Raw genomic sequence first — 102,331 nt, forward strand, 5'->3', positions numbered from 1 at the left:
CGAAGTGGGTCTTTGCCCACGAAAGCTTATGCTCCTACACTTCAGTTAGTCTATAAGGTGCCACAGGACTCCTCGCCGCTTTTGCATTTTAACCTGAAAGCCATAATTTCTTCTTAAAGGTTTTAGCACACGCATCTACTGTTGATTTTTTTTCTAACCTGTACCAACCCTTAATATTTGAAATAAAGTAGCATTTGAAATCCATAGGTAGCTTGAGAGAAATGACACAGACTAAATTGCAAAAAATGCTGTTAGTCTCAAAATAATACAACCATAATTCACAGTACAATTGACACTTTATTCCATAGTGATGGGAGTACACAGTATAGAAACTGCAAGAGACACAGAAATCAAAGTAAGTCTTTTCCAGTATAACATTCTATGAAATGCACTGATGTTTTTGGCACAAAAAGTGGGCAACAATACATTGTAATAAGGGTCTCAAGGGTAAAAAAATTGTACACTGTGGCAATTTAGTCATCCTGTTTGTGTTCTGCAGAACAATACAACATAGAACAGTGACTAACATGATTCACATGCAGATCTATGCAAGTTACATTACACATCCACTAACACTTTTATTCCTTCAAGTGAGGTCTATAATATTTTGTTCACCATCACTATATAAAGAGAATAATTATTTTCACAGGCTCTTATCTGTTCATCTCCATCAAATCAGGCAATTTAAACCAATAGTTTTCTCCAAATGTTTCCATATGAATTTTGATGGTTACAATCAAGGTTATCGTTCTTTGACAGCAATTAAATACTTAAGTGGCTGAATTATACCATATTTTCCCACATTTCACTCAAAAACTGCAGTCAATAAGAGAGGAAAACAATGTCACTGTTCTATATTCCACTGAACTTTTATTTTTGAAACCGAACATAGTGTTCCATATGAACGATGAACCATTGTTACAGGAATCTCTGTGTTACATAGGTCTTAAAACTCCTCAGAATACTTTCATGTAGTGGTATTTGTGTGAGACTTAGTAAAGTGTATATTTGTATAGGAAAAGACAAGCATGAGGATAGAGAAGCTGTGGTTTAACATAATACAGTAGTCTGTATGCACATTTTTACCAAGGGAGAGAAAGGAGTACTTGCTGATGTTTTATTCACATTATGTTCAAGAGGGAAACTTACACATTACAAGATCTTCATAAACCAGGGATGGGCAATAATTTTTGATGGGGGGGGAGGGGAACACTCCAAGATTTTGGCAAGTGGCTGAGGACCGCACTCTTCCATGATATTAATTGAGGAGGCTGGGGTCTGGGATGGAGGTTGGATGCAGAAGGGAGCTCGGGGGTAAGGGATTGGGGTGCTGGAGGGAGATGGGGTCTGGGAGGGAGTTTGGGTGAAGGACGCAGTTGTGACTGAGGGCAGGAGACTGGGGTGCAGGGTTCTGGAATGTGACCTAGGCCAGGAGGGGAGCAGAGGGTTTGGGCATGTGGAATGGGGTGGGCAGAGGGTTGTGGAAGAGAGGGGCTGGGGTGCCAGAGGCAGGCTCTGTCCAGGAGACTTACCAGCCAGGAGTCCAACCTGCCTGCCTTGCACAGCTTAAAACCTCTCAGCCAACAAGCCTGCCTGCCCGCTCCTGCAAAGGCTGCAGGGCCATGTGCTTGTGTGAATAACAGCCGGAGGGGGTGTGGTGCTTCATGTGCTACCTGTTATTCAAACAGGTAGCTCCCATTGGCCAGTTTCTGGCTAGAAACTGGCCAATGGGATTGTGCTAGGGGTGGGGGCAGTGCCTGAAGCCCTTTCCCCCCTGCCTCCCAGATCAGAGTTTTGAAAGAGAAATGGCCTGTAGCCACTTTTCTGGGTGGTGTGTGGGGCAAGCAGGGGAGCCTGTCTGGGGCTCCCTACTGAATCTGTGGGTCAGATCCTGTGGCTTGGTGGGTCAGATCTGGCCCATGGGCCATATTTTGCCCAGGTCTGTCCTAAACTCATCATGATGAAATACAACATATAGGGAAGAATAAAAGGTCGGTCATACAAAGTATCTCGTTCATTTATACGAAGAAAAATGATTAGATTTAAAACTTTGATTAGAAAGTCAAATCTCAATGTTAGCTATTTACCACTAGATCATCTTTACTGGAATGACATGGCATGTGATCTTAATTTTATCATGAGGGAGTTAGCATGGTGCAGCCAGTTAGCACACTGTGTTGCATCTCCATTTTTAGTCTGAGATTTTCCTTTATTACTTGTGGACACTGGTCTACATCAGGCACCTGAAAAATGTTGCAGTGACAAGGATACTTTATATTCAGGATGCTCATTTGCCATATACAAATTGCATAAAAAAGTAGGGGTTTGTTTTTGTTTTTGCTTGAGCCAATATTAAAAGAGAAAGGTAAAAACAGAGGGAGAGGTTTCCCCGGTTACCCCATCTCACCAGTTGCTGCAGGAAATACTTGCCAGACAGGAATAATTCCTAAGAAGTTTCTGGGGCTCCCACACTTCTCAGTAATCAGGAGCTGCTAGTCTTCCAGCTACAGGAGAATAAGAGGGACCTCAGCTTGTCCATTCACTAACTCTTGTCCATTCACTAACTCTCCCTCCCTTCAAAAGAGGGAAGTGGAGTAAGGAAACTACTTGCCACCTCTTCCATTCCCCTCAGGGGGAGAAAGAATACAAGAAACCACTGGCCTCCGGCACTACTGACTCCTTCCTCTCCCCTGGTGCAAGACAAGAGAAGAGGAGTCACTAAAATACCCCTTTCAAAATGCAGCTCCTGCTGCAGGCTTCTCTTCTCCTTTCATCTGCAGGGAAAAGACAGGCTTTGTCAAGGAACAAAGTGGGTCTATCAGTTCGCTCTCTCCTGGCACCTATGAAAGGGAGCATGGGAGAATTACATTAGGAAAGGTAAGGGTAGAATTGGGGCATTTGTGAATGAATGGAAGGGAAGAGAGAAGGAAAATGTAAAGGGATGAAGAGAAAAATTGAGAGATTAGAAGGGGAAGGAGACAGAAGAGATTTAAATGGATGAAGCAGGAATGTACCAGTCAGAAAAAAACTGAAAACCTCAGACAAAGGAACAGAGACAGGCAGACCAAGAAAGTGACGACTTGGAAGTTGATAACGTGTTCAGACTGTGCGTCAGCTCCTGAAAATTCCCATCGCTGCTTCTGTTAGGGAATTTCTCCATTTTTAGTTTACAAATGATTTTAAGAGCATCATGTTAATACTACCATCTATAATTATTCTTACTGTCGTGAAATATGTATGAGTCAGTGGGCAAACATGTTGTGGAATGTGCCACAATAAATACATTTGTTTCAACTGAATACCACAATAAATATTCATGCAATTTCTAAAGAAATTAGATGGCCATTGTTCCAATGAGATCCCCATGGGCAGATTAAATACACATGGCAGCCTTTTGGGAAACTGTTTCCTTTACTCATGAACATGCTCCGGGAATCATGTCCTCCAGCTAATTCTACCCCCATTCCTTTGTTTGGAGCTTTGCTAGTAAATTGTCTATATACGTACAGAAATAACTTCAGTCCAAAGGAGAAAGAACATAACAATAGTAGAAGCTGAAATCAAAATATATATAAAAAGATAAAAATATATTTCTAAGTAACTTTTGTAATATAATATTTCTACAAATTCCTTAAAACATTCATTTCTGTGGTCCACATGATCACAAAAATGTAGACTTAAATGACTGATACATAGCATACAAACAAGCTTCTTCCATTCCAGCCAATTTGAAAGAGTAACCAAAAGGAGTTGAAACCCCTGGGCACACCTAGATTGGCTGCTGAACAATCTGCTATCCTGTAATTTAAGTGTGTCAGAAACACATATCCCCTTAATGCTCCTGTATAGAGAGAGGTTTTCCAAGCTGCCACCTGCAGTCTGAAATTGATTCTAATCATGATTTTACACAGAAGTGGCAATGCCATACTGGCCAGAATAAGGAGTATAATCCATTTCACACTGTGGCAGCTAACAAAAGGAAAGCCTACTTACTACAAAAGCCCAAATTCATGGTTCTACTGAATTGCCTTTATTACCTACCAATATCTTGAATTCCTGACAATAAGGAGAGGAAGATAAGGGAAAATCTCAAGGGAAAAAAGGGTAAGAAGATATGAAGCAGAAAGGAAAGGGAGAAAAAAGGTAAAAACACATGGGGAAAAGTGTCAAGACAATGGAGATGCTTAGCAAAATGGTTAGGAATTAATTCTCCCCCCTGTATTTTTTATACTGGGTATGTAAATCACTGAAGCTAGGGGTTACCTATCATAGTTGTCTTTTGCTTGTTTGTTGCACTATATTCATCCCAGCAAAAGCACACATACACCTTAAATACCATCTACAGGGACATAAAAATACACAAAGCAAAAAATTGTAAACAAGGGTTAGTAGCACAGTGTTACAGTAGATTGTCAATAAAAACAATAAAAGTGTGGATATAGATTTGTCTACCTTGCCTGTACTTTATTACCAGTTACGAGGGAAGAATTCTATATCTCATAATTCTGAAGTTTTGTTAATAAGAACAGAACAACAAGTGAGTAAGCCATCTACTTTCTCCATTTCTGTGTTGGCTATAGGGATCAGCATGTGGTCCTTCAGTTTTTCAAAAACCTGGTTAGGAAATAAAAGGAAAAAGTCATAACACTTGAGCATCTCTCCCATTTATTTCAACTGTTTAAGGAATCAATATAATGGAAACAAATGTATTAACACTCTCCCCACATCCAGTGTGCTGCTAGCTGTTAGTTACTCTTTTTAACTTGCTCCATCGTGTATCTTATTCTCTTGTTTATTCACTGTGGATATGGTTTCTTATTTGAAACAAAATTTGTTTCTTCCCCATATTATTTTGATAAGCCAGTTACTTGTAATTAATAGTAGTACTTTTCATTTATATGTTGCTTTCCATCTGAGACCCTCAGAGTGTTTACAAACACTAATAAATTAATTTTGCACTAAGGGATGTAAAATTTTACCCATTTTATACAAAGGGAAACAACAGGAGGAGAAAGAGATTTAAGTAAAAGGTCAGATAAAAATCAATAGTGGAACTGGAAATGCAACCTAGGTCTCCTGACTTTCCAAGTGTTGGGCTTTAATCACTGTGTGTGTGTGTGTGCGCGCGCGCGCATGCGCATACATCTACAGTACCAGGGCCGCATCCCAGGAGGTACTGACACTTTTCAACTCCCAGTGCCTGTGATGGGTATCCAAGACATTTAGCACCTCAAAGAAAGAGCCCTTAATTTGTATCTCTCCCATTTACCTTTGCACTTTCTGGATATTCCTCAGGGGCTCGATGGAGCAGAACATGGCCTTTGCCTGGAATGTTTAAATATATACAATTTGCTGCAGCATCATCAGGCACAGTCAATTTGTCATAGCGATGGTCACTCATCTGCTGCATGGTCTGTTGACAGAAGAGAAGTGCAGTTGTTTAGAGGAAATGAACTAGCTTTCTAACAGAAATGTACAAACACAAACCTCAAAAAAATGAAATGATTATGGTTTTGCAGGAGTGATTTATATGTACTTCAACACTTTCTTTGCTCCTTTCCTTACTTGGCCACCATGAAATCTGCATCCCTTTGACTAGTACTGGCTCCTGATGAAGGAGAAACCACCAAATACACAGGGATCTTGTAATGCATTCAGGCTTTGTCTACACTTCAGGGTTTTTGCGTAGGAAGCCTTTTGCAGAAGAGTTCTTGCGCAAAAACTTCTTACGCAAAAGCAATGTGCTTTTGCATAAGAGAGCGTCCACACTGCATGGACACTCTTGTGCAAGAAACTGTGCTTTTTCCAATAGGGGTTTCTTGCGCAAAAACCCCTCCCGAGCGTCCACACGTGCCTTTTTGCACAAGAGCTGTAGCGCAAAAAGAAGTTATCCCTCGTGTGGAGAGGAATAACTCTATCGGCAAAAGCCCTCTGTTCTGTCAATTTTCTTGCACAAAAACGCACTTGAGGTGTGGATGCTCCACCAGTTTTTGCGCAAAACCAGCCGTTTTTGCGCAAAAACCTTCTAGTGTGGACATAGCCTCAGAAGAAAACTGTATTTAAACTATTCCCACTAAAATCCTGTGAACAAAGATCTTATACCAATGTATCTGAGAGCAGAACATGGCCTAAATCCAGAGAAGCTGCACTGATTTAAAATTACCCCAGTGTAGCTAAGAGCACAATTTGGTCTCTTGCGTCTAGATGAATTAACATCGGAATGATTTATGAGGTCACCTGTGCTACTGCTCATCAGTATAAAATGACACATGAAGCGAAGCAGAGGAAAGATCTTACAGTGCACAGTTAAGTAACAAAGCACCTAATACTTGCATATACCTCCAATAATTCCTTTGTCTGGGTACATTCTCCACATTGTAGTGTGATTCATACACATCCTGTGGAGAATACTCAAGTAAGAAGGTCACGCATTCCGGAGGAAGTGTTGATCTTACTCTCACTTCTTGTTTTTTCATCAGATAGGAAATTCTTCTGAATTTCCAAGGCCCCATCTACCTCCATAAAAGAGCTAACAGGTTTTGTTGAAATAAACACCACTTTTATTGTACTGGATGCATTTGTATTCTTGAAGTCATGATCTTTGCTTTACTATTTTTCATTTTAACTTGTTTGTTTTTAAGTTCTCCTTATCTGTTTTTTTAAACTTCTCACTCCGTTTAGAAGAAAACTGTATTTAAACTTCTCCTATTCCTAGGATTGCCAGGTGTCTGGTATTGACCCAGACAGTCTGGTATTGACCCAGACAGTCTGGTATTTTCGCCTCCTGTCCGGTAAAAAAAATTCAGAAAATACCGGACACTTAAAATGTCTGGTATTCTCTGATTTTTTCCCGGCCAGGAGGCGAAAATACCAGGTGTTTACCTGGTTCCGCAGGGAAGCGGTCTGGCCTGGAGCAGGAAGACAAGATGGCGGCCGGCCGCTGGCATTCTGTTAGGGCCAAAAAGCCTCAAAAGTGTTTCTTAAAAGGGCCACACTGTTTCCCCCTCTCGCCCCCAACAACTTTGGTCTCTCTCCCCCTTCCCTCCCTACAGAATTTTCTCCCCAGTGTTTTTTTTTTTTTAATTGGTATTTTTGGTTAAATCATCTGGCAACCCTACATATTGCAGACAAGGCCAGGTGTAGAGTGTACAATCACAACTAGTCACAGAGACCACTCATGGTAGTAAGAGATAGGTATCTGGAGGACCAGGCAGTTACAGATCACACTCCATAGCTGCCTTCGTCTTTGCAAATCATCTTTACAGACCCCATTTAAAGCAGTATATGCTTTATTAGGCCTACACTGCCATCAACTCAGAAAAGACCAGAAAAGATTCAGTAAGCTTCGAGACGTTGGTGTTCTTCCATTCTTGGAGGAAAAGCACAGAAAACTCTGTTATTGCAATTGTGTTGTACAATAGTTCATCTCTCAGGAACATATTGTGATTCACTGCAGAACACTTGCTTTAGAAGTTGCAAAACAGTATTTAATACAGAATAATGCAGAAACCAGTCATACAGTATTCTTTTATTGTGCAAAGGGCTTCAGGTAGAAAATAATGAATATTGCACAATAACTACAAAGAGAGGGAAGATCTTTAACAACAACAGACACATGGCAGATGCACTGGAGACTAAACAAAAGGACATTTTGGGTGGATTCTTCTCAAGACAAAAGAATGTGGAAGCAGTGATTGTGTTAATCCTAACAGTGAAGAAAAGGAGAGTGGGGCTAAACAGAAATAACAAGAGTAAGCTTCCAAGCTGTAAAGGGGAGACTGTTCTGTTAGTTACCTAGCTAGTCCCTACAAAAGACAACATGTTAATGTGCCATGTTAGGTACCTGACATTTTGGAGACACATACATTACTTTACAAATTAATCCCTCATCCCTTTTAAGATGCTGTAAAAGATCACATTTATAAATATTTTAAGGTCTGGAAGGAAGTGTCTCTCTCCCCTTTGCAAAACTTATGTGGTTTCTTTCTAGTCTCATTCTTTTTTACTGGGCCATCAAGAGTACTCATTCCAGAGTACTCATTCCAGAGTGGGTTTGTGTTACTATTCAAAGATTGATTAAAATGGGTCTTGTCAGGTTGCTGATAAAATACTGTAGTTCTTAGGCAGCCATCTTGTTCACCAAAATCTTAGCTTTTATTTAAAGAGAAAAGCATGTGTATGTAAAAAACAGTAAGTGAAAGTAAAAAAAGCATGAAGTAATTGTAATTGGTATAGTCAGGTCTGCCTGAATCTGCAGATGGCCTGGACAATAGCTTTGAGAGTGGGAGTCTGCTCTTTAATCTCAATGAGATGTTAACCCTGATGCCCAATAAGGACAATTTTCATTTCAACATGTGTAACTATTTTACTGCTGTTGAACATGTGAGAAAGATGGACTATCATATTATGCATATTTGTGCAATCCAGTGGGAGTGGCTGCTCATTCTGGTGGCTAGAATGGGATACTGGGAAAACATTGCCACTTTTTTCTCCTTGCTCCAAGGAGGCGGGTATGGAAACCAGTGCTTCTCTCAGGATTATAACATTTTCTAGAGGGGGGATTGGAAAGCTCTTCTCTTCCACCAGCCATCCAAAGGCAGTACGAATAGCAGCTGGGATCCTCTCCCACCCTGTGTTGGCTGCTTGAAGATGGGATGCCCTCAAAGAGATAGCAGGTCATTTTTCCTCTCAGCAGGAGCAGAAGCAGAGGTAAAGCTCCAAGAGTGGCTACAGGGTGGATCTTCCAGAATGGTCAGAAGCCATTCTCCTGTGGTAGCAAGTGTGGGGCCAAGCAGCATCCTTCCAGGCATGAAAGGCTGTTGGATACACCTCCCTCAGGTTTTCAAGCTTTTTCTTGACAACTGTGTGGCTAGAAACATTTTTCCTTTAAAACTGAGATTCTGATGTCATCACATGATTAAGATCATGCCTATTTATGCCTATGCCTTAAGCCAGTGGTTCTCAATCTGGAGTATGAAGGTTTCCCGGGAAGGGTGGGGGTGTATATCACTGACCTAGATATCTGCCTGGTTTTACAAGCTACATAAAAATACTGTAACAGGGTTAAAAAAGAAACTAGATACATTCATGGCGGATAGGTCCATCAATGGCTATTTGCCAGGATTGGCAGGGATGGTGTCCCTGATAGCCAGAAGTTGGGAATTGGCAATAGGGGATGGATCACTTGATGGTTACCTGTTCTGTTCATTCCATTGGAGGCACCTGGCATTGGTCACTGTCAGAAGACAGAATACTGGGCTAGATAGCCCTTTGATCTGACCCAGTATGGCCGTTCTTGTGTATAGCATGAGTGAAGTCAGTACTAATCAAAATATCATACAGATAATAACTTGTTTATATTGCTCTATGTATTGTACAATGAGTTTTAAGTACAATATTTATATTTGATTTATAATCCTATGGCAAAAATGAGAAAGCAAGCAGTATTTTAGTAATAGAGTGCTGTGACACTTCTGTATTTTTATGTCTGATTTGGTAAGCTAGTAGTTTTGAGTAAGGTGAAACTTAGGAGTCCGCAAGACAAATCAGACTCCTGAATCAGGTACAGTACTCTTGAAAGTTTGGGAGCCACTTTTGACTTAATCTGCCACTGCTTATGGGTTATTCAAACCCTTCCAAAGGAGGCCCTAAGCCAGAGAAACCAGCATAAATATGTTTTGAATATATGCACAATTCTATTAGAAGCAGTGTCTGATTTTGGAGCCAGAGCTACATGGAGCTTGGGTAAAGCTTGGGAGAATGCTACAGGTTGAAACTCTCTTAATTGGGATTCTCTGGTTCAGCTGCATCCACGGTCCAGCACAGATGTTGAAGGATCAGAGAGTCCCCGTGGTGGGCCAGTCACTTGGATCCCTGCAGGGCTGGCAGAGCAGTGAGCTGCCTGCAGTGAGCTGACAGCAGGACTGTCCAGCATGTGTCAGCTGTTCTATCCAGGGGGATTGGGAGACCCGGGTGCATGGCTGCCCGGAGGGTCCTGGAGCTCCAGCACAGCACCCATGGATGCCTGGCAGATCCCAGAGTCAGGGTAGCAATGGCTGCAGCCAGGTCGGCAGGGCAGCGGGGCCAACAGGAGGTGAGGAGCTGGCCAGGAGGCCAGTGAGAGGGATGAGGAGTGGGGAGACAGCTGGCAGTAGGGAGTCCAGAAATTGCCTCCCTTGTTCCAACAATATCACTCATCCAGAACCAGTCAGGTCCCAAGGTGCTGGACCAAGGAGATCCAACCTGTACTACTCTCACCCCGTCTCCCCCCATGCAATTCCTATTACACACAGAATTCCAGTCTCTATGAAATGTAATTTTCTCTTCATGGAGGATGCATAAGTAGTAAACAGAGCTCTGCTGTATACTCTAAGCCAGAGGAAGGCAAATTATAGCCTTGGGCCATATCTGGCATGTCGGAACCTTCAGTCTGGTGCCACCAGGGAGTGGAGCTAGGACAATTTTGCCAGGAGGAGCCAACCCAACTCTGGGGAAGTGCGGTCAGCAAAGGCAGCTAGCCCACAATGCCTCTCCTTCTGCTCACACCTGCTGCTTCAGATTTCCCAGTGCCAGGGAGACAGTTGCCACGCCATCAGCCCAAGTGCTCCGGGCAGTACAATCAGGGGCCAAAGAGTGGGGGGAACTGATTAGGGAGTGAGTGTCTGGAGCAATGTTCCCTCTAATCTTTTCCATCCATATACAGAATAAATGTTTTTATGTGCACCAAGGCATGTGCAGATGTGCACCACTAGGAGGAAAAACACAAACCTAGCACTTCACCAATGAACTGGGCAGCACTGGAATCTCTCCTGAGCAGCTACGTAAGTACATATCTTACAGGGAACACTAGTCTGGAGGGCAGTTCAGGAGCAGGAGGTGGTGGGATTAGAGAGGGACATAGGTTATGGGGTGGTCAGTCAGGAAGTGGGGAGCCGGCGGGGGAAGGGAGGGATGGAGCAAGGTTGAGGGATGGCCACATCTGGCTGCTTGGGAATACACAGCCTCCCCCAGCCTTCCCTACCCAGCCTTTCATATACATTTCTTGGCCTGAGGGACGCATCAGGTAAAAAAGTTTACCTACCCCTGCTCTAAGCCATCTTCATATAAAACAAAAAGTCTAAATGGACTTCAAATGTTCTGATATCTTCTGGGAAAGACACATCTCATTTCACCTAGTTTGTGTATCAGACACCCATTCAGAAATCTCTTAAAAATTGCCGTATGTACCAAGATTGTAACAGTCACAAAGTAAGTTTGTAAGAGTCTGGCTTTCTGCCTAAGAGCATTTGCATGATCACTTATACTAGCAGCCAGGCATTTCCTGCATGCCTAGTTTTTCTGGGAATTCTCTCCAGCCTATAGAGGGTAATATTCATTGCACATTCTCTCAGGCCTTAGTCATGCTTTCCTTATATTAAAGTCATTCACATGGCCTAAAATGCCTTTTCTGTAGTGTTTTACAGCATGTCCTTAGACAAACTGAGGTAATGGGTAAGCTAAATAAACCTAAATGTGAAACAGCAAAACATGTGAAGGAAAAATGTTGATGAATTTAGGAGATACTTTAAACATGTCTGGCATCCTTTCAAACGGGCAAAATATGGCCCACAGGCCGGATCCACCCCACCAAACATTTTCCTCTGGCCCACAAGAAATCCTGCAGTGCAGCAGGGCACTCAGGCAGGCTGCCTGCCTGCTGCATCCCTAGTCACACGGCCTCTGGAAGTGGCCTGCTGCACTAGCAAGTGTGTGTCTGCACGCCCCTGCAGCAGGGTAGTGGGTCTCCATGCTCTGCCTCTACCCTCAGCACCATTCTCACAGCTCCCACTGTCCAGAAACTGGCCAAGAAGCACACAGACACACCTTGGCTGCAGCAGTCAGCCACTCTGAGTGGTGTGGGGCCAACCATGGCATGCAGGCTGCCTGCCTGCCTAAGTGCCCTTATGTGCCACCTGCTGGGAGCTGCCTATGGTAAGTGTCTTCTGGGCAGAGTCAAAGCCTGAGCCTGTCCCTCACACCCCCACCCTCTGCCTCACGTCACAGCCTCATCCTGGACCCAAACTCTCTCCCAGATCCTGCACCCTCTCCTGCTCTCCAATTCTCTGCCTCGAGCTCCCTTTTGCACCCAAACTCCATCCCAAATCCCATATCCCCTCCACTGATATGGGAAAGTGTAGCTTGTGACCACTTACCAAGATCTCACACACACACACACAAATTAAGGTTACTCTTCCTACACTAAATTAGCCCCCTTGAACTCCCACAGAACACATGCACCCCATAGAAAAAATCAGTGGCAGAGGCAAGAATAGAAGAACTGGCTCTTCCAGGTCCCAGATCAGCACATTAAACACAAGAGACCATCCTTTCTTTTTCTGCAACCATTTAAAATTGAACATTAAGTGAGGAAGGAACCTCATCAAATAGATAGTCAGTCCCCGGGTTATGTACAAGATAGGGACTGTTGGTTTGTTCTTAAGTTGAATTTGTATGTAAGTTGGAACTGGTACATATAGTAGGAGAAACTCTAGCCAAACATTTCTCCAGAGCTCAGTTTTATTGTCCCACACCTCACTTCCCTCAGTCCTTTATTCTCAAGCCGAGGTGTCTGCTGAGAAAAGCCGCTCTGAGTCTCCCTGGTCTGCTGCGGGGGGGGGGGGGGGGGGGGGGGCGCTAGCTTCGCGTCTCCCTGGTCTGCTGGGGGGAAGCAGCTAGTGCGGGGTTGCCTCACCCCGTTTGTAAGTAGGGATCCGATGTAAGTCGGATCCATGTAACCCAGGGACTGCCTGTATATGATAATGTAATTAAAGATTGTGTCATAATGCGTATGGAGAAGGGGGTTGAATTAAGGTTGCCAATGTAACATTAATTTTGGTATTTCCTAATCTTTCAGTGGTGGAGTGTGCAGCATTACTAGTCCTTAATGTAGGGTCTTTCTGTATGTAACTTTAGTTAGGTTGATTTTTTTAAAAGAAGAATGAGAATGGAAATTCCATCATGTGCAACGATATGAATCTCCACAGGGGACACCAGCAGGGATCCAAAAAACGGACCAATCACTTGTGCTAAAGGCATAACTGGTAGCAGTTGCTGTTTGTTACCCTCTTTGTAGACTGATTACTATAAGGGATGTCTGCTCAACAGGATGTTAGAAGCCATGATCTGTGGGTTCTTCTTTTCCTAACCCTTATACAGAATATGGTCTAGTGGTACATATCACACAGCCATGCACACACATTTGGCACATTCATTATAAAATGCAGTGTAGGAAAATGGGTTTCTCATATTAGAAACCCGGGTTCTGTTCCCATCTCTGCCAAAAGTGACTTTAATATCTCTGGGGGAAAAGATACTCCCTTCTCTAACAGAGTCTGAGGCCTTGTACTAAATAATAAGATGGCCCCTATAATAATAAACAACAGAAACTGATCAGGGGAAGAGTCCAGTCTAGAGCTCCTTATTTCTTGGTCCCAGCCTAATTTCCCCTGGCCTGGGTCAAAAAGTGATTTGCAGTTGCTGCTTTGTCTACATACTGTCTGGAACTCTCTTTGTGACTCCATGTGTCTCAAAGCACGTTCAGTGCAAACAGAATCATCAGACGCTTTAACAGCAGGGCTCTCTCAAAGCTCTTAGGAACATCTGGAAATGGTGATTTTCAGAGTCTCACAACCTGACCAAATTTGGATGGATTTTCATGGAACAGAAAATGACACTTCTCTGTCCCCAGAATCATTCTCTTACCAAATTTTAAATTCCTGATCTAAAGCACAGAGTAACAGAACTCTTCAAAGACTATGCAGGAAAATATTTAAGATGGGGATGGTAAAAATACCTAACACTTAGGAAATATCTAAACTGATTTCACTGGAAGTTACAAAAGGAAAATCAACCCAAGGCCAGAAAGCAAGCATGGAAAATTTCCATCCAAACCATTAAAGTTTGGCAACAGAAAAGAGACTGTCGTAAGGGAAAAATATTGAGCAACTTTTAAGTATCAGTATGAAGTCTGTCTCTAATGATGAAAACTAAGTCATTCTCGGGGTGGATGCAGTCAGAGATACAGCTAGCTCAGTGATAGGCAAAAACATTCAGGCTAGCTTGTCTGTGGACCGATGTCCCTGCTTGAAGTGAGGAACCAGTTACATTAACTTGGAGGCTACAGCAGACCTGTAATCCTCTTAGACGGTTAAACAATGAAAGGGAGGAAAAAAGGACTCTAGGCCTTCACATTATAACACAGGAAAGAAGAAAATTGTGGCCATCACCATCCTGGAAAAAAATCTATTTTTCTGAAAAGCACCAATGGACCTTTATTTCCAGATTACATGGAAGACCTTGATTTTTACGGTTTGATTTGAAAGGCTACCAATCCCCTTCATCTCAGTGAAAGATTTAATAATACTCCATTAATGTACCCTCAGGCAACTAGCAGAGATTTGAAAATATGGTTCCAAGGAACCCAGATATTTTTAAAACCAGATACCTAGAGCTCTAAGCCATATCCTAGTGCAGGACATACTTGTAAGACTGTTTCACAGTGGCTAACTGCTTTATAGAACTATTAGTTATAATCCAAACCATGAGTCTTTGAGTCACTGTTTTTCATATTTAAAGTAAGATTGTAAAATTATGTTTAACTGGCTAACCGTTTAAACATACTGTTTAACTGGTTAACTGATTAAAGTGGGGGGGGGGAAGTGAGGGGGGAATCCAACCTGGCTGGAATGCCTCTCCCCACTGCCACTAGTTGAGTGTCTTCTCTCATGACCACAGGCAGGGGCTGTTCTGGCTGAGATGCCAGAGCAGCCTCTGTCCACATCGGGTCTCCCATGGGGCTGAAGCAGGTCCTTGCCCATGACAGGTGGGAATTTGCTGCAGCCCCCACTGGTTAACTTTAACCAGTAAGCCTCACTCATTATGGGTGAGGCTTTACAGTTAATCAGTCAAACCTTCACATCCCTAATGTAAAGGAATAAATTATCATTCTAACATGTTAATCAGTTCTCTCTCTGGATTCACTCTATGGTTTCTAAAAATTGATAGTCTGTTTTAGAGGAAATCTTACATGACTTCCTAGTGAAATAGTAAATGAAAAGGGAAGAAACATTATGTATAAGCAGTTGATTGTTTGGCTTAGATTTGCTTCAAAGAAAACTGACTACAGGCAGTCCCCGGGTTACGTACAAGATAGGGACTGTTGGTTTGTTCTTAAGTTGAATTTGTATGTAAGTCGGAACTGGTACATATTGTAGGGGAAACTCTAGCCAAACATTTCTCCAGAGCTCAGTTTTATTCTCCTACACCTCACTTCCCTCAGTCCTTTATTCTCAAGCTGAGGTGTCTGCTGAGAAAAGCCGCTCCGCGTCTCCCTGGTCTGCTGGGGGCGGCGCTAGCTTTGCATCTCCCTGGTCTGCTGGGGGGATTCGCGTCTCCCTGGTCTGCTGGGGGGAAGCAGCTAGTGCGGGGTTGCCTCACCCCATTTGTAAATAGGGATCCGATGTAAGTCGGATCCATGTAACCCAGGGACTGCCTGTACTGTGTTGTCCTCCACTGTACCAATCTCCACCAGTAGAGTGCGCTATTAGGGACAGGAATGGCATGCTAGCTCTAAAAACCATTTTGATCTATTATTCCAGGGTCCAACTAAATAGCTGAAGTGGGCTTCACTTGGAGTAACAAGCTGAGAGAAATCAAGGTTCAGTACAAAAGGTTTAGGGTGGCAATGGGCAACCTATTGGACCTCCATCTCCGTGCGCCACAAAGTTATTGTAATCAAGAGAGTTTCCCAGGATAGGGTAGTTTTGCTAACTGCGAGTTAGCAGAATTGGCTGGGTGCATTGTGTGAACTATAGGGTGCTTTGATTGGATGCAGAGGGAGCACACAACTCTCAGTCAATGTTGTGTGCGATCAGCACGCACCTCACTTCACATGCCCTTGCTTTATGTCTGTGTCACTTTAGCAATACCGATACAGGCTGGACCTCCCTTGTCCAGCACCCTTGGGACCTGACTGGTCCTGAATGAGGGGATTTGCCAGACCAGGGGAGGTCCCTCTCCTCATGGCCCATGCTGCCACCGGACTAGGACTCCAGCTTGGGGCTTTCTAGCTACTACCAGTCCCACTTCTGTTGGGGCTGGAGAGGCATGGCTGGAGCTCCATAGCTGGGACCGGAGCTCTGCAGCTGCTTGGCTCTGCATCCAGGACTCCACAGCCCCAGCCAGGGATGGGACAAGAGCTCCATGGCAGCTGCTGGGGTTGCAGCTCCCTGACTGCGGCGAGAGCTCCCTGGCCGCTGGGGCTAGAATTCCCTGCCATGCCATGCTCCCCTTCCCCTGACACTGAGCTTCCAGCTGAGTCACCAGTCCCCCACTAATGCACTTCTTCCCTGCTGCCAGACCTCCTATTCCTGGATTCTGTGGTCCAGGAATATCCGTGGTTGTGCCGGACCATAGATGTTGCCAGACCAGAGAGTCCTGGTTAAGAGAGGTACAACCTGTAGGAAAAATAGTGACAGACAGAAACCAGTGGAATCTGGCAACTCGGCGCATGAGAAATTGTAAGCAAAGTATCACACAGGCCACACACAGATCCCCGATGGACTGCAGTTGCCCACTAAAGGTTTGAGACAACAAGGCCCAATGCAGGGAGGAAACTGGGTTTGGTTTGTTCCATGATAGGTTGCACTGAAGCCTTGGTTCTTTCCCTTCCACACAGATCAAAGTCCCAGTGAACAGCATAGAGGCTCTTTGAAATGCAATGGGAAAGAAGAAGGTAAAGAACAGCAGTGTCATGTTCCAGGCAGACAAAATGAAGAGGAGCAAGACCAGGAAAAGCCAGAGACCTTGCCCCGATTTTATGGTGCTTTAAGAATCCCAGGATTCAGACATATCACTAGATGTGATGGCCAGGCTGTCTCAACAGGACTTGGTAGTTGCACATAGCATCCATTATAGTAGAAATTCTCATTAGATGTTGAGATGTCTCTTGGGGATTTGGAATACAATACTAACGCCCTTCAAAGATTCAGAGAAGATCCCATGCGGGCAGTGCCTGTTGTCATTTAGACCTCACAAAATATTCTTGGATAAATGTGATGTGTTGCAGGCAAGGTAGTGAAACCAAAAGAGTGGGTAATATGGCAAGCATCTAGTGTAGGCAGGACCACAGTGAAGCTACTAAATACTGTAGCAAATCATCTCCTACACTTAATGTTCTGAAGAGCTAGGCTTTTGTTTTTAACTCCTGCATCCCCTTCAGCCACACTGCCTAGTTTTTAAAGAAGTTCCCCTTGCTGTTCATTCCATTACTAAGCTTTTCCTAACTCAGGAAAGCCTTTAAATCCTCACAAATCTAACTGGTAATGCCAGGTGCTCATTAGCACAGCTTCAAAGCACACCTGTGCTGCTTTACCTCTAAACAAGGACACTGATGTGACACCATCAACATTGCACAGGGCCTGCTGCAGAGGGCAAATACCTCTTGAGGAAGGGAAAAGGAAATGACTTAGATTTGCTGTTGTTTTTAATAAAAGAATCTAGACGATGAACATCCTGTCTTTTGGAGCAGGAACCCACAGAGAGAAGGGAAGCTGGTGCTGAGAAAAATAAAGGAAAGCCAAGGAGCAGAAAAACAACAAAACACAATTCCTATTTACATGAGGCAAACTGACAATTCCCCCAATCACTACAGCTTCTGTATTAACTCTTACCGGGTCTCTTGTTGGTCACAAGTGCATATTTAAAGGGGTCCCACAACTATGTTGTCTGAGGCTCGTCTAATTCAGTCACATACACGAAGTTTAATGCAATAGATCTCTCAAAGACATGTGTCTCAATTTTAAAAAGGTTCTAAATATTATACTCCCTTGTGCACTCTGGTACACAATGAGAGTCCAACCCTGTGAGATGCAGAGCACCCACATTTCCCCAAGCAATGGGACACCAAAAGGAGTTAAAGATTCACAATACCTTTAGAATCAGGCCCTGAATAAACAACTATAAGCTAAAGGAAAATCCTTGAGAAACATCGGGCTGAATTCACAAAATTCCATCAATAATGTTTACAACAGCAGATATCTCACGTGATTATTTTTTCAAAGTTATATTCAGAAGTAGTCTGTTGTTCTCTCTGTTTCACAAAGCTCATTCTTCATTGCTACATTTATACAAAAGTCAGCATTCATCTGCCCTTGCTGCTTATTCCCTACCTGAAGTCATCCTCTTTGGGCTGTTAATATTTGTAATAATTTCCACAGCAACCCACTGTAATATCGTAAATACAGAATTATGACTTCATGTGGGGAATAAGAAGAAGCATAAGTGATTAATGCTTAAGGAATAAGAGGCCCCCTTTTCACGCAAACGTCTTATTACTAAAAACGAGCGATGAGAAAGATAGCGTATTAGACGATTTTTATCTAAACAAATTGTTCTTAATATTTTCCAGGAGGTATCTGGTATTCTGGCAGAATAGTGAAGTATTAAGTTGCCACTTGGGGGCCCTATTCTGCAGTCACTTACAAAGCACACAGCAAGGAATTTCTTAGTATTTACACAACTGAGTGCAGCTCTGCTGTAGTGGTTGATAACAGTATTTCTGCTTTGCAATAATGGCACCCTGCAGAGGCCCTAGCGATTATACAAGAGATATGCACCTAATACAAACAAAAGACAGTAAGTTACAAGACCCAGGGCAATGCTGTTGATGTTATAACAATTTACTCCAAAGTTTCCTTGCTTGGGGGTAGGGGGAATGGCAGGCACTAGCAATATACAGCGTGAAAACCTAGCTTCTCTGAAGGAGGGAAGCCCTTGCTTTTCCTTTCTTGACCCCCCTACACAGCTATAGCACATACAAAATATATAGACTATAAAGCAGGATTGACAGAAAATAGGAAATAAATGCATACTGAAAATAGCATAAGGCAGGGCAACAGGAGGCTGAGAGACTTCAGGCAGCAACAGTTTTTGCAGTTAACTTCTACCACTCACTTTTCATTCAATTTCTTACAGTCTCACTTTCAAAATGTAGCTCAAATAACCATGTTCTATATATTTTTTTTTTACAGAGCTTGAAGATTATGGTAAAAAGGTCATTCCTGATTTATTGTCTGCTTCTACCATGTGTTTTATTATCCTGAAGCCTCGCTAGCCATTTCATAGTTCACACACAGGAAGCACTAAGATTATGAGAAATTATAATATCCTAAATTCAAGTGGTTTAATTAATTAATTTTTAAGAGTTGCCTAAATGTTACAATACATAAACCAGAAAAAGATACTGTCCCTCCAACAAGATTGTTGCTAGAGGTAAAGTATCAAATATGAAATTGCAGCATAGCACAACTAAACAGATCACTTTCCAACTAACAAAAATAAGCCAATCCATTTGCTAACCTCAACTCAGATGAACTGCACTGCCATAGACACTCAAACATAGCTCAATCATTTTGCTTGCAGGATTGGATTTCTAAAATGGAAAAAATGACCAATAAAAGAGTGGTTTAAAAGGAAACCATGAAGACAAAAATGGCATTCAGGGCTGTCATGACTGGGGGTTCAAGTAGGAGCCCCAGGGGACTGTACTGCCCTACAGAGTCCTATTCACGAATATGGATAACAAGAGGAGTAGCTGATTGATTGCACTATGCAGTGCCATGTAGCAGAGAAAATAATCTAGCCTTTAAAAAACAAGGAGTAGCTTTTAGCTCTGGGTATCAGTTACCTATGAAGACCACAGTGGCAACTTTAATTAACGATAGAAGAAAGGATATTGTAGGTAGAGCTGCTAATGATGCCTATAGCTAAATTGGTCTAACACTTTGTTCTAAGACACCCCCCCTCCTTTTCAGATAGGTGCTGGAACTAGTTCTGGGAGTGCAGCAACTTCTTCTGGCTTGAAGTGGTTTCCATCATATTCAGTGTTTACACTTTTGTTCAATGGCTCTCAGTATGCCCACTACACAAAGTGTTCTAGCACCCCTGTATTTTCAGTTGTTTGTATCTCTGTCAGACTTGAACCATTCAGACAGAACACTTGATGCTTGTTTTCTTCCAGTCATTTAAAAAAAAAAAAAGGTTCAATGAAAATACTTCGGCCATTTCTAAGAAACAGGATCAAAACATTTCTCCGACGATCATTAGTGCCCTCATATTTTGAAAAAACAATTTGAAAGTTGGTCCTACTCAAAGAGAGGCCTTTTGCTGATAAAAATTCAACAAGATATGACAAACTTAAAAGCTGTTTAAAATGTTTATTGGCCTATGTTCAGAGCTTTTTATAAACTTACTGCTAACGTCTCATCTGCACTGAGCATAGTTTCAGCCTCCCACAGAGCTTGAGCTCAGGAGGGGGGTCTCAGCATGAGTATTGCCACTCTAGCATAGTTAAGAGAGTGGTGGGCTCCAAGCCGTAAGTTCGTCTTGGCTCTTCTCCTCACTTGGCATTAATTAGGGATGTCAGATTGCATGTCATTGAATAGTTGTGTAACCCTATCAAATGTTACCGGTTACATGACTATTCGATAGTCCTAGTGGGATGGGGTCACCAGCCAGTGAGCTCCCAGCCTCACTCCTGGGGAACATCCTGCCACCCCACACTGCTATCAGAGGCAGTAGCATAGGGTGGCAGGTGTGAGCTGATATGCAAGGGAAGGGTGGCAGCATCCCCTGTCTACAGGGGGCCCAAACCCCCTGCAGAGAGAAGCTGCACCAGCATCCACAGAGCAGCCTCTGTCTGTGGCAAGCCCAGGCCCGCCACAGACAAAGGCTGCTCCGTAGTGGCCTCCCCTGCTCCCCTCCCCCACGCTGCTGAAGCAAGGGGGGGGAGGGGCGGTGGCTCCATGGAGCTGGCTCCATAGCTGCTGGGAAGGGGAGAAAGTGGCTCTACATGAGGAGCTGGCTTGAAAGTTGGCTTCCTGCTGCCCCCTTTCTATCTGAGTCAGCAGCACAGAGTGGGAGGGAAGGAGAGGCTCCACTGGACCCAGTGCTTGCGAGGAGCCAGCTTAAAAGCTGGTTCCTCATAGGCTCCTGCCTCTGCAGCTTTATTGATTCATCATGTGGTTGTCTACACACTGACATCCCTTGTATTAATAATTCTTTGCAGAAAACTTCATGAGTAAGGCCTCAGAACCTTCCTTTAACAAGGGAAGGACATACACATTCTCCACATTTTATGGCTGGGAGCAGAACCCTGGTCACTAATATGACTAGGTTTCACAGAATTTAGTTTTTATTTCAGTGCACAATATGGATGTTTATTTTCAAGCCTTTTTCTATTTTTATCAATTTATATTTTCCCAGTTGTGGGGAGTTATGGGAAGTCAGACCATTATTTAATGATAGACACCGAGATTCAAAATGGTAAGGCTTTATAACTATTTAAACACAAATTGCCAGATATCAAAGCATACAAATAACCTTAAATCAGACTAATAAGCTTGAGCTGCACACTTTCTTATTTTCTATACCTATGCATTTCTGTTATTGACTGAAATATTTTTCATCAGTGTGTGTGTGTGTGTGTGTGTGTGTGTGTGTATGTGTGTGTGTGTACAGTGAAAGGTGTTTACTGATGAAAATCTAATTCTTCTGATCGTAAGCATGAACAATTCAAATTTCATCCACTTAGCCACACTGGCTTTCAGAATGAACATGACAAATCTGTGTAAGTGGCTGGTTGCAGTCTTTACTACTACAGACTGTACTCAAACCCTTTCAGAGATTGTACTCAGACCCAGGAGTCCTGACTCCCAGTATTCAAAAATGTATCTCACATTATGTATGTGAAGGATTAGTCGACTATCTGATAAGCAAATGGCTATTGGATAGTCAACAGGATAGACAACTAGTCGCTTTCCCTCCCTCCTTGCTGCCTCTAAGATAGAGGCTGCAAAGGGGGGGGGGGAGAAAAATGGGTATTTCAAAGCAGCAGTGTGGCATGAAGCCTGGGGCCAGATCCTGGGCTCCATGTGGCATTGCTACTTTGAAACGCTGTGTGCAGCCTGAGGCCTGCTAGGGTGTCTGAAGCTGCGCATAGCATTTCAAAGCAGCACCGCTGCATGGAGCCTTGGATCAGCTGGGGACTCCCCAGCTGACCCCAGGCTCCATGCAGCACTGCTGCTTTGAAATACCATGGGGAGCCCAGCATCAGGCTCCCTGTGGCATTTCAAAGCAACAATGCTGCATGGAGCCCAGGATCAGCTGGGGACACAGCTGAACCCAGGCTTCATGTGGTGCTGCTGCTTTGAAATGCCGCCGTGGTGTTTGAAAGCAACAGCATCACATGAAACCTGAGATCAGCAAGTCCCCAGCTGAACCTGGGCTCCACCTGGCGCTTTTGCCTTTGAAGGCTGTTGCTACACTAGGGCTGTTGCTACACTTCAAAGGCAGAGGTGCCCTATCAACTAATTGAACAGTTGATGCAAAAATGCATGGACTATTTGATTAGTCAATTACCCGATACTCAACATCCTTATCTCATATTCCTCTCTAATCATTTGTCCACACAGGATAAAAACAACCTATTGCTGTCTGTTGGTAGAGGTCTGTAATTGTGGGTCTGGAAGTTCTGGAGCTAGATCCAGCTGTTGACTCAAAGGGAGTCAACTTATTTCCACATGATATTTCTGGTTTTTTAGTTTATTATTAAAAACCTCGGAATCCATCTTAAAAAAACCCCACTACGTCAGGGGAATGTTCAAGCTAGTAAATCAGGCAATTGGCACATTAGGAAATTGCGGAAGTAAGGTTTTCTCTGAGTCTAGACGCTCAATTTGGCTTCATTGTATGTAAGGATTATGACATACTATCACAGACTATTTGTTAACAGGAACATCGTCTCATCCACTGCACAGACTGGACAGGGAAGGAGGCAGAGGGTCGTAGGTTGAGGATATTGTGAACCAAAGAGGCTTGCATTCTACTTCTGGGTATGGCACAGACCAGCTGTGAGATGAGGGCAATACTGTTATCATGCATAAGATGACAAAACACTTCCTTGCCTGATTTTGTAAACTTAACATGTTTAACAGGTTTTTTATATGTAGCATCATAGCATCCTGGAAAAGCTAGACTGACCTAGATGCTCCCTATTTCACAATTCCTAACTTTATTATTGATGAGCATTATAAACCAGATTTGATTAAACAATACCCAAGTTGTTAGCTGCAAGAACTAGGACCAATTCATTTAGCAATTTAGGCCAAAATAGATAGATAGATAGATAGATAGATAGATAGATAGATAGATAGATAGATAGATAGATAGATAGATAGATAGATAGATAGATAGATAGATAGATAGATAGATAGATAGATAGAGACTATTCCACCTCTTGATCCAGAGCCGAGATCTGATAAACTTTCAGACATTCTGCAAAATAATATGCATTTTTTTAAACTATTTGAAAAAGTGTTTGCTGGGTATTTACTTAGACATGGGCAGTCCTTTATATTTTTCTATTGTATTTTATTTTTATGGGATAGGTGCTCAGACCATAAGGGTTTTCTGTTCTGTTTCTAAAAATAAAATGACTTTGGTGAAATAAATTCTCATTTAAACAGCTAACACAAATGGCCTGATCCTAAAATACACTCACTGCTTCTGTGAGATGCTGAGCATCCTCTGCTCCCACTGGCATTTTCACTGGAAATTACCTTCCAGGTACTGATCCAAATGTTGGGATTGAAAGTTTTATTCTTTTTATATTTGTATTTTAGGATTAATAATGTAGCAATGTAAGGTAACATATTAACACATTTAATATTTTATTAAATTAAGCCCTTTAATAAAATATATATTTCTTTGTATTAAAGTTTAGTAAGCTTAGTAAGTAAAGAGACAGAGTTTTGGTACTGCGTCTATGTTAATGAGATTAGAAATATTGAAGGCCCGGGCCTTCAATGTGAATTGTTTTGATTTTGATTTTGCTTAAAATAAAACACTGCTGTTTATCTTTGAAGGATTCTGTGAGAAAGACTGTTTGTGTGAATGAGAAATGTATCATAATAAAGATAAAGGCATGAAGGCCACCGTTAGCACCAGATTGCCAAGAAAGGAGGGGGCAATGCGGGTAAAGACAGACTGTGAAAGACAGACTGCGAAGAGACATATCGGCGTCAGAGGAACCATCAGTGCATACCCATGGTCAAGGATTGATCAGATTGGCAGATTGACAACTCTAAAGTGGAGGGAGCACCCCCAAAAGACAATTGATTACAGGATGAGCTTCTTGGAGATGTTTGGAATGTCAACATCAAAAGATAACAGTAACTGGTCACAGACGACACAGTGAAATCCAAAGAGGAAAGGATTATAAAAGCAGGGTGCTTTGCCATGGAACTTAGGGCTCGTCTTGCCACCAACTCCAGAAGAGCATTGGATCATGACCGACAAAAGGCCCTGCTCTCCCTCTGTGATTGATCTGGCTGGCCACTAGATTGATACAGACTCTGACTTGTAACAATAACATCGTCTGGCAAGACTGTGTGTGTGTATGGTGTTTATGTGTGTGAGTGACTGAAAAGCATATGCTACTGTTGTATTCTCAATACATTCGGCGTACTGCCTTTTCCCCTATGAAAGATCTTGTGTGCTTCGTTTAAGCATAACACAAAGACCACTGAAATAAGCAAAAGGTCTTCATTTATTTCAATTAGCTCCGGGTCCGCCTATAGCATCCCACAGGGCTAGCTTCAAAGACAGCCTGGTTTTCAGATATGTTGAGCGCTCATGACTTCTATTAAGTCAATAGGTGCTGTAGCTCGCATTGAAGTATTGCTGCAAATTGGGCCCTTAAAACCTCAGAGCAGAAGTGAAGTAAGTGGGTGCACTCTGGTATGCAGCTCTGGCAAGAGCTGGCTGAGCTGCAGCAAAAGCCAGCAGGGAGCTATTTAAAGAGCTGGCAGGGACCTGTAAGAAATTTCACATTACTTTCACTGCTGTCTCAGAGGGATTCAGCATCTTTCAGGAAGCACCTTGAATTCTGGGGTCTCTAAGAGTTTGTGGCAATGAAGTTGTATCAATTTAGCACTTTGTCTTATGAAACACCATGTTTTCTTATCAGCAATACTTTCATGAGCTTCTTTATGTCCCACTGCTTTAGGAGTACATTCTAACCTTGATTAATTGTGTGTAGTTACATGCAACTGTGTCATTAATACGGATCCTCATACTGCAATGTATATACTCCTAAATCTCTAATACCAAAACATACCATGCAAATCATCATGGTCAGCCATTTACCTTGCTAGTACCCTCTAAAAAGCTTGATAATGCATCATCTCTTCTTAGTAGGAATACTATACATTTTACTGAAATGCTGCTAATAGTTACATGGCTGTTACTTAACAACCTCAATTTATTTATCACCATATTCACAAATATATTTTGGCTTCAGTAACTAAATTGATGCACTTCAGTGTGATTAGCAGAGCTGTGCAAATGGCTTTAATCAAACTGAAGAGTACTCAAATTAATTTTGGCTCAAGTCCAAACTGAAATTGTCAGCCAACAGCACTGTGCTTGAATTTTGTCAGCATATATAAATGGTCTAAGGAAGTATTTTAGTGTGGCTGAATATTTGCAAGATTTATCAGGCCACTGCTCGTGATGCCTTTAGAATTTGAGCCTGATTATTTGGAACAAGGTATACAGGTTAACTCACGTGGAAATAACACTCTGCGTAGGCTAGATTGTCAGGGATACAGAGTCAGGAGAGTCAACTCATTGCAACAGAAGCCATTTTAAATTGGCTTCACAGAAAGTGAAAGGGGGCGTGGAGCTGCAGTTAAGTGTGGACCGTTTTAGCAGTCACTACACGTAGCTATGAAATATAATTTGTCTGTTAAACAGAACAAGTTTTAATAGGCCTGTGTCCAGTCATTAGAGCCTACAGGCTAAATAAATTATTTCACACTGATGCCAGTTTTGCAAGGTTTTTTTTCTGCTCCATGTGACATTTTATGCAAATGAAGAGAATTTATAAACAAGTTTAAGCTTGCAGTCACACACCCTGCCCAAAGTATTAGCAAGGAGGGGGTAGTCACAGAGGGTACGTCTACACTACTAGTTCGGACTAGGGATGCAAATGGAGACGACCGAAGTAGTTAATGAAGCGGGGATTTAAATATCCCGCGCTTCATTAACATGATCTCGCCGGAGCGCTAGTTCAAATCACTCAAAAAATGAGGAGTAACATTAGTTCGGACTAAGGGCGTTAGTCCAGACTAACGTGTCCCAGCGCGCACTTCCTGGTTCAAATCAGCTGTGATTCGAACTAGTGCACCGGCGAGATCATGTTAATGAAGCGCGGGATATTTAAATCCCCACTTCATTAACTACTTCGGTCGTCTCCATTTGCATCCCTAGTCCTAACTAGGGACGCAGTATAGACGTACTCAGAGATGCATACATTTGGCAGCTTAGGCTAAGGTAGTGAGTGTTTGTGTGGGATGGGGGAGTCTGGACAGCTGTTTGGTTTTTGGGTGAGATGTTGGTATTGTTGGGGTAAGGGGCACCTAGAGCTCCTGAGGGGGATAGGTAGTGCAGAGGCTGCAAGAGTTCAGGGGGCTACTCAGATAGGTGGGGACACATGGGGCAGGCTCCAAGTCCCTCATCTTGTACTGATGTTTCTATGCCTTCTTCTCCAGCTGCTACTTTCTGGCCCTGATACAGCACAGGGGCTGTGTCTAGACTATACTTCTCTGTTGACAGAGAGATGTAGATTAGGCACATCGAAATTGCTAATGAAGCAGGGATTTAAATATCCCGTGCTTCATTAGCATAAACATGGCCACTGCTTTTTTCGAAATGGAGCTTTTTTTGAAAAAAACATCAGTCTAGACGCAGATCTGTCAAAAATAAACCCTTTTTCGACAGATCCCGTATTCCTCAAAAAATGAGGTTTACAGGAACTGTCGAAACAGGGTTTATTTTCGACAGATCTGCGTCTAGACTGTCGTTTTTTTCCGAAAAAGCTCCATTTTGAAAAAAGCAGCGGCCATGTTTATGCTAATGAAGAGCGGGATATTTAAATCCCTGCTTCATTAGCAATTTTGACGTGCCTAATCTACATCTCTCTGTCGACAGAGAGATGTAGTCTAGACGTACCCAGAGAGTACGAAGAGGTCATGTCTCTTTAGCAGTAGCGCAGCAGCCACAAGCTGCACTTAAGTCACTCTGACTACTCAGCTGGATGTGTGAGAACCCAGCTGAGGTGCAAGAATACATCACAGGCTACATCTAGACTGGCAAGATTTAGCGCAAATACTCTAAATGCAAGAGTTTTTGCGTTAGAGTATTTGAGTAAGAGAGCGTCTATACTGGCATGTGCCTTTGCACAAAAGATTTGCTTTTGCGCAAAAGCATCTGTGCCAGTATAGACACTCTCTTGCGAAAGAAAGCTCTGATGGACATTTTAGCCATCGGGCTGTCTTGCGCAAGAAATTGATGTTACCTGTCTACATTGGCCTCTTGCGTAAGAACACTTGCACAAAAGGACTTATCCTTGAGCGGGAGCGTCAGAGTATTTGCGCAAGAAGCACTGATTTCACACATTAGAACGTCAGTGTTCGTGCGCAAATACTCGCGGCCAGTGTAGACAGGCGGCAAGATTTTGCGCAAAAGTGGCTGCTTTTGTGCTAAATCTTGCCAATGTAGACACAGCCACAGAGTTGCCAAGGATCCTTATGCCATACAGCAAAGCTTAGATGGAGGGGGTGGATATAGGATGCATATTTCCAAAGTCACAGAACAAAATTTTGCCTTACATATATTTACATGTACATTGCATTGTTACACAGTTACATGCAGTGGAACTGGTTTGGTTATTCTGTAGAACCCAACACCTGCACAACTTGCTCTGTCTACACACAACCTTCTCTTTACTTCATTTTACATGCTAGGCTGATTTTGTCTATTGTGAGTACAGTTTGAACCTCTCTAGTCCAGTACCATCGGGACCTGACTGATGCTGAACCAGAGAATTATCCAAACAGAAATTTTGTGGGAAAGGGATGGTTTTGACAATTTACAGATTAGATTTTTTTTTTAAAGTTGAAAATTTGAAACATTTCATAATTGCTGAAAAATCCCATTTTGACATTTTCTAAATGGAAAGTTCAATTTTAGGTCAAAATGGCTGTTTTACAAAAACAAAAGATCAAAATCAAAACATTCTGAAATTATGAAAGGAAATGTTTTGACTGATTTTAGCGAATATCTTTTGATTTTTAACTCCCCAAAATTTGAGTTACTGACATTATCCCAATTTGGAATGGGAGTTTTCCTCTCCACAATCTCAACATTGTCACATGAGAAAGGAAAACAGTTTTTCACTCAGCTGTAATAATAAAGCCATATTCCTGGAAAGTTTAAAGTTCTTGGAATGTCCCTTGGCAGGAAGTATATAAAAACTGAACATGAGATGGGTTATAAATATACACACAGGAATAAGCAGGAGGATTCTCTCTTAGGCCCTGATCCTACAAAGACTAAGGGTACGTCTAGACTACCGCGTTTTGTCGACGGAAGTTTTGTCGACAGATACTGTCGACAAAACTTCCGTCGACAATTTGCGTCCAGACACATGGAGTTCTGTTGACAAAGCAAGCCGCTTTGTCGACAGAACTCCGTAGTCTGGACGCAGTGTTACAGGCAATAACACCTTCTGTCGACAGAGTTCTGTCGACAGAAAGTGTTATGCCTCGTAAAATGACATAACGTTATGTCGACAGAACTCCGCGGTAGTGTAGACGCTGGTATTGTTTTGTCGACAAAAGTCCACTTTTGTCGACAAAACTAGGTAGTCTAGACACACCTTTAGAACATGGCACAGCTTTGAAACACACACAGTTCCTACCCCAAAGAACGTACAGTCCATGGCTCTGAACCAGAAAGACTCAGGCACAATGGCACAGGAACATTTTTAAGAATGAAGGGTGCTAAAATCCAGCCCCCTCACTAATGTTCCTTCTAATCTTTTCCATCCGTGTACAGATTTTTCCACCCATATGTGGAATAATTTTTATGTGCACTGAGGTATGTGCGAATATGCACTAGCTCTGGGCACTCTGCTAATCAGCTGGGTGGCATCTGAATCTCTCTTAAGTGGCCACACAAGCACACATTTTATCGGGAACACTGTCCTTTCCATTCCACCCCTGCAGTTGAGGTAGGCAGCAAAGCCTCAGCACCGGAGACAGGTAACAAAGCTCCTTGGTGTGTGGGACTGGCAGCTGGGACCACAGATCAGCAGCAGAGTCCCCCATTTTGCAGTGGCAGCTAGAACCCTGGTGCATGGGGCTAACAGAAGAGTCCCCGGCACACAAGACATCAGCTGGGACACTGGGGGTACAGCAGCAAACACCTCAAACACCCCCCCCCCCCCAATACCTTTAATTCCTGCACCTATGCTTAGGCACCTATTAACTTCACGTATTCAAGTTGCCCCATTGAAGCTAAACAGATGCACAAGTTTTTGCAAGTTCTTTGGGGTAGGAGCCACATTTATTTCAGAGTTGTTACATGTTCTGGCCAGCACAATAGGGCCCTTAACCTGATTGGAAGCCTCTGGCACAGTTACTACATTCATATTCTTTAATTTCCAAAATACGTTCTATGACTATAATAATAATGATGATGTATATACAAATTGTATACATATAACACAATAGTAAGCCACATTTAATCAGAGAAAGATTAAGATTTCTTTCCCAATACAATTAAACAAAGGGACGTTTCCTTCACCTTTCTGTTCCTCCCAAAAAGGTGAGAGAGAGGTGGGTTACAACATCACAGTAATAACCACCATAGTATTCTCAACCTGGACATAGTTAATTTTAATACTGATGAGCAAAGCCCGGATTCGTTATTTGCAAGAGAACCAGTACATAATAGGCTGTACATTTGGGAACACATTGGCTACTGTAACTGAACAAATTAACCTTGAGGTAACCTTGAAAAGTCATTCCTGATAAGGAATAAGAAACACTGTCAGGCACCCATTTAGCTGTAATTCTTCTGGACACGGCTTGATTGTACATATAAATGTCACATTAAAAAAAATGGGGAGAGTTGTTGGTGCTTTAGTCTACTCCAGACAGAAGACAAAAGATCTTTTAGCATCCAGCTTGTGATGGAGAGCCTCTCCAGGGTGGGCACTGGAGTCTCTAAATTATAATTGCAAAAGGAGTTTGTGAGACAAATGAGACTCTTTTTGATCCTGAAACTAGTCACCTTATCCTTCTGCAACTGAAGTTCCGTGATGGGTTCATCCTAGTGCTTGGACTTCACTTTACTCTATGGTAGCAAGGTAGATACAGCAATAAATGTTCATGTTAAAAATTTCAAGGCAGAAGGCTTTTTCAGGTTGGTCAGAGTTACTAGTGTTCCCTTTGAGAAAAGAAGCTAGAAATCAACACTGTCCCTCCGTTCAGATACTTGGTATGGTACTGTTTCCTGATCCTCTTTTACTTTGTGCTGACATTTAGCTTTAGGATATGGGCAATGTGGAATTACTGCAAGTAGAACTTACTTTTTTCCTTTCCCTTCCACGTGCCTTTCTTATTTCCTTCAGCTCACACCTCCTGGAGAGGACTGCATACTCCCAGTTATTCCCCTTGCTCTTCAACTCACAAATTTCACCATCCTCCTCATTATTTTAGGTAACGTCATGGGACTTACCTTCCAGTCCTCCTAAAATTCTCTCCTCACATTCAAGCTCTCAGCCATTTTCCTTCTCCCTCTGACACTTCTAAAATTTACCCAGTCTTCTCTCCAATCATCCCCCTCTCCTGTTCCTGCTTTAAAAAACCAAAAAAACACGAACAGTCTTATCCCACTGCCCTGACCACATTCACTCCTTCCTCAAATCCTTTCACTGAATTGTATGTATCAAGAAATAAGAATCTAAAGTTAATGAACTTAGGCAACTCTTTCCCTGCCAAACTCTCAGCATTTATTTCCACCTATTCCCCATCCCATGCAACAAACGAACAAAACATCTCTGAGTACCACCAGGTACAAGCTTCTAGAAACTCCATAAGCTATTTTTGAAAATTAAAATTAGGTTAACATATTTTCCCCCATATCATTAATGAATAATATTCCCTTGCACTTTAGTCATGCAGGATTCTCTGTAGAGTATTTATTTCCCTTTTGTACTGATACTGCATTGATTTTAAACTCAAGTATTACTGTCTTAAGGTAAAAGTAGAATTAGTCACCTATCCCAGGTTATTTTCCTATGCATGTTACCTTGAGGGCTTTTTGTGCTGCTTCAGTCGAACCAATAGCAATCAAGTTTGGTCCAGCCATGCTACAAAAGCTCTTCAGATGCAAAGAGTCATAAACTGGGACTGTGGAGACAGCATAATCCTGTGTAAAAACAAGGAAGATGCAGAGTAAACACTTTAAATCAATAGCTGTTCCATAGCTGCCCTGAGTAGTTCAGTTTTGGCTCCTCCACAAATTAACTTCTCATGTCCTGAGGAAGTAAATTGGCTACAGTAAATGGTGACAAACCCCTTTGGGCTGTCTTGGCTTCCCTTATGCATCAAGAAAAAAATACAGAACAATTGCAGTATTCCCTACTTGTGCACCTGAAAATAAATCTATTAAATGTTTAAACTTTACTTATATAAAAACGCCTCACAAACCAAAGTGAGAACATGCTTATGCATACTGCTGAGCTTCTCTAGAGGAAGTAAGGGAGGCTTAAAATAGTAACAAACAGTAGTGACCTTCCATTGCCCTACTTACAGTCTTATTCCCTCAGAACTGACTTGACTCCACAGTTCCTTTGTCCCCTCTTGGAGATCTGTGACTTTAATGGAACTGTGGGATGCTCTGCCTTTTTGTAATTCAAGCCACTATCTAAGGATCTAAATAGAGATATTTTAGGAGCCTGACTTTGGATACCTGTTTATGTACATTTTGGCTAATGTACATGGTTCAGTGGACTTTAGTTTAACCCCTTTGTCTGTGCCTCAGAAAGCAGAATGACTTGTTGAAGAAAAAGGATACAAACCTTAAATGTGTCAGCCAGAATTTCTGCACCACGTTGATTTGTCCGCTTTGACAGACCCACAAAAAATTCTCTGCCTGAAATGAAAAACATGTCAAAGAATAGTAAAGACAAAATTAATGATGGCTTATTATCTGAATGACTGAAAAAAATGTGTGGACAACAACCATATCTAATAATCACAACACATACATTTAAGAAATAGGCCAAATCTGAGATGGAGATGTTATAATATAAAGTCCTTCACAATTATGAAGTTGAGACTTATATGTGGCTAAAAAAAGTCCAGTCATAAAGATAACTAGAAATATAGCTTTAAAAAAATGCAACTTGCAACTGGAATTGATTCTAATTGAATTCTTCTTCCAGTGAAGGAGAATTACTGTAAGTTATACACACAAATAGCTCCCCTTCCTTTAAACAAGGGGTAGGGAACCTAAAGTGCAGCCCCTGGCTTGCCTGGATCCAGCCCATGAGGCTCAGGGCTCCACCCAGCATTGCAGAGCCCACGCTGGTGAGGGGCGGGGTTTTTTGTTTGTTTTTCACTTGCGTGCATCCCCTGACTGATTTTTCTGTGGGTCAGTGGCCCCTGACCTAAAAAAGGTCCCCACCCCTGCTTTAAACCTTTGAAATAATCATATGATAAATGGAGACAGCATCTGGGCTGGATTAGTAAATGACCAAATGACTTTCTGTTCCTCCTCTGAGATTTATTCCATTCTTGGATTTTAAACACAGCTATCTTCACACTGCTAAGGAAACAGATACTGGGATCTGTAACATACTAGAAATGTCTTTTTTGTTTGTTTGCTTAGTCTGAAAGAATCTTATTCCTTTGTAAGACAAGCAACCTGTTTATTTTGATGATCAAAATAAACAGTTTACATGGATCACAGGCAAAGGACAAATATATACTGTATCTAACCAATGTGAACAAACACAATGGTTTAATGATGAAAAAAATCAGCATCAGTATTTTCACCTTTGAATTTGTTCATGAATATAACTTGAGTGGTAACACCACTTCTCTTCCACGTGACATCTGGCAAGCATGTTTTGTTTCCCCATAAAGTAAAAATACACTACCCAGTGTTTATTGAGCCAACTATAATTACGTCCATGATTCCCGCAAACAAATCTGTGCAAACATGGCCTCCAGTAACAAAACTTACGAAATAAAAAAAAACTTGACCGCTGAAAGCATTTTCCTTATTTGTGCATAATAGAATACAAGCTAGGCAAACCAATTAAGGTTTAAATACATATGATTCGTATTGTGTCTACTTCTATTTCCTTTATTCTGCATTAGTCAGGAAGTTCAGTGTTCAAAAAACATCTCTCAAACAAAAGTGCCATGCTGCCATTTGGTAAGCAAATGACTTTATACTAGTATTAAGTACAATATTTATTAATAGAGATCAGATACTGTTAAATCTTCCATGCCATCCAGAAAAAAAAAAAAAGATGAACCAAGTTATTTTAATACCGTACCTGTAAATAAGACATCTCCACCATCTAAGGTTGCATTTTCATCCGTCATCTCTATAATGTTGAGGTTAAGACTTTCTAGTGCTCTCTTCATTGCATCAACCTGTTTAAAAGGAAGTAGTTTAGAGTCTCATTTAGGTTCCACCCTTAAAAGCATCAATTAACCAAATCAAAATAGGCATTAGTTTAAGTAAGAAAAGGGAATCTCTGTCCCAGCAGGTCCTGCCTATCTCAGATCCCAGAATCTCTTCAGGAGACTCCAAAGTATGGAGAGGATGTATATGGATGCAAGTCATAGGAGTTACTCATGTACAGACACCATGAAGAGTTAGAAAGTGCCCACTATGCAGGTCAGCCCTAATCCTTCTTCTGTTGTGATCCCTCAGTGCTACCAAAAAAGGTTTCCTGTTGCCTGGAGTTTAAGAGATTCAGCAGAGAAGTGGCATTCTCTACTTCAGCAACTCCTAATCACAAGGTTTTCTTCTTTATTACCCATAGAGGTGGAGATTATGACTTGGCCTCGATCTACTAAGGAGAAAGATACAAATCAAACAATTAAGTTTCCTTAAGTACCTGCATCTTTACTGATTATGAATGTCTATTGCCTCATTTTAATGACCTCTTTGTATTTCTGTACATTGTAGGCTCAGTCCTTCACTGGATCAGAGTTCTGCTCAATGATGGGGGCAGCAAGGAGTGGAGGGGTTAGAAATCTAGTTATGGTTTCCCCAATTCTGCTTCAGAGCAGCAGAGAGAAGCACTAATGTACAAGACTGTGTGTGAAGCACTTTATGCCAGTGGAGTACTAATATAGAAGAGCTCTGCACCACGATGCCTCTGACATGTTCCTTCCTCCCCAAATATTCTCCCTATGCTACAGTAGGAAGCAGGGTGCAGAACCATTTCTACCAACCACACTTTACAGCCCAGCTCTCCTACATATAAGCTATCACCATCTATACCACAGCCAGGATGTCTCCACTGCCCAGATACAGTGACCTTTGCGCTGCCTGTGCCAAAGGAAGTTTATAAGTGAAACATCTGTAAAAGATGCAGACAGGGTTGATGCCATACCACAGGAACTGAGGCTAACAGAAATAAGGAGTTATTCCACAAGGTGCACCAAACCCTGATCTTCTTCAATCCTCTTCAACTTGGTATTCAGAGAAGCCTATTCATTATAGTGCACTGGAATAAGTTACCACAGCCACTAGGAAATGTGGAAGACACACTGAGTGGGTCATGAAGTTGTCAGTTTCATTCGTCATTCAAGTGCTGCATCCTGTGTAATGTGGCAACTGAAGTATTTTTAGAAGAAATGACTGAGCTCTAGTATGGCTGATTCCCATTACATGAACAGACATGAACAGGAATGTGCAAAACATTTCAAGTATGCCTGTGACGGGGTGTCTCAGCCCCACACTGGAGAACAGACTGTGGGCTGGGTTCAGCTGGCTGAGAGACCCCCGCCCTCCACAGCCCTACTGGGCATGCTCACAGGCAGGTCTGAATATAAAAAGCCCAGAGGCAGCTCAGTTGGGGCAGACTGCAAAAGGGGAAGGACTGGCAGAGAGAGCTCCAGAGCCAGAGGAGCAGGTGCAGCCTCACCTGCTGCAGCCATGACCCCAGAGGCAGCCTGGAGGTACAGCGACGGGGGGACTCGTGGGGAGATAGGAAGTAGCCCAGGACAGGGAATTGACCCCGAGTGCTCAGTGTGTTGCGGTGGGATTCCCCACTGAGCAGGCAGTGAACTTAGACATTGCCAATAGGGCCCCAGGCTGGGACCTGATGGAGAGGGAGCACCTGGATCCCCCTTCCCTCCCCTCCCCACAGAGTTCCTGGGCAGAGGTAGTTTCCCTTAGGCGTGCTACAAGGACTAGGCCTCAGGGCCATATTGACCCTGATGCGGGGAGCACTAGGACGACTCAGGTTGCTGAGCTGCATTAACTCCCATAGAGGGGGATCTAAAACTCACATTCTGGCCATGGGGCTGTATGGACACTGATAAGCAGACAAGTGGGGGACTTTCACTGTGGAGCCTGCCTGAGGGGAGTGCATGCCTCAACAATGCCCACCTAACTACATATTTGACCTCTATTGTCCTGACTTCTACAGTCCGGCACATCTGTGGTCCAGCATCCCCATGAGTGCTCCCAGGCTGGAGCGCTCATGAGGAAAAGCCTGCCCTGCGCTTAGCAGGTCCTCTAAGAGCTTCCAACGTGAGCTCCTGAGCTTCCAGAGAGGGAGGGGGAGAAACGGGGACAAGGAGTGCTCAGGGGAAGAGGCAGGGTGGCTGTGGAGCCTCACAGCTGGGGAGCCAGGAGTACAGTCCTGCAGCTGGTGGCAGGGGCCAGGAGAACAGCCTGTCTACCATGGAGCTCTGCACGGCTACACTCCTGTGGCTCCGCATCCACCCTGCCTCTTCCCAAGTACCTCCCCTAGCCCCCCTTGGTCAATGGCAGCCTCTCTGCTGCTGCTGGAGTGGAGCCTAGCAGCCAGTGGTAGCAGAGGGGCCAGTATTGACCAAGTGGGGACTAGGAGTGTAGCCTGAACTAAGATTATGTTTAAATTCTAATTACCCACTGTCACGGTGCGGTCTCCCCCTCAGGGTTACAGCCCCATCATCATCAGGGTTGCCTACACCCAAAGTCACCACCCTACACCCGTGTCCTATAAGTTCTTAACCGTGTGCTGGTCCAGCGGTTATATCGACCCTCCCGCTCCGACGCAGCGAAAGTTCGATTACGACCAGTCACCCAACTAACACCAGGATCCCCACTTCAAGGCGGTGGGGCAGGGGAAAAGGGGAGCCCGGACCCACCCTCGCTCATGGGCCCCAGCCCAGCTTCCTAAGGGTACGGGTCAGCTCAGACCCGTCCCGGCTGACGGGGCTTCATGCCGTAATGCGTCAGCCCACCAACCCGCGAGGGTTCTGCCCTGAGCTGCTTCCTTTACCCCGCCCCGGTGTCTTACCATGGGGAGGCTCACCTTCCCTTTCGCGGCCAGACTGCCAGCGGGCTCACCTCCGGCCAGCAGAACAACGCGCCGCAATACCCCTGGTCCTGAAACGGCCCTTCCGGCTCGGCCGTCTCTGAGGGGAGCTCCTCTTTCTCTGAACTCCTCCCCCCCTTCTCTCTCTGAACTCCCCCCCCCCCCGACTATGGCGGTGGCATTTTAAAACGTCCCACCGCCCTTGCATGTCCCCTGTCGGGAGGGGGCGGGGCTGAAGTCCTGACGCCGATCTTCAGTGCGCCAGACGTTTGGGGGGAGGGCAGGACCTTTCCGCGCTGCCCCCCAGCATTCCCTGACTGCTGCCCGCACGTCAGCCGGCTCCGCTCTCCCCGACGCGGCTCCGGAGCATGCCGCGCACCGCCAGACTGCTCCCCCTTTGGCGACGAGCAGCGCCTGCTCAGTGGGAGGCATCGTGCGGGGCGGGGATGCCCCGTCACACCCACCTTTAGGGTTACCTGGTTCTCTGTCCCAGGATCAGGTCCAGTATTTAATTACTCTGTGATTGGGAACCCTGATGTACACGGTTGCAGCACTCACAATATAGAAACTTTTGTATATTTACAATATTTACAGTTTATTAGTAAGGTTAGCACAGTCACAAACACCTCAATTTCATAAGACAGGGAATGTACATTTATATTTCCTTACCATATTCTTACATCATTCCTTCTAGAACAATCTTAGGTGTTAGCCCATCATCTCTCTCATTACCTTCACCTTCCCCATCATCACCAGAGGCCATCCTTCTGGCCCTTCCAAGGACGACATCTTCTCCTCCCTCTCAACCCTTGGCTGGGGTCCTACTTATATACCAAGGCGCTTACCTAAGCATCTCCTGGCCAGCAGCCCTACAGCACCCCCAAGGCAGGCTGGGATCCCTGCATGCTGCAGCCCCAGAGAATTGAAAATGCAGCCTGCTCCCTCCAAGTGCTTCTCCACTGCAGGAGTGGGGAGAGGCTTGCACTCCCTCCAGCCCCCAAGCCAATCTCTCCGCTCCTATTGGCTGGTTGTTTCTGACCAATAGGAGTGAGGATTAGGCTGGGGGTAGCATGATCACGCAAAGCCTCTCCCTCCCGCACAGAGTTATACAAAGCAGCCCTGCATTGAAAACAGCAGCTGGTGCGAGCCTTAGGGTCCTGGGGAAGGGTGTCCATGGGCCAGATCTGGCGGCTTGGCAGGCCAAATCTGGCCAACAAGAGGTATCTTGCCCACCCCTGCTCTATAGCATGGAAGTCTTTTCTGGTAGGTAGAGTTTACTTCATAGTGGAACAGATACCCATGGAGGACCCTCTGCCCCTCCCCCCATCAAAGTGGAGGACAGGGGGTAGGGGGCAGGCCCCTGCACTGCCAGCAGTGAAAGGATGCAAGAAACTGCATCCTAAATCTCCCTGCAGGAAGGGCTGAGTGCTGGCCTGGTGATACACCTTGCTGTAGGCATAATAGCAGATGTGGCATTATTTAAGATGCCCAATAAAACTCCACATAGATTTGGCCCATATGCCAGTGAAACAGACCAACTAATTTGCAACTTGGTGCAATGCTACCCTGGCACAACAACAGAAGCACACAAGAACTAAAGTGACAGGCAAAGAGAGGGACTAAATATACCCCCAGAATGGGGTTACAAAAGACAGGACATCAAACGTCTAATTCTTCCTCCCCCATAGTCTGTTCAGTGATTAGTCTGCTATCTATGGATAGTCTGCTGCCTCAATTAACTTCAAAAACTGTACCAAATAAACTGTCAAGTTTCTACAAGATGACACTGGCTTTGTTGAACTGAGGCTGGACACAGACACTCTCAAAGCATCATTCTGGGAATTTATCAAAATGGGTTCCATGAGAAATGGAGCACCAAGTGTTGGGATTTTGCCAAACTGATGTGACACTGATTAAATGGTGAAAATCCCTTAACAAGACTTAAGCATGGCTGGATGGCTGCAGATGATCTTGGGAGCAAGGTCCCTTTAAGCAGAAGCAAATCTGATAAAGAGCTGGCAAAAGCTGTGTGTATGGTCAATATTGGTCCTGCTGATCAGTAAATATGCAAAGGTAAATACCACATAATAAAATTCCAGCATGGTGCATGAATCAACCTAATCATAGTAACATTACAGCGGAAATGTCATGCATAGAAACAAAGTCAGTGAAACTAGCTACAGGCATAAAGGGAAACAAGAAGACCTTTTATAAATACATTAGAAGCAAGAGGAAGACCAAGGACAGGGTAGGCCCACTGCTTAGTGAGGAGGGAGAAGCAGTAACAGGAAACTTGGAAATGGCAGAGATGCTCAATGACTTCTTTGTTTCAGTCTTCACCGAGAAGTCTGGAGGTGTGCCTAACGCAGTGAATACAAGCAGAGAGAGGGTAAGTTTAGAAGATAGGATACACAAAGAACAAGTTAAAAATCACTTAGGAAAGTTAGATGTCAGCAAGTCACCAGGTCCTGATGAAATTCATCCCAGGATACTCAAGGAGCTGATAGAGGAGGTATCTGAGCCTTTAGCTATGATTTTTGAAAAATCATGGCAGACAGGGGAGATTCCAGAAGACTGGAAAAGGGCAAATATTGTGCCCATCTATAAAAAGGGGAATAAGAACAACCCAGGAAACTACAGACGGGTCAGTTTAACGTCTGTCCCAGGGAAGATAATGGAGCAGGTAATTAAGGAAATCATATGCAAACACTTGGAAGGTAATAAAGTGATAGGGAATAGCCAGCATGGGTTTGTCAAGAACAAGTCATGCCAAACTAATCTGATAGTTTTCTTTGATAGGATAACGAGCCTTGTGGATAAAGGAGAAGCAGTGGATGTCATATACCTAGACTTTAGTAAGGCATTTGATACGGTCTCGCATGATATTCTTATTGATAAACTAGGCAAATATAACTTAGATAGGGCCACGATAAGGTGGGTGCATAATTGGCTGGATAACCGTAGTCAGAGAGTTGTTGTTAACGGTGCTAAATCCTGCTGGAAAGGGATAACAAGTGGAGTTCCTCAAGGGTCTGTTTTGGGACCCGTACTGTTCAATATCTTCATCAATGATGTAGATATTGGGATAGAGAGTATGCTTATTAAGTTTGCAGATGATACCAAACTGGGTGGGGTTGCGACTTCTTTGGAGGATAGGGACATAATTCAAAATGACCTTAGCAAGTTAGAGAAATGGTCAGAGGTAAACAGGATGAGGTTTAATAAAGAGAAATGCAAAGTGCTCCACTTAGGAAGGAACAATCAGTTCCATACATACAAGATGGGAAGCGACTGTCTAGGAAGGAGCATGGCGGAAAGGGATCTAGGGGTCATAGTGGACCACAAGTTGGATATGAGTCAACAGTGTGATGCTGTTGCAAAAAAGGCAAATATGATTCTAGGTTGTATCAACAGGTGTGTTGTAAGCAAAACTCGTGAAGTCATTCTGCCGCTCTACTCTGCACTAGTTAGGCCTCAGCTGGAGTACTGTGTCCAGTTCTGGGCGCCACATTTCAAGAAAGATGTGGAGAAATTGGAAAGGATACAGAGAAGAGCGACAAGAATGATTAAAGGTTTAGAGAACATGACCTATGAAGCCAGGCTTCATGAACTGGGCTTGTTTAGTTTGGAAAAAAGAAGATTAAGGGGGGACATGATAGCGGTTTTCAAATATCTAAAAGGGTGTCACAAGGAGGAAGGAGAAAATTTGTTCCTCTTGGTTTCTGAGGACAGGACAAGGAGTAATGGGCTTAAAGTGCAGCAGGGGAGGTTTAGATTGGACATTAGGAAAAAATTCCTAACTGTCAGGGTGGTCAAATATTGGAATAAATTGCCAGGGGAGGTGGTGGAATCTCCCTCTCTGGAGATATTTAAGAACAGGTTAGATAGACATCTGTCAGGGATGGTGTAGACAGAGCTTGGTCCTGCCTTGAGGGTGGGGGGCTGGACTCGATGATCTCTTGAGGTCCCTTCCAGTCCTATGATTCTATGATGAGTAAGTAAAAGTGGCGTGATTAGGGGTGCCATGTTTTTTAGCCTCTACTAAAATACTAATTATGCAAAAATAACCACATGCTCACTGCACATGCTTTAAAACATGGGGCTTCTCTTTTAGGAAAATGTATTAAAAAAATCAAGCAAATTAAAAATTATTGGTGGTTACATTCTTTAATTGAGAATCTGGTGATGCTGCTATACAGGGTAGCCAAAATTCTGCTCTGTGGGTTCAACTAGGACTGTAAACTTGGGGAAATCCAGGACAAACCAGAGCTAAAAAAGAGCAAACAAACTACCTATAAATTGGTAACCACCTTGTCTCTTCGCCAGGCAGACACTGTTTGTGCTACCGCTTCTTGCTGGTTTCCTTTCTTTTGGCTCATGACTTCCCCTTGTCACTACTCCACTCCCTATATCTTTCACCACGTTCCCGCACACATCCTCCTTCATTCCTACACAAATGCAGCAGGTTTTCAAGCTTCTCTCTTGCGCTGCTTCAGAGCTAGCTATTTTCTCTGCTTTTTACCATGGCAAACAGCCATACATTTTGACTGCTTCTGTTCTGCAGTAAGAAGCAACACTGGGAGGCAAGTCATTGTTCTGTTAATGGAAATTTCACAAAAGAAAGGTCTCTGTCCTACTCCCTCCACCACCACCACCACAAAATATTTGATCTTGGGTGTGGGGTGGGTTTTTTTTGTTTTAGTTTTATTAAACAGTCACATACAAATAGGGCTACCTCTGTCTTTCATAGGGTTCAGTGCAAAACCAGTTTTCACCATAACCATGTCTGCATACATTGGGCTGCCCAGAGAAGCCTCCCAGATTTCATCTCTGAAAAACTGATCATTCTGCCACTCTGCCAGATCACTCAATCAGATCTGGGGTTCTAGAGACCACTCCTGAGAGCCAGGAAAATGGAGTTAAAGGGCAGTTTCCAAGAACAATGCAATAGAGGGCAATTAAGGAACTCTGTTCCTGTTGAAGCCTGCTGGCACCAGAACCAGAAAGGACTGCAGGCAAAAAAATTAGAGCGTAATCTGTGTGATTGGCAGAAGGTATTTAATGCAGTAGTATGGGGCAAATGTTAGCACAGATTGCACTGCTCCAGAACTGTCACTACATATCATCAAGCAATGACATACTATTACAGATAATACACTGTACCTTTTTTCTACATTTCAGAATGATCTGAAGACAAATTCTAGACTTATACCAGTTGAGTGCTGGATACAGATTTTCACATTTTGCAAAAATATGTCTTCCATGGATTGTGTGTCAAGTTAATGATAGGGGTTTTTTTGTGGGTTTTATATTCATGCCCTTTTGTTGGTAAGGCCATTCTGAAGGCTGGATCCATCCCATCTTTTGTCCAAGACTTTCACAAGGCAAACTAGCCATTGCAGGAGACTGGGTTTCAGCCTCACCCATGCTATGTTTAACCCACCTCCTTATATGGAGAGGACATGCACAAGATTATCACAATTCAAACCAGTGGGGAACTGTGTCATAACCTGTCCCGCAACCAGGGGTGCCTCAGAATGTTCTGCTGTTGTACCTCCTGACCTGTGCCACTCACAGACCCAAACAGCATGCAGCTCACAACCGCAGTGACAGTGTATAGCTGCAGCCCGTGTCTCGCAGCTCTTACCCCAACAGCCTGTCAGCAATACACCAGCCATGCTCTGGCTTCCACCAACCTTGGTTACTACTTTCAGTGACCCCAACATGCTCCCAGAACAGAATTTTACCCAAACATGTGTTCTGCCCAGCCCTGAGTAGTTCAGATATTAGGAGACTGTAGTGAGCAGGGGTGGCCACTCACTGACCCAGAGGGAGAGGAACCCCTCTCTAAGAACAGGTGGGCCAAACCTGGTCCTGCCCCTTTACCTCCCTGGAAGCCAAGGGTTGGGGGCGAATTGTATACAAGTCCATCCCTGCAGCTCAGTAAGGGCCCAGCCGCCAGAGGAAGCAGAGGCCAGCCCTGAGCTGCTGAGCCAGGAGACCACTGAGGACCTTTCTGTGGCTGAGGACTGGCCTGGACTGCCGGGCCCCCAGCCCAAGGAGATCTTCTTAATCCTGCCGGAGGGTTCAGACTCCCATGACCCCAAGAACCTGAAGCCATTGTGGAGCCAGGTAGATACCATGGGGGAGTTTGAAAGTGGCCCAAGGGAAGCTGACACCAGTCTGGCTGACCTCATTGTACTGTAGCCTATCAGCATGTTGCGGGCCGGATCCCCACTGACCCCAGTGGCATCCCGGGCTGCCATTGCTAGGGCGCTGGGCCTGGAACTGTTGAACTATTGTTTGTTTGCCTGCACTGTTCTGTACTCAGGGCCTGGGTTTATAGGGACTCTTTAGGCATTTGTTTATGGGCCTGAGTACAAGTCGGGGGACGAGGACTGAGACAAGTGGCTTACAGAGGTCCATTGTCCCTGTCAGGAGTCAACATTCAACATTCTGTTACTGTACCTGGAGTTACCAACAAGCCAGTCTAACACACAGTAATAGATTTGTTTAGATTAAACAACAAAACAAACAAAAAGATAATCACTTTCTATGAACTAAGACTTAGTTTCTTTGCCTTCCTGGGTGTGTATGTGAGCGTGGGTATGAAAGATGGTATTTTTGCCCCTCCGTTTTATAATCCAGTCACCCTTTCAAGTGGATTCTTCAGAAGTTTACTCCTCAAAGCCAAATTTATTCAATCAATAAAGGCAGCAAGCTGGAGACTGGTGGCCAAAATGGCTCCATGTTCTTTCTCCTCACCTGTGTTTGCTGAAATGCAGATTTGCCTGGCTTCCTGACATTTCCCTCCTCTTTGTCTCAACATACAGTAAAACTACAGTCGTCCGGCATCCAATGGTCTGGCACTCCTGATGGGCCGGCACCATCTGGAACCCGGAAGTGCTCCAGGCAGCCGGACAATTGGAGCTGCTCTGCCCTCTGCTTCCCCGATTCAGCCGCTGCTGAAACTGAGCAGCAGCTGACAGGGGAAGCCGGGGGCAGAGCAGCTCTGCCCCCGGCTTCCCCGAGTCAGCCACTGGTCAGTTTCAGCAGTGGCTGACTTGGGGATGCCTGGGGCAGAGCAGCTGGGGTGCTGCCGAGTTGGTCCTGCAGAGCCGAGGGGCGCATCCCCCCCACTCCATGCCAGACCCCTCATAGCCCTCTCTTCCAATAGTCCGGCATATCTGATAATCCAGCACCTTTAGGACCCAGGGGGTGCAGGATTATCGGAAGTTTACTGTACATTTAAGTAGTAAACAGGATCCTCGAAACAGAAAACACACATTCCTTTGCATAGAATAAATTTAACACCTTTTGCCTAGTCGGGACTATATGGTTTTGAACATGTGCTAATAATATCACAAAGGAGATTGCATAACTTTACATATCATGCTGCTACATAAATTTCACCATGATACTACTGACCAGCAAGTTAACGGTTTTCTAATGATACCTCACAAGGCATATACGGTACAAAGATGATTACAATGATGTATAGGGTGTGAATCCTATGATGCTTTCAGTCATGAGCGGTCCCATAACAGACGAAACATATGACTCCGAATCATACCTGTTGAAAGGTAAGGGGCAGGCCATAGACATTAAGGGGAGAGACTCTAGGAAGCAGCAAGTTAGCTAAGTTGCTCCACATAGAGATTCTCAGTAGTTCACAGGCAGAAGCAGTCTTAGCTTGCAGGAAGCAAGAGTCAGCCAAGAAGTTTGGCGGGTGAGCAAATTTGTTAGAAGGAAAGCTTCAGTAGAGATAGGACTAAGAACCCTGCACCAAGAACTGTGAGCCAGCTAGGAAGGCCAGTTCGAAGAGCTGTGTAAGTAAACCTGATTCCCCAAAGGGAAGGATTATTGAGAAAAGAAACCCACAGAGTGAAGTTTCATTAATTGGAGAAGAAGTAGAAACAGAGGCAGGCAGCAGGTCTGAAGCCAGATACCCGGAAAGATATTTCTGTGACTAGAGAATTCAAGATACTAGTGATATTAAGCAGCTGATTCAGAACTAGCAACTACTGCTTCAGGAATGGCTAGTGCTGGTTGGCAAGCAGGCATAGACAAGACGTTTGGAGGATGCAATGGCTGAACTCACTGCTAAGTGAGACTCCTTTTGTGCCCCAACTGGAAATGAAGGCTGTCTTTCCCAAGTGGTATGCCTGGAGAACACCAGAGGCCTTTCTCTGGGGTGCAGCCTGGGTACCAGGGAGTGTGTTGCAGTTTGAACCCTCTGTGCTCGTAAGACTGGACAGGTCTGTTTGTATGAGTGTGCAATTAAATCAAGCTCCTAGCTAATGAGAATCTCTGAAAGTAAATACTGACTCTCAATCTGCTGCTTGAGCCAGATGTACGTTTTAATTACCACATGCTGATTAGAACTTAACCATCAGGCCATGGCACAGGCACTATGCCATGTGTCTTAAATTTAGATTATAGGGACAGCTGCTTAGACATTAAGAAAAATTACAACTAGAAGCTGAAACAGTAGCAAGCTAGCATGTTTCATTTTCTGCATGATCGTTCCAGCCCCCAGTGGTATTTATAGGATGCCCAAGACATTTTCTCTATATGAGAGTTTGTACCAGCTTGGCTCATTTTATATTTGCAGAGCTCTTAAAAGCCACTGTTGCTTTATAGACATTTTGTCCATCTGGATCTTTTCCCCATGATAGATGTTCATATGTAAGCCAGGAGCTGTTTTTAAAATGACTTTTTAGGCTTCTAAATATCCAGTATAAAAAGTCCTATACATCTCTATATTTGAAGTACTGTTCATGAACGGATGGCCTACATATACCTGAAAATGACAAAACAACAAATGGTCTGGAAGCACTTTATAGACTAACAAAACATGCAAATGGTATCATGAGCTTCCGTGGGCACAGCCCACTTCTTCAGATGGCCGAAGTAGGCTGTGCCCATGAAATTTCATGATACCATCTACATGTTTCTTTAGTCTATAAAGTGCTACCAGACCATTTGTTGTTTTTTCTGTAACAGACTAACTCGGCTACCCCCTGAAGTTCCTGAAAATGACAAGTTACACAGGAATATCCTGGTACATCTATTTCCCGGTTAATATGCCAAAAATCTCCCAAATTACTGTTCACTGCCTTGACTAACACCAAAATACCATGTAATGCTGTGTGACAGGCTGGCTCACAAAGATCCGCTGGTGTCTTATCACCTGATGTGCTGATCATACCCCTGAGCTTGCCTAGCTGCCCTCTGGGGTGTCCTACCCTGTCCTGCTGGGTCAGGAGCTTGGATCTCCCCCAGCTAAAGCACAGAGTTGAGTTAACAGCCCCCCATCAGAGTAACACAAACTGATAACAGCTCACTCTGGGAGGGCTCAGTTACAGGGACATGACAGCATCCAGGAGCACATCCCCAAATAGAACCAAAACCCCAAATAAACCCATCTTATTCTGTATCAAAGTTTTACTCAAAGAAAGCTAATAAGTTCGTTCTCTTTATTAATGAAAGAGAGATATGCACAGCTGTTGTTTCCCTCAGGTAACAGTTATTTTTACTGAGCTTGATAATGAACAAAGGTGATTTTATTAAGTATAAAAAACAGATCAAAGTTACTAAGAATAGAACAAAACATGCCAGCTCAGCCTGATACTCTAAGAGAAGTTGTTACAAATCATATTTCACACCCTAGTTCTTATTACAGGTGCAGTTCTTTACAAGCCAGAGCTGATCTTTTCCTTTGACCTGGGCCTAGCAGTGCTCCTTTGCTCCTCTTGTTACGGTTCTCTTGTTTCCAGGTGTTCTTGTGTATCCTCTTAAGAGTGAGGAAACCATTTCAAAAGCCAGCTGAAGACAATCATTGTTTGCTCCCCATTCCTTTAAGAGAATTTCCCCAGGGCAGGAATCCTTTGTTCAATTGTCCCCTCTCCTCCTGGAAGAGTACAACATTCAAGATGGATTCCAGCACCAGGTCACCTGTCTTTTTAGAACCAACCATGATCCAGGCTTACTGGAAAAAACCAGACCATTCACAGATCATTGTTTTGAGCACTGGACCATTAAGTTCCTTAAGTACCACTAGTGGCTAGATTAATAAGCAGGTCTAGATGTCACATTTCTAACTTTGCATAGTTACACACACATAAATAGAATATACTTTTTGCCATGAGGTTTCATGCCACTTTTTGCATAAAGCATATTCAAGTTATGTATATTCATATCCAAAACACATTTCCATAATATATGGGGGGATAGTGTCACATGCATTCACTTGAGAGTGAGAAATCAAGAGAATGCAAAAAACTGAAAACCTGAAAGAATGAGGAGAAGGAGATGAAACTGGTAACCAGGAGATTGGTTAAAAAAAAAAAAGTGGATTCATAAACAAATGTATGCCTGGAAAGTCAAGTTCCCAGGAGGAATTGCTTGTGTGGTAGATAACCCAGGCTTAAATTAACATGATCAGTACATATTCTCAATGGATTAAATAGTCTTCAACAGTTTATCCCGTGTAGGGAGTATAATAAACAAGATTTTCACTGCACATCAGATATGCATGCCTTTCATGAATGAATGTAATGCTCAGGAAAGATGCCAAATTGACAGCCCTGGAAACTAAAGTTCTCCCGGTAGCCCCACAGTAACTCTGAAAGCATCTTCATGCTGTGATTCCTATGCATGTCAACTCTAACCTACACATTTTCATGCCCACTGAGTCTTTGGTATTTCAGCCAATGGTGCCACCTGTGGTGATGTTTAGCTATCCAATAAGTGGATAAGTATTGTGGTCTCAGCCTGGGATCTCATGCATTAGTCATAAAACTATCCCCAAATCAGGAAGGATTAGTCACTTCTTGAGAAAGCCTTTCTCAAGAAGACTGAGGTTGTTACAGATCAGATGGAGTCTGTAACAAACAATCTGTCCTTCATGAGTTATCAACAGCAAAATATAAGTAAATAGCAAAGATGCCCTTTATCTCCCCCTCCCAAACAGTTTTGGTTTGTATTTTAAAATCAGAGGTGTGTTTTTCTGAAGTGCAAAATTTTCACAACAGAATAGCTCATTCTAATATGTAATATATGAAACCAAAACTTACAGGTCAAACTTTAGATTTATGAATAAATCACCAAGGGTAGTGTTTACTCTAGCATACAGCTGAACAGACAATTCTATGCACTTCATCTCTTTTTCTATAAGACAATTCTGAAATGCACAAAAATGTGTAGGAATGAATTCACTAATAAATATAAGCATATTCAACATAAAACAGGTCTATTGCTTTCACTGCAGTACCTAAGAGGAAAGGCTGACCTTTCTCAACCCATCTTCCTTCCAATGAAGACTGCTGTCTTCAGATATTAGTCCAACCTGAATTTTAACAAGCAATTCCCCCCCTCTCTCCAAAATACAAAAAATTCCCAAAACACTCCACTCATTTTTATCATGTTCAATGGTTCTGTGTCATTAGATAGTGTCAGCTTTTACTGATAGGATATAATAGGAGGCTTTTATAACTGTACGGAATACTACAGGAAGTAGCTGAATGTTAAAGCTTTTATGCTTTGTGTAGTGCTTTTTTTTTTCTAATAAGCACATTCCTACTGTGAGATGGAATGTATCTAATCCATAATAAATCTGGTTGAGAGACAGTGGACTTCAGCCAGATCGGTTTCAAGGAAAAAAGACAATAAACATGTCTGACATTTATCAAAATCTAATTTCCTCACCCCCTGCACTTTAAAAATGGAACCCATTACACTCCAGATAGATGGGCTTTGTCATTTACTGTAACTGATATATACAGATCCCTCTGCTTCTTTACATTCCCATTTAAAGTACTTTCAATGGATGCAATTTCTTGGACAAATTATTTATTGGGAGTTGGTTTTCTAGCCATGTTCAAACAAATCTTTTCAAAATAAGAAAAGAGGAGTTGAGGAATTGAAGGGAGTAGGGAAATGATCATTGGTACCATTTTTGAAAATCCAACAAAGAGAATAAATAATCAATTGGGAGATGGGCCTGAACACAAGCATTCAACATCTTAGGAGAAATTTCAGATCAGGATTCACATTTTTGCAGTGTTCTTCTTTTTGCATAGGAGAATGTTACACTCAGGGTGAAATTCAGCCCATACTGAGTGGGCCAGCCCAATGACTAAGCACCATTTAAGCTCTGAAATACCACTCTGCAGAGCGATAACATTATCTCTGGAAAAAATAAATTGGCAAGAACCTACTGTTGCATAACTGCTGGGGAAATACTAATGAAGTTTCCCTGCCTTTCAAAAAAGGCCTATGGTATCAAAATGAGCCAATGCTGAAGAGAGGTTCATTTCAGGCTTCTCTCACTTAATGTATGCACAGTGACAGATGATACTGGTTCTCAAATGAATTTTTTCTGTGGCTGTGCTCACAGGCCCAGCAAATTCTGGGTGGCCACAATTTTGACAGTAAAATATAATGCTAATGATACTCTAGTCACAGGGATATCTGAAATGTCATGTAAATAAAATAAATTTTTGCAATGTAAAGAACAATATGCTTTATTTATAGTACCACTCTGGGCTTGGGCTGCTGCTGCAGGGAGCAAGGGGGAAAAGGGATTGGGACACCAAAAGACATAATGGCTGCATATGAAGTCCCAAGCGGCCACATATGTCCACTGTGGCAGTATGTGGAGCCATACAATTAATACTACGGATGCAACAGTGTAACCATTCAAATGGTTAACGATAAGCATGAACTTATCGATTACCCTAATTGTCGCACACCAGCTTCTAGCCCCACTTCCGGGGAGCCAGCTGCCCGGGCTTTGTGAAAGAGCCCGCAGTGTGGCATGGCAGCTGGCTCCCTGGGAATGGAGCAGAGAGCCTGGAGCTTTATACTGCAGAGTCCGCAATGTATAACTGTGTAACTCTTAGACGGTTACCTAATTAACTGCTTTTTTAACATCTTTAATTAATACTGTTACACAATGGACACAGGGGGTATGTCTACACTACCCTCCTAGTTCGAACTAGGAGGGTAATGTAGGCATACCGTACTTGCAAATGAAGCCCGGGATTTGAATTTCCCGGGCTTCATTTGCATAAGCGGGGAGCCGCCATTTTTAAAACCCCGCTGGTTCGAACCCCGTGCAGCGCGGCTACACGGGGCACGAACTAGGTAGTTCGAACTAGGCTTCCTAGTTGGAGTAACGGTAGTTCGAACTAGGAAGCCTAGTTCGAACTACCTAGTTTGTGCCCCGTGTAGCTGCGCTGCACGGGGTTCGAACCAGCGGGGTTTTAAAAATGGCGGCTCCCCGCTTATGCAAATGAAGCCCGGGAAATTCAAATCCCGGGCTTCATTTGCAAGTGCGGTATGCCTACATTACCCCGCTAGTTCGAACTAGTTCGAACTAGCGGGGTAGTGTAGACATACCCAGGGAGAACTCTCTTCAATCCTCTAGCACACTATTAGAAAAATCTTAAAGTGCTACCAATGTAGAAACACATTCACATTTTACTATTTTGGGTATGCTTCAGGAGAAGCTAGAGATTCACACAAGGACAGGCAGGATGTCAGGAGCAGAGCTAGGAACAGCTACAGATCTCCCATATCAGAACTCAGCTTTCACCAGTGATTTGTTAAGTGCTGACAGCGTATTTGGCCCTGTACAAAACAACAGAGTCCCTGCCAAGAGGAACATACAGTTTAAGAGCTACACTGCTCAAGTATCAATATACAATCATTACACATGGATAATCCAAGAGGACAAGACTAGGGCTGTTAAGACGCGTGCACTTTGTTAATTGTGCAAAAATGTGGTCAACTACATGATTGATTGATAAGGGTTAGCAATGCAAGCGCTCCCTCCCAGCTACCCTGCTGTGGCTCTGCACTGAAAGTATTTTAGGAGCTGGTGGGCAGGTAGCCCAACTCAGTCCCAGCTTGCGCCAGTCCAGGAGCTACCCAACTGTAGCTCTGCATTACAAGTAATTTAGGGGCCAGGCAGGCAGGCAGCCAGACCAGCTCAGTCCCAGCTCACACCGGGTCCCAGGAGCTACCCCTCCTCAGCTTCTAAATTACTTTTCCTGCAGAGCTGCGGCGGGGTAGCTCCTGAGCCAGGCTGCCTGCCTACCTACTGCCTAAAATACTTTCAATGCAGAGCTGCAGCAGGGATAGCTCCTGTGACCCAGCTCAAACCGGGACTGAGCCAGGCAGCTTTCCTGCCCGGCTTATAAAATGCTTTCAGTGCAGAGCCACAGTGGGGATAGCTCCCAGGACCTGGCACCAGCTGCGACTAATCCAGGCTGCCACCTAGTCCTCTAAAAATGTTACTGGCAGGGGGAGGGGAGAGATGTGTATAGTTGACAGCATTAATGGATAAGCTTTGGCTTATCGGATAATTGTTTAGTCAGCTACGCTAGTATATCCTTAGACAAGACATGCCATACAGCAAAAGTAGGAAAAAACAATTCAGAGGTTTTCTGAGTTTTCACTATTCATTTGTGTGACCCTAAGAGCACACCAAATCCAGTGGACTAAGGTCTCCCCAGTATCTAACAGTGAGTCTCAGCTGACCTGACCACCTAAGTGTACCCTACTCACTTTTGTCATAATCAGTATCTAAAAAAGGTGCCCCTTAAGGTATTATATGTGAACTGGTGACATGCTGCTCATTAATATTATTGCATGGAATATATGAACAAAGCTAAATACGTGCTATATCCTTAACATGTGTTTGGCAAGCAAGACTAGTTGTCCCACTCTCAACAAGGAGCATGGTCCTGCCTGCTCCCATGTAAATTCAGCAAGGGGAGACAATGACAGCATCTTCACACAGAATGTACACAAAGCTACCAAACTAGCAAGTGGAGGAGATAGCCTCTTAACTGTCAATAGGAGGACACCACAACAATTAACATGGCATCAGTTCCCTAGGGACACAACAAGCTGAGGCTGAGCCCAGAGGAGGGCTCTCTCTGATTCTGAAAACCTAAGCAGTGAGGGGGAAAAAAAAGCCATTTTGACATCCTTTGCCTGATGAGTCAAAAAACCAAGCACTTGGAGCTCCATATGGTAGCTCCTTGTCAGCATTCTCAGAAGAATGATCTTTCCACTGCCTCCTACCCTCTCCTGTCAGAAATTAGTGGCATAGGACACCCACTTAATTCTTCTTCCTCTTGAGGAGGAGCAGCTGTTGGCTGAGTGGGTGACAACTGGAAAGTGACCACGGCCATGTGCCACGGATATTGTGATAAGTGAAAATTAATTCACCATTTTGTAAGAAAGCCATTTTGGATCATATTATCTCCAGGGCTCTCTTCACAATGTGAACAAAATGATACATTTAGGACTAGAAGATTTACCCAGCACTGGTCAGGTCATTGTGGGGACTCAGGACAGAGTGTGGGGGAACAGGAATAAGAGCAGGGGGTTAGGAGGTGTAAGGGGAGCTCAGAGTAGGGGGTGCAGGAGACAGGGCAGGAAGTTGGGCGTGGGGGAGGGGCACAGGACAGGGGATTGGGTTGGAGGATGTTGTCACCAAGCTGCCCCGTTGACCAGGGTGGCGGGGATTGCACTGCTCAGCCTGCCGCCCCTGGAGTCCTAGCTAGGTATGGTGGTTATCAACAGCCAGAGCCCTGCCCCAGACAGTCGCTCTGTTCCCGGTGCAGTCACCCCCTCTGTGGTCATTCAACAGTATGACTGTCGCTGCTAGCAAACCCCTCCCATTCCATTTGATTAGATACAGCTGAATTCCAGACACACTCCATGAGCCTCCCACAAGCAACCCCTGACTTGATTTAAGTTATATTCAGAGGAAGATGCATACCAAATGTGGTGGTCCTAGCTCTTACCGTTTAGGAGTTCTTGAACAAACTAACAGACTCACACATACAAACTCTCTCAACTATATACAGCAGACTTGCATTTTACAACTATAATGAACAAGAGTCCTTGAGGAAATTCAGTGGAATGTCAACATATGAAACATGTCACAAAAGGATTTAAACAGAACCATCTTTTAACATAATTGTTGCAAACAAAGAGAATAATTCTTAATCTGGATTGTAAATGTATTAAAGGTAACAAAATCATTTACTCTTACACGCTGAGTGTCTTTCATATACACTTTTTTAAGTTAAAATCCAGACATAACTCACGTGCAGCAGTACAATTCAGTATAACTCACTACCAGAAATCCACACAAACAACTTCAAATCCCCTTTCCCCTCCAATAATTCCCAACACTTATTTAGAAACACCCATTTCAACAAAATATGGGGCTGAGTAGCAAATTTACTCTGTACAAAACTTTAGGCTAAAATCTCGCCCAGTACAAAGTAAAGGCAATTTGGAGAACACTGTGTTAAGTAAGTTGTATACTTTTTAAAGTTTCAGAATATACCGGGGGGGGGGGGGGGAGGGGGGGAAGGGGGAGGGAAAAAAAGCCGAGATGTATCAAACTGGAATCGAGTTAGAAAACTACAGAAAAGTTTTGCTTGCATAACTAGATTGATACAAAATACCAGTAAAAAAATTGCTAGACAAAAATGACATGAAATTTAAATCTTATAAAAGCACCCTGAGAAAGTAACATTTTAAATATTTTTCTGCTTACAATTACAAAGTGACCAATTGTTAAATGTTGGACAGAGAAACATTCTACTCTGTCTGGATATGCACAGTGGGCCAAGAATGCACCTGGATAAGCCAACCATTCATTATCTTTGAGACATCCAATATCTCATAATACTCAGAGTGGCTGCCAGCTCCTTGTCCGCTATTGACCACACGCCATGTGCCCCATTTTGCAACTGAAAAGTATTTAAAATTCATGAACCTTGTTGAAAGCTCAACTGTCACATTCTACTCATGCCAAAGCGTATGGGAAAGAGAACAGAATGGACATTTCAACTGGAGCTATTATTGCTCCTGAATAACCAATATTCCATTAAATTGCTAATAAACCCACTTGAAGATAAGTTGATCACAATCAAACCACGCAGCAGCATTCCTTTCCTTTAACACTGAGTTGTCAGATTTCACTCTGTACAGTACAACTGTTTGTGCCATTTGTTCAAAACTTGACACAGCACATTCAAGACCAGTACACAATCCAAAGTAATCTAGCTACCCTGTTCTAAAGAAGCTGAAAGATCTTTGGCGAGGATTATAATTAACTTATTTTAAAAGTACAAATATATTTTCAAGCAAAACTATGTTAGACAAATTAAAAATATTATAGATCAACAGGGATATTCATTTTTGTATGGTTTATAGAAAGGGGTTCACAGACTGAAGCAAGCAATAACTATTAGCATTCATGTCTAGACAGAACCTTTTTTATTATTATCTTCATTGCCACTAGGCAAGTTTGGGCAGGTTTGAATTTTCATCTGGGTTCAACATACTAATCTCCAAAAAGCTTTTCTTACATTTAAAAAAAAAACCAACAGTATTTTAAGTCTTTGTATTTTGGTAAATTATTTAATTTTTACAGATTTTATTAGATACATTCTTTGTACCTGTTAATTGTCAATCACTTGATGACACTGTCCACTTCTGATCTTCTTTGTGTACATACATGATGCTGCCTTTTTGCCAGTCTACAATACGGATCTAATATGAATTTAAATAACACTGAAAATCATTTCAAATTGCAATATTCATCAACTGGAAATAGTAATTTTATACTGGGGATGTGAATGTGTACCCAAATACATTGTTCACTGATGAGCCTGGGCTCATAAGTTAACCTTTCCATTACACACAGCCTCTTCCCCTCCCTCTGTATCAGACGCAGCAGCGTGCAGGGAGGGGGCGTAGGCAGGAACTGGTGTCTGCTGGAAGCCGGCTCCCCGCACATGCTGGCTTCCACAGATCTGCCTCTGCTCCTTCCTCCCCTCCCCACTGCTGCCTCTGATACAGAAACAGCAGCGCTGAGAGGAGCGGTCAAGGCAGGAGCCAGGACATGCAGGGAGATGGATTTTCACTCAAGCTCATCTGAAGAAGTGGGTTTTGCCCATGAAAGTGCATGGTACTATATTTGTTAGTCTCTAAGGTGCCACAGGACTACCCATTGTTGTCTCTATTTTAAATTCATCAATACTTGAGCAACCAAGAATCCTCTCTTCCCTGCTCTTAATACAGACATAATCCTTGATTTCATTTTGAGTATTGCAAACCTACTTGACTACCCAAGGCCTTTCACCCTTCTGCCTACATCCAAATCTCAACAGTGACACATAAACTGAACCATAAAGGTGTGACTGCAACACAAGTCAAGGCCCAGGTTGTCTCCTAGAGTCCTTAGCAGATAAACAACAGACTGCTAACACAATGCCTCTTGTCATTTGCATGCTATTTAATGTAATACTGGAAAATACAATCCACTTATGTGGGAAATAATGCCTGCCATTTCTCTGTTCTTCCTTCACTGATGAAGGATGGTTTTGGTACATATATTAGCAAATATGATCATGTGAAGGATGCATGTGGTGCCAGTGCAATTGTAACACCACCCTTTCAGGGACTGGACCTCTTTACTCTCCTTTGCCTGAACTATAAATCCAAGTCTACTTGCTAGGAAGGAGTACAAGACTCAAGCCTCTGTCTGTGGTCTAAATCAGTGGTTTCCTACCTTTTTTATACTGCAGACTGGCTAACCCATTCACAAACTTTTGATGGACTGGTAACATTTTATTTTCATATTTACATATTGATTACAGTAATTAATTTTAAGAGGTCACATGTCATCGCATCTGTATGCACAGAATACACATCCTTGTAAGGGAACAGAGTTTTCAGATCTCTACAGCACTAAAAAATATTCTTTTAAAAGACTCCTTTGCTTTATCTTGAGCCATTAACACCTATGTAAACTTTGAAATGTAAAAATGCAGTTATCATGAGCTAAACCTTTTGTTTTCTCTGCAGTCCAGAAGGAAACAAGTTAGACACTCCAAACTCTCCTCTGACCCCACCTCACTGCACTAGTCCCCACCTCTGGAGAGAGGGAAATGCACACAGCTAGCCCCCCAGCCTGCATGTCCCACACCTGAACTGGGCAGAGCAGCTCTAGGCTACCTGGCTCCCATGGGGAAGGCAGGAGCAGCTGTAGCATAAGAAGCCAAGATGCTCTTGCCTGCCTCCAGGACTGGGGGATGCATATGGGGAGGTCTCACCTCTTCACAGGGGGCCTCTGTCAGCAGTCAGGACCCCCTGGCAGTCCCTCTGCACTTTCCCCAGTTGGGTCTGTCTTGCCCCAGCCAGACTGCTGCCCTGCACCAGGGAGAGGAGCCAGCGTAAACACTTGGTTGCAGGGGCAGAGCCAGGACAGTTAGTGCTCCATGGGGGCAGGTAAAGCGCTCCTGCTCGCTCCCCTCGGCAGCCCCTGCCCCCCATTAAGCCTGGGCAAAGGTAGACAAGGGCTTGGTACCTCCCACCAGGCCACAAGAGAGACCTGGGGATGTATTAGCACCCTTCCCACTCCCTGTGTACAGGCCTGGCAGTGTGCTGTGGCCAGACAGTCAGCAGTTTGCAGCCAGGCACCAATCTGTGGACTGGGGGTTGGGAACCACTGGTCTAAACTCTAAAGAGAGCCAAGATCCACACTGTGTTAGCACGAGTTACACACAGTGATGATGCAGTGGAGGGGGCCTCCAGAAGAAATGGTTGTTCAGGCAATGCCTATATATCTCTGTTCCATGTTGTGACCCTGAAATTCAGTCCAAATATTAAGATTCCATCTGAATGAAGTACTGTATGGCTATTTGCTGGCAGGAACATAATGGAGTTTTGATGTTTGTATATATATATATACCAAGTGCTTCTTAAAAAAACCATACATATATACACACAATTGATTAGATAGATTACATAGATAGAAACCAACAATGAAACAGTCAAAAACCAATGAGTCATGGCATAAGAAAACCAGAAGTAATTTCTTTAACAAACTAGTCAATATAGAGCTAGATTTAACAAGCTGAACAGGTCAAATTAAGATTTAATATAATATGGTGTGATCATTTTTAATATCTCTAAAACAGTGGTTAAGAAGAGTCAAATTTAGAAATATGATATCCTCACTTACAGTAGTATTAAAAAGAAAAGAGGTATGTACTCAGATTTAGACAACACATGGAAAAAATACAGCAATTCTGTATGTAGACAGACATTTTTAACAAGTGGAAAGCTTGGCATATATAGTGCTGTCTTCTTACAAATTAACCAAATGTTCAGACAGTTGCTCACAACACTGGCAAGTCTACAGCAACAACTTTAAGAAAGGACTTCTATTTTTCCCTTGTAGCTGCAACAGGATGTACACTTGTACAGATGTAGTGACAACAAGCAATAGTGATGCTTAACTAATGCAGAATTTAGCTATAAGTCACGTTAGGCTGCTCTTTCCACTATTGAGAATTTCTCCAGCTCTTTTACCATGTGAGCTTTCTATAATTCCATATAAATAAGGTTCAAGAGTTCACTTCATATTTGTCTTCTACATTTTAAACTGTATATGGTTTAGGGATATAATAGTGTAGCTGACTAACCAATTAATAGTAACAGTGTAGAAGATTAACCAATAAACAAAAACTACACGCATTTCCCTCTCCCCATTTGCGTGGGTTTTCTTTACTTTCTCTCGTGAACAATTTCCCAGTACCCAAAATGGTTAAAAGAGTACATCACCTAGCTTAACTTCTTTCAAAATTAGTTATTCTTACATGATACTTACATGTGCTTTAAAAATAATATTCTGAGTGGAAGAGTTCTCCAAAGTAATTTATATTGACTAAGCAAAACCATTTAGGACATTTCAGAGATATACTGTATTGGGCTAACTGAATTCAATGATCTGCATTTAGTACAGGCAGTCCCCGGGGTACGTACAAGATAGGGACTGTAGGTTTGTTCTTAAGTTGAATTTGTATGTAAATCGGAACTGGCGTCCAGGTTCAGCCACTGCTGAAACTGACCAGCGGCTGACTACAGGAAGCCCAAGGCAGAGTTGCTCTGCCCTGGGCTTCCTGGAATCAGCCACTGATCAGTTTCAAGAGCGGCTGAATCTGGACGCCTGGGACAGAGGAGCTGGGGCGCTGCCGGGTACGTCCCTGCAGCGCCGCACCTCAGCGCTGCGGGGGACCAACCCGGCAGCACCCCAGCTGCTCTACCCCAGGTGTCCCCAAGTCAGCCGCTGTTGAAACTGATCAGCGGCTGATTCCAGGAAGCCCGGGGCAGAGCAACTCTGCCTCCAGCTTCCTGTAGTCAGCTGCTGGTCAGTTTCAGCAGCAGCTGACTTGGGGACGCCTGGAGCAGAGCAGCTGGGATGCTGCTGGGTTGGTCCAGTAGCGCCGAGAAGCGGCGCTGCGGGACCAACTGGGCAGCGCCCCAGCTGCTCAACCCCAGGCGTCGCGAGAAAAGCCTGGTCTGCTGGGGGCAGGGGGGGCGCACTAGCTGCGCCCCCGCCCCCCAGCAGACCAGGGAGACGCAGGCGGCGGGACCGCCGAGACGCGCCGCGGTCCCGCCCGCATCCTCCGCGGCTTTGCTCCTCGTCTCCCTGGTCTGCTGGGGGAGCTCCCCCAGCAGACCAGGGAGACGCGGAGCAGCTTTTCTTGCCCCGGAGGACGCGGGTGGCAGGACCGCGGCACGTCTGGGCAGTCCCGCCGATCACGTCCTCCGGGGCGAGAAAAGCCCCATTCGTAACTACGGATCCGACGTAAGTTGGGGACTGCCTGAATGTGCAAATTCTCTCAGGATGCGGAAAGTCAGTATTTTGTGACATGCAAAATTTGAATAGAATTGCTAGTGATTACTCTGTCAGATTATATTCTAGAATGTTTTAGCTCTGTCTTTCCTTACCAGGTCTGGTAGCACTTTATAGACTAACAAAACATATAGATGGTATCACGAGCTTCTGTGGGCACAGCCCACTTCTTCAGGTGACCGGAGTAAAGAAATGGGCTGTGCTCACGAAAGCTCATGATAGCATCTATATGTTTTGTTAGTCTATAAAGTGCTACCAGACTATTTGATGTTTTTTAAGTTTATCCTGTACAGACTAACTAGGCTACCCCCTGAAACTTCTTACCAGATCTGTTTGCCATCAGACTGCCACCTACAAATTATTTCAACAAGCAATTCCTCTCACAACCTTGTCAACAGATTTGCTGTTTAAATGTCTATCTGTGTCACAGAAGACCAGTTTGCTCCTGTTTAAGACAGTGATTCCCAACGTGTGGGGCTACATAAAGTTTAGGAAAGGAAAAGAAAAGTAAGGCTCGGGCCCACTGTGTCACTGGGACTTTCCACAGCACGATTCTTACCTGGGGTTCACTGTTCGTGACTAGCCGCGTGCATACTGGCTCCCATTTTTGGGATGGGATCTTGATACCCCAGGAGGCACGATCCATGCTCCTGCCACAAGCTGCACTGCTGTTTACAGCCCTCTCCCCACTCCCACAATGGGCCCGATCCTTATTTTTCTTTTCCTTCCCCTTCCTCTCCCCCAGGACACTGTGCTTGGGCAAGGGCAGAGTGCCGGGGCAAGAGCTGCCTTTGGCTACAAGATCCCCCTCGCCATGTCCTCCATGGATGGGTAGGGGACGGAGGGGGTGGGAGCTGAGGAATCAGCACAGGCCAAGGGACGTGTTGGCCGCCACTCCCCTTGGAGGGCAAGGGCATAAAATTTTAACAGATTGAGAAGGGGTCCATTTGTTCAAAAAGGTTCTTTAAGCCTTAGAAAAATTAATAACTAAGTATCGAATAGACAAAATGCAATACAAATCCATTTTCCAGACTCACATGGGAATACAGGGCATGTCTCCCGAAACAGTATTCAAGAGTCAATGACACCATGGAGTCAAATACTGCTTTGTAGTCAGCCTAATAGCTTTTCCTTTCTCAGTATTTTACTACACACACCTTAATCACAATGTAGAAAATAAGAAATATTGTGACTTACAGAACTATACAAAATGGAAACTAAATCAGAGAATGTCTACTCAAGGCATCTAGCACATGAAACTAACTTAACAGACAACTGCTTCTTTCATAAGACCATAAGAATGGCCATACTGGGTCAGTCTGTCTAGCCCAGTATTCTGTCTGTGGCCAACACCAGATGCCCCAGAAGGAGAGAACACAACAGGTAACCCTCACATGATCCCTCTCCTGTCACCTATTTCCAGACAAACAGAAGCTAGGGACACCATTCCTACCAATCCTGGCTAATAGCCATTGATGGACCTAACCATAGCTCTTTTATGAGCCCTGTTAAAGTCCTAGCTTTCACCACATCCTCTGGCAAGGAGTTCCATAGGTTGACTATACACTGAGTGAAGAAAAACTTCCTTTTGTTTTAAACTTGCTGCCTATTAATTTCATTTGGTGACCCCCTAGCCCTTACATTGTGGGAATGACGAAATAACTTTCCCTTATTCACTTTTTCCACACCAGTCATGATTTTATAGATCTTTATCATACCCCCTTTAGTCTCCTCTTTTCTAAGTTGAAAAGTCCAAGTTTCCAAAGGAGAATATTGTAATAAAGTAGGGCTACTCAACATGCTTGTTTGCAGCCCACGGTGTGGTTTGGGTTGATGCAAGGCTCAACACACAGCCCACAGGTGGGATCCTTTGAACATGGCCTCCCCGAAACATGCTCCACAACAGCAAGTCAATAGAATGGTCTTCTGTTGATGTGCACTTTAGTAGTTAAATTCCTAGACTGTCATTGCTCATTAAAGTGCAAATCAGGTGGAAATCAGGTAAATACTGCATCTTATTAATATCAGAACTGACTTATTTGGGGCCTGCATGTTGTGTAGTCTTGCCTTAATCTTTATATTCATGCCCATCAGTGTGAAAGAAAATATTTGCATATATATATTAGCATGTATATGCAACCAGACTTAAGTTGCGGCCTTTGGCATGTTCTGTATCACTGTGGCCTTCCGAAGTTGAGTAGCCCTGTAATAAAGTCTAGATGGCTATGTTAGGGTACCAAGTTGTATGTCAGGTGCAAAGTGAACTTTGTGCTATAGGTTGGACCTCCCTGGTCCAGCATCCGTGGAACTTGACTGGTCCCGGATGAGGGATTTTGCTGGACCAGGGAAAGTCATTTCTGACCCTCCCCCCTGATGCTAGCTTCTCCTACCCTGCCCTCTCCTCCCCCCAGCTTCCTGGCTCCCCATGCAGCCCAGCTGAGCCACGTGCCAGCTTCTGTCCCAGTCTCCGTAGCCCAGCTGAGTCCTTCTGAACCACAAATGTTGCCAGAAAAGAAAGTTCCAGTTTACAGAGGTGAAACTTGTAGGAGGACTCAATAGTTTAAAAAAATATATATATCAAATCAAGTGTTTTCTGTATTTTTGCTACCAAGAACACCAGCTTCTGTTTCCCCTTCTTGATGCCTCTGATACAGAGACAGCGAGTGGGAGGGAGTGATCAGTCAATACTCAACTCGACTTCCTAGTAATCTTAAGTTTATTGGGTGGTCAAGTACTCAACTACTTGCTTACATCCCTATGATGGAACCTGCACCCGCCCCCTAAACCCAACACCCTTAAGCCTTCTTATTCGTTTTTTATCTAGAAAAATCAATTTCATTTCCCCCCTCCAATCATTTGGATATTTTAAGTAACAAAGTACAAATAATTCTGAGGTTCTTACTAAACTTCATTGCTGGGTTACTTGCTGCATCAGGAAGCCACACCCATATCTATCCTCGGCCTACTGAAGACAGTGTCTTGTATTACACTATGGATTTTTTTTAAAAACTCCTTAGAATACTGAACATATTATTCAAAGGATACCTACTGCAGTTGATACAACTGCCAAAACAAAACCAAACCCAGAAGATCTATAGGTCTACACTAGAAAAGTGTTCCTCCTAGGTAGGGGTGCTGGAAACTTGAAGGACAGTATATTTACTGACACATGCTTTAAGATGTTAGCGCACTGTTTTTAGAACTTCTGTAAAATGGTGGATTACTACATGCTTTTCAGGATTAACGCCAATCAGCATTATCTTATGGAGAATAGATTTTGTCAAGCTTAAAATCTCATCAAAAGAAATATCAAATGTGACGGATAAAGGCAATGGTGTTGATGCAGTACACTTAGACTTTTGTAAAGCATTTGACCTGGTACCAAATGACATATTGACTAAGAAACCAGAATACAACAATATCAAAATGGCACACATTAAACCTATCATAAACTAGAGAACTGGTAAGTTTCAAAACAGAGATGTAAGTGAGGAATCACCACCAAGCAGGTGTCCAGTAGAGATCGGTTGTTAGCCCTACTCTGGTCATTTTTTTTATTGGTGCCCTAGAAGAAAATAAAATTAAAAATTTACAGATGACAAAAATTGATCCAAGACTGGAGGAGTGGTGTGTGACTAAAGAGCAGGGTTCTCATACAAAATGATCTGAACTGCTTAGCATATTAGGTTCAGACAAGCACTGAAGGTTTAAAATGCACAGCCATTCATCCAGGAACAAAGATTTCAGGTCATATTCACAGGATGGGAGACTATCCTAGGAAACAGACTTGAAAAAAGACTTTGGGGGTCACAGTGTATAGCTAGCTGTCCATGAGCTCCTGGAGAGCAAAAGCCTAATGCAGGCCTGGGCAACATACCCTCTGAGGACTGGATCTGATCCGCAGATATAGCGGGAAGTCTCAGGCAGATTCTCTGCTTGCCCCCCATATGCTGCTGAGAGGAGCTGCTGCCGGATTTTGCTTGAACAGCTGAGAGAGACTTCATGCGCTGCTCCCACGCCCAGCTCAATCCCACTGGAAGCACCCTCCCCCTCTCTCCTCAGTCTCATAGCTATTCAAAAACCACATGGCCCCTGCAGCCAGTGCAGGGGTGGGGCAGGCAGGGGGTCTGCTTGAGAAGGCTGCTGGCTATGAGTGAAGCTGGTAAGTCTCCCAGCCAGAGCCTGCCTCTGGCACCCTAATCTTTTACCCCCCTACATCACATAACCCAAACTCTCTACCCCCATAACTCCTCCCAGATCCTGCTCCCCAATCTCCTGCCCTAGGTCACAACCCAAACCCTCTGTCCCCGAGTCCCTTGTCCCAAATCACAACCTCTCCTGCCCTAGGTCACAGTGCAAACCCCCTCCACTCCTTCCTGCACCATAGTCCCCTTCCCCAAGTCATAATCCAAACCTCTGCACCCTAGTCCCCTAACCCAGGTCACAACTGCCTTCTGCACCCAACCTCCATCCCAGACCCTACACCTCCTCCATTACTATGGAAGGCTGCAGCCCTCAGCCACTTTCCACATTCCTAGAGTGCCTCTCCATCAAAAATTATTGCCCACCCCTGGCCTAATGCAATCTTTTGACATACAGATAGGGAAATGGTGAGTAGGAAGGTACTATTATTGCTGCATTTCGCATTGCTGTGACTGCTGCTAGAATACTGACTCTAGTTCTGGTAACCACAATTCAAGGAGGATATTGATATATTGGAATGAGTTCAGAGAAAAGCCATAAATATGGATTAGAGGACTGGAAGGTGTGTATTACTGCAAAACCTACAAGGAGCTCAATCTGGTTGATTATCAAAGAAAAGATTAAGGAGTGACTTGATCACAGATTGCAAGTACCTACTTGGGGAACAGAATTTCACAGAGGGTTTTCAATCAAGCAGACAAAGTTACAAGAAGATCCAGTGGCTGAATGTGGAAGCTAGCCAAGTTTAGACGGAAGTCAGGCACACATTTTTAAACAGCGGGAGCAAATAATTTACCAATGGCCTTGGTGGATTTTTCGTCAATGGACTTTCTTTACTCAAAATTGGATGGTTTTTCTAAAAGATGGAATGAATTCAGAGAAGCCGTAATGTCTGCGTTATGCAGGAGATCAGACCAGATGTTCTTCACAATGGTCCCTTCTGGATTGAGACTCAATTGATGCATTGAGTCACTGAATATAGCTCTTGCAAAGTACACACCCAGGAGGCCCAATCCACTCTTCCCTGAGCATATGTACATTTTGGAATTGGTCAACAGGAGGAGGATTAATCTCAATCATTTACTTAATTTAAACCCCAGTCAAGGGAGGCTACCAAACCCTCGATCCAGAGGAACCTAAGAAAGGAAAGGGGACAACAAGCCAGTCGGTACTAGGGATATTAAATATTGGTTAACTGATTAGTTGATCAGCCTCATTAAGTCTTATTGGTTAGTCAACTATTCTATAGTCTCTGGGCAGCCCCTATCTGGGGGGAGGGGTCTGAGCACCTGGACCCAGCATGAACCAGAACTGAGCCGGGATGCCTGCCCGTCTGTCTCCTAATACACTTTAAATCCAGAGCTGCAGTGGGGGTAGATCCAGGACCCAGTGCAAGCCTGGACTGAGCTGGGCTTCTGGCCAGCCTGCTAAAAAACTTACTGGCAAGTGGGAGGAGGGGGGAAAGAATGTGTGTAGTCTATAGCATTAACCTATAAGCTTTTGCTTATAGGTTAATTGACTACACTATTACATCTCTAGTTGGGACACAAGTAATGCCCCTTTTCTAAGCTATGCAATAATGACAAGCCAAAGCAGCACATTTGGAAATAATTAAAACATGTTTCAAAGAGGATTTCACCAAAGTCGCTTCACACATGAACCTACATAGATGCTATGCTGCATTTACTGTTTAAAGAATAAGAGAATGGATAATTATTTTCTTTTAGTGGATAGCAGCAGATGCATCTGATTAATGCCTGTTGCTATTTTAGACACCTTAGTGGTTAAAGCTAAATTACTGTGTAAATTAAGTGCCACGACAAGTAACTGACCTGCTGCTTCTACTGATGTGTTTAGAAAATGAAAACATCAAACTGGTACAATATTAAATAAAACCACACTGGCTGTGAATTATGTATTGTCTTTCCATTACTAAAATTACATTGCTTTAAGTAGCCATGCATCATTTTAAGCGGGTTTATGTAAGGACACTGCAAAACAAGTCACTTTTACAAAGTAAGAGGTGTCTTCCCCCTCCTCCTCCTCTTTCCGCTATGCATCCAGTTGTGAAAATCCAACATTAAATTAAGTGCAGTGTTCCCAGACACACAGAGGAGTCCAGCCTTAACCAGAGTTTTCCAGCTGCTTACAAGCCCCTCCCTTCTCCAACAGACAGGCTCACAGCAGTGCCTTAATTACTTGTTTAGGAAGGATGTGACATCTTCCAATTTAATACATTTAGCCCTTCTTACAGCAAATGTAGAATTAAATCTCAGTATGCACTTGAAAGATCTCTTAGCAACTGGAGTGGAATCAGCCAACAATGGATGATTCACAGTTTTAGCTAAAGTGTGCAGAACTGTCTGCCAAAAGGTCTGAATAAACTCACATTGCTAGACACTATGGTAAAATGTACCCTGATCTCTTTTAAACAATTATATCATAGAGGAGAGTTAAACTGCATGCATTCCAACAACTCAGTAGAGTCTGGAAATACAATTAAACTATAACCGCTTGATTTTTTTTTTTTTTTTTTTTTTTTTTTGAGAATCGATATACTTTGTGGTTATTTTCACAGAGGTTTTTCCTATTTTCTTTTAGGAAATATTATTCTATCAGAGAGTCTATGAAACTAGGGACAAACACTTTTTCTTCTGGTTTGAAACATAAAAAGAGGTTTTTGGAAACAAACTAGTTCCACTACAGTCCTCCTTAATTATCACCAGTGATACTGACAACACCAGGTTCTCAACCTGTTGCTCAATCAACACACATTGGCGGCCTGTGAGAGATCCTCAGGGCCATATAGGTAGTACTGGATGCACTCATCATAGCATATTGTGGTCTGCATATGCCCAAACCAGAGAGACCAGAACAAAATTATTAGTGAGTCACAGAAAATAAACAGGCAAACACTGTAGGGATTAATCCAATGCAAAGAGGGAGCAAAATGACTGAAGATAAATCACCTGCTGTTTCCCTTTTGCTACAGAAATAATTTTTCAAGAAATAGGGCTTTTTCCTCTCATCCACTGGAGACCAAAATAAAATACCTGGCCAGTCAGTAAAAAGATCTGTTTTCAATAAACTTCTATAATGCCTCCCAGTGTTACAGCCTCAGTTTAATGAAATTACAGCAAAGGTCCTCTCAGGGTCTCTACTGCAAACTTTGGGTTTAAAAATCTAATTTCAGAAACATTTCATTCAGCTGAACTTACACAGATCCTTTTCCTCCCCTACATCTTAGCCCTTCTTCCCCATTGTCCCGCTGGGACAGTGCCTAACTGCTACTGGCTAAGTGAAACGCTAGGCTATGGCACACTCTCCTCAGGAGGGTTCAGAAATAAATCACTCTCTTTCTGAGCCTTGGACTAATATTTCTGTTCTCCTGGGAACTAGTTTATTTAGTTCGTGCAGGTTCCCCAAAGAAGCTCTCTCACCCACATCTTCAGAATGTGAGGGTTTTAATCCTGGCCCGCAGTCTCTCCTCACATTTGGAAATCTTCCAGGCTTCCTCCTTGGTAACAGGACTGTCAAGACTTCTCCCTCCTTGTCACAGGAAGCCCATAGCTCCCCTTGTTGGGCTGCACTCATCTGCTTAGGCCAGATTGGGCTTTCAATCATCTTCTCCTTAAACTGTTCCTACATCCAATTAGATCACAGGCTCAGGGGGTCAGCAGGCAGCCTTTTCCTTCTGGTGTCTCATTCTGTTGTTTTCCTTACGATGGATGGAGAAACAAACTCTTCTGTTATGTCTAGAACCACCATCTACTACATTCCGTGTACATTCATGATAATACTCTTACACTGCTCTACATTTTTAAGACACAGTTGAGGGTTTTTTTAAACCCCACTTTCCCTGATATTGTCACTAAACTCTCTCATTGCGCAGCTGATCAAGGATCTATGTACTTCATAAAGAACCTTTTTTCTTGGGAACACTTGCCTACATTCTCATAGCACATGACTGATTTTTTCCTTTAACCTGACATATATTCCACAACCCATCTTTAAGTCTATTCAGTGACTAGTCATTATTCCTCAAACCCAAATAGCCAGTCAATATTCTAAACAAGAGCACTTTACTGATCCTGTCCTAACCTTGAAGTATCTCATTCATCTCTATATTGCAGCATACTTCTTAGAATCTCTCTCTTCCTTGGTCTACAATTCTTACTCTTGAGCTCTCTTTTTAACCCTCTTTAAACACAACTTTTCAATTCCTGCTTACTCAGAGGATTTTTTAGAAACTTTTTCATTTTAAAGAGCTTTTTGCTTCCTTACCTGCCATTTTATTGCCAGGTTTTGCAGCATTTGCTGAATTCATTCTAATACTATGTTTATGTCCAGACATATTAACTCTCTTGTCAAAACTTCATTTATTAGATCACTCCTGCTTTCTGAGGTATCCCTTTTAATTCTCACTCTGTTCTGAGGGAAGAGGTAGACTATACACATCTTTCCCTTCCCCCTCCTCAGTTTTCCCTAGTTGGGTATAGGAGAAAGGAGTCTTGCCCCACCCTCTCTAAAGGCCTGGGACTAGGAGTACGGTACACCACACCCACATACTACACCCAACAACTGTAATTAGTCCAAAGTCTCTTAACCCCACAAGTGATAAAATCTATTACATGCAGCAGGCAGCGAACAGGAGGAACCAACTGGCATCAATATCTGAGGCCTCTGTAATGGCAGGCAATTGAGAGATACACAGAAAATCCCAGCAAGAAATCCATACTCCAGCCTGCAGAGGAAAGAAAAAAAAAACCCTCAAACTCACTGTCAACCTGACCTGGAGGAACATTTTCTTCCCTAGCTCTAACTGATGGCCATGTCTTGTTGGGATGTCAAAAAGTGTTTATTTAGGGAACTGTCTAACCACTTCATGTGTATTGGGAGTAAAGAGTTGGTTCCTGTCGAACGGGAGGTATTCTGCCTTAGACTGTAGCTCTCGCAGGGCACCATATGATTGCAGCCAGGAAGCCATGTGCATGACTATTGCAGTCGCTGTAGCCCTGGCTGCCATGTCAGCCACGTCCATAGATGCCTGAAAGGCTGTTCGTGCTATTGATTGGCCCTCCATTATGGATTGGAGCTGGGACCTCTTTTGCTTCAGAAGGAGCTCCTGTAGCCTAATCTTGTAGGAGCTCCTGTAGCCTAATATAATTTGTCTCATCATAGTTAGCCAGGAGAGCAGTGTACTGTAATTCGATATTCCGAACTGAAGAGTTCTTTCCTGCCAAAGTTTTCTAACCACTTATGCATCTTCTCCTGTGGAGAGGACTTATTCTGAGATTGTGTAGATCCTTGATGCACCAAGATCATGACCAATGAATTTGGTTCAGGAGGTGGAAAAAAAAAATCCACGCCCTTGGCTGGGACAAAATATTTTCTGTCTGCTCTGCAATTGGTAGGTGAGATAGAGACTGGAGTTAGCTAGGCACCATAATAGTGTCATTAATTGGCAACGCTCTTTTAGAGGATATCGCTGGCTGAAGTATTCTGAGTCATTTGTGTTGTTTTTTGTGTACTTTCTGCAGTGCAATATCCTGGGATGGAGCCACCATTTGAATAGATCTGTGGTCCCCAACATGGTGCCCGCGGGTTCCATGGCGCCCGCCAGGGCATTTACATGTGCCCACCAAGTGCTCGAGACTGGCTCTGCCCCAGGCACGCGGCGCATGCGCAGTGCCGGTCCCGGGCGCGCAGCACATGCACAGCACCAGCTCCGGGTGCGTGGCGCATGCACGACACCAGCCCTGGGCGCATGGGTGGCCCCGCCCCCGGGCGCGTGGCGTGTGAGCAGCCCCGCCCCCGGGCGCACGGCAGCTCCAAAAGGTTGGGGACCACTGGAATAGATCCTGAAATTGATTCACGTCCTCTGCAGGTGGAGAGGATGATGAGGGGAAGACAGCCTTATTCAGGTAAGTGCCCACACCACCCCCCTCATGCAACCTCCCTCCCAGACTCTGCCCCAGTGCCCTTTATAGTCCAAAAACTTCCTTAATCTGGCATACCCTATTTCCTAGAGTTGCCAGATTAAATAGTCTCATGTGTATTGCAATACATTCCATCTTAACCCACTTTACATAACTAACACTATACAAATCTGTTACTTGTAAACAAATGAGCAGCGAGAGATAAAAGGTGCAGGGTCCAGGAGGGAGCTCAGTCTTACAGTAGAGGGTTGTGATGCAAGGGGAAAGAGGGAGGACTCTGGCTAGGGGTGCAGGCTCAGGGATGAGGAATTTGGAGTGCAGCCAGGCTGCCCCAGGTCTGAGGCCAAGGGACTCATCCCCACCATCTCTCTCTCCCAGCAGTGGCAAGCTTCTAGAGTTTTTCTCTATCTGCTGGCAGGCTGCACTGAGCGCTGGGGCTGAGGGAGCCCTGAAAGCCCAACTTCCTCCCCTTCCCAGATCTCACCCACCCCCTACCTCTTAAACAGCCCTTTAGAAGTGCTGTGCGGCAGCAATCATTAGAATTCATTTTAGCACGGCAACTCAATGCCTGACATTCCGTGCCCCAGTACTGGGTTGCGACCCATACTTTGAAAGCCAGTGGTCTAATGTAGGGATGTATATAAGCGACCAATCGACTAGTCAACTAACTGAAGTAGCAAATGGGGGAGAAGAGGAGAGAGTGTTGGGGGGGGGGGGCAAGGTGTTGCTGGGGCTCTTGTACATTTCAATTCTTATTACACAATTACCCACTTTTTAAACATCTCTAATCAGCACCTGGCGATATCTAAAAAATATTATGCAAGCCTAACACAGCGTCAATCGTTAGCAATTCTGGGCTCAACAATATTCCACAAGCAAGGATTACTAGGAAGGTTTGGAGAAGCTTTCTTCTGGATAATGGAGCAGATAGGTCTGGCTATACCAGTGAATTTCATTGTGCCAAAGGAGTGAAGCATTCTGCATGGTTGGCATATTTCACGTCGAAGAGAGCCCTTTTTGGGAAGAGTAATTGTGATGCATTATGTCCAGTGCTTTCTCCAATGATCGAATAGCCATAGACTTCTGTTTGGGACGGTCAACAACAGCATAAAGACCAAGGCTGAGAAGGAGCTTAGCAAATTAAAAAAAAAAAAAGCAAAGATTCACTACTACAATGAGTTTTATGCTTTGGGTTAAAAAAAATACGGAAACCCAAAACAAGCTAGAATAGAGAGAAGGAATGTTATGTAGGAGATGCTTACATATTTATTGCTTTGTAGAGAAATTTTCCAAACAGAGTATTACTAAAATGGAATTGATCCAATTGCAATGGATAAACTGGATTTTTTCCCCATAAATATCAGTAAGGGTTAGCTCAAAGGACTGAAGGAATGTCAGTGGAAGAACTGCAACACTCCACTGGAGTGGGAGAGCAAAAGCTTCTTTGAAAAAAGGAACAACAATGTTAAAAAAAAATCCCACTATGGTTTTTACGAATTTTTATGACTTCTATGATTTTTTTAAACCTAGCAGTAATGCTTGATCTCTGATAGAGTACTGCAGTCTCCAATGAATACTACATGATCTAAACAAAAACCATGTGCTGCAACAGCTAGAAAGAACAAGCCACATGAGGGGCTGAATTTAACTCTAAACTCCTTAGGTGGGATTATAATAGTCTCTAAAGATCACCCATCAGATGTAATATTTTATCTACAGGTTTTTAGTTACCAGTTCATGTTATCTCGGGTTTTTTCTAAGCAGCACTACCATTTAAGCCACAAACAAAATAGCTATATTTCTGTTTTACACAGAAAATTAATTCAGTACATGTTACTCTATGGCTCATGTGAATCCCAGCATGATGTCAGGCAGCAAGAGAGAATTCACTATTGTTTTACCTTATAAGGACATTGCATGATAGTTCTGTGAACCTGCACCTTTCACACATTTTTTTTTAGGTGTCAGAGGCTTCTGAGGCAAATCTCAATTTAGATGCCTATGTGTTGTGATAATCAGCTGGGGTTTGGAAAATCCTTCAGTGACATAACATTCTGGCACCTTTACAATGCATCTGAAAAAATAACAGTTTAACATCTGGACCAAAAATATTTTACGGAAGTTAAAGACCAGCATAGTACAGAACATTTTTTCCCCCACAAACTATTACAGTACAGCACTTCCTTATCCCTAGCTAAACAAAACAGTACCTTTTGTATAAAAAATACAGGACTATGTATATGTTACTTGAAGAAAAGTATGGAATAGGGGAGATAAAGAACATTTTTATTTTCTGGGTTTTGTTTATTTTTATTTCTGTTCTATGAATCTCTTCAGCTACTTAATATTCATCTTAATGTCCATCCACCTTACCCCCCCTAAAACAGAAATCTCGCACCCTCAGTGTTTTCCCAATTATTTAAGAAAGGTGGTGGGGAGGGGGAGGGAATCCAGCTCCTCAGAAGTTTATTCTTCATTTTTCACAACCTCTCCTGGTGAGAGAAGAAAGAACTTAGTACAAAAAGGAATTAATTGGTGCTGTAATTTAGTACACTAGTCTTTCCACCTTTGGAGATCCAAGTTCAAAATCTGGTTTAGATCACATGTAAAAATATTCTTGGTCATTTCAACCTAGTGAACATCTGTCACACAAGAGCACTTCACAACAACAATAATGAACAGTTATACCTGTGACTCACTAACAATGAACTCTGACCATTCGTAGTACTTTATAATTTATCTTAAAGTTTGAGGGTGTTTTTCGAACATTCACAAGTTAAATATGAGAGGATATTCCAAATATTAAATGAAACAATTGTTATTAGTCAGTGTGATTCTGAATTCAACACCAAAGGCAGGTCTTCCCATAAGAAAAGTTCAGGATTAGAATAGAATTGAGGTACAGAATAGAACAAAACGAGATGTTCCATGTGGCTGTAGCTGGTTACCTGCACTGGCCTAAGCCAGTATATTAACCTTTTATTTTTATATTTCCTTCGCCTTCTTTTGTAATTTAATTTTGTTGCTCCCCAAAAGCAGAACTTAATATCTAACTTCCTTACCAGGGCCTAGTTGGTGACAATCTGCTATTCCAAGCCAAGGCATGTGAAACATGGATTGCCAATTGTGCCAAAAAGGTCAGTTGTTTCATACTGTGCAGGAGTAGGGGCTGTAATGAGACCTCTGTGATCCAACTCTCAGGTTTCCAGAGAGAAAGGCTGGTGCACCACTTCGCTCCACTGCCTGTCCTGCACCTGAATGACAGATCCTCTATTTACACTATTAAGCCTCCAAAACACTACTGGTATGAGGTTTACTACTGCACATTGGCCCATTAGGGTATATGGGCAAGATCCTTAGCTGGTACAATTTTGTTTCATTGAGCTGAAAGGAACTATAGCTTTCTCAAAGCATTTGCTGTGATGTGCTCTGGATTTCCATATACAGGCAGTCCCCGGATTACGTACAAGATAGGGACTGTAGGTTTGTTCTTAAGTTAAATCTGTATGTAAGTCGGAACTGGCGTCCAGATTCAGCCGCTGCTGAAACTGATCAGTTTCAACAGCGGCTGAATCTGGATGCCAGTTCCGACTTACATACAGATTCAACTTAAGAACCCCAGGCATCCCCAAGTCAGCTGCTGCTGAAACTGATCAGCGGCTGATTCCAGGAAGCCTGGGGCAGGGGCTTCCTGTAGTCAGCCACTGGTCAGTTTCAGCAGCGGCTGACTTGGGGATGCCTGGGGCAGAGCAGCTGGGGTGCTGCTGGGTTGCCCCAGGCGTTCTGATTCAGCCGCTGCTGCAACTGACCAGCAGTGGCTGAATCAGGACGCCTGGGGCAGAGCACCTGGGGTGCTGCCGGGTTGGTCCAGTGGTGCCCAGAGCGGCGGCGCTACAGGACCAACCGGCAGCGCCCCAGCTGCTGTACCACAGGCGTCTGGAGCAAAGCTGCGGAGCACGGGGGCAGCGGGACAGCTCAGACGCGCCGTGGCTGTCCTGCTGCCCTTGGGCTCCGCGGCTTTGCTCTGCTTTGCTCCCCGTCCCCCTGGTCTGCAGACCAGAAGGACGGGGAGCAAAGCGGCGGAACACGCAGGCAGCAGACAGCCCAGACGCGCGTCTGGGCTGTCTGCTGCCCGTGTGCTCCGCCGCTTTGCTTCCTCTCCCTGGTCTGCTGGAGACCAGGGAGAGGGCCCCGTTCGTAACTGCGGATCCGACATAAATTGGATCCGCGTAACTTGGGGACTGCCTGTATATTCATTCTAAGCTCACTGTAGGGTAGGTTAGATTTTTGTGGGTGCACATGCATATACATATAAGGAGCCAACAAGTTTAAATCCTCCCTCTTATGAACAATTACCAAAAAAAAAAAATCTGTAGAAAGGATCTCACTAATAAACACTATGAATTATTATTAATTCCTAAAGAGCATGATTAGGAATGTCTATGTATAAAACGCTGTCTTTTCCATGAGGGTAAAGGCACTGTTTCACTTGGTTTAGAACACTCCCCTACATGTTCATGAGTTGTGCTGTACAAGGGTCTCCCCCCATGCTATAGTATGCAGGGCCCTGATCCTGCATATATCCATTGACCATTGCCCCCTGTCAGTGACAGAACAACACTGAGATCAAGTTTGGGAGGAAAAAAATCCCTCTCTCTTGCAGAACTCCCCATGTGCCAAATCTAGCAATGAAAGTTTAGTGGAGAAAAGCTGATATGGCTCTTATGGCTCCCAGTGGAAGTGAAAACACATTTGGATTTCTGATTGCTTTTTTGATCACAGTACATTATGCAGATGATTTACACACATAAAAACCCTGTACACTAAGCCAAGAACACCTCACAAAGACAACATTGCTCCAAATTGCAGAAACATTACAAAAAGAAACTACAGTCAAATCTAGTACAGAACAGGAGATGTGTGTTCACATCATCACTCCACATTATCTCCTAGGGATTCTGCTTACATAAGAACTGCGGAAGTTTTAAGGCCTATGCATGTTGTCAAACACAAGTTATTTGGGCTAAACGCTGGGTAATAGTGATGTTTTATGGCCTGTGCTGTACAGGAAGTCAGACTAGAGAGTTTAATGGTCCCTTCTAGACTAAAAAGCTCCCACAGAGACAGGATTACTCTGAAAGAAAGACAAATACCTTTTTAAAAGAGCCAAGATCTGATTGGGTCCCCACCCCCATCAGTGAAATGCTGAAATTGAAGAACTTTAAGATTTAAGTTATTCTTCTCAATTGCAGATGAAATCTGAAGCCATGTCAATAAATACTTGTACAATATTTTTCAAGCACTTTACAGACATTAATAAATCCTCACTAGACGACTGACGAAGGTTACTTTTCTGCACTAGCTATAGGGGAAAAATGAACCTCTCTAAGTAATTTGGCCAAAGTAAGAGAGAGAACTTGAGAGAATAGACTGGAATGCAGGAATTCCTGGCTCCCAGTGCTGTACTTAGACTACTACACTGATTGCTTTGGAGCACAACACACAATACAGTTTGGATGCCAAGGTACAGATTCCTGATGGCAGAATCTCAGAAAACAGTTGGGGTTTTTTTGTAATGCAAGAACTGGCATTAGATCAATGGCTGGAACTGGTAAAGAATCCAGTATGTTCAAAAATGTTTGAATTCTTAGAATCTGAGTGAACATGGAGAGTCATGAAGAACTTGTACCATGGAAGAACCTGTACTCACTGTTTTAGGACTCTATATCCAAGAGGATCCTACTTGTATTAAAAAAGAACGAACAGGATCCTGATGAGGAAAGTCAGTCGGCCCAGAAAAAACAAAAGATAGAGTTTTAAATTTCCTTCTGGTATGTGACCCACTCATGGAATTTTTACTCACATCTCACAAGCAGCCAACAGGGGTAAGGCAGAATATTTTATTTTGTTCAAATTTTACAAGACGTGATTGTGAAATCTCACAAACTTTCCTTCAAGAACCGTTTTCCATGGAGAAAGCTCAGGCTTCTATATTCCTTCCTGCTGAAATTAAGAAGTTTGTATTAAAGAAATGCTGGGGGGGGGAGGTGTGCTTCTTATTTTTGTGTTTTAAGCTCTTCTTCTGTAGATCAAAGAGACAAAATCAATAATTACTTCAGACAGGTGACAATCAGTGCTGGTAGTTTAGCCCTGAGAGTCCATTCCTACTTTAGAGATTTGTCTCAGATTTTTTCTTCTTTTCAGATGGAAATGAAATCCCTTCCCTATCACATCAGCTTTCCTACTCTAAATTTTGCAACCAAACCAAACCTTAAGAAAACAAAGCAAACACCACAACACCAAATACCTCAATCCTCTCTTGCCCCAAACCAAAAGCCAACCAACCATTCTTTTGGTGCAAGGTGGGGTTACAACCAAGTCATCTGTTTGTACAGTTCTAGTGGCACTCATGTACCAAGTCTGGAGGGTGCATTATGGTTTAGCTAGAAGTAGTTAAACTGTGGACTGTCGCCAATTATCTTGATATTAGATTTCATGGTGCACTTTCACAGTTTTTCACTGAGCCCAGACTACATTTAATACCTCCTTGATCAGGCAACACTATGATGATAAAGTTACAACTACTGCAGCTTGAATACAACTACTGCAGCTTGAATACAACTGGAATTTCTCTTCTGGTTTTCTTATTACATTTTTATTAAATATAAATCATCATTCCATTTGTAGTCAAATTTTTAAAAAAGGTCAAGCTTTTGGTCACAAACATTTGACTGTAGAACTTGCAAGGTCCTGGTCTTACTGCCACCTGCAAAAGGTAATGCATTGTGTTCTTTATTGTGTGTGTGCGCGTGTCCATGCATGTGTGTATATTACACACAATCTCTGTACACAATTTTTTTAAACTGTGTTTGACAGAACACCATACAGCTTAACACATTTTGAGAGAGACCTCGAGAGCATAAGTAGTTTCCTAAAAGATAGAGATGTAAGGACTGGGATTTTATAACAGTTAAATAACTACCATTGTATGTGAAGATATTCTGCCATTAAGACACTCACTTTGCAATAGGATCCACATGGACAGACCCATGCATTCTTGTTGAGCTGCACTGACTTAACTGGGACACTGATCCAGTATAAGGGCCCATACATACAGATTGGAATACAGGATCAGAGCCTCATTTACATTTTCACTGTCATATTACACAGAGCATTGCATATGTAACAAAAACAGACTTACTGATGGACTCTGTGCTTAATGACTTTCCTCATGAAGACAAGAGAACAGCTGTCTTCCCCACAGGACCAAATGGAAATCAATTAAAAATACCCATAACCCCAGTATTAGTTTTGTACAGGAATAATTTGCCTAACAAATACGGTTTGTTATCAGTAAAACTAATTCACTAGCCAAAAAGAAATAAAAGCATTAAAAACCTTTTTAAAATGTAGACTGCTAGAAGATTTATAAAAGGATACTCTTAAAAAGTGGTGGCTAAACTACTGATTTTATACACACAGTACAACCTTCTCACAGAGATGCACTTCTAACTTCAACTGATGAGACTATAGACCTGCAGGCCCAGGGGAAAGGAGATTGCTGCGTGGAAGGGATTCCTGTTTGGGGGCACGCTAGCCACTTGCACTCCATTCATACAACCAGGGAAAGCAGCCAGAAAACCCAGTGCCTGCCTAGTGGGCAAGGTTGGGAACAGTACAATCAAGCCAGAGAATCTGTCACTGCAGAGCTCTGCTTCCTGTAAGTAGTGGCCTAACACGCAGCTGCTTTTGCCACTGCAGTTAACTAATTTATACCCACAGATACAAGTTTTGTATTGGCTTTACACATTCAGCTGTATTATTGATCAAGTGCTTGTTTAAGTGGCACATAATTAAGTCACCTAATCAATATACAAAAGGAAAATCACCGCCTCTCAAAATTATTTGACAAGAGAATACTGCCAGCCCTTATCTGCAGATCCAAGCACTCAGTACCTTGCAGGAGTGAGCCCTATTTATTCATTTGCCATATCTGAGGCAGACCGACATGATTTCACTTCTTAGTCATCCTTTTCCTTAAAGAGGATAAAAGCATTTTTTAAAAACAAGTTCCACCTCTGGGATCCAAACATTACATCACCCCCATAGTCCATCTTTCTCTAGCATTCTGATCTTCCACTTGATTCCAGGTCCCTAGTGTGAGCTAAAGCTTGTATCTAATTACACATTTTTCTTAAGCAGCTCGTACTGCCTGCCTGCACTTGTGGCTGCTCTAAGCTAAGTGACTTCTCAAAATGTCTTGCCAATGTTCATATTTCTTTGATGGATAAATGGAGGCTATAGCCCAGATTGAACCCAATGCTTTCTGCTCTGAGATTTTATTCTATTAATGAGACAAAGTTTTTCTCTTTTAAGTTTAAAAAGATCAGAACCATGTTTTTTTTTTTAAATTACTAAGGGGTTAAGGACTTTTCTCCTTTACTTCTGTACTGTTTGTGAGGCCTAGCTATGAGTAAACCTTTCTTTGCATGAAAATTCGGTAGGGATGTGATGAATCCACTTTTGGCACGTGATACCAATATGTACCTAAAAATACTGTCTTGTATAAATACAAGTCTGGATAGGACTTACAGTTTATATAAAAATGACTGTTTTTCTAAAATAAAAATCCTATATTGATGTAACATCTCCAAGCAATATACTTGGATGGTTTTAAAAGCTTCAGTAAAAATATTGCTTAGTTTTAGAAATGTCAGCAGAACATTAAAAACTAGATTAAAGCATATCTGGCAAAGGTGCTTGAGTTGTTTTGCAGTAACTTCTGCAGAGTTAGTTTCAGGAAACTATGCATAGTGGAAAGTAGGTTAAAATCTGAAAACCTGGTGTAGAATTACAAGCAGTGCCTTAAAATGGAGTGTGAATGGGTTACAGTTCAAAAAACACAAAAGCCTTTCTTGCATTTTCTGGGGGCACCTCACATGTATGCCAACAAGCGTCTTAGGACCAGAGCCCTGAGGAAGATAAAACCAGACTGGGGAAATGTCAAAGGCCACACATGGAAAAAGTGAGCTCAGGAAGGACAGCACTAGCTGAGACTCGCTACCATGTGCAGTTACTGGAGCTCGAGAGTCAGCCTTTTCCCAGAAGTAACATACATTAGTTTGGAATGAGGCTTTTTTTTTTTTTTTTTTTTAAAGTCAGAGGTTGGCCCGAATATTCCCACTAGAATATTCATTTTATCTCTAGCTTTTCTTTTTTGGAAACCTTTCAGCCATCCCACCTGTGGTGGCAATGGCACAGTAATGACATTCAGAGCTGAATACAAAGAAGGAACCCGGCATAGACACAGTAACATCTCTGCTATGATAATGCCGTATCATTAAAGAGCACAGACAGAAGATGACAGGAATCCAGGCTCTTCCACAACAAGCTAGGCAATACAGCCAAGTAACTGGCACCAAAACAGATGTGTAAGTATCAAGAGCTTTTCGTGCATCCTCAGAGGAAGTACCTTTCCAGAATTTGAATCACAGGCTCCCCTCAGCCTCCTTGCCTTAAGTACAGCAACAGTCTCTACACACGGATTTCCATAATAAAGAGTGTGGAATTCCATCTTGATAACTCCAGAGAAGCCCAGTTCACAAGGAGGCACCTTTCCCTTTGTAGCTCACAGCTACAGATGATGGATGATCCAGCACCTAGCTCGGTGCATTCATGTTTCTCCTGAAGCCTTGATGCAAAAACAATTCAACCTACATCATCTGTCTAAAGTTGCAAGGCATAGGCAACATTGCAAAGGGTTGCCACACTTCAGATTCCCAAAAGAGAGGGCCCTACATTGAGAGGAGGTGGGGAGGTACCATCAGGGAAGTTGGAGGAAGTACCTGAAGCAAGGGTACTTACTGGAAGTGGTGGGCATGGTCACTCACTGTCACTATGGCAGGCAGCTGGCACAAGCCCTGGATGCAACAACAGGGCCTCACTGCAGTACCTTCTTCCCAGGACTGGTACCCAGAATAAGGATGTTAAAATGTTTTTATCTGGCTAATCATATAGTTGAAACAATCTGTATCGACTATACGATTATTTGATAAGCACTGCTGTGCAGAGCTGTTGCGGAGGTAGCTCCAGGAGCCGGCTCGGGAGCCACCCGAGCTGCTCTGCATTTTAAATGCAGTAAGAGCCACTGATCTCTTACTACATTTAAAATGCAGAGGAGCAGCAATCAGCGCAAGCCAGGGCTGCTCGGTCTGGATTCACACTGAGTCCAGCAGTCCCGGTTCATGGTGGACAGCCAGACCTGGCTGCTACAAACACGGGATGGGGCTGGAGCGGGAGAGGAGGGGGAAAGGGGGAGAAATTGGGGACACAGCAGGGAAGCAGCCCCTGTCCACAGAGGTCCCCAGCAGGGAGCTGCGGCCCCCTGTGGACAGGGGCTGTTGGCACCAAGCAGCCCCTGTCCATGGCCATCCTGGCTGCTGCAAACAGAGGCTGCTCTGGCACCTTTCCCTGTTCGCAGCAGCCAGGGCTGGCCTCAGACAGGGGGTGCTGCTGCCGCTGCTTACAGGGACTGCATGGTGGGAACAGCCCCTGTCCACAGGGAAGCCAGCTCCCCGCTGGGATCCCTGCAGACGGGGGCTGCTTCCCAATAGCATCTCCTATTCCCCACTCCTGCCTCTGATAGAGGCAGTGAGGAGAGAGGGGGCAGGTGGCACCCCAGAGACGGTGCTGGGGAAAACCAGCTGTTAAGCCTGCTCCCCCCAGCACTGGCTCCTGTTCCTCCCTCCTTCCTGCCTCTCATATAGGCAGAAGGGACGTGAGCACAGGGTAAGTGGGGACTGCTTGAGCCCCTGCTCATCCTGTGTTCCCTGCGGCACTTCTGCCTTTGAAATGTATAAGAGCCCACCACAGGGCTTTTGTACAATTCAAAAGCAGAAGCGCTGTCAGTGGGAACTGGCACCAGCGGGGACTGAAGCAGTCCCTGCTCATGCCATTTCCCCCCACAGTGCCTCTGTGTCCCTTGACCCCCGTGGAGATGGGCTCCCAGCACTGGTTCCTACTCCTCCCCCGCTTTGCTGCCTCTCTGATAGAGGCAGCAAGTGAGGGGAGGGGAAGCGACTAGTCAAGTGGCTACTCGACTATCGTCAACTAGTCACTAAGGGTATGTCTACACTACCCCGCTAGTTCGAACTAGCGGGGTAATGTATGCATACCGAACTTGCTAATGAAGCCCGGGATTTGAATTTCCCAGGCTTCATTAGCATAAAGCCGGCGCCGCCATTTTTAAAAGCCGGCTTGTTTGAACCGCGTGCCGCGCGGCTACACGCGGCACGGGCTAGATAGTTCGAACTAGCTAGCCATTCTGAACTATCTGTACACCTCGTGGAACGGGGTTCGAACAAGCCGGCTTTTAAAAATGGCGGCGCCGGCTTTATGCTAATGAAGCCCGGGAAATTCAAATCCCGGGCTTCATTAGCAAGTTCGGTATGCATACATTACCCCCCTAGTTCGAACTAGGGGGTAGTGTAGACATACCCTAACATCTCTAAGTTAGGTGGGTGGGATCTGGGAGCTGTGGCTACAGGAGAATGGACCAATCAGTTGCCAATGCAAGAAAGGGACCAATCAGGAAAGCACACCCACTGGGGTTCTTTCTGAACTGCTGCATTTGCTCTAAAAGCCCCATCTTTCACAGCATCGTTTGGAATGCTTGCTCCTCCAGATTTTTCCTACATGGCTCTTGATATAACAAAACTCTGCATCCCAAGTACTTATTGCTAGTCGTTTGTAAGAGTCATTTTCAGAAATCTGTTTTTCACCATGTTTCATAGCAGATATGGGGAAGCTGGATACAGGTTTCTTCTCTAGAAGTTTCTGTTTCACACAATGCAGACACTTTAATAAAGTTAGATCCAATTCGTTGAGAAAAAATAAATCCCTCATGTTGCTGAAATAACGACTAGACCTAAAATAGATATCACCATGTCCTGAGAAAACTAAATGCTTTTCTTTATCAAACCATTTTGCAGGGCCTATGATGGGATGGATAAAAACACACTGAACCAGGGCAGGAAAGGGTTAATTGTTCTGTCCAAAAGACATGTGTCAAAGGAGTCCTTGAACTGCATCACCTGCCTAACTGATTGAGCTTGGTGGGAAGACAACCAACTGGAGGAAATAAAAGCCCAGACAAGCTGGGATTTTGGGTCTAAGGTAAAAAAAGACCTATCCCCGTGGTTTCCAACACACTAGTGGCCATTTGGCTTGATCCATGTGGCTATTTGTCTGGTTGAATGTGGCTAGTTCACTATAACAGTAGCCACTAAGAGGCCACTGCTCCAGAACTGTCTGGACACCACGGACCTAGAGAGTTAACTAAGCAGCCCTGAATTAGGAACCCCCAGACCAACCAAGCCTGGGAAAAGGCTTGGACAGGACTTTGGTTTACAGGCAGTCCCCGACTTACGTCGGATCTGCAGTTACGAACGGGGCTCCCCTGGAGGACACGGACTGCGGGACCTCGCGGTCCTGCCGCCCGTGTACTCCGGGGCTTTCTCCGCGTCTCCCTGGTCTGCAGACCAGGAAGACGCGGAGCAAAGACGCGGGGGGGGCTCGGGCAGCGAGGCAGCCCAGGGGCGCCTGGGCTGCTTTGCTGCTGGCTTCCCCGAGGCTTTGCAAAGCCGCGGGGAAGCTGGCAGTGGGACAGCCCAGACGCCCCGCAGCTGTCCCACTGCTGGCGTCCTCAGAGGCTTTGCTTCCCGTCTCCCTGGCAGACCAGGGAGACCGGGAGCAAAGCCGCGGAGGACCCAGGTGGCCGGACCGCGGTGCGTCTTGGTCCGCCGCCCGTGTCTTCCTGGTCTGCTGGGGTGGGGGGGGCGCAGCTAGTACGCCCTCCCCTCCCCCCCCAGCAGACTAGGCTTTTCTCCAGACGCCTGTGGCAGGGCAGCTGGGACGCTACTGGTTGGTTCCGCAGCGCCGCTCTGGGCGCTACTGGACCAACCCGGCAGCACCCCAGCTACTCTGCCCCAGGCGTCCCCAAGTCAGCTTCTGCTGAAACTGACCAGCGCTGACTACAGGAAGCCCGAGGCAGAGTTGTTAAATATTTAAGGAATTCACACCAAACTATCATAACTAAGAGAATTTGAAATCAGCACAGAATGTTACATTCTTTAACATTTCTTTCTCTGCTTAACAAAATAGAATTTTGTAGGCTTCTGAGTCGTCAGGACTACAGCAACCAGCACTTCGTGATTTGGGTGTCTCATATTTTACAACCTGCAAAAACGTGCACAGACAATTCAGTTGAAGTCAATACTCTACTGATAGTTCTGAAGCCAGTTTTCTATATCACTGAACACTGAAAACTGTAACAAGGTCTATTACCGCAAATTTTCAGAGAACTATTTGTATTCTCATGATGCAAATGGTGAGTAGACTTCCTGCTAGTTCATCTTGCTGGTTGGTCAAGCACTAACAGGACCAATGCCATAGTACCTTACATGGCAGTAGGAACCCAACATTCCACTCCTACCTGCCTATGGTGCAATCCCAGCATCCTTGATAGATTGCAAATAGGTGGGGGCTGCCGGGACTTGAGGTAGTTGGCCATCTATGTATTTAAGTAAGCCAAAAAACTGGCTACGCTGCACTGGAAAAAAGGAGACGATAATTAGCACTTTAGCTAGTACATGACAAGAGCATAAATCAGTGAATTAAAAAACACTGCATACAAAGGCTTCTGACCATAGCAACAATGCCAATACAAGCATACAAACAGTACACAGTGCTCTTCTGCAGTGGGCAATATTGGAAGAGCAAGATACTCTTTAGATCTAGCATCTTACTTCCTTCTGCGACACCAATGAGGACAGAAACATTCAGCTAGGTATCTGGATATTCAGTAAGGCAAATCCCCACATGATCCTTTTCTGTGGATTTTAAAAGAATCATTATACTATTGGCTAGACATGTCTATCATTTTAATAAAGGTCACAGACTAGTTTCCTGCCAACATTTAAAGTAAATAAAAAAAAGTTACACTTTGCTTTTTCCAAACTTTGGATAAAAGGTAAGATTTCCTTCCTGAACACTTTTACCTCTCCAGTTAGATGGAAACTTATATGCTCATGGAAATAACATTTTCCATAGTAGTATTCTGTGAGTCAGAAAGGAGAATACATATCATAATACACACGCACACGCACACCCCCCTCACCTCAGTGCTTGCCTGGAAAGACCACCCATTTTATGGGAGTGGAGGAGAAGTGCTACGTCATTCAGTCTCCATGACCGTCCTTGTTCTGAGCGCACCCCTCCCCTTCAGAAAAATAATGGTTTTTTTTTAAATCACCAAAGCACTTTGGTGTCAAATTGTAAATGTTTGTTTCACAATACTCAACACCTGCCAGATGAGACTGAGTGGAGACGGAATTTAATTTTTCCAAAGAACTCAGGTTGGTGTTAAATAGACACAGAGTTGGATGGTAATTTCTTTATTAACTATTAATCCTTAACTCTCACAGTCACCTAAAAACAGAACACAGAGTATTTTTGTACAAGAGTGCTATATACTGGATATCTGCTGATGTTTATGAAAACAGACTATAGTCCACAATTCACTTAGGGGTTGTTCATTAGTCTCTAGAGAGTAATTTAATTTTTATCTTGGATTTTGCTAAAGTAATGAATCAAAACAACCTTAAGTTGCCTTGTGTTAATACAATGTAATGGAAGAATGCAAGGTCTAGTTTATGTACATACTTTGTTACCTTCCCAGAAATAATCCTGATACACTGAACTACTTTAAGTTCATTTTGACCCAACTCTTTTATACAAACTTGTTTAGTTCCGGCATGACTTAGTTATCCAAATAGAGTGGTATCTTTCTTCCTTTTGCCCACAGTATATTGCTGCAAAAGATGCATGTGTAGATGGATAGTAAAGTTAAATAAAAATACTTGCACCTGCTTTTTCTCTTTGAGCATCCTAATGTAATTATAACTGACTCTAGACTGGCTGTTATACCTATTGTTATCCAAAGCTAGGTGACATCCCTGGAGTTAGATAAATGAGAGTCTGCCTCCTATTTTTCTTGGTTTGAATCTTTCAACTCTCTCATAAGACCTGGCAGAGAGTATAAGCAGATTCCCCAATGCCAGCAAGATTTCTGCTTGGGTGTCTACATGCAATAGAGAGTAACCTTTGAATAATCAAAGCTCTACACTATTTGGGTGACTCATGTCTCAGGTCATTTAACGTTCTACACTGTTTACAAAGCCAACTGGTGACAGAGACAAGGAAGCCTAAGCAAACAGAATGATACAGCACCACTGACACTCTCTTCCCTGGATTTGTTGTGCCACCAAAACCCATGGAACACTTTGAAAGTGAAGGGAGTAATGTAGATTAAAGCTTCCAATGTGGTCATTTCCTGCAATACCCTCAGTGGAATCATGCTATGTCTGCAGCAGAGTCTGAATGCCTGCTTTAGTGTGAGTCTGAGAAATCGGCAAGGGAAAAAAATGGTATTGGGATAAATTACTTTGGTGCATGTTTATTTTTAATAAAGAGAAGTCAGTGTTTTGAACACTGATCTCTGCCTAAGCACCGGGTGTGCCATTTGGCTTGCTGAGAAGGAAGGTCTGGAGCTTGTGAATTTTTTCAGAATGCAACTGGAATCTCGTCTATTCTTCCAAATATTGTGCCTGTGTAATTGTCTGGAGGTTCTTTTCCTCCTCCACATATTGGCTTGAAGGAGAGGGAGTGTGTTTTCCAATTAGCCAGCCTGTCTGCTTCCAGAGCAGGGGCTTGTATACATTTTTTGAACAAGTGTCAAAGAATTACTCTAGCTTAATATAAAACATGAACAAATTTCATGTAGAACTACAAGGAGCATAGGATCAGAATGAATAAGGGGAGAGGAAGTACCACAGAAGTATTCAGAAACGAACCAGCAAAAAATAATTTTTTGGATCTAGCAATAACATATTTGCTTCACTAAGCAACGTAACAGAAAAGACTGATAGAAGTAGAGGGCAGATTAAACACTTGAAGGGTAACAACCGTGAGAGAATAAAACAGATCTATTTAATGGGGGGGAGGGGAAGAGAGGATGAGAGAGAAGAGGATTTACATGTTGCACCAACATGCAGGATGCAATTCTAGTTACCTGTATGTTTCTAGAGGACGTACTAGAATGTAGATGAAAGACTCGAGATGAGTTGTATGCATCTTTTCTCACAACAAAGATTACATATTGTCACATGATCAAAGAGACTTCATCTCAGCAGAAAGCAGAAAAGGACCTAGCATCTGAATCACTCACACTGCATGTTTTATGAACTACAGGGCATCTAAATTATTTAGTGTAAAGGGTTTGGTGATAAAGCAAATTAATAAATTTTTAAAAACAAAGTACATGAAGATAGACCACTGAAAGTTTCTATCAAATCATTTTGAACCACTTATCTTTTAAGCTTAGCTTCTGAAGAAATAAACAAAAACATTTAAAAAATCTTCGAAGAGTAGATTCTAAAATGATCTCTCCGAAATTACTATTATTGGACAGGTGCAATAAAATATACACAAATTCAGTGTCGGCTAAAAAAACCAATGAATATGCCATTTTGTTTTCTGTTATCCAGGACTCAGAGCCAAACCCTCCTTACCTTGTTCATGCAAACCATCTATTGTTGTAAAACAGTGATGGAGGTAACACATATATTGGATGTGTTAACAAATCAGATACATCTAAACTACCTTCTAAAATTTGAGAATTAGAACTCAAAATGCAGAAACTGAAAGTAAATGGGAATACTTACAGTACAGCTTTGCATAGGCTTGAAAGCTAGTCTCTTTCACCAACAGAAGCTGGTTCAATAAAAAGATAATACCTTATTCATCTTGTCTTCCTACTAATAGAAGACACTTGGCAGAAATCAGGTTGAGACATTCTTCTCAAAAGCTCAAGATTCTCCAGATTAAGTGCATGGGGAAGGTCAGCAGAATAAACTTTTTATTTTTGCAGTAGAAAGTACCCAAATTTATATTATAGTCCTAAGGTGAACTAAACTAAAGCCCTAAGCCCCACAAAGCCCCAAGCCCAACAGAGCTAATGGTCAGCCTGATGGTATTATTTTATACAGATCTGTCTGTGACCTGGTTATATGCACCTGCAGTGCAGGGCAGCAGCTGGCTCCCTGGGAGCCAGCACACACTGGCTGTCCTCTGCTGCCGCACTCCAGGGAGCTGGCTGCCACCCTACGATACTGCCTCCATACCAGAAGGGCCCCGCACTGCTACCTCTGTATTAGCAGTTGCCTTGAGCCCTGCTCCTGTGGAGCTGGCTGTTGCCCTAAGCTACTAGCTCTGATACTGAACCAGCATAGTGGGGTGGCAGTCAGCTCCCCCCAGGAGTGGAGTGGAAGCCTACATGTAACCGTCAATGGTTACATATAAGTCCAGGCTTATGGGTTAACAATTTAAATGGCCATACTTTTCTATCTCTAATAGCTAAACCAGCAAGGGAAATGTTCACAGAAATCAATACTGGACAAAGATAGAAATATGGAAAGCAAAGGCAATACCAAAAATATGGCAACTATAACGCATGTAGAAAATATCTAGCAGTCAGTTAAATATATAGAAGCTTGTAGTAAATCCAACCATTATTCTAAAATGTGCAGTAGGCAAGAAAGTGGATGTATTCAGTGCAGCAATGGAATCCTCAAATAAAAAGAAAGAGCTACATTTAGACACAGCAATGAAGGCGGCTGAAAATGAAAAAGATTGGTTAATTAAAATGTGCACAAATGGTACTTAAGTTACATCCAAGATACACCCAAGATAGATACTGACGCACAAGTAAACGTAATAGAAACTGAAAAAGAGAGAGCAAGAGATGTAAGGAGAATATAAGTGGAAAAATCAATAGTGTCTGCAAAAGACTATAAAAAAGAACAATTCCAGTACAGGTCAAGTGCATGCTAATGCTTAAATGCAAGGAAAAAAATTATACAGCAGAGTTTGTGGTGGTACAGAGGTCAGCCAACAGTCTTGGGGCTGACCATATGTGAGGTGCTTGGTCTTGTTACCAGGGTATGTACCATAGAAGAATATAAAGACAATACAAATCCAGATATGTAAATATTAGTATCATCATATGAAGACATACACACAAAAGTAGGTATTTACAAGATACAGTAGAGAGGAAATGCAGAACCCGTGGTACATGCTACATAAGTTCCACAAGTCTTAAGTACAATTGCAAAACTTGACAGCAACTGGTATTCAGAAAATAGAAAAACTAGCAGATCTGGCTCACCTCTTACTATTTGTAAAGAAAAGAGGCAAATAAAACTTAACCAAGACAAGTGAAATGAGAGTAGACTGTAAGTTGAAAACAATCCACTAATTGACCCTGTAGGCTTGTCTATATGGCATCAGTAAAGCTCACTAGAGGCGTGAGCTTTGGAAAGCACATTTTAGCAAAATGACACCTAGTATGCATTGAAATAGTCATGTTTCTAACAGGATTATTTTAACATGAACTGTGTACCTTTTAGACTTTGCCAGCAGGGTCTGTACAAGGCAGTTAGAACACATTGCATTAGAATTCAGTTTACAAAGTGCACCCCCATGATATGCTTTGCCATGTTGTAGACTGAACAGCTTGTTACAGAGAAGGATGTGACTGAAGAGGATTTTTAAAGAAGCATATCATGAAGGTTGCTGAAATGGTCTAACAGACCACTCAAGACATATTAGGTTGTATTCTGGCAACCTAAAAAGAGTATGATTAGTTACGGTAACTTGATAGTTTAATTCATATTTTAGTTAGAACATTTTTTTAAAAAGGGATCTTAAAAAAAAAAAAAAGGAAACTAAGCTACAGCCTAAGCCCTCTAGGAAGCAAAAGAGATGGTCACATTTCCTGTACATTCCAGATGCAGTCTTTTGCTTCCTGTGTTCCTGCTGGAGCAGAAACAAAGAAGACCAAAACAGGGCTGCACAAAGTAGAAAGTTTGTATGTGGTTTCTGTAAGCAGTTGATTTTCACACCTTGAAACCAGTCTGTTCTTAATTCTTAATTAGGCAAAGTGAATTGGTCCCTGTGCTTTGCTTCCTCCCCCTCCAGATAAGCACCTTTCCCTCCCTCCCAGCACCTACCACCTGCTGCAGATCAGCTGTTTTGCAGTATCATGAGATGCTGGGGGGTAGGTAAAGAAGCCGAGGGAGTAGCACATTTGGGGAGGGAGTGGAACTGGATGGGAAGAGGTGGGGTGGGGAACATGCAGAGCAGGGGAAGGGTAGAGCTTTTGGGGGATCGGATGGTGTGGGAGCAGGGCCTGGGTGATGCTAGAGGGGAATATCCCCCGCGTGCTGAGAAACAGTCTGATTTGTGCCAGACTCCGCACGCTCATAGGGATGGCCTTGCTTTCAGTAGCCGGAAGCAGTATGGAGGTGTGGATTGCCACCAACTCCTCACAATGGGTAGGAACCTGATGGGACCAGCAGTGACTGGGACAGCTGAGAGGAGAGCAGACTACGGGACCTTTGGGAGGGTCACCTCCCTTCCACAGGCTTTATCCACCCATTAGTCAACTGGAGGAAGAGGGGACCAATTCCCTTTCATATATATCTGAACACACAGTACATGAGGTAGCAGCCTCCCTGCCTTAAACCCTTCCCCTCTTCCTAGCCTTTGGCTACAGTGCAGGGGGGCACAGTTGAGAAAAACACACCTCTGGCAGCCAGAGAGGAAAACATCCCTGGTACCTAGGACTGAAGCACTTGAGCTTGGGCTCTGGGTAGCAGACACAGGATTTGGTTCTGAGCCTGACCAAGTCTAACATCAGCTCTGGCAACCTAGTAAAACAGGGATCATGACTCACTTTGAGGTCCTAATCCAGTTTGAGAACCCCTGATCTAGTAGGCTTACCAAAGTTGACGAGACAGCTAGAGATGCCAAACTGAATAGCAGTCAGCAGTACCATTATCTCAGACTTCTACAGTAGTACAAAGTCATGTGTGTGTTTATTTTTCTCCTCATATGTCTTTGGTTGATAGGACAGTGTGCTCTTCTCCAGAAAGGTGAAATTTGCATTTAGGACTGATCTGCCTTAAAGGGTTAAGTCTCATGGTTTTTACTGTAAGCTCTAAAACCTCTAGCACCATAGACTCCAAAACCTTCTTCTGAATTAGATACACTGGGTTCTGTGCAATTTACTATATGGGAGAGAGGAGACTTTTTCCAAACAAGATCTTTTAATAAAAGACCATATGTTTTGTCTGTTGTTTAAGATCACCGAAGAATCCAAAGCATTTTCTGTTGAAACAGAAGCTGCATGCCTAAGATAGTCACCCTTCAATGATGCTCCATGTCCACAGACTATGAAGCACTTTGAAGTGAAAGGCACTGAATATGTATGAAGTATCATTCCGGTCATGTTTGCACTGCTCGGTGTGACTTCCAACTAAGTAATTAGCCTTCCCGCCCACTTGCGGGGTGACTGCAGTTCTGTTACTGAATACAGGAAGGAAAAAAAAAAAAAAACATGGACAATTTTTAAAAGAAAACTTCCATTTATTTTTTGATCTCATGTAAGAATAAAACAGCTCTCATAAGCTGAGCAGGTCTAGGATTTAAATTAACTCGCAGACATATCCAGTGTTACCCAGGTCCTTCAGGGCAGGGGGCTGCCCCCACCCGTGCCTGAGGCAGAAGCTCCTGGGCTTCAGCTCCCCGCCTCCCCTCCACCCCAGCTCTTCCTAGAGGAGGGTTAAGCTCTGGCCTCTCATCTGGGATGGCAGGGCTCAAGCGGGCTCAGGCTTTAGTCCCCTTCCTTCTGCTCTACTCATTCTCCTGCTCTACTCTGCACTGATTAGGCCTCCATTGGAGTATTGTATCCAGTTCTGGGCACCACATTTCAAGAAAGAAGAGCAACAAAAATGATTAAAGGTCTAGAAAACATGAGCTCTGAAGGAAGAATGAAAGAATTGGGCTTGTTTAGTTTGGAAAGGAGAAAACAGCAGCTTTCAAGCACCTAAAAGGGTGTAACAAGGAGGAGAGAGAAAAATTGTTCTCCTTGGCCTTTGAGGATAGGACAAGAAGCAACAGGCTTAAAGGGAGGTTTAGGTTGGACATTAGGAAAAAGTTCCTAACTGTCAGGGTGGTTAAACACTGGAATAAATTACCTAGGGAGGTTGTGGAATCTCCATCACTTGAGATATTTAAGAGCAGGTTAGATAGACATCTATCAGGGATGGTTACGGTGCTTGATCCTTCTGGGAGGGAAGGACACTGAACTTGAGGATCTCTTGAGATCCCTTCCAGCTCCAGTATTCTATTCCTAGGACTAGGTAGTAATTGTTGTCAGAAGGGGATTTCGGTGCAATGAAGTTTGAGAACTGCTGTGCTAGACTGTGCAGTGGCTGTGAAGAAAAAAAGCAAAACAAAGCAAACAAAAAACACCTAGAAAATGCCTACCAAGTAATCAAACTACTCAACTCCAAAAGAACAGTGGACACTGATGGTTTTCCTAAGCACAGCAAATGAAAGTGTTGGCTATGCTAGCTCCCTAAAATTAATTAGGATAAGTGATTTTTTTTCCAGTGTGTGCCAAATGTATTGAATAACTCCATAATTCTCCAAGACCTAGGGATCTGATAAAGGATGTTAAGAGGCAGGTAGTTGACTAATTAGTCACTAAGGGAAGGTGCTCTGTCCCAGCTCACGCCAGGCCAGAAGCTACCCCTGCTGCAGCTCTGCAGTTTAAATGCACAGGCAGCCTGACTCCTACTACAATTAAATCAGAAGCACAGCAGGGGTAGGTCCCAGACTGGTACAAACCAGGACGGAACAGGGACCTCTGTGGCTCTGCATTTCAAATGTAGTAAGAACCACCCAACTCTTACTACATTTGAAATGCAGAGCCGCAGTGGTCCTGGACCAACACGAGCCAAGACTGCTCAGACCCAGCTCGCACCAGGTCTAGCAGGCCCTGTTCGCAGCGGCCCTGCCTGCCAAAGCAGCCTCTGCCCATGGCGAGGCTTGACCCAGCGCGAGCAGAGACTGCTTCATGATGGAAGCCTCCCCTATGTGCCCCTGCCCCCCACTGCTGCTGTCTGATAGAAGCAGCAGCATGCAGGGGGCAGGCAGCACTGGGCAGATGGTGCTGGGGGGGAGGGAGATGGCTTTTAAACCCCCAGCATCAGAATCATTGGCACCAGCAGGGCCAAGTAGTGGCCAGGGAGCCTCAGTGGCAGCTGGGCAGTCCCAGCAAAGGAACCCCAGGAAACACACAGCGATAGTGGGGCCAAGCAGCAGCCGAGGAGCCTGTCAAGGGAATCCCCAGTGGCAGTGGGGCTGGCCTGACAGCTGTGGTGGGGTGAGGAACTGAGGAGCCATCAGTGGGGCAGCCAGCAGGGGAGCACTGACTTCCTCTGGTCCAGCAAACTCCTTGATCCAGGATCTCACAGATAATTTTGTTACTGGATTTTATCTATAGATTTGATTGATACATACAGTGCCATTGTAATTTACTTCAGTTGAATGCATATATAACTACTAGGGCATGGGTGGCAGGTGAAGACCCAGCTGGGGAAGGCAAGCCGAAGCCCTGCCCCTTCTGCCCAAAAGCAGGCCTCTTCCCCTGAGACCATACCCCTTCAACAACCTGTCCCCAGACAAGCCCCATCTGAGGAATGGAGCTGCCAAGCGGCATAGCCCCAGCCTTCCCCAACCATGGAAGAACCGCGCAGCTAGGCAGTGTAGGCAGTTTTTGGAATGCAAAACTTTCTCTTGCCTACATTACCCGTGCACCCATCAATTATTTGCAGTTAACTCAGACGATTAACTCAAAAAACTAAGCATGATTAATTGCACTGTTTACAAATGCTATATACAGGCAGTCCCCGAGTTACGCGGATCCGACTTATGTCGGATCCGCAGTTATGAACGGGGTTCCTCTCCCTGGTCTCCAGCAGACCAGGGAGAGGAAGCAAAGCGGCGGAACACGTGGGCAGCGGACAGGGCTGTCCGCTGCCCACGCGCTCCGAGGCTTGGCTCTGCGTTGCCCCCCCCCCCCGTCCCCCTGGTCTGCAGACCGGGGGGAGGGGGGGCAAAGCAGAGCCAAGCCGCGGAGCGCCCGGCCAGCTGACAGGCCAGAGCGTCTGGGCTGTCAGCTGATTGCGCGCTCCGCGGCTTGGCTCTGCTTTGCCCCCCCCCCTCCCCCTGGTCTGCAGACCAGGGGGATGGGGGGGGGCAAAGCAGAGCCAAGCCCCAGAGCGCGCTGCCAGCTGACAGCCCAGACGCGTCTGGGCTGTCAGCTGGCAGCGAGCTCCGCGGCTTGGCTCTGCTTTGCCCCCCCCCCCCCCATCCTCCTGGTCTGCAGACCAGGAGGACTGGGGGGCGGGAAGCAGAGCAAAGCCGCGGGGCACGCGGGCAGCGGACAGCCACGGCGCGTCTGGGCTGTCCCGCTGCCCCCGTGCTCCGTGGCTTTGCTCCAGACACCTGTGGTACAGCAGCTGGGGCGCTGCCAGTTGGTCCCGTAGCGCCGCTCATTTAAATGGTTAACTGATAAGCTCAGGCTAACGACTACATGCAACTCCTAATGACTGGTTCCCCTCCCCCCCCACCTCTATTAAAGGCAGCAGCATCACCCCATCATTTTGCTGCCTCTGTATCAGAGGCAGTAAGGGCATGAGGAGAGGCAGGAGCTGGTACCTGTGGGGAGCCAGCTTTTAAGCTGGCACCCCACGAGTACCAGATCCCGCAGCGCCACCTGACTCCCTATCCCCATGCTGCTGCCTTTAATAGAGGTGTGTGTGTGGAGGGGGAAGGAGACCAGAAGCCAATGCTCAGGGAAGCCAGCTTAAAAGGTGGCTTTCCCTTTAACACTGGACCCCATGGGGATGCTGGCCACAGCCTCTGTCCATGGGAAGCTTGGGCCCCTCACACAGAGAGAATCCTGCTGTCCCATGCTGCTGCCTCTGATACAGAGGCAGCAGCGGGTTCCCCGGGTGTGGGTCTGGAGTGCACTGGGTGACACCTCCACCCCTGGGAATTATCAAATAATCATGTAACAGCTAAATTTTGGTGTGGTTACAGGATTATTAAATTAATATTTAACATCCCTATTTATTTGTTTGAGCAATTGGCTGAACAAGAAATAAGACTGAACTTGCAGGCTCTAAAATTTTACATTGTTTTATTCTTCAATGCAGATTTCTGTGTACTCAGTTCTATATTTGTAAGTTCAACTTTCAAATTGGTAAAGATATTGCTCCGCTGTACTTGGTATGGGGTGACAAAAATACTATTGGCTTGTTTTTCAGTGCAAATGTTTGTAATAAAAAAATAAATATAGAGTATGAACTGTACATTCGTGTTCTGTATTGTAATTTAAAATCAACATCTTTGAAAATGTAGAAAACATCCAAAATATTTAAATATTCTAATGTGATTAATTTTTTTAAGTGCGTGAAACCTCTAACAATTACAGAAGTCCTTATTAATTAACACATTTGGTTCTCCATTTTCTCCTCACACAATTTTAATTTCATTTAATTTAGTGGATTTACTCCTGATTTGGATTGGTGAACAGAAAATTAAAAATAAGGTGGAAGTGGACAGTAATTGTACTAATTAACTTCCAAGCTTAATACTGGCAGCACTACTCCACTTGGGGAAGTGTTAATCAAAGGAAGCCAGAATTGTAAGACAAGAGTGAAATAATTAAAAAACATAGAGCTAACATGACCTGATTCCACTATGTATTGGTTCACTCTGCTCTTTCACTGCACCTACATTCCACCTTCCTCTCAGAGAAAGTTTGCCCTGTCTTTCATTTTGAGCAGCTGCACTGAACTTAAAGTTGCAGTAGTGGCAATATCTAATTTTTCCCCAGCTCGTCATATCAATTTTTTTTTAAACTCTGAAAATACAGTACAGGCAGTCCCCGGGTTACATACAAGATAGGGACTGTAGGGTTGTTCTTAAGTTGAATCTGTATGTAAATCGAAACTGGCATCCAGATTCAGCCACTGCTGAAACTGATCAGTTTCAACAGCGGCTGAATCTGGACACCAGTTCCGACTTACATACAGATTCAACTTAAGAACCCCAGGCGTCCCCAAGTCAGCTGCTGCTGAAACTCATCAGCAGCTGATTCCAGGAAGCCTGGGGCAGAGCAACTCTGCCTCGGGCTTCCTGTAGTCAGCCGCTGGTCAGTTTCAGCAGTGGCTGACTTGGGGACGCCTGGGGCAGAGCAGCTCGGGTGCTGCTGGGTTGGTCCAGTAGCGCAGCCGCTCCTCGGCGCTACTGGACCAACCCAGCAGCACCCCAGCTGCTCTGCCCCAGGCGTCCTGATTCAGCCGCTGCTGAAACTGATCTGGAAGCGCCGCGGGTCTGGCCCGGGTCCTCCGCCGCTTTGCTCCCAGTCTCCCTGCTCCCCCAGCAGACCAGGGAGACGGGGAGCAGCTTTTCTCGCCCCGGAGGAGGCGGGCGGCGGGACCAGGTGTCCCGCTGCTCCAGTCCTCCGGGGCGAGAAAATCACCGTTTGTAACTGCGGATCCGACATAAGTCGGATCCGTGTAACTCGGGGACTGCCTGTATTATCTTGAATTAACACACACACACACACACACACACACACACACACACTTTTTCTGAGAGCTGAACCATCCCCTGGCCTTCACCCACCCTCCCACCCACACACACCCTTTTTCTGAGAGCTGAACCGTCCCCTGGCCTTCACCCCAATTAATTTCTTTATGGCCTGTGAAACTGAGACACCATCCCAACATGCAATGTTGACTACGTATTGCTCCATTCATTGCTAAGGAAAGCTCAAGGGACTGGACGTATGTATAGGATTTGAGTTACAGGCAACACTCAAGTTATAATTCAACTTCGAGCTTCCAGTGAAGACAAGCCCTAAATCACTAAAGCAGTCTTGACAATTTTATTTCATATTTTTATTTATGAGACTGATAAACAAAGATTCGAAACAAATATGCCTGTGCTCAAAGCAATCTTTTATGGGGACAAGAAAGAATTTTCAGTTAAAGTAGAGGCTGGAATATGGAGGCCTAGTTTTCCTATTATGGAGAGTCTAATAAAAGTGAATGGATTGTACTGCAATTTTTAAAATGTGTATTAAATATTGTTTTAAACATGAAATACTGAACCTGGGAATGACAGACAGTAATTATTTATTACTATTATATGTTGACTTGTTTGTAGGAATGTTTATTGTATAAATATGTTGGTTTATTTTAACAGCAAGCTGCAAGAAAAAATAAGCAGGAAGAGATACAATAATTCAACATGGGCTCTTAGCAAACACTTGTTGGTATTGTTACAGAGCACTAGTAAAGCCTAAAGAGCCTACCTCAACTCCCTGGTAAGCCTATCAGACTGGCTTTGTCCAGAAAGGCCAAAGCATGTGAGCTGACAAGAGCAAAGGAACTTTGGCTGCATTAAAAATGTTCTTTCTTGGGGAGGTAGCTGTTGCGGGGGAGGGGAGAACAGAATCTGTTTGGGGAAATCAGACTGACAAGCATCTGCTGGGGTGTCTGAAGAAGCTAGCCCTGCCCAGGCCACCATTGAAAGGGCTTTAAGAAAGCTAGACAGGAATGCCCATTAATTGTTGTTTTAAAACTTTCTCTAAATGCTTTATTTTGCCAGGAAAAACAGAGTAATACTTTGCTTTTAAGAAGGCGGTCTGGTCATTACAAACACCACTGCCAAAGGGAAGAATTCCAGGAGCTAAACCCATTTGGGTTTGACAAGCAAGCCCAGAGACTGCACACATGGCACCATATCCCAGGACATAGTCAAAGAGTGGGAGAACTGCAAAATTCTACTCTTTTTATTTGACTTCATATTAAATAAACACTTAAAGTCATGCACTTTGTTAATTATCCCTTGTTTTACAACTGTTTTTCCATAACCCTTTAAATTACACACACACACACACACACACACACACACACACACACACACACACACACACGTTAATAACTTGGGTGTCATGGTGGCACACATCCAAACAAGCGCACATGACAAGAATAGTGGTACACAAGACAAAAGTTACTCCACTTATGGATGGAAAATCTTAGATGGAACACAGCAGAAGGCAAGCAATGTATGCTTTGTCATTGAATACCTGGGATTGGTTTTACATCGGTTCACTTATTTTTCAAATTCACAAGAATAAGTCATTCACAGTGGTTGCTCCAGTCATTAGAGCAAATAAGTGCAGAATATGTGCTTTTCCGTCTCTTGTTTTCTATTTATAAGCACCTATGGACTATTTACTTGATGAACTCAAGTAAATCTGTACCTGCTGATATGTTGCATGTAGACTAACATATTTGTGATATATCTGAGATCTGGTTTCTTAGGATTTAATGGTGTCAACCTGTATCAGAATAATCAAAACTGATTTTAGATTAAATGGATATAATTAAATAATTTCTGCAAATATACCTGAGCTTCATCTCTGCCTGTGTTTGTCCTACATACAATATCCCTTTAGCAAAAATATCTCTGTAAATATGGTTATGTTAAGAAATGACCCAGCACTGACATCTTTCCATTTATTGTTTCATTATTTAATTTAGAGCTTTCAAAAATCAGTTTGAACAAGTATGTACTGCACATATACAAATACTGATGAATTTGACTGTACTTTGCCAATGAAATTTACAGTGAAATTTAATGGTGATCTGTTTGAGCTTGGATTTAACAAAGAAACAGTTTATAAACATTGGATTTTATATTACTAGAAGCAGACAATTGATCTAACTCAAGGATAACTTGTTATCAATTGTCCAGAATAGTCCTATTTAATTTTTGTGCATGCTTGTCACAATTGGGGTAATGAAATGTTCCACCTTGCAGGTTTTGGTTAATGGGAAAGTTAAATTTTTCTTCACCTGGCTGGCATTTGTAATAGCCAACATATAATTAATTTCATCCTATAAGCGCACTGCTTTTCACAGAAGCAGGAAAAAAATTGATCAAGGGCCCAGATCTGCCAATTTTTTGCTTCCGCTCCCCACATACACCCAGAGCACCTCCTGTATTCTCACCCAGATCCTCTCCACATGATCCTCGCCTTCACTGCCTGCTCAGTCTCCAGCTGTCTACATCACCCACTTGTCTTCAAAGTTTCAGCCCAATTACTGTCCCGAAAACAATTTTTTTTAAGAAACTCCCCACACCTCTTCTTGCTTTACAGCTGGCGCCATGCTTTTTTTTTTTTTTTTTTTTTTTGCCTACTCATTAGTCCTTGCTTTGTGGACCACATAAAGTGTAGAAAAAAATTCATAAACACTCCATTTAGTTAGCCTGCTACATTGTATTCTCTCAGATCCATTTGCATCAGCACAAGATGGGCCCAAAAGTGGGAGACAGTCACTCTTTCCTTACCCCAGATCTGACTCCAGCCTTGTCCTGAACTGAGCAGGCCTCACCTCCTGCCAATGCTATCAGTAGCAAGCAGTTGTGTAGTGTGAGCCTTCTACCTCCTGCCAGTCTCCCAGAAGCTGCTGCAACATTTTGAGTTGGTCCCCTTGCTGAATGTTTCCTTTACAAGCTTCTGGGCTCCTTCTGCATACAGACCTGAATATCTCCATTTATTACAACGCATAACACAGTATTAGCAATTTGTAGCTGATGGTCACTTGACACCTCTATTCTGAAGTTAGCATGGCTCTTTTTGTTCACATGGAGCAGTTGTTTTCAACCCAGAGTCTGATTAGCTTTGGGAGTACATACAGCTCTTCTGGGGAGTTCAATCAACACATCTAGATATTCATCTTGTTTTACAGCAGACTATATAAAAAGCACTAGTGAAGTGAGTACAAACTAAAATGTCATACAATGACTGATTTATACAATTCTACATACCATATACTAAAACATCAATATGCTATTTATGTTCCAAATTGATGTTATAATTGTATGATAAAAAAATGAGAGTCTGCTGCAACACATCTGTATTTTATATCTGATTTTGTAAGCAAAGAATTAAGTCAGGTGAAACTTGGGGTACATAAGACAAATCAGACTCCTGAAATGGGTACAGTACTTTGGAAAGGTTGAGACAAGCCATGACAGAGCTCTACTGAAGTCACCAAAACTCTTCACAGGTATAAATAGACATGGCAGTGGGTCACGGTATAGGTTCAGTAAAAACGGCCTTGAAGTTTGGTCAAGAAACATCTGCATTTGAAAAGTAACATATATTTACACTCTGATGTCTTTACTTGAAGCACACATCTAACTGCATTTTTTTCAAATACATGCATGTGCATGTTCCTGAATGAGAGATTTGCGCAATCTTGCAGACAGTTCCATTGTTTGAGAAGACATGCTGGAAAAAAATTCCTTTCAATTTTTTTTTTTTAAAAGGAAAACTAAATGCAATGAATCTAGGTAAATGGCCCACAAGTATTTTAACAGCTTCTAAGGAACAAGACCCAGCCCTTCCCCACAGTTCATAATCTATAGGACAAGAGCAGCGAATGTAATAAACAGACAAAAGGAGGGACAATTGGGAGGGGGAAAAGAAATGTTGAAAGAAAGATTACATGTATACACAGGTGTTAGTTCTGCAACTTTGGGGGTGGGGAGGTTACATTTTATTCCTTACTCCCATCTCATTTATGAGCAGGAATGAAAGTAATTTAAATGTCTTATAGGTACTGTCCTATCACAACCCTCACCCTTTTGCAGGGGCTGGGATGGAGGTGGCCACACAACAGTACCTGTAAGAAATTTGAGTGTGGAGTAGAGTGGGGGGGTGGGGGGGGCTCAGGGCAGAGGGTTTGGGTATGAGGGGGTGCAGGAGTTAGGGGTGGGGACAGAGATGCCGAAGTTAAGGTTGCAGTGTATGAGAGGCTCGGGACGGGGGAGTATGAGGAGGGGGCTCAGGGCAACGGGTTGTGGTGTGGGAGTGCAGGAGTCAGTGCTGGGGATGGGATGCAGGAGTCAAAGTTGGAGTGTATGAGGCGCTCAGAGCATGGGGTATGAGAAGGGTGCTCAGAGCAAAGGGCTGGGTGAATACATTTCAATGGCGGGGAGTGTGGGCTGCAGCTGTACTTACGCCTGTCGCTGAATGGTTTTAGTCCTTTTTGTGGACTAGAGTGTAAGGCAAAGCTCACAGCCTGTGTCCTTCCTCCTCTGCCCTCCACTGGGCAGCCAAGCATGAGTGCAAGCTTTGAGCTTTGCTTTGTTCCTTAGTCAGGAAAAAAAAAAAAAAAAAAAAAGGAGGAGGAAAAAAAACCAAACAAAAAATAGTGACTGGGGTGAATGCAGCTGCAGCCCCACTCCAATCCTGAAATGGCAGCAGAGGGAGGGGCCTAGAGCTCCGGGCTGGGGCAATTCCAAAGGCTCCTTCTCCTACCTTAGGCAGCCAGCCCCTCTAACCTGCCAGGCTGCCTGATTTTAGCACAGCAGTCTTCAGGAAGCCCAAACAGCTGGGCTAAGAGCATCTGCCCCTGCCCTTGCTGCTAAGTGCCCCAGTCAGCCAGTTTCTTGTTGGAGAGCTGCAATGGGGCACACTGAGTTACTTTCACCTCTGCTTCTGAGAGACAAGATGACAAAAATGTGTTTAATACAGAGAGGGGAAGTGGTTTGCACTGTCAAACAAAGGCTGGAATTTCGGAGCAAAAGTTCCTAAAGCAGAAACTCAGCCACCTGCATATTTGTTTACCATGAATGTGCTATTGGGTCCTAGGACATTCATGTTAAAACCATGTTTTGACATAAATAACTCATATGCACACAAAGAGCTAACCCATGGGCATCTTAGCTCTGCATTTCCTGAAATGTGTGAGGTTAAGATACACAGAACACTTTATCAAAATATATTAGAACTATTACTAATTTGCACCAATAATTGAAGTCCCATTTTGAATTATAGTACTTTGTAGGTTAATAAATACTGCAAGTTAAAATGGAAAAAAGAGAACCAACGACTCAAAGTTTACACTGTAACACTGTCAATTATTGATATCTATGAATAACTCAATAGTAAGTATTATGCAAAAATAATAAACTCTTAATATGCAACCTCCCTACAGTCTATGAAATCTTTACTGGTGAAAAGCGAGAGCAACAAAAACTTTGTGCAGATTATACAGTGCGCTGCTTAAAATAATTCTACTAAGTATTAATTATTTGTAATGACAGATAATTATTCTTCCATGACAAATCTTTGTTGTTACTGTATTATATAACTGATTCATTTTTCTCAGCTGCTAATCTGGTTCGGACATTTCCCAAATCATCCGCTACTGACTGGTTTTATTTCATTTTCTGGTTGGCTGATCTCTTCCTGGATTGTCTGAACTGAATGCAAAGGTGCTGCCTGCCATGTGCCATTTTTGCATTTGGAACAGGTCATGAGGTACATCAGTAACTTGAAGCTGGGAGAAGCATTATTAGACCTTCTCTGATATGAAAAAGGGAGAAATGCTACTTAGTTAATAAATTGTTGAACTCCAAATGGAGATGTGACTTACAATGGTCATTAACACAGATGAAGATGCAGGAGATGTGGTACTACAGTTTAATGAAGGAGAACACACCAATGCCCACCTTAAATTATTGAATAGCAAGCAATCCAAGATACCTAGAATCACAAAAGGTCGCACCACTTTAAAAAGTGTAGCACAGCAAATATTCTCTAACTGTGGCAAATGGCTTTTAATCCAACAAATTAAGAAACTACACTGACAGCACATTTGAAGAGTACACTTAATACTAAGTCTACAAATGTACTCACCACCATCACAAGGGCTACACCCAGAAAGATTAAATTCCTGCACTCCAAACTATAATGCAGTTCAGTAATCATACAATCCGCTGAGTTAAGAAGATGAACATTTTAATATAATATATTGATATATTAATCTGTTATAGGTACATGTGTCATGCTGAATTATGTAGGTGTGCATTTTTGCTCGTTCTTATGTTAAATAAACCAACAAATGCATATACATCCGAGAATCCCAGGGCTGGAAGAGACCTCAAGAGGTCATCAAGTGCAGCCCCTTTCCCAAAGCAGGACCAACCTCAACTTAATCATCCCAGCCAGAGATTTGTCAAGGTGAGACTTAAAAACCTCTAGGGATGGAGATCCCATGGTTCAGTGAAACACATTCAGTATCAGTGAAACAAAATGCATTCAATAGGGTTTCCATCAAGCTTCTCTAATTTAACAGTGAATTCAGATCTATACTGCATCTACACCTGTACCAGATTCATACTGCATCTACATCCCTATCAGATTCACACAGAGCCTTATGTAGTGTTGCACATATACCTGGAGTTTTTAAATTTGTAATGTTTTTACCTTCTCCCCGGATTGTGTTTACAATGACAGAACTGCTATGGTTTACTACAAAAGGCTTCAGTGTGTCTTAGAACACATCAGAGGGATCTGTTTCCTAGAACAAAATGACAGACATCCTGACATGTTTATTATGTATAACTAATTGCAAAAGAAAAAGGACTAGATCGGCTTTTAAGTAAATTTGCAGTCACCATTATAGCACTGCCAAGGCAACAAGCACACCTATCTGGGCTCACTCTCTGGGGGATCCAAACTGCAGGTGACACATTGCAGGACTGAGAACTACGAGAACCGTGTTCTTCCCAATCTGCTAAGAAGGGGAAAGCTTTTCCACAAGCCCTCAGGTTGGAGTTCATTGTGGGAAAGAGAACCTGCAAGTGCACTGAGCATCTTCTGCCTCGCCTCTCCCATCATGCCCCCAGCCTGCCACGCCTTAGAGCGCCGCGCTCCGCGCAGACTGCCTTCCCGGAACAGCTGCCCCTGGCAATCACTTCCCACCCAGAGCGGCGCTTCCATGCCAGGCCGCTCTGCATTTCCCCCAGCTCTGTTCTGCACGGAGTTCCAATGAAACGTCACAGAGGCAAGTCCGGACAGCCCGGGATTCTGCGGACAATGGACTCGACCCCCGCCCGAGCGAGGACAGAGACGGCGGAGGAGCAGGGGGGTGGGAGCAGAACAACTCTCCCCAGGTGGGGCAGAAGCTCTGGAGCCTCGCCCGTGCCCAGCGAGCCTCCCTCCCCGTGCAGCGGGTACCTCCTTCCTCCTGCTGGGGGCCCCCGGCCGGGTGATCAGGGCTGTCTCCTCGCACACCACGGCCACGTCCTCCACGAAGACACAGTCGGGCAGGCTCTCGTCGGCCGGCAGCTCCAGCACCTGCAGCCCCAGCTTGTTCTTGAGCACCCCGACGTAGAGCTGGTGCTCCCGCTCGGCCCGGGCGAAGTCCACCTCTTTGCCCTTCTCTATCCGCAGCGCGTGCTGGCACAGCGAGTCGGGCAGAGCCCGCACCACCGCGTGGCTGCACCGCCCCAGGCTGGAGCCGCAGCTACTGCTCAGCCCGGCCATGCTGGGAGGCGAGTAGCAGGCACCGCTGCGCGCTCACTGCACAGCAGTCGGGCCCGGCGCCTGCCCGCCCCCTTGTCCCCGTGGGGTAGGGCTCACGCCGCTCTGCCTGGATAGGCTGCCCACCAGCCACATTTCCATTGGTGCGGTTCCAAGGGAGTTCCCATTGGCTGGCTGCTTGGTTCCAAGCTCCGGATTGGTCGCTTTGGCAGAGCCCTTTACCTGTGTTCTGCTTGGCAAGGTTGGTCCCGGCGCCCCAGGACCTGTTCCTAGGGAGGAAGGGAGCGATATGCAGGCTGCCCTTGCAATGCTCAGCTGCTGCACGCCTGGAGCTAGCTTGGCGGCAGACAGTGAGGAGCTACCCAGCCCCTCATTCACTGGGACTTCACTGTATTTGGATTCAACTGAAAGCACACAGGCCACACTGTGAACCTGGGTACCAGTATTTACTGGAGTGGGCTCCCCTGCAAAAATGAGGGTAGTGCCAGGGCAGGGAGAGAAGGAGCAGGAGATTCTTCATGCCCTTCCTCCCCTCCTCAATGTGCAATTATGTAAGG

At 43.9% G+C, this 102,331-nt stretch overlaps 1 protein-coding gene across 1 annotated transcript; it reads right to left on the reverse strand.

The window, feature by feature from the left end:
* Positions 1 to 277: 277 nt before the first annotated feature.
* On the reverse strand, positions 278 to 101,971 carry DDAH1 (dimethylarginine dimethylaminohydrolase 1). The gene is made up of 6 exons (XM_006120264.5): positions 101,469 to 101,971; positions 33,515 to 33,614; positions 32,027 to 32,100; positions 31,255 to 31,374; positions 5,270 to 5,413; positions 278 to 4,614 (listed from the first exon to the last, which is right to left on the reverse strand). Exons 1-6 carry the CDS (start codon positions 101,775 to 101,777, stop codon positions 4,498 to 4,500), a joined length of 864 nt encoding a protein of 287 aa, XP_006120326.2. The 5' UTR covers positions 101,778 to 101,971; the 3' UTR covers positions 278 to 4,497.
* Between the last annotated feature and the right edge of the window lie 360 nt (positions 101,972 to 102,331).

Source organism: Pelodiscus sinensis, chromosome 9 (assembly GCF_052426305.1).
Source record: "Pelodiscus sinensis isolate ZL-2025 chromosome 9, ASM5242630v1, whole genome shotgun sequence".
Taxonomy (NCBI): domain Eukaryota; kingdom Metazoa; phylum Chordata; order Testudines; family Trionychidae; genus Pelodiscus; species Pelodiscus sinensis.

Coding starts and splice junctions, on each gene's coding strand:
- DDAH1 (XM_006120264.5), bottom strand. CDS start 101,777: ATGGCCGGGCTGAGCAGTAGCTGCGGCTCCAGCCTGGGGCGGTGCAGC. Junction 33,615..101,468: donor CCCCCAGCAGGAGGAAGGAG/GTACCCGCTGCA, acceptor CCTTTTAAACAG/GTTGATGCAATGAAGAGAGC. Junction 31,375..32,026: donor TTCTGGCTGACACATTTAAG/GTTTGTATCCTT, acceptor GTTTTTACACAG/GATTATGCTGTCTCCACAGT.